Source organism: Grampus griseus, assembly GCF_964374135.1.
Source record: "Grampus griseus genome assembly, chromosome: 6".
In the NCBI taxonomy this organism is placed as follows: Eukaryota; Metazoa; Chordata; class Mammalia; order Artiodactyla; family Delphinidae; genus Grampus; species Grampus griseus.
Window position 1 is genome coordinate 34,992,979 of NC_139000.1, and position 121,896 is coordinate 35,114,874.

General features: G+C 42.9%; 2 protein-coding genes across 2 annotated transcripts; both read left to right on the plus strand.

Annotated features, from left to right (window-relative positions):
- The first annotated feature begins 33,042 nt into the window (after nucleotides 1-33,042).
- TOMM5 (translocase of outer mitochondrial membrane 5) lies at nucleotides 33,043-36,805 on the plus strand. Its single transcript, XM_082657584.1, has 2 exons — nucleotides 33,043-33,254; nucleotides 36,478-36,805. Exons 1-2 carry the CDS (start codon nucleotides 33,134-33,136, stop codon nucleotides 36,510-36,512), a joined length of 156 nt encoding a protein of 51 aa, XP_082513710.1. The 5' UTR covers nucleotides 33,043-33,133; the 3' UTR covers nucleotides 36,513-36,805.
- A 14,636-nt stretch (nucleotides 36,806-51,441) lies between these two features.
- Nucleotides 51,442-120,258, plus strand: FBXO10 (F-box protein 10). Its single transcript, XM_082657264.1, has 12 exons — nucleotides 51,442-51,540; nucleotides 54,607-54,699; nucleotides 92,952-93,542; nucleotides 96,610-97,431; nucleotides 101,905-102,054; nucleotides 104,555-104,691; nucleotides 109,347-109,417; nucleotides 111,079-111,231; nucleotides 112,424-112,693; nucleotides 114,428-114,738; nucleotides 115,856-116,037; nucleotides 118,226-120,258. The coding sequence occupies exons 3-12, from the start codon at nucleotides 92,958-92,960 to the stop codon at nucleotides 118,398-118,400; spliced, it is 2,856 nt and encodes a 951-aa protein (XP_082513390.1). The 5' UTR covers nucleotides 51,442-51,540; nucleotides 54,607-54,699; nucleotides 92,952-92,957; the 3' UTR covers nucleotides 118,401-120,258.
- The last annotated feature ends 1,638 nt before the right edge of the window (nucleotides 120,259-121,896 follow it).

The window sequence follows — 121,896 nt, forward strand, 5'->3', positions numbered from 1 at the left end:
AAATAGCTTTTTAAAATAATCATGATGATCAATAGCTAACATTTACATCGAGCTTTCTCTATTGCGGGTGCTGGACTAAGGTATTTATGGTATGTGTTATTTAATTCTCCTAACAGTCCCAAAAGAAGATAGTATTTATTCCTATTTTATAGATGAGGAAAATAAATAAGCTTCAGTGATTAAGGCACTTTTTTTTGTAATAACAGTGAACATTCTTTCCTTTTTTCTTTTTTAAATTTATTTTTGTTTTATTTTTTTTTTGGCCGCGTGGCATGTGGGATCTTAGTTCCCCGACTTGAACCCACGCCCCCTGCATTGAAGTGCGGAGTCTTAACCAATGGACTGCCAGGGAAGTCCAAAGCACTTGTCTTAAGCTGTGTGCCTTGTAAGTGGTGAAACTGCTAGTCATGCCCGGCTCCCAGCAATGCCAGAGCCACTGCTCCTTCCACTATGCTGTGGCCCTCTGACTGGAGGCAGATAAAAGTGAATATTCCACTCCTAATTTTGCCTATTTGTGTAAAAGCGAAGGGAAAGGAATTTCAGCATCAACTGGAAGCGGTTGATTTTTTTTTTTTAAGAGCTACCTTAACTTTAATGGCCATTTGACTGGTCTTTGTGTTAGTGAAAGCTCCAGCAATCACAACGACCCTCTGTTACAGAGCAGGCATGGACTGCAGCTGCCAACAGCCTCCTAATTATCTTCTATTGAGGAAAGTACCACAGTGCCAATGCCAGGATGTGGGGAGAAGAGTGGGACAAAAGGATCTTGGAATACAGGTTGGTTTTTTTTTTTCTTATTTACTCAGTGCCAATTAGCACCTACAAAAAGCAGTATGTGAGAAGTGAGCACCTTCATTATAGTATCAATCTAATCCACCAAGACAATTTGGCAGGGTCCCCACAAATGACTGTATCCCTTTGGATTCAATTTCTTTGTAGCCTTCATCTTCCCCCATCTCTACATGAAGAAACCCTCCCTTCCCTCTCTCCCACCCTCTTTTTCCTCCCCCTACAAATATTTATTGAGCACCTACTATGTGCCAAGCTCTGGGCTTGGTACAAAAATATAACAGGGATTAAGCCTTGGTCCCTGCCCTCAAGGATCTTCTAGTCTAGGAAATATATCAGACATATAAGCAAACAATTACAATACTGGGTTGTGAATACCACCATGGGGGCTGGGGGGTGGGAGGTGCAGGAAGGACACAAGTCACAGAGGAGGAGAGATCAGGGAAGGTTTACATGAAAAAATGAAAACTTTCCCAGTCTTTCCTGCTTGGAATATATTCATCCCCACTCCAACGCGAATTTTATTCCACTTTGGAGCTCTGTCATAGAACCTTGTGGCATTTTGGCTTACGTTAGTCACTTTGGGCTGGGTTTATCTCCCCCATTCCATTCAGTATAATTCACTCTGCATGAGGATCATGCTAGCTATGCTGTGGGAGAGGAAAATGACAAAGTCAATCCCAGGACCAGTTCCTCGGGAGACTGGCTGGAGGAAAACTCAGACGTGAGAGAAGGATAAACCAAGTGCAATGCAGGATAACATGGGATTGATGACATTGCAATAGAGGAAGCCAACATCATGGGATGCTTTAGGGAAGAAGTGGCACTGGAGACGAGTTTTGAAAGGTGGGCAAGATCTCTCTAGTCAGAGATGGGAAGGGAAGCCATGCTGTGCCTTGTAACAGATTCGGGGAAACAGGAAGATGAGGAGAAAACAAAGACAGTGTGTTTCAGGAAACTGTAGTAGACCAATAAGGCTGGCATGGAGGAGAGCAGTAAGTTAGAGGAAAACCTGGAAGGGTTAATCTGGGCCAGTCTGTAGGGTCTTTAATATCGGTAAGATATTTGTACTTAATGTGTAGGCAGTGGAAAGCCATTTTGAGTGAAGTGTTATACGACCAAAGTTTGTTTGTATGGATTGTGGCTGAGGAAACACAGGAGATGGGGAGACCAGTTAAGAGATGATTACAATAGTGCATGTGAGAGGAATTGTAGGTACCGATAAGAAGTGGGAGTAGAGATGGAGAACTGACACCCTGAGTGTCACGCATTTGTGTCCCCATAATGTCCAGCACTGTTTCCTGCCCTAATTGTTTCACAAATATTTCTGAAATCAAACTGTATTAAAGATTCCATTTGAAAGTATGAAGTTATATCTTGCAGGTGGTTGTCCTTTTTGTTTTAATCCTGTCACCTAAGTTATCCAGTTTCAAGTCATAGAAGGTTCCGGCCCAAGGCTGTCATTATCCGGCATGTACTGGCACCTCAGGGAAGTGGCACCTCGTTCACAGTCCTTAATTAGCTTATGCACCATTTTAATTGGTCTGTAGCTGTCTGTGTGGACAGACCTAGTTTCCTTTCTGGACTCAACTGGGGCTGCCCCACCCTCTCCTGCCAGCTCAGGCATCTGGAATGTCACTGGCTGAGAAGACTCGGGAGTCTGCTGAGCTACAAAGCATGCAAGGAATGGGCTCTCTGGGGAGCACTAATGACCTGTGGGCTGCTGGCACCACGTCAGGGCAGATCTCCAGTAAACTCACCAGTCCCTTTAGACAGGCGTTTCTAGGAAAGGAGGGAGGAGGGTACAGCAGAGGCAAACTGTAGGGACTATCCATGGTATGACCCTAGAATTCTAGATGAAGTCTGATATTTACGTCAGTAGGGATCTGTTAAAATGGTTAAGATGATCCCTTAAAATAGTTCAGATGACCCATCTAGAAAGTAACCCACCCCAACAGATGGCTGAGAATTATGGAATTAATGAGGCTGCAGTGTCTTCCACATCCAAAGAAGGGGTCAGACTGGATTGAGGTCAAGATCTCAACTTAATCAAAAGATATTAATGGCTAATTTTATTGAGCATTTACTATGTGCCAGATACTTTTCTAAGCACTATAGTTATATTAACATATTTGATTCTCACAACAATCCTATAAAGTGAGTACTATCATTTTTTTTTAGGTAAGTACTATTATTTTCCTCATTTTACAAGTGAGGAAAAGAGGCACAGAGAGGGTATGACTTGTCCCAGGTGACACAGCTGGCAGGTGGTAGAACCTGAATTTGAGCGCAGACAGTCTGGCTCTAGCATGTAATGAATGCAACACTTTTCCTGCCTTTCTTTTGTCTCTTGTTCTCACACTCTGACCAGCAGGATTGGAGGACAAAAAAGGCCTGAATTATAACAGCTCATCTGAGACATGAATGTATTGAGGGTCAGCATGGCACAATGGGAAAAGCTTGAGTTTTACATCAAACCAAACTGCCTTAGAATCCATTTCCAACATACATTAGTGAGTGACCTTGGTCAAGTTACTTAACCTCTAAGGGTTATAGTTTCTTGGGTGGAGGTTGGAGGCAATACAATCTTCAAGCTTGTTAGGAGCAAAATAATATTCCTAGCCCCGACCTGGCACAAGGTGGTACTCATTAATGGTCATTATCACAAAGGGAGATGTTCTCTGTAAAGTCTGGGGTAAGGAAGCAAAGAGTGAGAATGTATCCTCCTATATCCAGCAGTGCTTAGAGGAAAGAGTGTTTTGATTCCAGAAAGACTAAGAGAGGCCATTCATCCCATCTTCCCTGTGGCTTGGTGGCAACATCCTCAGGGATACCAGCCCCCTCTTTTCCAACTCTGGGCTCACCCATGGGTCTTCCAGTCTGTGATCTGGTCTTTGTTCCTATTCTCCTGCCAGCTCTGCCCACAGGGGTCTGTCTAATCCCAGTGTTCTGCCTCCTTGAGGTAGGGACAGGATTGGGCATTTCTACTGCTAATCAAGCCCTGGTTCTGACACTAGAATTCTCCATCATGGTTTTCATGCTAATCCTCAACACTTGACTTCTCTGCGCGACCTTCAAGTGGATAAATTAAACATTAGTGTAATATGATTTTTCTTTTCAATATATGTGGAATTTAAAAGAAAACTCTTCTATTACATGGTGAAGGAGTGGAATACACTAGAAAGTGGCCTGGGATCTGAGATCTGTTTCTGCCTCTTGTTAACCTCTTGTTTACCTCTTGAGGTAAAGAATTTCATCTTAGAATGATAACAGACATGAATGTGTGTTTTGATTGCAAAAAAGCACATGAATGGAATGGAAAGGTTATTATCACTGAGGCTTTATCTAGTTTGTGACAATCTGACAGTGTTAAATATAAGATTGTTCTAAGCCATTGGAGGCTTGGTGTGCCCTAGAATCTCGAGACTGGAAAGTGTTGTCAGTACTAGGGGCAACAGTGAATGATCCTGAAAGAATCAGAAATGAGATTGTCCTCTTAAGAGTTAAACTGGGACATCAACACATTGATTACAGCAGAGATTTGCTAAGTCATCCTAAAGAAACAGAATGGTTCTCAGACCAGGAGAACTTGATGAAATCCGACTGGAAGTGTTAATATAGTTAAAGAAGGCAAGTATCAGTCAGAAGGGAGGTTGACCAGCCATGAAAATGCAAGGAAAGGAGGTCAGACAAGCAAACCTTATCACTGTCCATCTAATACCATCCAGGGAAGAGGGGTTCTGGTTTAAAAGGTGACCTAGGTAATTATGGTGACAAGTACCTGCCTATTATAGAGGACTAGGTTACATGTCTCTAAACATTCTTTTAATGAGTTCCCCTTGTCCTAAACTCCAAGTTTATCAAGGAACTGATTATAGTGTGGCTTCTCGTGTAGATCCACCTATAGGAAATGACTACCTAGCCATTGGACTTGGGCATCCTTGGGCAATATATTTCTTGTGAATTAACAAACGGACACCTAATTATAATATGACTTCTTATGTGGTCTGCTTACAGGGCTCTAGTCATAGGACTTGAGCATTTGATACCTTTAGCAATGCTAGTTTTCCTTGTGAATTACTAAATAAGCATCCTGGTTATATACAGTAGCCTTGTGAGATTAGGTTAACCTTTGAGTGTGGATAAACAGATTTTCAAGCCTGACAGACAAAGGGCCAGAACCTGGACCCTATGAGATCCCTGGTAATTACACCCCACTGTGAGGACCTTTAGGAAGACAGCCAGCTGGCCTTCTCCTGGAGTCATCCAGTCCTTGTCACTGTCCACGCTCTATCTTTTGGAACACTGTGAAAGGAACTGACCCCCATGCAATGCAGGGATCCCCTCTATGGCAAAGCTTACCAACAGATGAAGAAGTCCAAACACTTTATCCTGCCTGTCTCAGTGGGATCCCAGCCTGCTTTCCCCATGTTATGTCCCATCACTCCTCTACATTCACTCTGAATTCCAAACTTGGTATCTTTGTTCATGCTGTTCATCTCTGGCTAGAATAAACTTTTCACCCTCCACCCCTTAGTTCCACATGCCAAATCCCATCTTTGATTTGGTACTCAGGTCAGGTGCCCTCTCTTACATAACCACTTCCACGATTGCTATTCCATCTCTGAAGTCCCACAGCTCATTTCCTGTTCACTTGCATTTCTACCTTACGTTAGAATCCTGCTGTAAGTGAGATCTCCAAGAATTCCAGAAATAAAAGTCATCTCTCTGCTCAGGGAATTTTTCCCTTATAGGGAAAAATCTTCCTGGGAAATCAGATTCATTCTGTCTTTCATTTATTTATCCAGTCGTTTAACAAATATTTACTGAGTACCTCTATGTGCCAGGCAATGGGTTACAGGGATGAATAAGACTGACACGTCTTCTATCCTTATTCAGCTTCTGGTCTAGTGAGGAAGAGAGATGCTAAGAAACAATAAATTACAGCTGTGATAAGTGCCGTGTAGGAGAAGTACATAGTACTGTGAGAGTACAGGTGAGGCTTTTCCAGGAAAGTTACATTTAAGTTAAAACCTGAAGATAAGTAGGAGTCAGGCAGGAGAAGAGGAAGAGGTTCTTGAAAAGAGTATGAGTTAAATGATCTCAATAGCCAGTGTCACTGAGCTTTGAAAGCCTGATGTCCTCAGTCCCTGGTCCATTACCTTGTATTCAGATCATGCTAGGAACGAATTCACAAATATTCTTCCTTTGACTCCCTGTCTTCTAGCTCCATGCAGACCACCCGCTTTACACTAACAGTCATCACAGTTGCCAAAGCATGTTATGATTTGTTATACTTAAGCTTTCCTACTTATACTTATATCCCCATTAGCCAATTGATCTTGTTTCATGTTAACTTTTCCTAATTTCAGTCTCAAAGGCTAACATTAACTTCATGCTTTAGGAGTTCTTATTGGCAATCTCATATACCACCTGTAAGACACATAAGTCTTTGCTTTGTTCAGTACTGTAGAGCACTCAGTGCTATGATACCTCAATATACAGTCAGCCCTCTGTATCTAAGGGTTCTGCAGCCACAGATATGGAAGGCAGACTATACTATTTTATACAGACTGTACTGTCCTATCTTATCCAGGAACTCGAGCATTCTCAGATTAGGTATCTGTTGGGGTGGGGTGTGGGGCAGAGGTCCTGGAACTAATCTCCCATGAATACTGAGGGATGACTATATATTCATTGGATGGATGGATGGATGAATGGATTTTATCTTCCCTCTTACATCTGTGCTAAAAGCACAGTACTTGTCTAGTTCACATTTGGGTTCCTCCAGCACTTAGCATAATGCCCCACATAGGGTAGGTAATCAATCAATAAATTATTTGAAAATAAAAAGTCATCTGGCCTTTCCTTGAACTTTTCCATGGCCAGGAAGAACTCCCTGCTTTTTCAGGCATTGGTTCCATAGTTGAACTGCTCCAGCCGTTGAAGTTCTTCCCACTCTTGGGCTAACGTCTGCCTCCCCATTTGTCCTAGTTATGCCCTCTGGGCCCATGAAGAACAAATCAGCAACTTCTGCCCCACGGCAGCCCTTCTAGTGCTGGAGACAGAGACCAGGTTCCCTGCAATCACAAACAGGACACCTTTCCAGTGTGAAATCGAGTGCTTTACGATTCTTTGGAGTACTCCTAACATACATCAAAGGAGGACACAACCCTCACAGGTTTGTGGGGTGCTCTGAACCCACACAGAGGCCACTGTGCGAGCAGGTTCTCTCTCCAGGTCAGGAACCCAGACCAGAACTGACCGTGAAAACAATAACTAATGTTTACTTCACAATTAATTATAGTTTACTGGTTAATTCACACAACACCCCTGGGATATAGGTCAGGTTTCTAGTCTATAAATGGTCAAGGGAATGATGCAGAAGACAATTGAGTGCTGGGGTTTCAGGGACCCAAGAGCCCATATCCAGGCTGACTCACCTGCAATCACTGCTGATCTCTCTCCTTGGCAAGAGAATCACTTTGGGTCCAATCTCATTTCACAGCTTGCTGATCTGTGAAATGCTACAAATTCTAGGATGAGGGGTAAGGTGAGAAGAGCATACAGAGACAGACATCATTACTCTATGTACTGAAACATGTAAAAAATGTTTCCAAATATAATACCTTACACATAACAGGCCCCAAACTGTGCATATAGGTTTGCTATTATTTAAAATAAGAGAACTGTTAGCTAGAGGCTCAAACATCTATTTGTTACACATAGATTTTATTGTAGCCTGACTTACTCTGAATCCTCTTAGAACTGATACACTTGGGTCACAAAGAGTCTGCTAAAATAATTAAATATATTTAATTTCATTGTATTGTGAATGCACAAGACATTTTCAATGATTCCTTTTGTTAAATAAAGAATCCTTTCCGGGACTTCCCTGGTGGCACAGAGGTTAAGACTCCACTCTCCCAATGCAGGGGGCCCGGGTTCAATCCCTGGTCAAGGAACTAGATCCCACATGCATGCCGCAACTAAGAGTTCACATGCCACAACTAAGGAGCCTGAAAGCTGCAACTAAGGAGCCCCTGAGCCCCAACTAAGGAGCACACGTGCCAAAACTAAGAAGCCCATGAGCCACAACTAAGGAGCCTGCCTGCCGCAACTAAGACCCAGCATAACCTAATTAATTAATTAATTAATTTTTAAAAATAAAATAAAGGGTACAACTCAATGGTTTTTTTTTTAAAAAAATAAAGAATCCTTTCCAAATCATTTTATAATTTGAATAAATGCCTTCTTTAAATTGGATTTTCAGGTATGACGTTTCCTCCAAGCAGTGATTCTTAAGCTTTTGGAAGATTTTGATTCCTTTGAGAATCTGATGACCACTACATAGACTCTCCCAGAAGAACACACAGATTCACATATGCACAAAACACTGCATAAAATTCAGGGTGTGCAAACTCAAAGTAAAGATCAGAAAAGAAGCTGGCCCCTCGTGAGGCTTTGTAGCCATTGTAAGGGCTTTGATTTCCACTCTGAGTCAGATGAGAAGCTGCTGGAGGGTTCTGAACTTTCATTTTAACAGGGGCAGTCTGGCTACCTGGAAGAGAATAGACTTGAAGGGGGCGAGGGCAGACGGAGGTCACAGCAGCCATCCAGCTGAGAGAGGACGGTAGTTTGAACCAGGTAGTAGCAGTGGAGGAGTGAGAAGTGGTCAGATTCTGATACAGTTTGAAGGTGCAGCATCAGAATTTGCTAACCAGATGGGATGTGGTGTGTGAGCGAAAAGAGAGGAGTCAAAGACAACTCCCAGGCTTTCGGCCTGAGCATCGTGAAGGCTGGAGTTGCCATCACCTTTGATGAGGAAGACTGAAGGGGTGGAAGTTTGTTGGAAGAAGGGGAAGGAGAAGACGAATGTTAGCAGCCAAGTTTTGGACACTTTAAACTTGAGATGCCTATTAACTATCCAAACAGAGAGGTTGAGTAGACAGTCGATGTCTGGTCAGAAATTCTAGAGAGAAGTTGGGCTGTAATAATATTCATCTGTAAAATTAGAATAATAATATAATAATGCCTACGTAAGAATACTTATTATTGGGAGTATTAAACAAGACAATGCATGTAAAACTCAGGGCAGGACGTGGCACACAATATGCCTTTGATACCTTTTAACTATTGTTTTTATTCAAACTTAAATACTCTCAGTATTTCTATCATTACTATAAAGTTATGAGTGTTGTTGCTTCTCAGATTGACAAGTTGTTTCTGATGACATTTCCCGGGCATGATTTGCAAACGAAAACAAGGTTTTGCGCAATGGCAGTGCCTTGGGATTTGTTTCTACCCCCAGAGTTTAAAATTTGGAAGGCTTCTGCACACATTCAATAATCTTCACAGGTAGGTTATGTCACGTTTCTTAAATGATCAGTGTGTTATTTCATCAACCCAGAATTTACTTCGTTTTGAAGAGGATTTGATGAGAAGAATGAGGCAATTATCAGAGGAAATTGAGTATCAGCAAGGACCCTGCAGGGAAACATTCCCAGCCCATTCGTGTGGCCCCTGTGACATGAATGTGACATGAAGGAAGCATGAGAATTGACTGACTACCCTGTCTTGACTTCAGTACCTACAGATATTATCACTGGTCATAAGCTCATCTGGCTCCTTTAAAGCTGATTCACAAAACCCACAACCCATGTCTTCCTGAAATGGCGAGCTTCTTAGGGGAATTTTCCTTGAGGAAGCACACCCTTGCTATCTCTTATTAATTTATTCAGTGATCTTTAGCTGTTTTATGTTGGGAAGGTGGAAACAAGAGCTGGCATGGTTTTCTAGAAAAATGGTACAGATGAACCGGTTTGCAGGGCAGAAATAGAGACACATATGTAGAGAACAAACGTATGGACACCAAGGGGGGAAAGTGGGGGTGGGGTGGTGGTGGTGGGATGAATTGGGAGATTGGGATTGACATATATACATTAATATGTATAAAATGGATAACTACTAAGAACCTGTTGTATAAAAAATAAATAAAATTAAAAAATTAAAAAAGAAAAGAAACAAGAAATAAACACGTTAAAAAATTTTTTTAAAAAGAGCTGGCATGGTTTTATCACACACTCCCAGATCTTTGAAACAATGAGCTTCTAACATCAAAACCTAAACAATGTCTCATCCTTTTCACGTCTCTTTGAATTTTGACTATAATTTCTTGACCCTGTAATTCCCTTCAATATCTATGACAGGCCTAATGCTCAATAATTGTCTATTTACATTCCTCCTAATCTGCATGTGTATCCAAAGGAACGAGGTGATGAAGCCATTCAAACAGTCCAAAAATGCTTCTGTAACAGATGACTAAGGTTGAGTACAGTCACAGGTCTCGTTTGATGGCTTTAGCAATAGCAGCACAACAACACAGACACAGGTAGATGGACCAGTGAGGGAAGAGAGAGCAAAGGACACACAAGAAAGGCTCCTTCCCCAAATCCTTGTTTTCCTCCATCTGTAAATGTGGTCAGATAAACTAAAGAGCAGGGCAATGCTCAATTAAATTTCATGAAACACCAATTTCATTCCTTCTCCTTGATTCTTTCGCAAGTTTCTACTAATCACTACAGTCACAGTGACTATGTTTCAAGCAGATCTCCAGGGATGAGAAAACGACTCTCCTCCCTCCCTTCCCTCGGGAGTCAGAAGATGATACCTCAAGGACTAGGGTCCTATAGAACAGCAGGACACGTGAGAGGCTGACAGGCTCCCCCCTACATCTGTGGTTCCCTACCAGCACCCCACTCCAGCCTCTGTCTGGCTGTGTGCCCCAGAACTCTAGGTGGAGGAAAGCTAAAAAATTCAAGAACTGATATCTCTAAATGGAGCCAGTCAAGTAGATCTATGGCAAAAACTTAATGAATTTGTACCCTGTGTCTGTTTTTCTATTTTAAAGGAGATTGGTGGTGGTGATGGGGGGTGTTCTATTAATTTTTAGAGTAAATTTTAGTTTTATATTTTCCAGCCAAGCTAAGGGGGAAAGGATTGACTTTTGTCCATATTCAGGCATGGTGGTAACAGAGGAAAAGGCTATCTAGCAAGAGATGTTTATACTCCAACATCTCTTTCGCTTTAAAACTCAGAACTCAAGCCCACCAGAAAAATGCAGGTGTTTTTTTGTCCTTGGGCAGCATGACTATAAAATTTATCATCCAAACCAGGATACTTTTTAGAGTGAAACAAGGCAATTTAAATAATGCCACCAGTATAACAAGCATAAACTGGGACTATCCAGGCAAACCAGGCATCACCTTCATTGCTCATCACCAAATGAATCCTAGCCTACCAAAATTGCTTCATCACTCAAGAAACTTGACCCCAAAGCCGGTTCCATGGCTAACACAGAGAATAAATGTTCTCTCCTCCCTACTGGAATAAATAGGTCCTAGTGTTATATGAACATAAGAACAGATGTCTTTCTTTTTCTCCTTTCTCTTATCCAGCAATCTCTCTAGCCATTTCAATTGCAGAGTCCTTTCCCAAGTTCTGTCTGCCCAGCCTTGCCACCACTTTAGCCCTACATTCTTTTTTTTTTTAACATCTTTATTGGAGTATAATTGTTTTACAATGTCGTGTCAGTTTCTGCTGTATAACAAAGTGAATCAGCTATACATATACATATATCTCCATATCTCCTCCCTCTTGCGTCTCCCTCCCACCCTCCCTATACCACCCCTCTAGGTGGTCACAAAGCACCGAACTGATATCCCCGTGCTATGCGGCTGCTTCCCACTAGCTATCGATTTTACATCTGGTAGTGTATATATGTCCATGCCACTCTCTCACTTCGTCCCAGCTTACCCTTCCCCCTCCCTGTGTCCTCAAGTCCATTCTCTACGTCTGTGTCTTTATTCCTGTCCTGCCACTAGGTTCTTCAGAACCATTTTTTCTTTTTTTAGATTCCATGTATATGTGTTAGCATACGGTATTTTTCTCTTTCTGACTTACTTCACTCTGAATGACAGTCTCTAGGTCCATCCACCTCACTACAAATAACTCAATTTCGTTGCTTTTTATGGCTGAGTAACATTCCATTGTATATACGTGCCACATCTTCTTTATGTATTCATCTGTCAATGGGCACTTAGGTTGCTTCCATGTCCTGGCTATTGTAAATAGAGCTGCAATAAACATTTTGGTACATGACTCTTTTTGAATTATGGTTTCCTCAGGATATATGCCCAGTAGTGGGATTGCTGGGTCATATGGTAGTTCTATTTTTAGTTTTTTAAGGAACCTCCATACTGTTCTCCATAGTGGCTGTATCAATTTACACTCCCACCAGTGGTGCAAGAGGGTTCCCTTTTCTCCACACCCTCTCCAGCATTTATTGTTTGTACTTTTTTTTTTTTTTTTTTTGCGGTACGCGGGCCTCTCACTGCTGTGGCCTCTCCCGTTGCGGAGCACAGGCTCCGGACGCGCAGGCCCAGCAGCCATGCCTTACGGGCCCAGCCGCTCCGTGGCATGCGGGATCCTCCCAGACCGGGGCACAAACCCATGTCCCCCGCATCGGCAGGCGGACTCTCAACCACTGTGCCACCAGGGAAGCCCTGTTTGTACATTTTTTGATGATGGCCGTTCTGACTGGTGTGAGATGATACCTCACTGTAGTTTTGATTTTCTTTTCTCTAATGATTAGTGATGTTGAGCATCCTTTCATGTGTTTGTTGGCAATCTGTATATCTTCTTTGTAGAAATGTCTATTTAGGTTTTCTGCCCATTTTTGGATTGGGTTGTTTGTTTTTTTGATATTGAGCTCCATAAGCTGCTGGTATATTTTGGAGATTAATCCTTTGTCAGTTGCTTTGTTTGCAAATATTTTCTCCCATTCTGAGGGTTGTCTTTTCATCTTGTTTATGGTTTCCTTTGCCGTGCAAAAGCTTTTAAGATTCATTAGGTCCCATTTGTTTATTTTTGTTTTTATTTCCATTTCTCTAGGAAGTGGGTCAAAAAGGATCTTGCTGTGATTTATGTCATGGAGTGTTCTGCCTATGTTTTCCTCTAAGAGTTTGATAGTGTCTGGCCTTACATTTAGGTCTTTAATCCATTTTGAGTTTATTTTTTGTATGGTGTTAGGAAGTGTTCTAATTTCATTCTTTTACATGTAGCTGTCCAGTTTTCCCAGCACCGCTTATTGAAGAGGCTGTCTTTTCTCCATTGTATATTCTTGCCTCCTTTATCAAAGATAAGGTGACCATATGTGTGTGGGTTTATCTCTGGGCTTTCTATCCTGTTCCATTGATCTATATTTCTGTTTTTGTGCCAGTACCATACTGTCTTGATTACTGTAGCTTTGTAGTATAGTCTGAAGTCAGGTAGCCTGATTCCTCCTGCTCAGTTTTTCTGTCTCAAGATTGCTTTGGCTATTCATAGCCCTACATTCTTAATCCAGAAAGTTCGAGAGATCTGAAAGTTATATAACCCATCTTCTGAATCCAGTTAATGGCAGTGAGCTGAATTTTAAAACTCCACAAGAGAGACAATAGAATTGAGAATTAATCTCGTCTGGCCCTACAAAGTAGGACAGGGGTCCTAAGGCAATTTTCTGGCTCCTATCAGATAGGTAGCCTTTCCCAGTACTAACATGGAGCTCCTCCAGGGCATGGAATGTGGACAATCCAACTCTGTATCCACAGTGGCCAGTGCCCAGTACAGGGGCTGGTGGCAGTGAGTTCCCGTAAATGCTATGGAACCAGCAGGCTGCTTCTTCACACCCCCAGCTCTGGGCTCCTGTGTACCCATGGTTTTCCTTCCTGTTTCTGTTCAGTGAGAGGGAATCCTGCCCACGATCCCACATCAGCTGGCTGGACTGGGCTTCTGCTGCCAGCCCCCAGGGACTGGCTAGCATTCTGCTCCTCTCAAGTACTGTGCTGAGTCAAACAGAGCCTCCCACAGGCTCCAGGTGGGCACAGGCTGAGTCTGCTTGGTTCCATTCAGTTCAGGAACACTCAACAAAGCCCATTACCTTCCCAGCCCCAGACCGGATGCTGGAGATACAGAATGAGAGTTGTATATGACCTTGAAAGGTTAGAGATGCACCAGGGCACAGGTAGTTAACAGCAACGACTCTGCAGCCCAACTACCTGAGTTTGTATCCTGGCTCTACAGTTACCACCTAATTTTCCTTGGGTGAATATTTAACCTCTGTACCTGAGTTTTCCATTTAGAAAATGGAAATAAGAGAGCCTGCCTCAGAGGGCTGGTGTGAGAACTATTAATAGTATAATTCTGATTATGATCATTATGATTTGGAATCCTGCTTGACACAGAGTAATACTCAGCAAATTTAATTATTACTATTTTTGTGTTTTGGCTCCTCTTCCTGGAGGCCCATTTCTGCATCTGGCTGGTCCCCTCATTTCTCAGGAGGTGCTTTTCTTTGCTCCTGGCCCACCTCCATTCTGAGAGCTAAAAATGGCACTTCTCCACACCAACATTTGGCTTGTGCTTTGTCCACTAGGATTCAAATCCAAACAGCTTCAAGAAGTTAAGCGATTATGCATCTATCTTTTCAGAACCAAAGTGAATCATTACACAAGCATTTTTCTAAGAAGCTGAGGAAACTCTTGGTCAACACAAAGGAAGGACCAGATTTGAAAGGAGTCACCTTGAGCCAGAAGCTCGAGTTCCTGAGCACACCTTGTACTCATGTATTTCCAGTTCTTTCAGGGACAAAGATGGGAGTTTCCATACACCTCTCAGAAATTCTGACACCAGTGAATCATGACCAAAAAGAATATTCCCAGGATTTTTAAAAATCATAATGTTATTTTTTTCTTTATCACCCTAAGTTCTCTGCCAAGTACTAGAGCTAATCAACTAGAAACAGTTGGTTATGAGTATTTATTCAATTAAACACATATATATATATATATATATATACTTTTCTTTATGCTTCCCAAGGAGTCTTTAATACAATTATCAAAGCCACTACCACCCATTTAAGAATTCAGAATAAACTGGATTGTTTTACTTGGCTAAGGCAAATCTGAATTTCTATGACTTGATGGTTCATAGCCTCAAAAAACCTCAATTCACCCACTTAACAGTTCCGTTCAAAAACACTGCACTGCTGTCATGCCTGCCTCAGCTAAGTTCCAGGTGGTACTCTTTGAATCATTTCCAACACTTAAACTTTGGATAATTTCAATGCGAAGAAAATGATCAAAATTATTGGTCAATAAACATAAAAACTTTCCCCAAATGTGGTAATTTTACTGTTAAGTGAAAATTAACACTTCTCTGCCACCCACCTACCCCCACTCCAATCCTTGGAAATGCTTCCTTCTGACAGACCTGACTTAGAGCCTTAAGACACAATGGTGAGCTACTGCGCCCCAGAGGTCTCTACTTCCAGGGTGACTTAAAGCAAATCTCTGTCCTAGCTTGGCTCCCTTTTGCTGAAGACTGCTGAAGGCCTGGAACCAATGGGTCAGTTGCCACATGCTCCTAATACACACTTACCTGCTTCCTTCCACTGAGATCTGCAGTCTTCACACTGATCACAAAATCCCAGAGCATCAATCCTGGAAGGGATTTTGGAGCCCAGCCAATCCAAGCCCTCATTGACAAGTATGGACACTGGAGCCAAAAAGAGGAAGACACTTGTTCAAGGTCACACAGCTCATTAATGAAAGAGCTGGGACTAGAATTGCTGAATGGGAGATTCATCTCCCTGTGGTGTCATTCTTCTTCCAACCGGTTCCCATGCTCTCTGCCCTAGTTGGCTTTCGTGCACTTGACACACAGTCCACACTCTCCTGAGGTGTGCCAGCAGCCTGTAAGGCTCACCCAGAGTGAACTAACCTAGCTCAGCTGGCCCAGGGCTCTTTACCTGCAGAGGAATGAGTGTCATGTGACGCTCTTGGAAACACACACTGTGTTGGGACGCATGCGATGTTCATGTGTATCCATCATTGCATGTCTGCCAAGTCCATCAGGTTGAGAAGCAAGCAGAGCCTACGAGTCATTTATAATGTCTGAGACTTTTAAGTTCCTTTTCCAAGCCTATAATTTCAGGTTACCCTACAACAAAAGCTTTGGTACTGTTTCCCAAAATCAACTTATTTAACAATAAACATAACTTAGGAGATACTTACTGAACAGTTCCCATTTGCTAGGCAGTATGCTAGCATCAGAGATTTAAAAATGAGCAAGACATGACTGCTATCCTTTTTAAGTGGCAGGGAAGTACACAATGGCAAGATATTGCGCTAAGTGCTTTGACACCTTGATGGGAGTAGGAACAGGTCATGTAGACACATAGAAGCAGCAGCTAAGCCAGCACAGGAGAGTTAGTGGAGGCTTTTTAAAATTTTATTTATTTTTAATTTATTTCTTCCAATTTTACTAAGATATAATTGACATATAGCACTGTATACATTTAAGGTGAACAGCATAATGATTCGACTTACATACATCATAAAATGATGACCACAATAAGTTTAGTGAACATCCATCATCTCATGTAGACACAAAATTAAAGAAATAGAAAAAATATTTTTTCATTGTGATGAGAACTCAGTATTTATTCTCTTCACAACTTTCCTATATAACGTACAGCAGTGTTAATTATATTTATCATGTTGTACATTACATCCCTAGTACTTATTTATCTTATAACTGGAAGTTTGTACCTTTTGACTGCCTTCATCCAATTATCCCGCCTCCACACTCCACCTCTGGTAACCACAAATCTGATCTTCTTTTCTATGAGTTTTTTTGTTTGTTTTTGAAGTATAATTGACCTATAAGACTACATTAGTTCCTGTTACACAACATAGTGATTCAATATTTCAAAATGATCACCACAATAAGTGATCTGTTCACATACAAAGACATTACATAATTATTGACTATATCCCCCACTTTGTACATTTATACCTGTGACACATTTATTTTACAAAGGAATTTTGTACCTCTTAATATCCCTCACCTATTTCTCTCCTCTCCCAAACCCCCTCCTCTCTGGAAGCCACAATTTGTTCTCAGTGTCTGTTTTGTTTGTTTTGTTTTTTGGATTCCACATATAAATGAAATCACATGGTATTTGTCTTTTTCTTTCTGACTTATTTCACTTTGCTTAATACCCTCTAGGCCCATTCACATTGTCAGAAATGGCAAGATTTCATTCTTTTTATGGCTGAGTAATATTTCATTGTGTATATATACCACTTCTTTATCCATTCATCTATCAATGGGCACTTAGGTTGCTTCCATATCTTGGATATCGTAAATAATGCTGCAATGAACATAGGAGTGGATATATCTTTTCTAGTGTCTTCATTTTCTTCAGATAAATACCCAGAAGTGGAATTGCTGGGCTGTATGGTAGTTCCATGTTTAATTTTCTGAGGAATCTCCATACTATTTTCCATAGTGGCTGCACCAATTTATATCCCCATCAACAGTGCACAAGGGTTTCCTTTTCTCCATATCCTCACCAACACTTGTTATTTGTTGTCTTTTTGATAATAGCCATTCTTTCAGGTGTGAGGTGATAGCTCACTGTAGTCTTGATTTGCATTTCCCTGATGATTAGTGATGTTGAGCATCTTTTCATATGCCTGTTGGTCATCTGTATGTCTTCTTTGGAAAAATGTCTATCCAGATCTGCCCATTTTTTAATTGGGTTGGTTTTGCGGGGGTGGGGGGGATGTTGAATTGTATGAGTTCTTTGTATATTTTGTATATTAACACCTTATCAGCTATATCATTTGCAAATATCTTCTCCCATTCAGTAGATGGCCTTTTCATTTTGTTGATAATTTCCTTCACTGTGCAAAAGATTTTAGTTTGATGTAGTTCCCATTTTTTTTTTTTTTTGCTTTTGTTTCCCTTGGCTGAGAAGACATATCCAAAAAAATATTACCAAGACCAATGTCAAAGAGTATACCACCTGTGTTTTCTTCTAGAAGTTTTATGGTTTCAGGTCTTATATTTAAGACTTTAATCCATTTTGAATTTATTTTTGTGCATTGTATGAGAAAGTAATCCAGTTTTATTCTTTTGTATGTAGCTGTCCAGTTTTCCCAACACCATTTATTGAAGATATAGTTGATTTCTAGTCTCATACTGTTGTGGTCGGAAAAGATACTTGATATGATTTCAATCTTCTTAAGATTTATTGAGACTTGTTTTGTGGCCTAGCATGTGATCTATCCTGCAGAATGTTCCACGTGCACCTAAAAAGAATGTGTATTCTTCTGCTTTTGTATGGAATGTTCTATATATATCTATTGTCTATTTGGTCTAATGTGTTGTTTAAGGCCAGTGTTTCCTTACCGATTTTCTGTCTGGATGATCTGTCCGTTGATATAAGTGGGGTGTTAAAGTCCCCTACTATTGTTGTGTCACTATTAACTTCTGCCTTTAAGTCTGTTAATATTTGATTTATGTATTTAGGTGGTCCTATGTTGGGTACATATATATTTACAATTGTATATCTTCTTCTTGGATTGATCCCTTAATCATAATGTAATGTCCTTCTTTGTCTCTTATAACAGTCTTTGTTTTAAATTGTATTTTGTCTGATATAAATATTGCTATCCTGGCTTTCTTTTCACTTCCACTCGCACTGAATAGCATTTTCCATCCTCTCACTTTTAGTCGTGTGTGTCTTTAGATCTAAAATGAGCCTCTTGCAGGCAGCAGTAGCATACTCCCCAGAACTCTATGCTCCAGGGGTGCTCCCTCTGTGGGCTGCACGGGCCCTTCTGTCATGACAGGCTGACTGCTGTTGTGGGGGGTGTCTGTTAGGCATGGCTGGCCCCCAGTCCAGTTTGTTGCCAGGCCCTGCCTGTGCCATCTGCCAGCTACTGGTGGGTGGGGCCCAGTCATGAGGTGGCTGACTATAGAGCCCCCGGGGGTCCCAGGGCTAGTGCTGGCCCAATGGTGGGTGGGTCCCATGGGTGGGTGGTTGTAAGGTTGGGGGGTTCCAGATCTAGTGTTAGCCAGCTGGTGGGCAGGGCCGGTTGCTGACATGGCTGGTTGTGAGGTCTGGGGTGTCCCAAAGCTGGTGTTGGCTCACTGGTAAGTGGAGCTGATTCCCAGGGTGGCTGGCTGAGGAGCCCAAGGTGTCTTAGAGCTGGTGTAGGCCTGCTGGTGGGTAGAACCAGGTCCTGGGGTCTCTGGTTGCATGGCCCTGGGGGTCCCAGAGTTGGGGTCAGCCTGCTGGTGGGCGGGGCCAGAGCCCTGGGGGTCCCGGGGCTGGTGCTGGCCTGCTGGTGGGTAGGCTGGGTCCTGACATGGCAGGCTATCACGCTGCAGGGCTGCAGTGTTCCTGGGGCTGGTGTCCACCCACTGTGGGGTACAGCCAGGTCCTAGGGTCTTTGGCTGAAGGGACCTGGGGGTCCTGGAGTTGATGTTGGCCAGCTGATGGGCAGGGCTGGGTCCCAATGGCTGAGTGTGTGGCCCTGGAAGTCCTGGGGCTAGTGCTGGTGTACTGGTGAGTGAGGCCAGGTCCTGGGCATTGTGGTGTACAGATCTGGGTCCTGAGGTAACTCAGGGCTCAGGGAGTCCTAAGGCAGTGGACCCGCTGATGGGTAGGGCTTTAACCCCTCCCTGCTAGCTGCTTGGCCCGCGGTGTCCCAGTACTTGTTCCTATAGGCTGAAGGGCAGGTCTGGGTCCCGTGCTAATAAGCTAGAGAGAGGATTCCAAAATGGCACTTGCCAGCACCAGTGTCCTTGTGATAGAAAGAGGCAGGGAAAAGAATTTTAATCAGAAAGAAAAGCATGTGCAAAAGACCCAGAACTAAGAGTTTGGTGAGTTCAGGTAACAGCCAGTAGCAGTATGTGCGGATGGAGGTGGGAGATTTGGAGCGAAAAGAGAAGGGTAGGGAAAGAGTAAAGAGACACCAGGTGGGGGAAGAAGAAGGGAAAGAGATGAGGTTAGTGAGGAAAATGGGACAAGATCAAGAAAAGGCCTTCTAAACAGGGCCCAAAGCATTTGTACGTTTTCCGAGGGCAACAAAAAATAAAGAATTTTATACAGGAGACTGACATCATAAACATTATATTTGGAAAGATCACACAGACTGTAGGGTGGCAAATGTGCTATCAGGGATAAGACAGAAGAAAGAAGACCAGCTGCTGGATGGCCTGAGAAAAAGCGGTGGTGGAAGGTATAGAAAGAATATAATGAATTTCAGAGATATTAAGGAGATAGAATTGATAGAACTTGGTCGTTAAGTAGATATAGAGCCTAAGGAAAAGGGAAGAATCAAGGTTGACTCCCAGATTTTTGGCTTTGGCAACTGGAGGGAGTGTATGGTGGTGTCAATCATTAAGCAACAGAGCATATGAGTTAAGCTCGATTAGAGGGGAAGATAATTGGTTCCACTTTCAACAGTAGAGTGTGAAGTACCCATGGGACAACCAAGGAGACAGTGAAGTCAAGAGGTTGGTTGGATATACAGGTCTTTGTTTCTAGAGAGAAGTATTCACCACACATATGTGGTGAATTATTAGCTTAAGGATGGCAATTGAAGCCAGATTAAATTGCCCATGAGCCTAGAAGAGAAGAGGGTCCAGGAAAAAGCTTTAGATTATGCTACCGTTGAGAAGATGACCCTAGCAAGGTGTGGAAGGAGGATATGGAGCATCCAGAGAGGAAAACCAGAAGAATGTGAAATCTCTTAGGAGGGGAGAGCTTTCCTGAAAGGGTTGTGTGACCAATAGTGTCAAGTGCTTCAGAGTGATGGAGGCCTATTTGGGTCCCTTGGATGTGGCAATAGGGACTTCCCTTAAAGGATGCAGTTTCAGATAATAGGTGAGGCCAGAAGGCTGATCTGTTCTCGGGCTGCAGATTGAATAGGAGGTGACAGAGTACTGTGGGTATAGGCCATTCGATAAAAACAGTTACCATGAATCACAGGCCAGAGATAATTCAAATGGGACAGACGACTGATAATAGATACTGTTGTAGTAAAAAACTACTTGTTCCACTTAGAGTATGACTAAGCCACAATTTTCCTAGTGAAAAATTATTTCTTATGATTAGTAGCAGCTATCATTTATAAAATGCCCACCGTAAGCCAGACACTTGAAGTACATTATTTTATTTAGCCCTTAACATGACACTCTGCAGTAGATATTAGATGCCTCTGTTACAGACGAAGAAAAAAAAGCCCAGAAAAGTTAAATATCTGGCACAAGGTCTCAAAACAACTTCATAGAGGAGCTGGAACTTAAACGTAACCTTCACTCCAAAGCCTATGCTTTTTCTACTGCAGCCACGCTGCCTCTCCTAAATACTTCCTAGAGCTGCCCTTCACTTCATAGAGCAAAAGCCAGGATATAACATGGATGGTCAGGGAATTCCATCCACCACTGTGAGAGACCTGAGGGAACAGACAGATAACCCAGGCACACACTTCTTGTTCATTGACAATCTCTGAGTAAGGAGTAGAGAGTCTCTGGCTTTGAATCCTATAGGTCCTTGCCAGGGACCCAATATGTTCCCTTTGGTTGTGGGGAGGGGGAAGCGGGGGGGGGAGGGGGGGATGTAGGGTCAGAGAGCTCAGAGTAAATCAGTCCATCATTGCTAACTAGAAAAGTGAAGGCTGTGGGTAAGGGAAAACTGCAAAGTTTTAAGAGAATTTTTCAAAAATTATTTTTATCCTGGAGAAAACAAGTATCAAAGAAGACCCAAGCTGCCTTTACATATTCATGAGGAAGAATGATCAGATTTGCTTTTGACACTCTGGAGGACATTACTGGGACCAGTGAGAATATGGTATGGAGAGGCAGATTTTGGCTCTAACAAGAGCTGCCTGTCCAAAGATGAATGGAACTGCCCATTAAAGTAGTGAGCTCTTCATCACTAGAGATGCTCAAGCAGAAGCAGGATGTTAGAGGTGGGGGCCCAGCATCAGAGAAGGCATGGATGGCCTTTCAGGCCATTCCAGACCTGAGATTTTGAGACTCTCTGGAGAAAATGGTTAGGATAAGTTTTCACAGATTAAGGCCTGGCCTTTATTCTCCCCAAATGAATTCTAAGTATTACACATGGGTAGATTGGCATGTTCCTTCACTCACAATTTGTACAAACAACATATAGCAATTCAACTTTGATATGCAAGAACAAAATGTATTCCTACCTTCAGGAAGCTCTGTGTTTTCTAAGATGAGAAAATATGCTTGTAGGTATCTACTTGTTGGCTTTGATCAGTCAGGTGTGTCATCTTGAAAATACCGGGGACAGGGTGTGGAGAATGGATATTGGTAGCCTCATCTTTCTTTCCTGCAGGGGTTAAAAATAAGGAGCTCATTTCCAGCTTTTGCAAAGGTCTTCTGATATGGGAAGGGGGCAAATCCAACAAAGGTTGATCTGTGATCACTGAATCAATAAAAGATTCTTTCTTCCCTTCTACCTCTTTCTTTCACATGATAAATATTAATTGAGCACCTATTATACAACAGGCACTGCATATTTATTGATAGGCAAGAAACTACATCCAGCTGTGTATAAGCACATTTCTACGACATACTATGTGTGTTTTTGTGTAATGGGGATGAGGTGGGAGTGGTGGCAAAATCAACCCTCAAACCTCTGCAAGGAGATGGCTGGTAATTATTATGCACTCTAAATACTGTCAATGCAAACTAAACCCTAGAATACATTTTACTTTTCCTGTTGCAAAATAATAAGAACTTATAGCACAAGGAAGAAAACCTCTTCTGAAGACAAACAAAATTTCCCATCCCATGTGTGTAGTTCCCAGAGGTCTAGAGATCTCACACATACACTCTTGGCTAGAGAGTGCTTTTTTCCTTAGAAAAAAAAAAAAGGGTCACTGGGAAAAATTAAGAACTCTGAATTTAAGGTAATAATTATAATGATCAAAAAAATTTTTAAGGGTGCACAAAGATTGTGTTACAAGGATGTTCCTCAGAGTATTATTTATAGGGAAAATATGGACACAATCTAAACACTCAAAGGTAGAGGTTAATTAAATAAATTATGGTACTTCCATATAAAGAATACCATAGAGCCATCATTAATGATATTTAGAAGAATATATAAAGATATAGAAAGATAGTCAATACAGCTTAAATAGAAAATGTAAGTTAAAATAGTATGTATCCTCCTCCTTCATCTTTGGGATGTGCATTTTGCCCAGTTTCCACAGTGGGAGCTACTTCAAGGAGGCAGCCCTGAGAGAGCACTGTGGTGTTGAGACCATCTGGACACAGTACACGTGCCTCAAGGCAGCCGTGTGGCTGACAGGGTCTTGGTGATCCGGCCTGGTGTCAGGCCTGAGCCTCTGAGGTGGGAGAGCCAAGTTCAGGACATTGGACAACCAGAAACCTCCCGGTCCCATGTAATATCAATCGGTGAGAGCTCTCCCAGAGATCTACATCTCAACTCTAAGACCCAGCTCTACCCAATGGCCAGCAAGTTCCAGTGCTGGATGCTCCATGGTAAACAACTAGCAAGACAGGAACACAACCCCACCCATTAGCAGAGAGGCTGCCTAAAATCAGAATAAGGTCACAGACACCCCCAAAACACACCACTGGACGCAGTTCTGCCCAGCAGAAAGACAAGATCCAGCCTCATCCACCAGAACACAGGCACCAGTCCCCTCCACCAGGAAGCCTACACAAGCCACTGAACCAACATTACCCACTGGGGGCAGACACCAAAAACAACAGAAACTACGAACCTGAAGCCTTTGAAAAGGAGACCCCAAATGCAGTAAGTTATGCAAAATGGGAAGACAGAGAAATATGCAGCAGATGAAGAAGCAAGGTAAAAACTGACCAGACCAAACAAAAGAAGAGGAAACAGGCAGTCTACCTGAAAAAGAATTCAGAGTAATGATAGTAAAGATGATCCAAAATCTTGGAAATAGAATGGAGAAAATACAAGAAACATTTAACAAGGACCTAGAAGAACTAAAGAGCAAACAAACTATGATGAACAACACAATAAATGAAATTAAAAATTCTCTAGAAGGAATCAATAGCAGAATAACAGATGCAGACGAACGGATAAGTGACCTGGAAGATAAAATAGTGGAAATAACTACCACAGAGCAGAATAAAGAAAAAAGAATGAAAAGAATTGAGGACAGTCTCAGAGACCTCTGGGACAATATTAAATGCACCAACATTCAAATTATAGGGGCCCCAGAAGAAGAAGAGAAAAAGAAGGGGTCTGAGAAAGTATTTGAAGAGATTATAGCTGAAAACTTACGTAACATGGGAAAGGAAATAGTCAATCAAGTCCAGGAAGCGCAGAGAGTCCCATACAGGAAAAATCCAAGGAGAAACACACCAAGACACATATTAATCAAACTATCAAAAATCAAAGACAAAGAAAAAATATTAAACGCAGTGAGGGAAAAGCAACAAATAACATACAAGGGAAACCCCATAAGGTTAACAGCTGATCTTTCAGCAGAAACTCTGCACGCCAGAAGGGAGTGGCAGGACATATTTAAAGTGATGAAAGGGAAAAACCTACAACCACGATTACTCTACCCAGCAAGGATCTCATTCAGATTCAATGGAAAAACTAAAACCTTTACAGACAAGCAAAAGCTAAGAGAATTCAGCACCACCAAACCACCTTTACAACAAATGTTAAAGGAACTTCTCTAGGCAGGAAACACAAGAGAAGGAAAAGACCTACAAAAACAAACCCAAAACAATTGAGAAGATGATCATAGGAACATACATATCGATAATTACCTTAAATGTACATGGATTAAATGCTCCAACCAAAAGATATAGACTGGCTGAATGGATACAGAAACAAGATATATATATATATGCTGTCTACAAGAGACCCACTTCAGACCTAGAGACACATACAGACTGAAAGTGAGGGGATGGAAAAAGATATTCCATGCAAATGGAAATCAAAAGAAAGCTGGAATAGCAATTCTCATATCAGACAAAATAGACTTTAAAATAAAGACTATTAGAAGAGACAAAGAAGGACACTACATAATGATCAAGGGATTGATCCAAGAAGAAGATATAACAATTGTAAATATTTATGCACTCAACATAGGGGAAATTGACAGTAACACAATAATAGTAGGGGAGTTTAACACCCCACTTTCACCAATGGACAGATCATCCAAAATGAAAATAAATAAGGAAACACAAGCTTTAAATGACACATTAAGCCAGATGGACTTAATTGATATTTATAGGACATTCCATCTAAAACAACATAATACACTTTCCTCTCAAGTGCTAAAGGAACATTTTCCAGGATAGATCATATCTTGGGTCACAAATCAAGCCTTGGTAAATTTAAGAAAATTGAAATCATATCGAGTATCTTTTTCAACCACAGCGCTATGAGACTAGATATCAATTACAGGAAAAAAAAACTGTAAAAAATACAAACACATGGAGGCTAAACAACACACTACTTAATAACCAAGAGATCACTGAAGAAATCAAAGAAGAAATCAAAAAATACCTAGAAACAAATGACAATGAAAACACGAACACCCAAAACCTAAGGGATGCAGCAAAAGCAGTTCTAAGAGGGAAGTTTATAGCAATACAATCCTACCTCAAGAAACAAGAAAAATCTCAAATAAACAACCTAAGCTTAAACCTAAAGCAGTTAGAGAAAGAACAAAAAATAACCAAAGTTAGCAGAAGGAAAGAAATCATAAAGATCAGATCAAAAATAAATGAAAAAGAAATGAAGGAAACAATAGCAAAGATCAATAAAACTAAAATCTGGTTCTTTGAGAAGATAAACAAAATTGATAAACCCTAGCCAGACTCAGCAAGAAAAAAAGGGAAAAGACTCAAATCAACAGAATTAGAAAAGAAAAAGGAGAAATAACAACTGACACTGCAGAAATACAAAGAATCATGAGGGATTACTACAAGCAACTATATGCCAATAAAGTGGACAACCTGGAAGAAATGGACAAATTCTTTGAAAAGCACAACCTCCCAAGACTGTACCAGGAAGAAATAGAAAATATAAACAGACCAATCAGAAGCACTGAAATGGAAACTGTGATTAAAAGTCTTGCAACAAACAAAAGCCCAGGACCAGATGGCTTCACAGGCAAATTCTATCAAACATTTAGAGAAGAGCTAACACCTATCCTTCATAAACTCTTCCAAAATATAGCAGAGGGAGGAACACTCCCAAACTCATTCTACAAGGCCACTATCACCCTGATACCAAAACCAGACAAAGATGTCACAAAAAAAGAAAACTACAGACCAATATCACTGATGAACATAGATGCAAAAATCCTCAACAAAATACTAGCAAACAGAATCCAAGAGCACATTAGAAGGATCATACACCACAATCAAGTGGGGTTTATCCCAGGAATGCAAGGATTCTTCAATATATGCAAATCAATCAATGTGATACACTGTATTAACAAACTGAAGGATAAAAACCATATGATAATCTCAATCAATGCAGAAAAAGCTTTCAACAAAATTCAACACCCATTTATGATAAAAACTCTCCAGAAAGTAGGCATAGAGGGAATTTAGCTCAACATAATAAAGGCCATATATGACAAACCCACAGCCAGCATCATTCTCAATGGTGAAAAACTGAAACCATTTCCTCTAAAATCAGGAACAAGACAAGGTTGCCCACTCTCACCACTATTATTCAACATAGTTTTGGAAGTTTTAGCCACAGCAATCAGAGAAAAAAAAGGAATCCAAATCAGAAAAGAAGTAAAGCTGTCACTGTTTGCAGATGACATGATACTATACATAGAGAATCCTAAAGATGTTACCAGAAAACTACTAGAGCTAATCAATGAATTTGGTAAAGTTGCAGGATACAAAATTAATGCACAGAAATCTCTTGCATTCCTATACACTAATGATGAAAAATCTGAAAGTGAAATCAAGAAAACACTCCCATTTACCACTGCAACGAAAAGAATGAAATAGCTAGGAATAAACCTACCTAAGGAGACAAAAGATGTGTATGCAGAAAATTATAAGACACTGATGAAAGAAATTAAAGACGATACAAATAGATGGAGAGATATACCATGTTCTTGGATTGGAAGAATCAACATTGTGAAAATGACTATACTACCCAAAGCAATCTATAGATTCAGTGTAATCCCTGTCAAACTACCAATGGCATTTTTCACAGAACTAGAACAAAAAATTGCACAATTTGTATGGAAATACAAAAGGCTCCAAATAGCTAAAGCAATCCTGAGAAAGAAAAACAGAGCTGGAGGAATCAGGCTACCTGACTTCAGACTATACTACAAAGCTACAGTAATCAAGACAGTATGGTACTGGCACAAAAACAGAAATATAGATCAATGGAACAGGATAGAAAGCCCAGAGATAAACCCACACACATATGGTCACCTTATCTTTGATAAAGGAGGCAAGAATATACAATGGAGAAAAGACAGCCTCTTCAATAAGCGGTGCTGGGAAAACTGGACAGCTACATGTAAAAGAATGAAATTAGAACACTTCCTAACACCATACAAAAAATAAACTCAAAATGGATTAAAGACCTAAATGTAAGGCCAGACACTATCAAACTCTTAGAGGAAAACATAGGCAGAACACTCCATGACATAAATCACAGCAAGATCCTTTTTGACCCACTTCCTAGAGAAATGGAAATAAAAACAAAGATAAAGAAATGGGACCTAATGAATCTTAAAAGCTTTTGCACAACAAAGGAAACCATAAACAAGATGAAAAGACAACCCTCAGAATGGGAGAAAGTATTTGCAAATGAAGCAACTGACAAAGGATTAATCTCCAAAATATACCAGCAGCTTATGCAGCTCAATATCAAAAAATCAAACAACCCAGACCAAAAATGGGCAGAAAACCTAAATAGACATTTCTCCAAAGAAGATATACAGATTGCCAACAAACATATAAAAGGATGCTCAACATCACTAATCATTAGAGAAATGAAAATCAAAACTACAGTGAGGTATCACCTCACACCAGTCAGAATGGCCATCATCAAAAACTCTACGAACAATAAATGCTGGAGAGGGTGTGGAGAAAAGGGAACCCTCTTGCACCACTGGTGGGAGTGTAAATTGATACAGCCACTATGGAGGTTCCTTAAAAAACTAAAAATAGAACTACCATATGACCCAGCAATCCCACTACTGGGCATATACCCCGATAAAACCATAATTCAAAAAGAGTCATGTACCAAAATGTTTATTGCAGCTCTATTTACAATAGCCAGGACATGGAAGCAACCTAAGTGTCCATCGACAGATGAATACATAAAGAAGATGTGGCACGTATATACAATGGAATATTACTCAGCCATAAAAAGCAACGAAATTGAGTTACTTGTAGTGAGGTGGATGGACCTAGAGACTGTCATTCAGAGTGAAGTAAGTCAGAAAGAGAAAAACAAATACCGTATGCTAACACATATACATGGAATCTAAAAAAAGAAAAAATGGTTCTGAAGAACCTAGTGGCAGGACAGGAATAAAGACACAGACGTAGAGAATGGACTTGAGGACACAGGGAGGGGGAAGGGTAAGCTGGGACGAAGTGAGAGAGTGGTATTGACATATATACACTACTAAATGTAAAATAGATGGCTAGTGGGAAGCAGCTGCATTGCATGGGGAGATCAGCTCGATGCTTTTTGACCACCTAGAGGGGTGGGATAGGGAGGGTGGGAGGGAGATGCAAGAGGGAGGGGATATGGGGATATATGTATACATATAGCCGATTAACTTTGTTATACAGCAGAAACTAACACAACATTGTAAAGCAATTATACTGCAATAAAGATGTTAAAAAAATAATATAATAAAATAGTATGTACCATATGATCCATTTTGGTAAAAAATAGGTATGTAAATAAGTATATATACACACACATACACACATATGTATAAAGAGAGACAGAGAGATAGCTATATATGTATATGATAGAAGAAGAAAGCTTGAAAGGATTATTACCAATGTCAAAGGTGGTTGTGGGATCATGGGGGATTATTACTTTCTTTTTTTCTCTAATTCTGTATTTTCTAAATTTTAGGATAATAAACACGTACTTTTGTGTGAAAAGTTATGTTATAAACATATAACATGGGTTTAATATAATTCTATTGCTAAAAATAAATTAAAGCAAGTAAATCTTAAAGTTCATTCTTCAAATTTCCCTATGATATGTTAAAATTATTTAAATGATTTTTATGTAGCCAAACAAAAGCAAGTTGTACTGACATAATGAGAAATAAGTAACTATATAAAAATATGTAGAATTTTGGGTAAATTTCTTTTACAGACAGTTTCCTTTCAATCTAATATACAAAGCTACCAATTTTTTAATTCTAAAGGTTAGCATATATGAAATTTACTCATTCTTTCATTCACTCAGGGGGTACTTGCTGAGTTTTCACCATGTATAAATACCTGTCCTGAATTGTTTGGAGGCTTAAAGTGCATGTTGCTTGTTCTTGAGGTGCTTACATTCTACTGGGAAAGAGATCAACAAAGTCCAGACAACAAAATAATAACAGACAGAAAACAGGGTATGATAGGAAGCAAATACCAGTGAGGTGAAGGTTATCAAAATTCTACTCATCTTTGAGGCTCAAAAGGCCTCTCTTCCTGAAGATACCTCTTGCTGCGCAGTAATTCCTAGAAGTGTTATCTCATCTGATGGGTGAGGACTCTGGTTAGCATCTGTCACACAGCAGAGGGCCCAAGTGTCCTTTCCTTGTCCTGACCTTTGTTTCATTTATTGTGGGTCCTGAGTGGACTTCAAAGTCAAGTTTATTTTGGGAACACCAGACCACGTTCATCTCCTGAAGGAATGAGGAAGGTGAAGTGTGGAGCTAGATAATAACACAGCCCAGATTAATTACTGGTGATGGGTGTGGAAACATGGAAAGAAGGGCTCCCTTCAGCCTGCTGATGAATAACAGCCACCCCTTATCCTGTCCCTTCCAAATTGGTGTTCAACAACATCCCATTCTTCCAATCCTTACTCCTGAGGGGAGGATTATCAGTGAGAATATCCTCAAAGTATCGAAAGCTGCAAGGCATGATAGGGAAAAGTGCTGAACTGGGAGCCCAGACTCCTACCGTAGCTCCAGCTGGCTCTGCTTCTAACCAGCTTCTCTCTGGACCTCAGTTTTCTCATCTGAAGGGGTTGAACTGTTCAATATGTGAAACCTACACATTCCCTATAAATTAGAAACCACAGGTTCCTGGGACTATATGTTGGAATTATTCCCCAACCATGAGTCATCTGTCAATCTCTGACCTTGCAAATATAAATTCGTCTCCAGTGATAGAAATTAAAACACTTAATTCTCTTATAGGCAGGTTGTACACACTGAACGCTTGTGTGTAGTACTGTCTGGGAAGTTGAGGCAAAGGAAATGGCTCCTAAACTCCTCCTGGGATTGAAATGGAAAATAAGACAGGCTATGACATCAGCTACCATCTCCTCTGTGATCAGACTAAATAATACAAATATCAATATTAAATTATGCATGCATACTTTTTATTTTTGCCTTTCATGGCAAATCACAAGGAATCTTTTGCTTTTAGTCTTTAGTGCAAGGTTATGAAGGAAGAACAGGAAAGAATCTCAGCATTTTAGAGCTGCAAGTGATTTTGAAGATTAGACCCAAGGGCTTCCCTGGTGGCACAGTGGTTGAGAGTCTGCCTGCCGATGCAGGGGACGCGGGTTCGTGTCCCAGTCTGGGAAGATCCCACATGCCACAGAGAGGCCACAGCAGTGAGTAGGCCCGCGTATCGCAAAAAAAAAAAAAAAAAAGATTGGACCCAAGTTCTTCATCATTCCAACGAGGAACAAAATGAGGGGTCCAAGATGTGAAACAACTCACTCCAGTGTTAACTTCCTGAAGTATGTTCTCTCAGTTTGCTTCAGCTAAGCCAACCATAACTGGACAATACCACTACCTACATGCTAAACAAACAAACAAACAAAAACCACTAAAAGAAAAGACAAAGAAAGTAGTCAAACCTCTTATAAAGTTTCCTCCATTACAGCTAGAGGAACCATGCAAGGGGAAGAGAGCTCATCAGGATGAACATTTCTGAGACAGGAACAGTTCACCTCCTAGACTGCATCCAGAATCAATTCCTCACCCCAAGACACAGCTGTGCCATATTTCCACCCACTACTTCCCTGTCTCTCTATAGGGAGGCAAGCACCAGACCTTTTGAAGAGAACTGTTACAAGAATCATGTTGCCTTTAACATATCAGACATTTACAACCATATCATCAAGTAAACATTGGATGAATGAAATTCAAATGCTAAAAATCTGTTCTATTTCACCAAGAAACATGATTTTCTATTAATTTCTCCCCTCTTAGGTTCCCTGTGAATCCAGGGAAGTTACTTAAGAGCATCTTAGTAGGGAAAAAAAAATTGGTAGTTCCATATGAGAACTGTTTACCTAAACTCGGTCAGCATTGGGGATCTAGGTTACTGGGATCACATTAGAAGTCATTCCTTCCCAGTCCGTTTTGCCTCACTATTCAGATGGATGCAATACGTTACATCCTTCTTACCATGGAAAACACACACACTGGCCTTTTGATGTTTTACCACATTTGATAATATTTTGACATCCATACACTCCAGACCAGAATGTCCTAGATGACACAATTAGAATTCAAATGCATAGACTGTTAGAACTGAAAGGGACTGCAAGAGAACTGAATCATATCTCCTCCCTTTACAACTAAAGAAACATAGCTGCAGCTAAACAGAGACTTGAGCCTCATCACATGGCTAGATAATGGCAGGGCCAGATCTGAAGGCTACATCTCCAGTCTTCTTGTTCAAGTTCTTTCCACAGCCTCCACTGCTTTCCAGCATCAGTGCAGGCTTTCTAAACACTCTTGAAGGGTTAAATGGAGCTATTCCTTGGGAGTCAGCCCCTCCCATTCCAGAGCTGCCTCTGCTATTCCACTACATGAATTATAGATGCAAGAGGTTACTAAAGCCTGAATAGGCAGATGAGCTACCTTTCTTGACCTAATGTGTTACATTCTGTCAATCAGGAAGGTGGGCAGCAATACTTAGTTATCAGTTGCTCCCATAGTAAATTACTGTTCGAATCTACCTAAAATCCATTGTTGCTATGCAATGCAGGAGCATTCTGATTTTGAATTATGTGAGCAATTCAGTCATCTGGTTCATGTCTAAGAATTATACATGGCTAGTTGGCATGCATAATTTGGGGCAGCAGCCTTCTAAAAACTGTTTTGATGACTCTGTGACAGGAAATCTGGTTGCATTAAATTCCTACCTCCTGGCTCCAGGGATGCCCATCCAAGCAGGCACTAATGTCTAATAAAGACTAACAGGTGAACAACAGGGTTCAGGGGAAAGAGAATTCAACTTGACATTATAATTATTTGCATTAGAACCCTACCTCTGCCCATCACTAGCAGAAGGACTTTAAGCATTACACTTGGTTTCTAAGCCTCTCTGTCCTTATCTGTAAACTTTGAACAGAGCTAAATTTCATTTACATATACTGTATTACTGGGCCAATACTACAATTTGTGACGACCAGTTAACCCCAGAAATGAGAAGACGACAATAATACGGAAAATGTTAAAAATTCTGTGTCTGGGATGCTACCGGTCTAACTAGGTATAAAACCCTGCTCAGCCACTTACTAGTTGTGTAATCTTGAGCAAATTTCATCATCTTCGTCCTTTTCTTTTCGTTTATCATTCATTAAAAAGTTCAAAAATCCTGAAAATAGAAGACTAGAATTAACTAAAATGATACACTAATCACCAGCTTATGCAATTTTCAATATTTTGCTAATATCGTTTCATCTCTCTTTCCCAACACTTTTTTTTCCTCGAGGTATTTTAAAGCACATTTGGGCAAGTTGTTGTTTTAAAGATGTCTGTGCTTCAATTTTCTCATCTAGGAAATGAAGATTATAATATCGAATTCATGGGGTAGAACTGTACTTCGTATTCAATAAATGTTAACTATTATTATTTATGGTGATACCTATGTGCACCGCCCGCTCTGAGGCGTAAAAGCACTTTGCAGCTCCGAGCGCGCCTCTCAGGACAGAGGTTGTTAAATAAACAACCTGGAAGAACAGCCTGGATGAGCCCGAGTCCTGCGTGGCTAATATTACGTGCACCCCCTTCAGGCCGCCTTCGTTCAGAACAGCTCAGTTTAAGGATGAAGTTTGTCCTTCGCAGGCTCCCGTCGCCACACGTGAAAATGAGGGGCGGGAACAGGAAATGGGGTTAGGCCGAGTGCCGGCGCTGGGAGGCAGCTGAGAAGAGCAGAGGGCGGCCGCTGGAAGACGTGAGGAAGAGCTACGATGTTCCGGATCGAGGGCCTTGCGCCGAAGCTGGACCCGGAGGAGATGAAACGGAAGATGCGCGAGGATGTGATCTCCTCCATACGGAACTTCCTCATCTATGTGGCCCTGCTGCGAGTCAGTGAGTGTCCTTCCAGGCTGTGGCCGTGAGACTAGCAGGGAGCTCGCCGACACTGCCCGCCCAACTCTGGTCTCACCGGCCTTTTGGGGTCCCTGGGGCGGAGCTAAGCGGTCGCGGGGTGCAAGGGACGTGCACGTCGAGGGCAGCGGGCGCATGCGCGCGTTGCTTAGGCTCTGCGGGTCTGGGTGGGGGTACCGGAGTGCAAGCGGCGGCTGGGACCGCGAGGTTAATCACCCAGTCCCGCCCTGTCTTAAGAGCGTTTGAATTGAAAGATTTTGTAAGGTCATCCCCCAGAGCAAGTCCCTCGTTTTGCAGACAGAAAAACTGGCATCTAGAGTGGAGAAATGGCTGGCTCAAGGTCACTCATCGATTCGGTGAATGATCTTGGCCTAGAATCCAGAGTTCTTAACTGACTGCCAAGTTTCCTTACATCAGGGCTTACCTCTGAAATCCAAAAGCTTTTGTTCCTTTTATTTGTAGAGGGTGAAGTAAATAATTACCTTTTTTCTTTCTTCTTTTTTTTTTTAAGAAGAATAAAGGATATGAGTCTATAGGATTAATGATAATACCTGAGGATTTAGTTGACTTTTACGTTTTGTAGAAACTTTGCATTGCCTGAGTTTGACAATAGCCCTTTGAGAGAGGCAGGGCCTAAGTCTCTGTATATCCCCTTTGCAAATGTGAACTCGACTTTCAGAGGGGACTTATGCAAAGTATTAGAATTGCAGGCACACAATATTAGAGCTGGATGCAGTTTTATAGATTAGTTCTCTATTTTTACGGATAGGAATCTCAGAAGTGAATTGCCCCTTCATTTGCCGCTTCATTTTCATTTCAGCATTCTTTCCATTGTTCCTTGCTGTACATTGTTGACAGGTCTGGATGGAGAGGCAGAGATGATTCAGATAGATGAAGACCGTACCAAGTCTTCATGAGACTCGTGGAAGGCTCATGTTGGGTCTAAGGCCAGAGCTCTTGAGGTCTAGTCTCCCTTATTCTGCCCCTTTCACTGCCTGTGGTGTTAACTATGGTTTCCCGGAGGAGGGAGCCCTGGTGAACAGAAACTCCCAAATCATCTTGCTCCTTCAACAGCTTTTTACAACTCCCAACTTTACTTATTTCCTCCTCTTACCTTTTTTTGGTTGACTTAGCTACCAGTAAAATATTTGCTTCTTAGACCTACTAGAGAACGGACTTGAGGTTATGGGGAGAGGGAAGGGTGAGCGGGGACAGGGCGAGAGAGAGTCGTGGACATATACACACTAACAAACGTAGTAAGGTAGATAGCTTGTGGGAAGCAGCTGCATGGCACAGGGATATTGGCTCGGTGCTTTGTGACAGCCTGGAGGGGCGGGATAGGGATGGTGGGAGGGAGGGAGACGCAAGAGGGAAGACATATGGGAACATATGTTTATGTATGACTGATTCACTTTGTTATAAAGCAGAAACTAACACACCATTGTAAAGCAATTATACCCCAATAAAGATGTTAAAAAAAAACTTGCTTCTTCTCAGTGACCTTTGTATTTAAGATGAATCAAAAAAAATTTTTTAAACAGAATACTGTTCCTTATCCCTTTTTAAATTGAGATATAATTTGCATGTTATTCAATTCACCCATTTAAAGTGTACAATTCATTGATTCTTAGTATAGTCAGAGTTGTGCAGCCATCACCGCAATCTGTTTTAGAATATTTTCTTCCCCTCTGAAAGAAACACCATGCCCATTAGCTGTCATTCCCCCATTTTACACCATCCCCAGCCCCTGGCAACCACTAATTGACTTTTTGTTTTTATAGATTTCCCTATTCTGGACACTTTATATAAATGGCATTATACAATATGTGACCGTTTGTGTTTAGGATAATTTTTCAAGGTTTGTTCACACTGTAGCATGTATCAGTATTTCCTTCCTTTTTATTGCTGAATAATATTCCATTGTATGGATATCCTACACTTTGTTTATCCATTGTTTTGATGACTGTTACTTTTTTTTCTGATAAGAATTAGTTTTAAAAAAAAAAGCCTGGGCATACTGCTGACTTGGTCAGCTTCTGACATATTTCAATATCTTCAGTTTAATATTAACAAAATGTTCTATTAATTTAGTATGGGTATTGAGAAATAATCTGGCAGCTTTTTTGGTCACAACCTTTTTTTTCCCAATATTTTTAAGTTTGATAAAATACATATAAAATTTACCATCTTAACTATTTTTAAGTGTTTGGGTTAGTAGTATTAAATTCATAATATTGTATAATCATCACCACCATCTCCAGAACTCTTTTCAGCTTGTAAAACTGAAACTCTGTAGCTATTAAACAGTAATTCCCCATTCCCCACTCCTCCCAGCTGCTGGCAGCCACCATTTTTTTTTTTTTTTTTTTTTGAGGAACCACTATACTGTGCTCCATAGCAGCTACACCGTTTTACATTTCCAGCAACAGTGCACAAGCATTCCAGTTTCTCCACATCCTTGCCAAACAGTTCTTTTGTTAGTAGCCATCCTAGTGGGTGTGAAGTGGTATCTTGCTGTAGTTTTATTTTGCATTTCCCTAACGATTAATGATGCTGAGCATCTTTTCATGTGCTTATTTTGGCCATGGCACTGTTACACAAGGCAGTAATATCACTTCTTTTGATCCCTGTGACAACACTTCTTTGTTTTCTAGACATTTATATCTTCACCACCCTACTCATAATAAATGACGTAGGACTGTATCAGATGTGAACAGGAGCATGTAAATGTCATATAACTAATCAGTGGGGGAACCAAAATATGTGTCCAGCTCTTCTGGATCCCTACTTCAATGTTTTCCCACACTCTCTGTCTTTCAAATGTGTTTTTAAAAGTGAAAAATGCCATTTTGTTTCTTCTAGAGTTCTGTTCCTTTGACGGTTAAATCACAAAGTAAAGGCTTGTCATTTGAAGGAGGATTGGATTTCCTCTTTATCGTCCTAAGAGCGAAAACTACCTGGAGAAAAGATTTTATATAGTGAAAAATGAACTTTGTAATAATTCTAGCTGCATGATGGTGGGATGGGCTACCTTGAAAGACAGTGATTCCCTTTGGCTGGGTGTGCAGGCAGAGGCTTGGCCACATTTGGAGTTGTTTTGAAAAATATGTTGAACTATAAGGTTTATCTCCCAATCTTGTAATTCCATATGTAACTTGTGATTATCTGGATCTAAAAACAAATTCTGGATTTATTTTTCTTTCAGCTCCTTTTATCTTAAAGAAATTGGACAGCATATGAAGAGTGGGCTTCACGTGTGAATGCATGATATGAAGAACCTGGTTACAGTTTCTACTGCTATCTGCAGATGAATAGACCCAGAAAAATGTAAGAGACTCTTTGATTAAATGGACATAAACATTCTACTTGTTAAGAACAAGTTTGGCTCTGGTAACTGACCTTTATAGCTAAAAGATAAAACTATTTGGGAAGTATGAAGAGACGTACCTGTGATATTCAGCCTCGGTGAACGTTGGTGTTATTGTACATGATGTCAAACTCCGTTTTCTAGCAAGTATTAATTATAAGGGAATTATGTCTGCAATGGCACTGTCGTGTGAGTCATTTCTGTGTACTTTTTTTACTTCTGTCTGGAGTATATTTGTTGAAGAGTTCCTTTCCATTAGTTATGTTTTATTGAAGCCAGCACACACCATGTCATTTAAGCACAGGACCATTAGTCTCTCTCTCTCTCTCTCTCTCTATATATATATATATATATTTATTTTTATTTTATTTATTTATTTATTGATTTTTGCAGTTCGTGGGCCTCTCACTGTTGTGGCCTCTCCCGTTGCGGAGCACAGGCTCCGGACGTGCAGGCTCAGTGGCCATGGCTCACGGGCCCAGCCGCTCTGTGGCATGTGGGATCTTCCCAGACCTGGGCATGAACCCGTGTCCCATGCGTTGGCAGGCGGACTTTCAACCACTGCGCCACCAGGGAAGCCGTATATTTTTAATAAATGTACCAACTAAGAAAAATAGGGCTTTTATTTTTCTTAACCCACTTCTTGCTGCAAACCAGCAGTCACTGGTGAGACTACTATAATGTTGTGACTATTACAAACTGCATTAAATTGAGTTCCTCTTGTTTTGGACTGGAGAATATGCTAATCCTGATAAAACAACATGGTTTTATTCTTAAGCAGTCTTTACGAAAGGCAACATTACTGCTTGATGCTGAGAATATGTAATACCACCAAAGGGGGAAAACGCTGTATTTTTAAGTCAGGTAGTTCTCCAAGTTTGTTGGGAGAAGGGGAAAGTCCTTAACCTTCTTCCCAGGTACAACTACATTCACTTCTTTTTAGCTAATTATATTGAGTTTACCTTCTTGTCCTAAGTAACACGATTATGTTGTTACTTTATGATTTTTCTGTTTTAGACATTGCCTACTGACTTCTCCATGCATGTAAGGATTTGTGTCTCTTCCCTCTCCTTTCCTCCATCTCTCATGCATGTCATTTCTACTTCCTTCCAGTGTACTTATTAGTGTTGATTTTGATTAGATTGATTTCATTAGGACTCCAAATGCTGTTTGTTGTTTTCTTTTCCTGCACATCTTTTTGATTTTCCTAGGCTTAGTTTTCTGTGAACTTATCACACTAAATCAGCTAAACTTTTTGCCATTTATCTAAATCGCTGATAATCTTCTATGCCTGACGCGTGGCTGTATTCTCAGGTCTTCCTTCAGCATCATCCTGGGAATTCGTTTTCTCTCTTCTCCCATATTGGGTCTCTTGTTTTCCATATCTCGTGTCCCGTATGTGTCTGTTTACTGAGTCTCTATATTGAGTACAGTACCCGTACCCATAACTGCCTGGTATCTCAGAATCCAGAGAACTCTCTATTTTACCCTTTTCAGAAAATAAAATTCTAATCTGGGGAGGGAGTTGGGGAAGAGAGGCTACTTAACTGTAGAGTTGCAGAGAGCATCCAACTACCTTCAACCAATTCTTTTCTTCTTAGTGTGTATGCCTTCGTGCCCTACTTCCAAAAGTACATGAAACCACCAGTTCCTGAACCTTTTAGGAATTCTGTGGTGTAAATTGGGTGTTGTTTGTTTTGCTTTTCCTATTGCTGACTCAGAATTCGGTTTTCTACCAGGTTATTTACTACTTGTCCACCTGCTTTCCAGCTTCTTACTTTGTTGCTATTGTCTCCTCTCCTCCTTTTCCATCCTTTCAGGTTTATACCTAGACAGTCTTTAAACAAACATCTTAAAAATCTTTGATGTTGTTTAATGGAACTTCCGGAGGGAGTGGAAGTAGTAGCGGGTGCTCAATCCACCATCTTTGCCCAGACAGCATGTATTTTAACCCTGTGATGCTGTGTTTCGTGTTGGTAATTTATATCCATCCTTGACTTAAAGGGGTGCAGTATATAGTACTGTGATCATAAACACCTTATTTTGAGTCCTGGCTGCGACGCTTATGAGATGGATGACTTGTAGCAACTGAATGTCTGTATCTCATTTTCTTCATCTGTAAAATTAGCATAATAGAAACATTTATCTACTTCAGTGTGTTGTAAGGATGAAATGAGAGAATGCAAGTAGAGCACAGTGCTGACGTTTGGTAAACACTAGTTGTTATCAATGGTTCGTCTTTGGTATAAGGTGTTTATAAGTGATTTGCGCTGGCATTCACTCCACTAATAGATTTCATTCATATTTCCACATGCTATGAGATAGCATGCTTATCCTCTAATTATATACAAACTTCAAAATTACTGAACACTAAAAAAAAAAAAAAATTACTGAACACTTAAAATTCATTACCTAAAAACAGCCTTAATCCATCAGTGTTAATGCCATTTTACAGATGGGGAGTTTGAGACTGGAAGTTTCAGTGGCTAATACATAGCAGCTGGCCAAAGTTTAGGGCCTTTTAATGTTTATTTATTTATTTTGTACCCTGTCCTTTAGTGTTTTTCTTTGTGGGGGGTGGTGATTGTTACCCTGGTTCCAGCACATGTTCAAGTTACAATAAGAGAAAATGTGATGGTGCAGTTTTTTACAGCTGACTTTTAAAAATTCAGGCCATAAACTCCACCAGGGGTGTCTAATGCTTGTAATTAACAGTTCTGAAATAGTAATTAGAAAACAGAAGTAGGAATTTTGCTCCTGAATTAGGCTAGTGTTCTTCTGCTACCAGTGAATTTCATTTTCAGACTGCTTTATCATTGCTCTTTGTAGTTCTTCTGTGAAGTGAGTTAGCATTTCAATTACAGTGTGTTCCATAGTTTGTAGGTGGGTAAACTTGGGCCTAGATTTGGAGTGAAGAACAAGTGAGGAATCAACTTCTCTTTCTCTTCCCCCTACTTTGCTTGGGCTGAGTGTCTCTCTTTACCTATAAGATCCAAGCACCAGAGAGTGCTGTAGATAGTATCAAAAGGAAATTGGCCAGACATTTTACTCTGTTTTGCTATGACTTGATCACTGGATAAATTCTGCTTGTAGCTTAGGTCATCAGAGAAGCCACTAAAGCAGGAATTGGCGAGCTTTCTGTTCACAGTCAGATTGTAAATACTTTAGGCTTTGTGGGCTCTGTGGTCCCTGTCAACTCTTCAGTTGCAGTGTGAAAACAGCCTTAGACAATATGTAAGCCAATGAGCATGGCTATGTTCAAATAAAACTATGCAGAATTGTGGCAGGCTGGATTTGGCTTTTAGGACACCTGCTCTGAAGTGAAGGGCAGAATTTGGCAAAGTGTGAAATGGCCTCCAACATTACAGAACTGTTTTATTATTTTAAAGGTGAGACGTTTGTTCTGTTGCAAATTATATAGGGAAAATGATTTCACATAGGGTCTGGCTTTTTAAAGTCCCAGAGATTAATAATTCATTGATCGGTTACTGAGTTTCTGTTATATGCCATGCTCTTGTGCCAGAAGCTGGGAATGGACAGTCATGGGACAGCCGTTTTGGTCTATAATTCATTGTAAGATTCCATACAAGTGGACGTCTGGAGGACCTCACCTTGCTGGAGGTTTAGACTTGAAGGATTAACTGTGGTTGTCTATGGGAAAAGGTTAGAGAAGGGAGCGCCAGGCAGGAATCATATTGATTAAGGTGTTCAAATCGTATTGATCAAGGGGAGTTCAAAATTGCTTACTTAAACCTAGATACAATGTAGGGACTAGGTTTGAAGGGGAGATCAAGGAGGATGAATGAGCAGACCAGTATTGATTCAGATAAATGTAGTGTAGGGGAAAGAAGGAATTCAGGGAAGGGAAGGCTCTGGAGGTGTAGAGATTATTTCTGGATGGACCCAGTGTAATCACAAGGGTCTTACGAGAGGGAGAAAGAAGGTGCAGAGTCAGAGAAGATATTACAACAGAAGCAGAGGTGGGAATGATGTGGCCACAAGCCAAGGAATGTGGGCAGCCTCTGTGTTCCAGAAGCTGGGAAGGGTGAGGCACAGATTCTCCCCTAGAGCCTCTGGAAGGACCACAGGTCTGCTGACACTTTAACTTTAACCCCTTAAGACCTGTTTCAAACTTCTGACCACCACAACTGTAAGATAATTTGTGTTGTTTTAAGCCACTAAGTTTGAACAGTTTATTAGAGCAGCAGTAGCAAACTAGTACATTTATAGCACTTCTTCCTCCATCTCCTGTTATCATGGCCTCATCCTCTTCATATCTAGGGTAAATCCCTTACCTGTTCTACCATCTTTTGCAAACTTTATTATTCACTGACTATGTGATCATTCTTGAAATACTTTCTGGTCCTGGATTATCTTCTCTTTATAAACTTCCAGCCCATTAAAGACCATGGCTTTAATTACCACCTATTTAGAAGAAACTCCCAATGTTTATTTCCAGTTGAAATGTTGGCCATGTTTGGATATCCATATCTCACTCAGCATCTCCATCTCACCAATATTTTCAGCTTAGCAGATCCAAAACTGAACCCATTATTTTTCACTTGAAACTTGTTGCCTAATTCAGTAAATGGTACCATCAACACAGCTGCTTAAACCAGAAATCAGGGAGTCTTCCTTGAATCCTTAATTACATCTCCAAAGTCCCTCTTGCCATCTAAGCTACGTATTAAGAGGTTTGGAGATTAGGACACAGACATTTTGGGTGGGGGCATTGTGCCTACCACGTGTAATAAAGTGTTAGATGTGGTGGGGAAAAGTTGAAAGAGTTTCCTTCTGCCCAGATCTGCTTTCTCTGGAAAGACATTTGCTGACCTCAGTCCTCCTTAGTCTTAGTCACTCAATCCCACAGCCATAGCCTAGATTTAATTTCCTTCCTCCAATACAAATAACTTAGCCCCACCAGACTCTATCATGGATCTATTCACCCTACCACCTAGTTTCTGTGCTTCATTGCCCTCATGCCTCAACTTATACTCCATTAGCCATCATTGTAATCATTCTTGCATACACCGTCAACTCTCTTCCCTCCCTCTAGCTTCATTGTACTTTTCTGGCAAAACCCCACCTTGGTTAAATCCAGCTCTTTGCCTACTCTGTGCAGTGGAAAGTGTTTGGAAAGAAACATCCTGACAGGTTCTACCTGGAAAATAATGACTGCTGAACCTCAGTTGGGTCCTGCAGGACCACTATGTTTCCTTAGTTCATTCTTCTCCAGTAGATAAACATTTAATACCTTCTCAAACCTCCAGGATCTCCCCTCATCTTAAAGCTCAGCTGATGATGTTGCTTCTTCTTTCCCTGAGAAAATAGAGGCATCCAGAGGAAAGCTTCCATAAACTTACCCCTTGATAACCCACCCACCAGCATTTGTTCCCTCCCTCCTGTTAGGAAAGTCTGCTCCTGTTTAAGGCCAGACCCATCCCACATGCACACAATCAGTCCCACCCGCATCAACTACCCAAGGATCATGATCCAGCAGTTCTCCCTTACTTTTCTTTCTTTATTGGATCATTCCCAATAGTATTCAAAAGGGCTGTGATTTCTTCTATTTTAAAAAGAATTTTTTTTTAAAAGCCCTGTTGCCAGTCTGTTCCCTGGAGCAGATGCTGAGATTTTGTGCAGGAGGTTTTGGGGGGAATATTTTTGGGAAAAACACTTTAGAGTGCACGTGAAACAAGTTTGGGCAGGAGAAGTTGAACTGTGGTGCAGCTGCAAATACGGACACCTAGGACTGTCCCAGTTTTAGCACTGAAACCTCTCAGTCCTGGGCAAGCCAGAATGTTTGGTCGCCCTAGTTGCAAAAGCACCTTTAGTCAGTCCCACAGGTAACTGATGCTGGGATGGCCCTTCAGAGAAGTCCTGAACAAGGCAGGAGGGCAGGGCCTTTGGACCCTTGCATCAACTAGCCGTTGCGTAGGGGCTGGTGGGCAGGTGTATTTCAGGGGAGGCAGCTTCCTTCAGCTGACCTGAGGGGGATGCAGCTGTGAGGTGTCAGCAGCTAACACTCCTAGCTGCTGGGGGAATGAGTTTCTTCGTCCCAAAGTTGAGATCTGGGTGGTTCAGCACAGCATCTACCATAGTCCTCTTGAATCCTCAGCCCTCTCCATCTGCCATCCCATTTCTGTGCTCTCAGTTAAATGCCTCAATAAGGTGGCTTTTATTTTCATTCCTTCCTCTCATGGTCTCCTGAACCCACTCCAGTTAGGTTTGCATCCCCACGAATCTTCTGAAACTGCTCTTGTCAAGGTTAACACTGACTTGTCTTACCCTGTCAGCAGCATTTAACACACTACCTCTTACTATTTTAACCACCTTGTGGGCCTTCTTAATTTTCCTCTTATCCACCCTTTCTATTCCACTTATCCACCCTTCCTCAGATTCTTCTGCTGGTTCTTCATCTCTAACCTCTGAAACTTGCAGTGCCCCAGGCTTTACTCCTCAGACCTCTTTATTTACAGTATAGATTCTGCACTGACTCTTGGTGATCTCACCTGATCTCTTGGCTTTAAATGCCATTTATGGGCTGAGAACTCTCAAATTTATATCTCCAGCCTACACGTCTCCCCTTAATTCCAAACTTGTCCAATAACAAACTCCCAGTCGTCCCCTTTCATGAAACCCACTCCTCTCAGTAACAGGAGATGATAATTCTGTCTTTCCAGTTGCTTAAACTAAAACCCCAAGTGTCAGCCTTGACTCCTCTCTTTCACGTCCCACACCAATCCTTCAGAAAACCCTACTGGCCCCTGAGTCAGAATCAGAATCTGACCTCTTCTCACTAACTTCATTGCCACCACCCTGGTCCAATCCACCATCATCACTTTTCTGAATTATTGCAACAGCCTCCTAACTAGACTCCCTGCTTCCACCCTTGCCCCTCTGCAGTCTGTCCTCAACACAGCAATCAATGGTTCTCTGAAAATTTAAGCCAGAAAATGTCACTACAGCTGAAAAACCTTCAGTGGCTTCCTGTCTTATTCAGAATAAAAGCCAAAGTGCTTCTGGTTGCCCATAAGTTCTGTACAGTCTGGTCCTCATTACTTCTCTGATCTTATCTTTTATGATTCTCCTCTCCCTCACTGCACTCTGGCCATACTGGCCTTCTTGCTTCCTCAAACAAACAGACATGCTACTGCCTCAGGGTCTTTGCACTGGCTGTTTCCTTTGCCTAGGATGCTCTGTTCCTTTAGATTTCCAAGTGCCTCAGTCCCTCTCCTTGGGTCTCCGCTTAAATGGCATTTTTCCATTGAGGCCTTTACCAACTCCTTTAAAGGTTATAAGATGTTTCAATTTGTGAAAACCCAGCAAGTTGTAGACTTAGGATATTTGCATTTTTCTGTAGTTACATTATATTTCAACATATTTTTTTTTTATTACAAGCTCTTCGGCACTCTATACCCCCCTTCTTTATTTTTCTTCCTGGCACTTACTTTTTTCCTAATTTATTTTGTTAATTGTCTCCTTTCGCTAAATATATGCTTGATGAGGACAGGGGTTTTGTCTTACTATGTTTCACTGTAGTATCCCAGTACCTAGAAGAGTGCCTGGCACCTAGTAGGCACTCAGTATTCATTGAATAATAGAATGGAAGTAGAGTGGAGTTGTTTTTTTTAACTAGTTGTGGGAAGTGTGAGAGTGAGCTAACTAGAAAAATGTCAGATGGTATTAGAACCCCAGTTAAGATAGGTGATCATGAATTTGCAGTGCTTGGATGTGGGCGTTTTCTCTAGCACTGCTCTGCTGCCTAAGCTCAGAGAAGGTGGAGGGTTGGATTCTTCCGGGGGTGGGGCTTGCCACGTGGATAAGGTGATCTGACAGGGTCAGGGAGTGACTGAAATAATGCACAAGGCATCTAAGCTTGGATAAGGAGGAAAAAGCAGGAGGGAGCTGATGGCCAGGAAGAAAACAGAAGGGTCAGTTCCTGCTGAGGGCAGCTGTAGGAATGGGAAGTAGCCCTGAAGACCTGTTATGCCCAAAATACCTTTCCTTCACTTTCATTGGAGAGAAAAGTTCCTATCCTGAAAAACAGAATCCATTCATTTTGTTTTCCGAAGCGAGACGTAATCTCCAACTTGTGGCCTTTCAGGCTGTTAGTACAAGATCAGAGTTTGTCTGTTTCACAGCTAAGCATATATGGAGTAATCTGACAAGGACCACATCTAACCTACTACCACAATTTACCCTCCCCCAAGTTATATGTTTATTTAGGAGGAAAGAAAGTAGCTAAGTGCAGATATGTTCATGATACCAAGAGACTGAAGACTAATTTTTATGGGACAATGCAAAACATAATGAAGACTACTGCTGGGTGTGATACGTACGGCAATGGGAGGTTATATGATGCTTTTCTTCCCCAAATTCAAATTGCATTGTCTCTGATTATTTGAGCTGATAGAAGGGAAGCAATATAGAGATTACTTAAAATAATAAAGATATTGCAAAAAAAGGTTTTAGAAATGTGGTAGATAAGAATTAAAGCCAGGAGATGATCAAATAAATTGCTCATCTTAACATCATTAGTAAAATTCAGCATTTATATGTTTTCAGTGTACTTTTGAGTAAAATTTAATAAGCTTACTATTGAATCTTTACATCAATTGTAGAATTTCATACTCAATTTTTGTAATATCCATTGTTTTCATTGGTCACAAGCATATGAAACAAATGACAAGGATTCTTTACTGAACATAAAAGTGTAAGTAAAATCTCAAACCTATTAAATCAAAAAAAAATCATTCTTAGTAAAATACTGTTGTTAGCTTAGTGAAACAATGATGCTGTTAAAGAAGTTGAAGAGAAAGGCACTTAGTTTAACACCTACTTTTCCCTCTTTAACCTAACCCTGTTAGCAAGCTTTCTACTACTGTTTAGAAATTCATCACCATAGGGCTTCCCTGGTGGCACAGTGGTTAAGAATCTGCCTGCCAGCGCAGGGATCACAGGTTTGAGCCCTGGTCCGGGAAGATCCCACATGCTGTGGAGCAACTAAGCCGGTGCACCACAACTACTGAGCCTGCGCTCTAGAGCCCGCGAGCCACAACTACTGAGCCCGTGTGCCACAATTACTGAAGCCCGCGTGCCTAGAGCCCATGCTCCCAACAAGAGAAGCCGCTGCAATGAGAAGCCTGCGCACAGTAATGAAGAGTAGCCCCCACTCACCGCAACTAGAGAAAAGCCTGCCTGCAGCAACAAGACCCAATGCAGCCAAAAATAAATAAAATAAAATAAAATAAATTAATTTTTTAAAAAGTTCATCACCATAAAAAGAATTTGTATTTTTTACATTGTTGTTCCCTAAGTTGCAAGGTGCTTATTCCTGATCTGACAGAAAGTACTTAATTTTTTTCAGCCTGTTAAGTGTATTGAACTTAGATCACTCTTAATTATCTCACCTTCCTTGAGTTTACACAGAATAGCAGAGGAAGAACTGGGGGGAGCCTAGAAACTGCTAGATACTATAGACTCAGACTATCACTTATTTCCTTCTTCCCAATTCCATGCGTAAATAAGATGGTAAAATAGCATATTTTTAATACTTGTTTCTTGGTAGGAAAGGGGCTTAAGATAAATATGTCTCCATGTTTATGGGTAACTGATGTTCTTTTCACACAAAATTTTAAGAGTAAATGGGTGCTAGGTGTCATGTACTTGGGAATTAAAGAATGCATACTAGGGGCATTTGGGAGCATTTTCATGCACAGATACCTGCCAAAGGAGAAGTTCAAGTATAATAGGGAAAAGAACACTGGCAGTGTCAGGCATCATGTGCAGAGGGCTTTTCGAAAACAAGCTGCAAACCACACAAGAAACTTTTAAACAAAGACCTACTGAATCAGAATTGCTATGGGTGGAGCACAGGACTCTATTTTGTAAAGCATCCAGGTGACTTAATTGGCCCAGGCTCTGCTTTGGGTAACCAGACCTTAAATTAAGGTCTTTTCAAATCTGAAATTCTGGACTGGTTTAGGAATAAGATCAAGCAAAATTAAAGATGAAAGGAATTTTTTAGCTTGCATCAGTAAAATTACAACACTAAGGTCTCCAGGTCTAACAGACTCCTCAGGAGTAGCCCCCCTTGGCAGAGTAGAGTTTGGCAGAGTACTGAAGGTGTCTGGAAACCATGCTGCTAGAGAGATGATTGAAAGAATTAGAGGTGGTTAGCCTTGAAAAGACCTATAGTAGGAGTTTGAGAGCTGTTTTTTAAAAACTAAAAGGGTTGTTATGTCAAAGAAAGTAATGGTCCCAGAAGGCACAATAGGGTAAAGGTTTGGAAGCCAAGAGGGAAGATTCCTTCTTGAACTCACTAACAACTACTGTGACCAAGATGAGCTGGGTCACAGAAGGGGCACTTCTTCACTGGAAATGTGTAAGAAGCTGAACATGGATACCGTACAGCAGGGAAGGGATTGCCACTGTGAGGGAAAAGTTTTTGTCATTGTCTTTTCCTCTTGAATACAAGTATTATCCCACATTCTTCTGCCCCACATAATATCTTTACAAAGAAGGGGCTGAATTGAAGGCGGAAAGATTGGCTTTCGGATACTACCTGTTGTCCAGGCCTCCGAAAAAATATTCCCAGTCTACCTGGTGGAGGTGTTCACAATCACAGATATTTATTTATTTAGTGACTACAGAGGACCAGGCACTGTGGTACGTGAGGGATACAGAAGAGAAGAATGCGGTCATTGTACCAATCCTTAAGAGGCTTACAAAATAGCAGGGGAGTTGCACATTACCTAAGTTCATCAATAATTATGTCATTATATAAACTGCTAGGAGAGTGAAGTAAAGGTAGCTGTGAGAACATGGAATAAAGGAGCCTGGCCTGTTGGGTTGGGGAAGAAGCAGGGAGGGCTCCCTGAGGAAGTGACGAAGTAAGATTTGGATGAATAGGAACTGTCCACATGAAAGGGGGGGGAGTGGGCTTTGAAAAAGTGTTAAAGCATATATGTTTAAGGAAGAAGAAGGCAAGTGTGACTTAAGTGTGTTGTACACAGAAGAACAAGAAGAACTTCTGTTCTTTCAGGAACTCCTGTTATTTATTGTGTTTTCATACTTCAGTCTTAAGAAAGAGATCCTATGCTGACATCTGCTGGCTAGTATATATACTAAAACTCCAAAATATACTACACAACAAAGGCTTAGTAACCTTATTTTTTAAAGGCTACAATAATAAATTAGAAATAAAGTACCAGGTCTTTTCCCTACTCTATTATAGATGTCACCCAGGAGACCATGAACAGTTGCTACTTCTGTGCGCTCAGTTTTACAGCTATGCTTATGTGGTGTCATTTGCCTGCTTTTGTGCAAGTTCATGAAAACACAGAAATCACATGTATAAAAGTTGAACAGACTTGTTACTGAGAGGTAAAAACATTACACAACCACTTACACACTTTGTCTTTTAAACACGGTATCTTATAAAATATTTTCAGAGTTATAAAAGGTTCTTAAATTGTTTTCTTCAGAAACACACAGCTGGCTTTAGTCCAATAAGCATTCTGCTAAGGCTAAAGATCTGCTTTAAGCATGTCTGATTATTTTCAGCTTTTTCTCAGTCACATTAGTAGTAGTATTTTCATTTTCCATTTTATGCCTATAACGGACAAAAATACAAAAAAAATTTCAATATTACATAAACTGTACAGTGATACTGCTACATCTGAAACTGAATGTTCCACTGGCAGCTGCCTCACCATACAATTGCTTAAAATATTCATTAATCAGCTGACATTAAAAGATAAATTTGGTGAACAAAGGGTGATTTAGAGACATCGATATGTAATGTAGAAAGTGTGGGTTGTTGGAGAATACAGATTTATGTTAGGAAGGAACACTAGAATTAGTTCAAAGTCCTCAGCTCTGCTGTTATGTGACTATATGAGTCAGATTTTTAACTTGTAAACACCAAAATCCAGTTTTAGTAGATTTAAGGAGAAAAGTAATTCATTAAAAGGATTATAGGTAGTTTAGCATCACCAGGAGGCCTGGAGACTAGGCAACTGGAATATCACCCTTTGTCACCTGGTCACTCCATACAACTGGTGCAGTGAGGACACCATCTCTGCAGAAGATTAGATGCCACTGCTTATTACCAAGGCCGCAGCTCCCTGGACTATGATAGCAGCCAGTATTGCTCAAAGAACTTCATCTTGCTGCATTTGCCATGGTCACCAAAGAGAATTACTCCAAGATACAACTTTGCTGTGCCTCTGGCTCCCAATTCAAAGTCCGAGGAATATTTAATTTGTAGCGTCAGGGTCACGTGGAGAAGTAGAGAAAAAAAAAAAATCAATTTCAGCTTCTGTAGTGAAAGGCATGCTCTGATTCCCAACAAGCGCTCATAAGATGGGGAATTCCCAAATGTAGGAAGGGAGTTCAGGTACTGGACAGCCAAAAAGGAATGACAGATGTCTACTATGTTGACCCTGGGCAAATCACTCTGAGCCTCCCTTTTCCATAAAACAAGGTAAGTAAAGTTCACATGACTGAGGAGATGCTGTATATGTACTTACTCTTTTTATAAGAAATACCAACTATGTATCAGAATGCAAAAGATGAGCAGGTCCTCTCCAGTCTAATGGAGGAGAGAAATCAGTAGACCTCAAGTGGTAGGATAGAGGCAAGCACAGGTGAGATGAGGGCAGAAAGAAGAGGGGACTCAACTGTGCTTTACAAATGACGTTCTTATAGTTAAGTACTTATATTTAAAAACAAATTTTCTATGTGACAAGTGATGTTTGCACCACTAATGAGAAAGACAGACAGCATGCTCTTATAGAAAGCGGCTGTTGTACTCCCTTGAAAGGCTTAGCTGTTTTATACAAATGCCAAAACAATAATGTTGGCTGACACAAATCCGGAAAGTCGGGCTTTTGATTGCTTTTTGACAGACATCTAGACTACCAGTTTCATACAATGGGACACTCTTCAGAGGATTAAACATGTTATAGCTTTGCCAGTCATACATAATGAGATAAATCATCATGCTCATTGTAGCGTGAACCTCCCCTGTTCTCATCTGATCTGACCTAAGTCAGAGTGGTCTACTATTTGTATCTAGCTACTGTGTGTACAGCTTTGTCTTTGCTTAAAATAAATTGTTGGCCTTAGGGTGTGTGTGTGTGTTTTTTTCCATTTATAAAAGAGAAGCTGCATAGTAACTTGGGCCTCACCTGAGTTTAGTAATAATACTATATTCATCATATGGTAATAATAGATGTAATATATTTTTATAGAATACGTTTTGTAGAACTAAGGACTGAGATAGGTCAATGGGATCATATAGATCAGCTATTACAAACCTCAATCTGGTGCAATGATTTCTTTTTCACAGCAGTCTTAAGTTAAATTTCTGAGGCTTACATTCTCTTCTAAAATCCAGAGGTCTGTATCCAAATGCGTTTTGATCTCATTTGGATGGCACACAGGCATTTAAAATTTAACAAGTCAAACACTGAGTTCTTCATCTTCCACCCTCCTCCCCAATATATTCCCCTTACAATAGTTCACTAAATAGCCCTTTCATGGGCCCAGTCAGGAGGTTAAGCTAGAACACTGGGGAATCCCCCTAATTTCCCACATCAAGCCAGGTTGACTACCTCAAAAAAGTATCTCAAATCTATTTCTCCATCTTCACTACCATCACTACCATTACTCCAGTCCAAGTCTTAACCAATCTACTTGCTTCCACTCTTTCTTCTGTCTATTCTCCACATAGTAGCTGGCATACTTTTTTTTTCCAATTTTTATTTTCAAAATATCATACTTTATAAAGAAAAAAAAGGTGTCAAATCACTTACACCCTCCATCCTTTCAATGCCTTCCTTTTATATAAAATTTTAAAATCCTTATTGTGACCTAAATGTTGCATGATCTGGTCCCTACCTGCCTTTAATTTCACTTACACTGTTCTCTGGCAACACAATAAGCTTCAGACAAACTGGACATCTTCCATTTACCCAAAGAGCAATCTTCTCTCCTCTGCCCCACCCCACCCAAGAGCTTTCACACAGGTTTTCCCTGCCTCTCTTCCAGCTGGCTAACTCCTTACCTTTCTCTGAAAAGTCTTCCCTGACCACCCTCCCTTGCCCCCTAGTTTTAAATCTGGGTTCCTTCAATGCACTTACCACAAATTAAATATATATTTATTTAAGTGCTATCTGATTAATGTCTACCTTCTCCAATCAAAAATTGAGGACAGAAACCATATTTTTGTTCACCTCTGTGCCCATAACAGCAGCAACAACACTTAGATAACATTTACTATGTGGCAGGTATTGTGCTATACATAAAATTATTTAATATATACTCCCAGAATATTGTTTGGACCATAGCCAGCGGTCAGTTTGTTGAATGTGTAAACCCAGCCCCTATGTGCACACCTACAAAGCTGCTCACTACCTCCTGGAACATCCCATTACACTGATAGATAACTGGTGATTGGAAGAATCTTCTTTATATCGACCCCAGCTGCCTCCCTGCAATTTCCACCCAGTGATTCTATTTCTGCCCCTGTGGGGCCACGCAGTACAAGCCTTAATTGCCCCTTCGCAAACTCGACTTCGCAGCATCTGAAGACTCATCCAACGCCGCTGCGCAGACTCCGCAGAGTTCGTTTCCGCGGCGGTGGTCCGGAAGCCCAGCCCTGCCGCGCGACCGCCGCTCCCGTCATCCCCCGCCCTGCGCGTCACGTGACAGCCCGCCTCTCAACGGCCCAGCAAATACCTGCCCAGCAAATACCGCCCCCGGGCGGGGCTCAAGGCGTGACCGGCAGCCCGTGACCGGCGGTCCGTGGCCGCGCGCCGCCGTGTTCGCTGCGGCCCCGACGCCCGCGGCTGGCGCTTCTGTGGGCGAGTGTCCCGGAGAGCTCCCGGCAAGGTAAGGGGGGACAGCGCGCGGAGGCTGCGGGCAAAGTGGTTCTGCCCGCGTCCCCGGGATGCCCCGGCCCCGGAGCGGGGAGCGGCCCGGGGGAGGGGGCGCGGGCGGCCGGGGGCTGCCTCCCGGGGACCTAGGGCGCTTTGCGAGGCGCCCAGCCGAGGAGGTCCGGTTCGGTCCTGCCGGAGGCTGAGCACCTGGCCCCAGCGGGACCAGGAATGGTGCTCTCAGGCCGCCCTGGGCCCCGCGCTCCCGCTCTCTGCTGGCACCTGGAGGCTCAGCTGCGCCGGAGAACAGCTGTGCCTTGGTTTCTCCTGTGAAACGACCGGGCCGGGAAGGTGGGTCTCTGCGGTTGCCTTCAGCCTTGAGGTTTTGCGAGTGTGTTAGTGAAAGTGGAAGAGGAAGAAGCAGACTAGAGATGGGAAGAACCCTCACCTAGGAACGCAGGAGCGAGTGTCTGAGGCCGGGCACCTTTTAAGTGTCTTCTGTATTTTGTGCAAGTCGCAGACCTCTTCTGAGACTCGGTTTCTCTATTTTTAAAGTAAAGGTGATAACCCCTGACCTCCCTTGCTCACAGGACTACAGTGAAGAACAGATGGAAAAGCCATTTGAAGAGCCAGAACTCAGGAGTCAGTTACACCTGGGTTCAGATCCTAGTTTTGCCACTTACTGTGCGTTCTCGAGCCAGATAGAACCCTCATCTGTTAAAAGAAGATAATAACCTTAACAGCTCATGAGATTGTTGTGAGGATTGAGTGTAATAGGACTTAGCACAGTGTCCGGCAGAGAAATGCTCAGTAATTAGTGCTGTTAGTACAAGTATTAATAAGCTAGAGGGACATTCACGTGAGGGATGTTTAGAATAATCACACATCCGTTTCTGTGTATTTAGTCCTAAAAAGAGTGCTGTTTTGATTTCCTAAGAAAGGGACCAAGTGGAACCCTTTCCTCTTTTTTCTGTCTGGGTCCCCTTTGCCTTCTCATTTACAATTGGCATGTGAACCCGTTGTTTCTACCAAATGAGTCAGGCAGGATGGGAACATTACTGGAGCAGACGGGTATCAGTTTCCCTCTGAGGGGAAAGAAAAGTGCCAGGCATGTGCTGCCACCAAAAAAAGCACAATACAGTGATTGACTGTCAGAGCTGGAAGATGCCTGAGAAACCATCTAATCCAGCTGTCTCCTTAGGCAAATGGAGAAACTGGACCCAGAATTGAGGACAGGACTTTGATTTTCTCAGGACCCAACAGAATGTTGGCACTGGGTGGTGGAAAGAACACACACTGTTTACCAGACGCTTTGCTTTCCGTGAGTTCTAGCCTGTTTCTTCATTTATTCAACAGGTATTTATGGAGCACTTCGTGCTTGTATACCTGCTAGGAGCTGGAGAGGAAATACGCACACACGTTCCTCTGCTGGTTTTTGGTACAATTTAAAATAATAAGTTCCAGCTCCCAGTGAGCCTTCTTCATAGCAGCTGGCCCCAAGGGACAGAGAAGCACACAGAGAGGCCTGAATTGTTTCATGATCAGTCACAGCAGTCCCAGAGCCCTTGTTGAAGCCTGGTGAGATTTTAGAGACTGGAGAAAATGCTGCTTTGTCAGGGCTTTTAGTAAAGGATTTCCTCTGGCCTGCAGCGCTTGGATTTCTTTTTCTGATTTCAGGCCTCTTACTGTTTTTAGATTCCTGAAAAGAGCCACCCTCACCACAGTGCCTTCATTTTGGTTTCCATGGTTATCAGATGAATTGTATTTTTATGATAGCACAAGTAGCTGTTAAGTAATACATGGTCAAGAAGTCCCCGTTCCCTATGGGTTTGTTTTCTGGTGGTGGTTCTCTTTTTTTTTTTCAGTTACAGTGCAGTCATACTATTCTTTCCTCCCTCCCCACCTGTTTCCTTTAACAATAGTGCATCAGTGGCAGGGCCAAGAGGAGTGGGAATAAGTAGAAACAGAGATAAAAACACATATAGACCCTGGTTTAGGTATCTCAGAACCTTTGGAGGGATAATCCAAAGGCATTACCACATGCAAGGGGCAAATCAGTGGGGCTCTGATAAAGATGTAGATTGCAAGCCAGCAAGAGCTTTCAGAGGTGGGAAGGATCCTGTCTTGGGCAACCAAGAAGACATCACATATTGAGAAGCTTTTCAGGGAAGATTTAAAAGAAACAAGTTCCTTTTACGTATGTCAGTCACATAGTAATAAATAGACAGTACAAGAAGCATTTTGTTCTTTCAGTTTGCCTTAATGAATGAACCTTCTCTTAAGTCACCTATCATGGGCTTTGTCTGAGATGTTTCCTTATTTCTCTCTTTACTCTTTCTGTTAGCTTAGTGATGTATTAGTTTCCTACTTATACACATGATATTGTGTACATGAAGGTAGATAAGCAGAGACATTTGGTTAAGATTTTGTCTGTTTCATTTTGGATGTTTAACCTGTGTGTTTCATTTCACCAGTTGGGTTCTAAGCAGTCACATGTTTCTTTATTTTTCCAAATAACCTCCCAAGTCCCCTTAATACCCTTTTTAGTGAGAATTCTGATGTCTTCCACTTCCAAGCCCCACGGGGGCTCAAACACTCCAAAGAAGTCAGTCTTTCACTCTCCAGAGGGGAGAGAACTGCAGAGTCTGAGCCGTCCACCCACATTGTTATTTCTGACACAGCTGTATCATACCACAGTTGAAGAGCTGCCCTGCACGGTCTAAGGATGTGTGGTCACTGCTGCTCAGTGCCTTTATTGGACCACGTTCCTGCCAGCTTGATACCATGCTTGGCTTCCAAGTTTAGAGCTTTTTCAGTTTGTGCTGACGTGATTAGCCATTCTCCCAAAGCACCGCACTCTGGGCCATGTGTGGAGCTTGTCACCAGGCTGGGTTCCTCCAGTCTCCCCTGTTTGGGCGGCCCATAGGGCCCTTTCTTACTAGCAGCCTTGGTCAGGGTCACTCCAGATCACCCAATAGATTTCCCAATTTTCAAACCTTTTATCAGGGTTTGGAGGCTGAATCCCTTCTCTGCCTAACCCTAACCCAAAGCTTTTTGGCACATTGCTTCTACTCCTCTCCAGGATTCTGCCTACTGAGGATACTCAGGAATGCTAACCTTTAACCAAGATATCTACTCCAGGACTTTGGACGCCTACTCATCTCACTTTTCGTAGGTAAGAGGAATCCTCTGGTGACTCTTGGGAAAGCGTATATCTGTTCCTGAGAGACTCTGTCCACCTATAGTTCTAAGAGAAGTAGGCATTATTGAAAATTTACTTGACATGTATCCTGTTAGGGATTTGGGGGTGCCAGGTTTTAATTTAAAAATGAAGGATTTTCAGTTCCCTCAACTTGCCTAAGAACTAGAAAATAATCAGTATGTCTATTTCATTGTCTTTGTTTTAAACTTTTAAAAATATGAGATACAACAAGAATGCAAGTGAGTAAAGCCCATAAATGTATAGTTTAACAATTCTAAGGAAAATACACATGTAACTACCACCTACGTCAAGAAATAGAACATTGCCAGTACTCAGTACCCTTTCTAAATCATAAGCGCCTCCCCAGAAGAAACCACTATTTTGACTTTTATGATAATCATTTCTTTGCTTTTCTTTGTAGTTTTGTCACCTATGTTTGCCTTCCCAAACAATACAGTTCATTTTTACTAGTTTTTTAACTTCATACATATAGAATCATACTGTGTGCGTTTTGTGTTTGCTTCTTTTGCTCAACTTATTTGTGAGCTGAATCCATGTGTTGACCACACTTACTTTTATCGCTAAGTGTTTTATGTTGTGAATGTCACAATGTAGTTATTCATCCTATAGGTGACAGATACTTGGTATTCAGAAACTATAAGCAACACAAGAACAGTGCAGCCAAGAACAACATCCTTAGACATTTTCTATTGTGTATGTGAATGAGTTTATATATGTTGAAGTGGAATTGCTTTGCTAGATAATGCCAAATAGTTTTCTAAGTGATTGTACCAATTTACTTTCCTACCAGCAATATATGAGAGTTCTAGTTGTTTCTTATCCTTGCAAATGACTCGGTATTGTTGGTTTAAATTTTTTAAACTATTCTCATGGGTGTATAATGATATCTCTGTGGTTTTAATTTTCTTTCCTTGGTTACTACTGATGAGCACTTTTTTGTTGGTTAATCAGATGGCCTGTTTTGTAAACTGCGTATTAAGTCTTTTCCCTGTTTTTCAGTTTTCTTATTGATTTATCGGAGTTCTTTATAAATTTTGGTTAGTGGTTCCTTGTCAGTTATATGTTTTAAAAGTATCTGTTACTCTGTGACTTTTTTTTTTTTTTCCGGTATGCGGGCCTCTCACTGTTGCGGCCTCTCCCGTTGTGGAGCACAGGCTCCGGACGCGCAGGCTCCGCGGCCATGGCTCATGGGCCCAGCCGCTTTGCGGCATGTGAGATCTCCCCAGACTGGGGCACGAACTCATGTCCCCTGCATTGTCAGGCGGACTCTGAACCACTGCGCCACCAGGGAAGCCCGCCGTGCGTCTCTTTTCATCCTCTTAAATGTTGATATCTTAGACCCTATTCTGTAGAAGCAGGACCTGAAGTGGGGATTCATGCTCAAATGGTATACTGAGAGAAGTGCTCAGGAAGAGAATAAGGGAAGCAGGATGGGAAGAGGAGAGGAAGAGAACTAGTTGAGGTGGCAGTTTTCTGGAGAAGGGACCTCTGTGTGTTGTTATCAGCTGACACTTCTATCTGGGGAATGGATGTGCTAGCCAGTAAAGAGGATCTGGGTGGGACACCAATGGTTTTCTCTATAGTCCATCTGATACATTCCCTTCTATGTTAAATTCACTCCATCCAGATACAACTTCTCCAGGATTCTGGTTGGTCACAATTTCTGGGGAAACTTACAAGAGGAAGGTTAGTGGGACAAACTACAATCCCTGCTGCTGCGGTTAGTCCAGAGGTCAAACTAATGCCCATCTTCTTCCACCTCCACCATCCATATTAGTTTCCCCTCCTTTGTCCCTTGAATATTGGAGAGAACTCAGTGATGAAGCCACCTCGGTCTGGAAGTTTATTTTCTTATGTTATTTTTAACCGTAGATTCAACCTTTTTAATGGTGCTAGGGCAATTTTTTCAATTTCTTCTTAAGTTAGTTTAGTAAGTAATATTTTTCTAGGAATTTGTCTCTTTTAAGGTTTAAAATTTATATAAAGTTTATAATATTTCCTTATTATTCTTTTAATGTCTGCAACATCTGTAGCAATATCCCCTTTTCATTCTGATTTCATTTTTATGCTTTCTCTCTTTTTTTCTTCTTGAGCTTCAGTAGAGGTTCCTTTCAAAGAACCAACTTCTGTCTTCATAGGTTTTTTTCTGTAGTAAGTTTGTTTTCTGTCTTCATAGGTTTTTTTCTGTAGTAAGTTTGTTTTCTATTTCTTTAAGTTCTGCTCTTTTAAAAAAAAATTCACTCTCCTTGTATACATTTTGGTTTTTCTTCTAACTTTTTGAAATGGATGCTTAGTTCCATTAATTTTTATACTTTTTATTTTTATTCTTTCCATTTAAGGTTAAACATTTTTCTCCAAATACCGTTTAGCAAGAGCTCACACGTTTTGATATGTAGTATTTTAATCATTTATTTCTAAATATTTTCTAGTTCCCATTGTGATTTCCCCTTTGACTCATAGGTATCTTAGAAATGTGTTTCTTAATTTCCAAACATGAGTATTTTCTAGTTATCTTTTATTAATTGATTGTAGTCAGTGAGCTTGTTCTGTATAATCTTAATCTTTTAAATTTGTTGATATTTCTGTTAGGGTTCTGTTTATGGTGAGTTTTTATAAGTGTTACATGTGTGCTTGAAAATAATATGAATTCTAAAGTTATTGGATTTTATGTAATGGTTCTATGTAATGCCACTAGATCAGGTTTATTAATTATATTCAAGTCTTCATCCTTACTGATTTTTTGCCTGTTCTAGCTATTATAGAGAGAAATGTGTTAAAGTACACAACTGTGATTATGAATTTGTCTATTTCCCCTTTTTAATTTTTTGCTTTATATCTTTGAGCCCAATTATCAAGTGCATACAAGTACAAAGTTGTTGTACTTCCTAGTGTGCTAACCTTTTATCATTATGAAGTTGCCCTTTTTATTTCTAGTAAAAGAATTTTTTTAGCCTTAAACTCTATTTTATCTGATATCAGTATAGCTACGCCATCTTTTTTGGTTAATCTATGCAGGGTATATCTTTTTCCATCCTTTTAGTTTCATCCTTTCTGTATATATGTGTTTTGGATATGTCTCTTATAAATAGCATATAATTGGGTTTTGGTTTTTTATAGCCTTTGTCTCTTAACTGGAACATTTAGTCCATATTCATTTAATATAACCACAGATGTATTTAGGTTTAAGTTTGTCTTCATATTTTATGCTTTCAGTGTGTTTGTCCTGCGAGAACTCCATTTCATTTTAGCTCTTTTTTCCCTTTTTTTTGAGGTGGGTGGGGCACTATTTTTAATCATTTGCTTTTTTCCTTCTAGTTTGGACATTATGCACTAGCTCTTCTTTAATGGTTACCCTTGAAATTTTAACTTAACCAAAGCTGATAAATTATGGAAGTGATAAATAGCACTACTCTTCTTTTGGACAGTACCAGGACATTAGACCATCTGAACTGTCTTTTCCCCTTGACGCTTAGTGGTAGACTTGTTGTAATACAATGTGTCAACTTTGATTAGAGTCATTTAAGCACCCACAAATGGAACAAATGAGATGAGGGAGGAAAAAAGTGAGAGAGCAGAGAATTTCCTTGAGAAAACTATGTGTATATTTGTCAGGACTCTTGGTTGCAAGTGACCAGCTTAGGCACTCTTAACTTTAAAAAGAAAATCTATTGGCTTATAAAACTGCATAGCTGGAAATAGGGGCTCAAAAAATATTTTTAGGGTTCTCTCTCTGTCTCTCTCAGTCACTCAACCTTGCTTGTCTTAATTTGGCTTCGTTCCTCAGATGGACTCTTCTGAGTTGTCCCTATCTCTGGCAAGGGGGAGGGGATATTCTGATCACCTACTTTGGGTCAAGTATCCATCCTTGGTGGATGGAGGACTGAGGCACTCTGAATGACAGCCCCACCAGGACTAAATGAAGTGGGAGTGGGGTTCTTCTAAGAAACCAAAAGAGGGAAGGTGTGCCAGGCAGACAAAAGTTACAGCTACCAACCATCCCTACACTGAGTAATGGCTGAAGGAGAGATACAAAGAAAGAAGAGGTTTAGAGAGGTTGCAGTTGGAATTAACTCAGTTAATCTGTACAAGAAGAAAAAGGGGAGGACATTACCTGTTCATGAGCCCACTGACAGGGAAGGAGGAGGCCGGTCAAACAACCACCTCCTTCACCCACCAGCCGCTGGGCACTTCACCATTGTTGGCTGAGGACATCTTGGTGGTCCACAGCAGCAGAGGTGTGGGGCTCTCTAGTATGTGGAGATGTTTTCAACATGTCAGCCGTGGTGCTTGCTATTCCCCCAGCCTTTTCTAAGAGAAATTTCTACATCCACAACTCCTGTTCATGGAGGGGCAGCCCGAGACATCCATGTTTCTACCATAAAATCTTACTCTATCCCTGCCCCCTGGTCAGAACTTACGGAACCAGGGATGGACGTCAGACCCAAGAACAGCCAATTCATAGTCTCACCGGGGACCTCTGATGTGACCTAGTGGAAAGAAAGATGCATGTTCTCTTAGAAATTTGAACTGGGGACTACAGTTGGACATAGCTGTAGAAATCGAAGCTGAAATGGTATATAGAAAGAAGCCATGAGGTAGAGTCAAGTCTTTGAGGAGTCTTGGCTAGTGATCTTAGGAGGAAGCAGAAGCAATGAGGTAGAGAAAATTTTGTGTAGCCTCCAGGCAAAAAGAGAATGGAGCAGACCCTTGGAGAGTGACTGAATCATGCGATGAGTGAAGACCCAGACTCCAGCTGCTGAGGGCCTTGGGGCTGCCATTGATCCAGACCTTTCTAGACTCTGGGAAGCCCAGACCTACTATGGTTCTATTCTTTTTTTTTTTTAATTTATTTTATTTATTTATTTATTTTTGGCTTCGTTGGGTCTTCGATGCTGCGCTCGGGCTCTCTCCAGTTGCGTCGAGTGGGGGCTACCCTTCATGGCGGTGCGCAGGCTTCTCACTGCGGTGGCCTCCCCCGTTGCGGAGCACGGGCTCCAGGCACGCGGGCCCCAGCAGTTGTGGCATGCGGGCTCCAGAGTGCAGGCCTAGCAGCCGTGGTGCACGGGCCCAGCTGCTCCGTGGCATGTGGGATCCTCCCGGACCAGGGCCCGAACCCCTGTCCCCTGCATCGGCAGGCGGACTCCCAACCACTGCGCCACCAGGGAAGCCCTATTCTTGTATTTCCATAAAATCCTGTACCCTTAATACCACATATACTCTTATGATAAGCTCTCCCTTATTTGTACTTGTAGTCAGAAGACTCAGTAGAACAGACATTCAGAACTTAGGGGCAGTGCCTACATGGGTGGATTGCTATTGCTGCCAGTGCTCTTCCAGTACTACAGTTCTGAAAAGAAAACTCACACTCTTTGCCATCAGATGGTCGGCAGCTACAAACGTTGTTAGCTCAGTTACAATAAAGAATCCTGTACACCCAGCGCTTGGCCTGGTGGGACTATCTGGGGTAGTTGGTTCGGGTTGGTTGGGGCCGGCTTAAGGTCTGTATTCGTTCCTCATTGCTGCTGCACAGCTCCCTGCTGGGCGCAGGTCTGCTGCTGGGCACAGGTGCCTTGATTTTCCCAGAATCTGGCTTGAGATCCTAAATCTTTGGGCCAGGCTTCCTAACAGAGTACTGCTGTGTCACATCCAACTCAGACACTGTGTGATACTCTACTGCGTAACAGTTGCAGGAGTAAACTCATCCTTATTTCATGATCTGTGAGTTTATGTGTAATGGTGAGGATAGAAGGTCCTTGACTATCATGTCACAAGTTAGGAACCCCAGAACCTCAGAAAGGAAACTAGGAAGCAGGAAACTAGGAGGCAGGCTGTTGTAGTGGAAAGAGCAGGGGCTTTGGACTCAGTCCAGGCTGGGAACAGAAGCTGTGCTGCTTACTAACTAAATAAAAAACGGTTTATCCATTTATTCCTGGAATTGGGCATAAGAAGACTACCACCTCTCTGGTTGTTAGAAGTGCTTATTGAGATGACATACAAAAAACACCTGATATTTAATAAGCTCTCAACACATCTTTCCCTGCCCCCTCAAGGTCACCCAGTGAATCAGAATCAGGACTAAAACCCAGGTTTTGGGTTTCCTGACCCAGGGCACTCTCCTAGGTGAGAATGAATGGGCAGTGCATTGAAGGAGGGAGAAAGGGTCCTTACAGCTCCCAGCCACAATCAGAAAGCACTATACGTGCATCAGAACACAGCATTCTGGTCTGTGTTATCAGATTTCAGAGCGGAAAATAAGAAAGTGTTTATCTCTCAGGCTGAAGAGAACTGAGATTTGAAGAAATGATAGAAAGCCTGGATGAGATTTTTGTCATCTTCAAAATTATAAGTTTTGTTTCATTTTCCAATAGTGTGTGTAGGTGTAGGTATATGTATGGGGCTCTTTCATGGTTCACCGTATTTTAATCTCTGTACTTTCAAACTAAAATCCACAAAACTTTAGGAAATGTACTTTGATTTGAAGAAAAATCTAAAATCCTTAACCCATTACAGTTCCTCAATGAATGCAGTTTGTATAATAGTTATTTGCACTGGTGTTTAGTATGTCTCATAATGTGGGAGGAAAATATATTTTTTTCCCTTGAAAATATTAAATAAAGTTCTGAACTGTCCTGGTTTTCCCCCCGCCCCTTTTTTATTAAAAGCAAAATTCCCACCACTTTGATACTGATGTGGCCTCCCCTAGGTAGGAAATAAGTGCATTCTTTTTTATTATACAAAGGTGGGACATGAATGCAGAGTTAAGTCCCTGCCTTCAAGATTACACAGTGAGAGAGAGGCAGAGCCCCAACTAGAAGCCGTTTGTGTCCCTTTTGTCTGACTCATCTCAGTATGGGGTAGGGCCATCTGCGCTGGGTCTCGAGGCAGCTCGTCACTGCCCCCCAGGTTAACAACTGTGTGAACTGATCCAGCTGATCTCTCTCCCTGACCCCTTCAGGCTCTCAGAGCTTCGGCCAGACGGAGCTTCTCCTTACTGTGTCCTCAGCCCAGCTGGAAGTTTCCTGCTTGGAGGCTTGGCTGACACTGTTTCCTCTGCCCACAGTCCCCCTTCCTGCATTCTCTGGATGCACCAATTTTACCCATATCTCAGAGTCCAGCTCAGATGCCAGCTCTCCCATGAAGCTTGGCTTAATGGTTAAAAACCCAGACTTTGGGGTCAGGTCTGGCTTCAAAAGGGGGCTCTGCTACAGTCTAACAGAGTGATTTGGGGTAAGCCGTTTGTCACCTAAGTTCTCTCACTTAGTTTTTTTATCTGTAAAATGAAGACACATACTTTAAATCAGTGCTTCTTAAACATATGGTACATATGGATTCTCTGGTGAAATTGTTAGTGTCAATTCTGATCCAGTAGGTATGGAATGATGCCCAGGAGTTGGCGTTTCTAACCAGTTCTTAGGTCCTGGAAACAACATTCTGAGTTGTAAGGCTTTGAAGAGATGTTGAGAGAATAAAAGCATGAAAAGTGCTTAATGCTGTTCCCTTCAGACAGTCGTGCTAAGTAAACAGTAGCTCCTGATGTTTTTGTTGCCTTCTATTATAACTGGCTGATTCCACTAGCTAAGGGTCACATTTTTATTCATACATATTTTTATTTACAAACGGGCTTTCCCTCTTTTATGGCACTGAGCACTTTTCCCCTGTATTGTGGGGTTTTCTGCGGGGGTGGGGGTGGTGCGTTGGGAGTGATATCTTTGTCTCCTACCAGACTTGACGGTGGGGTCTTTATCTGATTCCTGACTCCTCGCAGTGCCTACCACGCAGTCCTATACATAGCAAGTGTTGACTACATACTTGGGTTTTATTTACTTTTTTTTTTATTCCACAAGGATCTATCTCGCAGTATGGATTCTATAGCTGAGGCTATTCAGTAGTCTCAGCTGTTCTAATATACCAGATAATGATGATGGTGATCATTCATTCATTGTTTATCGAGCACCTACTGTGGGTCAGGCATAGTTCTAGGCATAATACAAAGCAGTGATACAGAGTTTCTGCCCTCAAGGAGCTTATATTTTACTCAGGGGAGACAGACAATAAATAAAAGTATTATATAAAATGTAAGCTCCTTGAGGGCAGAGAATGTCTAGTTTGTCACGGTGAATTTCTTCACAGCAGGTGTTCACCTGGCCACCCTACGTCTGCATGTGCTGTCTCACTTCTCACAGGGGTGGTCCCTGTGCTGTAAACTCGGTCCTTCCTCACGTCCCCTTCACCCACGCCACACATCCACTCACACAAAAGCGTTAGTGAGCTGCAGAGATGTCACTAGAGGTTTTATTCCTGACCCTAACTTGCCGACCCATCATAATGCTCAGTGACCTAAATGGGCACAGCAGCCACCCTCTCAGAAGCAGTGGCAGCCTAGACAGCAGGACAAAGCACAGCAATGCTTTGGTTCCGGTGCCTCACGTTGACCAGAGTTCTGTACAGTTTTCTCAGGGTTCAATCCCAATCTCTCCTTTATCAAGTCCTTTTCTATTTCATGCCCTTTAGATGTTAGGGCGGCAAGGCCTTGGTCATCTTCACTCTCTCTAGTGATCTTACGCCATGGCTTTAAATGTCATTCAGGTCTCTGTTCAAATGTCACTTCCTCAAAGACCTTCCTTGACAACCCTATCTAAAATAGCACATGTGGGGGGCTTCCCTGGTGGTCCAGTGGCTAAGACTCTGTGCTCCCAACGCAGGGGGCCTGGGTTCCATCCCTGGTCGGGTTGCTAGATCCCATATGCATGCCATAACTAAGAAGTCTGCATGCTGCAACTAAGAGTCCAGATGCCACAAAGAAGATCCTATGTGCTGCAACTAAGACTCGGTGCAGCCAAAATAAATAAATAAAATAAATATTAAAAAAATAAAATAGCATATGTGTGCATGCCCACATACACGCCTTAGCCTGCTTTATTTCTCCTCTTAGCACTTATGTTATTATTTTTTAAATGTATTGCCTGTCCCTGAGGGTCTTGTCTTATTTACTGCTTGTCAGAACTTGGAACAGTGCCTAGCACAGTAGTAGACAAATCGACGAATATTTGTTGAATAAATGATTTTTTTCCTTTGGAAATTCTCAAAATTCTCATGAGGGGTAGCAAGATAGCCATCATTAGCCTCTTTACAGATGAGGAAATAGGCTAACTTTAACCTCACTTGAGGTTAAAGGATTTGCCTCAAGTCACGGGGCTGGGAAACAGTAGAGCCTGCTTGTCGAGAGCCAAGTTTCATGGGACTCACCTCCCAAGAGAGTGGCCTCTGCCTTCCCCACTGAGGCTGGGGACACCAAGTGGCCCAGAGGCATGCGGATCCCTCCACTGTGCGGTTAGGTAGAGGCCACACAGAAGCCCTGAGTTCTCACACTCTTGGGAACACATTAAAAAAGGAACAGCTTGAGGTCTACCTCAGGACCTGCTCCCTCCCATCCAAACAAGTTCCCACTGTTGTTTCTTTACAGGCACAGGCCATAGGGGATATTTGTTACTTTTAATTCCATAGCTCAGAGGCCCCAGTGGCAAAAAGAAGGGCAAAACTTGAATACATTTTTTAAAATTGAAGTATAGTTGATTTACAATATTGTGTTAGTTTCAGGTATACAGAGTGATTTAGTTATATATATTTATTTTTTAGATTTTCCATTATGTTATTGCAAGATACTGAATATAGTTCTCTGTGTTATACAGTAAATTCCTGTTGCTTATCTACTTTATATATAGTGTAATAGTTTGTGCCTGTTAACCCCATATGCCTAATTTACTCCCCCCTGCCCTTTGGTGACCATGAATTTGTTTTCTGTGTGAGCCTATTTCTATTTTGTGTGTAGATTCATTTGTACTATTTTTTTTAGATTCCACATATAAATGGTATCATATATTTGTCTTTGTCTGACTTACTTCACTAAGTATTGTAGAATATTCTCTAGGTCCATCCGTGTTGCTGCAATTGGCTGAGTAATATTCCATTGTGTATATATACCGCATCTTCTTAAACCATTCGTCTGTTGATGGGCACTTGGGTAGCTTCCTTATCTTGGCAATTGTAAATAGTGCTGCTTTGAACATTGGGGTGCATGTATCTTTTCGAATTAGAGTTTTCTCTGGATATATACCAAGGAGTGGGATTGCTGGATCATATGGTAGCTCTATTTTTAGTTTTTTAAGGAACCTCCATACTGTTCTCCATAGTGATTGTACCAATTTATATTCCCACCGACAGTGTAGGAGGGTTCTCTTTTCTCCACACCCTCTCCAGCACTTTTTATTTGTAGACTTTTTGATGATAGCCATTCTGACTGTGTGAGGTGATACATCATTGTGGTGGTTTTGATTGCATTTCTCTGATAATTAGTGATGTGTGGCATCTTTTCATGTGCCTGTTGGCACATGTCTTCTTTGGAGAAATGTCTATTTAGGTCTTTTGCCTTTTTTTTTTTTTTTTTGTGGTACGTGGGCCTCTCACTGTTATGGCCTCTCCCGTTGCGGAGCACAGGCTCCAGACACGCAGGCTCAGCAGCCATGGCTCACGGGCCTAGCCGCTCCACAGCATGTGGGATCTTCCCGGACCGGGGCATGAACCCATGTCCCCTGCATCGGCAGGTGGACTCCCAACCACTGCGCCACAAGGGAAGCCCTTGCCCATTTTTTGATTGGGTTATTTTTTTGATATTTAGTTGTACGAGCTGTTTATGTATTTTGGATATTAACCCCTTGTTGGTCGCATTGTTTGCAGGTATTTTCTCTGATTCTGTAGATTGTCATTTCATTTTGTTGATGGTTTTTTTTCGCTGTGCAAAAGCTAAATTTTGCTTTTGTTTCTTTTCCCTTGCGAGACCTAAGAAAACATTGCTGTGATTTATGTCAGACAATGTTTTGCCTATGTTCTCTTCTGGGAGTTTTGTGGTGTCATGTCTTACCTATAGACCTTTAAACCATTTTGAGTTTATTTTTGTATATGGTGTGAGAGAGTGTTCTAATTTCTTTGAGTTTACATATAGCTATCCAGCTTTCCCAACACCACTTGTTGAAGAGACTGTCTTTTCTCCATTGTATATTCTTGCCTTCTTTGTTGTAAATTAATTGACTATAGGTGTGTGGGTTTATTTCTGGGTGGCGTAATTTCTGGGCTCTCTAGTCTGTTCCATTGGTCTATATGTCTGTTTTTGTGCCAGTACCACACTGTTTTGACGACTGTAGCTTTGTAGTATAGTCTGAAGTCTGGACGGGTTATACTTTCAGCTTTGTTCTTTTTTCTCAGGATTGCTTTGACAATTCTGGGTCTTTTGTGGTTCCATATAAATTTTAGGATTATTTGTTCTAGTTCTGTGAAAAATGTCATGGGTATTTTGATAGGGATTGCATTAAATCTGTAGATTGCTTTGGGTAGTATGGCCATTTTAACAATATTCATTCTTTCACTCCAAGAGCATTGGATATCTTTCCATTTCTTTGAATCATCTTCAGTTTCCTTTATCAGTGTTTTATAGGTTTCAGCATATAGGTCTTTCACCTCCTTGGTTAAATTTATTCCTAAGTTCTGTTTTTGGTTTTTTGGTTTTGTTTGTTTTTTTGACATGATTTTAGATGGGGTCACTTTTTAACTTTCTCTTTCTGATATTTCATTGTTAGTGTAAAGAAATACAATAGATTTCTGTATATTAATCTTATATCCTGCTATCTTGCTGAATTCATTTATTCTAATAGTTTTTGTGTGGAGACTTTGTGTAGAGAGAGTATCATGTCATCTGCAAATAGTGACAGTTTCACCTCTTCTTTTCTAATTTGGATACCTTTTATTTCTTTTTCTTGTCTGATTTCTGTGGCTAGGATTTCCAGTACTATGTTGAATAGAAGTGGTGAGAGTGGGTATTCTTGTCTTGTTCCTGAATTTAGCAGGAAGACTTTCAGCTTTTCACTGTTGAGTATTACGTTGGCTGTGGGTTTATCATAAATAGCTTTTATTATGTTGAGATATATTCCCTCTATACTCACTTTGGTGAGAGTTTTTATCATGAATGGATGTTGCATTTTGTCAGATGCTTTTTCTGTGTCTGTTGAGATGATCATGTGGGAATACATTTTTTTTTTTTTTTTTTTTTTTTTGCGGTACGTGGGTCTCTCACTGCTGTGGCCGCTCCCGTCGCAGAGGACAGGCTCCGGACGCGCAGGCTCAGCGGCCATGGCTCACGGGCCCAGCCGCTCCGCGGCATGTGGGATCCTCCCGGACCGGGGCACGACTCCATGTCCCCCGCATCGGCAGGCGGACTCTCAACCACTGCGCCACCAGGGAAGCCCGGGAATACAGTTTTTTAAAATGTTAGCTGGTTATAGAAATCTCTGTTGCTCTGTGGATCCCCATGGATTAGTGTTGTAAAGATATAGTAAATAATGCCAAATGGAACAACAGAGAATAGGACGTTTTCATGAAAGGAAATCCTCTCTAAGTTCAGAGGGCTCTTGAGGGGAGAACTGTCAGCCCCAGTCTCGATCTAGCCTTGGGGTGTTGCCTAGAGTTGGGGACATGGGAAATTTTGGAGGAAGACAACTGCTGAAGGATGGAAAAATCTCCTGCTGGGAAATCCTCCTTCCTGCAAGAGGCCAGATCCAGTATCCTTTGCTTCCCACTGTGGGGTGAGCTTCTCGGAATCCCAAGAAAACTGAAGCCCTAGTAGTTTCTGTGTCAGGGACATTTGCCCCAAATCCTCCAGAGACCCTCACATCATCCTGAGGGAAAGAAGCTGTCATTTAATATTTGCAAAGTTGTGAGTTTCTTCCCTCAGTGTTCCACCCAACGTTACTCTCCTGGATGATCTCCTTAAAATGCAGCTCTAATCAGGCCACTCCCTCCTGAGGAACCTACAGTAGAGTACAAGCTTCTGAGTTTGTCATCTAATGCTTATATCAAATATGCAGCATATATAAGAGAGCAGAACTCCAGTGACCCCAGGAGGATAGAACAGGGACCAACTGAGGAAGTAACTAGGATCTAGATTTCAGCTCAGTATTGGGAAATATGATATTGAATCACTGCAGACAAGCCATGGAATGGGTGGTCTCCAGGAGCTCCATAATAGCACTCTTTAGAGTTTCACGTGCTCTTATCAGTCAGGAAGGGCTAGGTTATGCTGTAGTAATAAACAGTCCCCAAATTCTATTAACCCAACACACAGGATTATGTTTCATGCATGGTATCCATTTTGGGTTGGCAAGGGGACTCTGCTTTTCCTAATCACTCAAGGACCCAGGCTACCAGAGTAGCCATCATCTCAAATGTTGCCAGTTGCTGTGCTGGAAAGAAGAGAGCTCTGGATGATCTTGCACAGGCAGTGAAGTGCTCCAGTTAAGAAGTGGCACACATCCCTTCTCAAAACTCATTAATTAGTACTGGTCACGTGACCCTACCCAACCAACCACAGGAGGGACCGAGAGTGCAATCCTGTCATGTGCCAAAAGGAGGGGAAACTGGAAATAGTTGGTAAAGAGAACTAATTATCAACACAGTATGCATTAGATCTTTTAATCCACACAGCAATCCTTTGGGGTGGTATCAAGCTCCCCTATTTACATATGAGGAAACCAGGCCCAGGGAGGTTAAGTGACTTGCTCAGGCTTTCATACCACTTAATCCTAGGTCTTCTGACTTTGCAGGATACTGGGAGAGCCACTCACGGAAACGGTTGAAGCTCCCAATAAAGGGTTGAGAGCCCTTTATTGGGAGTGCTGCATCAAAGTGGGGAAAGGGGGTGCTTTTCATTACAGTCACCAGGGATCTTGGTAAAGTTGCAGGTAATTGGTTCCATTCCAAAGATTCTTTTTTTTCTTATATTTAATTTAATTTTTTTTTATTGCAGTGTAGTTAAGTTACAATGTTGTATTATTATTACTTTGGGGTGTACAGCAAAGTGATTCAGGTATATATATATACACACTTTTTCAGATACATGTACTTCTTCACATTCTTTTCCATTATAGGTTATTACAAGATATTGAGGATAGTTCCCAGTGCTATACAGTAGGTCCTTGTTATTTACCTATTTTATATATAGTAATGCGTATATGTTAATCCCAAACTCCTAATTTATCTCCACATCCCCCCACTGTCCCCTTTGGTAACCAAAGGTTTGTTTTCTTTGAGTCTATTTCTGTTTTGTAACTTAAGTTCATTTGTATCATTTTTTTAGATTCCACATATAAGTGATATCATATGATATTTATCTTTCTCTGACTTCACTTAATATGATAATCTCTAGGTCCATCCATGATGCTGCAAATGGCATTATTTCATTCTGTTTTATGGCTGAGTAATATTCCATTGTATATATATATACCATATCTTTTTTTTTTTCTTTTTTTTTTTGCGGTACATGGGCCTCTCACTGTTGTGGCCTCTCCCGTTGCGGAGCACAGGCTCCAGACGTGCAGGCTCAGCGGCCATGGCTCACGGGTCTAGCCGCTATGCGGCATGTGGGATCTTCCCGGACCGGGGCACGAACCCGTGTCCCCTGCATTGGCAGGCGGACTCTCAACCACTGCGCCACCAGGGAAGCCCTACCACATCTTCTTTATCCATTCATCTGTCAGTGGACATTTAGGTTACTTCCATGTCTTGGCTGTTGTAAATAGTGCTGCTGTCAACATAGGGGTGCATGTATCTTTTCACATTAGGGTTTTGTCCAGATATATGCCCAGGAATGGGATTGCAGGATCATATGGTGGTACTGTTTTTAGTTTTTGAAGGAACCCCCATGCTCTTCTCCATAGTGGCTGCACCAATTTACATTCCCACCCCAGAGATTCTGATTCTGGAGATCTGAAGTGGGGCTAGGAACAGGCCCTGGGTGATTCTGAGGAGGAATGGTCAAGAGCCATGTTTTAAGAACCTCTGGGAAGTCCCACCAAGTCTGGTTTAAAGATTTTCTTTCCTCTTGAGCTCTGTAAGCTGCAATTATGCTTAATACTTTCTCTCTCAGGTTGTTATTAGCTGTGTCCATTTCCTGTCAACTTCTTTCTCATCCTAGAATCCCTCACACTCCGTAAGGGCTATGTTTGCAAAACAAAGGAACGAGAAATAAAAGGGATTTTTAATTCTCTAATTTTTTAAATTCACAGTGAAACTTTAAGAATTTCTATGTAAGAATTTCTGTGTAGATGCAGGAATTTTGTGGGGGGAGGGAGGGCCCTTGAAGCTGTGTTTATATAGTAAATTTATATAAGTTTGCAAGAACTAATTATTCACCAAAAAATTGGGGTAGAGGTATGATGGCAATTCACTTCTGTTTATTCATTTACTTAAAGTCATGCTTTGTGCTAGGTATTAGATGGTGTGTTTGGTTCTTGCTGTATTCTCTGTAGCTCAATTTTGGTGGCCCAGTGTATTCCTTATTGATGGGCCGCTGTGGCGACTCATCTGGGACAGGAGTTGGCAGTGCTGGGTACTGTGGGATGTCGCATGGAGCATTCAGCGGGTTGACTGGGTTGAACGCTAATAGATAGTGAAATAGGTTCAAGTCAGCAGTGAGGTTGGATGCAGTAATCAGGCTTGGTGGTCGTAGTTTGAGTAACTGTGATTTGGGTCTCTACATCCTCCTGAGGATTGGAGTAGTGACCATTAGCATTGGGTCCCAGAGAGGGCCCTCCTGGGCAGACTTGCATGACGCCATAGGGAAGCCTGTCACCTGGAAGGCTGTCGAGATTGGGTTTCGAGATTGCGTTTCTTTAGGATTCTCTGATTCACTCTTGAACACCTGTCAGAGTTGTCCCTTATAGAAGGAAAGAACATTGTGGATAAGGCACGTTGGAAAGTACACAGTAGATGGTGCCCCTGGAAGAACAGCATACAGTTATAATCAAAGATGCTAATAAATTGGAAAGTGAGAGGTAGGGATGAGGAGAGCAAGGAGTCTGAGAAGTAGGTCAGAGTTCTTAATAATGACTGAAAGATACTCCTTCCACATGCAGCAAGTGGTCCTTCCTGGTATGGGATCACCGTCTGGGTAGAAATGTTTGGGTGGTTGACAGTTTGTATTCTTTTCTATAGGAACTTGTTAAAATGGTGATAACAGTGTTCTTCTGGTGGTTTTAAATTGAAGTAGCAATATAATAAGGAAAAAAGAAGTGAAGCAAGGACAGAGAAGAATATTGTAAATGAGCTCCTCTTAATAGGGATATAAAAAATTTACAAAGATAAATGTGAACTGTGTGGGACACAGGGTAGTCAGAGGAGGCATCTGTTACGTGGAAGAAGGAGGCTAAATCTGAGGTTTCAGGAAGGGACTGTGTGAAGGGTCAGGGTTAGAAGAAATGTGACATATGAAGTCACTGAACTCAGAGAATCATGTACAGGTCACCAAGACCTGATGGACAGGCAAAATAACATTTTAAATTAAATTACCTCATAAGTGAGCCAAGAACCTAGTTGGAGGAGAGGCCCACCTGAAACTGAACTGCATTCAACCCACTCAGAGTCCTGGCATCAGAGCTCCTCCCTCCTGCAAATGACACTGTAATGAGAAGAGCAGCAGTCAAATTAGGAAAGGGGCAATTAGAGGCAGAGCTGCGGAAGGTCTGGGAGATGTTTGGGAGGAATGTGGAGTGCAAAGATAAGTTGTGAGGGAAAGAATGAGTTATGTGAGAGTTGAATATGAAAGGGTTAACTTAATCTTACCAGAGGTACTGCTGACCTGTTTTTTTCCCAGTGACTCTGGTCAAGTCACCTGTAGGTAATAATAAATCATGTACTTGTCTCCCTTGGTTTACTTATTGGTAGCATTTCCTGAAAGAACTTAGAGCCTCAGAAAAGGCAGAATCCCACTCTCATAGTACCTGAGACATGTGGACCCGGTGTTGGAATAATCTGGGCACTCTGTTGCTTAGAGTGATTTTCTTTTCTGTTGCTCTGAATAATTGGAGTAGAGAAGGGGGTCAACACCAGGTATTGGGTCTTCAGAGAGCAAGGTATCCAGTCCTTGCCAAAGAAACCCACATTCTGGTGGAGGAGACAGAAGTCTGCTGAAAAGGCTTAGAAACCATGACCAAACCTAGTAGAAATAAGCATCTCTAATACCCAGATTGTGGTCTTGAAATATTGCTTCCACTAAAAGAAACCAGAAGAATAAGCTCAACTGATTTTTGACAAAAGTAGAAAAGCAATGCAGTGGAGAAAGGATAGCGCTTTCAACAAATGGTGCTGGAACAGTAGGACGACCATAGGTCCAAAAAAAATGAACTTCAAACTAAATCTTATACCTAAATCAAAAATTAACTCAAAATGGATCATAGACTTAAACGTGAAGGGTAAAACTATAAAACTTTTAGGAAAAAAAAAACAGGAGAAAATATTTAGGATCTAGAGCTAGAGCTAGGTAAAGGGTTCTTGGACTTGACACTAAAAGCCCAATTTATCAAAGGAAAAGTGTAAAATTGTACTGTGCTGCTGGCATAAGGATTGACAAATAGTTCAATGAAACAGAATAAATCACCCAGAAATAGATCCACGCTACTGTCATTTGATTTTTGACAAAGGCACCAAAGCAAGCCAATAGGGAAAGGAGATTCTTTTTAACAAATGGTGCTGGAATAACTGGATATTCACATAAAAAAATTAACTTCAACCTCCACGTCATACCATAACAAAAATTAATTCATGATTGTATCATAGGTCAAAATACAAAAGTTAAAACCACAAAGCTTTTAGAAGAAAATACAGGAGAATATCTTCATTGTGTGGGGATTAACAAAGGTTTCTCAGATAAAAGAAACCAATAATCATTAAAAAAAAAAAAGTATGTTCAGCTTCATCAAAATTAAAAACTTCTCATCAAAAGATACTATTAAGAAAGTGAAAAGACAAGCTACAGAGTAGAAGAAAATATTCATAGAACATTTATCTGGCAAAGGATGTATAAAGAAGTCCTATAATTCAATAATAAAAAAGACAACCCCATTTTTTAAAAAATAGACAAAAGATTTGAACACTTCAAAAGAGATATATGAAAGGCCAATAAGCACATGAAAGTGTTCAACATCATTAGTTATGAGGGAAATGCAAATTAAAACCAAAATGAGATACCGATTTCGAAAAAGATCCACACACCCCTGTGTTCATAGCAGTATTATTCACAATAGCCAAGACATGGAAGCAACCTAAGTGTCCATCAGCAGATGAATGGATAAAGAAGATGTGGTATATATATATATATATACAATGGAATATTTCTCAGCCAGAAAAGAGAATGAAATATTGTCATTTGCAGCAACATGGATGGACCTAGAGATTATCATATTGAGTGAAATAAGTCAGAGAAAGACAAATATTACATGATATCATTTACATGTGAAATCTAAAAATAATACAAATCAACTTATTGATAAAACAGAATCAGACTCACAGACATAGAAAACAAACTTACAGTTACCAAAGGGGAAAGGGGAAGGGGAGGGATAAATTTAGGAGCATGGGATTAACAGATGCATGCCATTATATATAATATAGATAAACAACAAGGACCTACTGTATAGCACAGGGAACTATATTCAGTACTGTATCTTGTAATAACCTGTAATGGAAAAGAATCTGAATTTGTAACACTATATTGTAAATCAACTATAGTTCAATAAAAAAATTTTTTTAATGAGGTACCTTACATGTCCACCAGAATGATACAAGACCGACAACAATAAATGTTAGTGAAGTTGTGGAGCAGTGGTGTTTCTTATACATTCATGGTGAGAGTGTAAAATGTTCTTTGGAAAAAGAACCCAGCAATTTCCCTTCTAAGCATTTTTTAAAATACTTTTTTTACATCTTTATTGAAGTATAATTGCTTTACAATGGTGTGTTAGTTTCTGCTTTATAACAAAGTGAATCAATTATACATATACATATGTTCCCATATCTCTTCCCTCTTGCGTCTCCCTCCCTCCCACCCTCCCTATCCCGCCTCTCCAGGCGGTCACAAAGCACCGAGCTGATATCCCTGTGCTATGCGGCTGCTTCCCACTAGCTATCTACCTTATGTTTGGTAGTGTATATATGTCCATGCCTCTCTCTCACTTTGTCACAGCTTACCCTTCCCCCTCCCCATATCCTCAAGTCCATTCTCTAGTAGGTCTGTGTCTTTATTCCTGTCTTACCCCTAGGTTCTTCATGACATTTTTTTTCTTAAATTCCATATATATATGTGTTAGCATACGGTATTTGTCTTTCTCTTTCTGACTTACTTCACTCTGTATGACAGACTCTAGGTCTATCCACCTCATTACAAATAGCTCAATTTCGTTTCTTTTTATGGCTGAGTAATATTCCATTGTATATATGTGCCACATCTTTATCCATTCATCCGATGATGGACACTTAGGTTGTTTCCATCTCTGGGCTATTGTAAATAGAGCTGCAATGAACATTTTAGTACATGGCTCTTTTTGAATTATGGTTTTCTCAGGGTATATGCCCAGTAGTGGGATTGCTGGGTCATATGGTAGTTTTATTTGTAGTTCTTTAAGGAACCTCCATTACTGTTCTCCATAGTGGTTGTATCAATTTACATTCCCACCAGCAGTGCAAGAGTGTTCCCTTTTCTCCACACCTTCTCCAGCATTTATTGTTTGTAGATTTTTTTGATGACTGCTGTGAGATGATATCTCATTGTAGTTTTGATTTGCATTTCTCTAATGTAATGATGTTGAGCATTCTTTCATGTGTTTGTTGGCAGTCTGTATATCTTCTTTGGAGAAATGTCTATTTAGGTCTTCTGCCCGTTTTTGGATTGGGTTGTTTGGTTTTTTGTTATTGAGCTGCATGAGCTGCTTATAAATTTTGGAGATTAAACCTTTGTCAGTTGCTTCACTTGCAAATATTTTCTCCCATTCTGAGGGTTGTCTTTTGGTCTTGTTTATGGTTTCCTTTGCTGTGCAAAAGCTTTGAAGTTTCATTACGTCCCATTTGTTTATTTTTATTTCCATTTCTGTAGGAGGTGGGTCAAAAAGGATCTTGCTGTGATTTATGTCATGGAGTGTTCTGCCTATGTTTTCTTCTAAGAGTTTTATAGTGTCTGGCCTTACATTTAGGTCTTTAATGCATTTTGAGCTTATTTTTGTGTATGGTGTTAGGGAGTGATCTAATCTCATACTTTTACATGTAGCTGTCCAGTTTTCCCAGCACCACTTATTGAAGAGGCTGTCCTTTCTCCACTGTACATTCCTGCCTCCTTTACCAAAGATAAGGTGACCATATGTGCGTGGGTTTACCTCTGGGCTTTCTATCCTGTTCCATTGATCTGTCTTTGTTTTTATGCCAGTAACATACTGTCTTGATTACTGTAGCTTTGTAGTGTAGTCTGAATTCAGGGAGCCTGATTCCTCCAGCTCCGTTTTTCGTTCTCAAGATTGCTTTGGCTATTGGGGTCTTTTGTGTTCCCATACAAATTGTGAAACTTTTTGTTCTAGTTCTGTGAAAAATGCCAGTGGTAGCTTGATAGGGATTGCATTGAATCTGTAGATTGCTTTGGGTAGTAGAGTCATTTTCACAGTGTTGATTCTTCCAATCCAAGAACATGGTGTATCTCTCCATCTATTTGTATCGTCTTTAATTTCTTTCATCAGTGTCTTATAATTTTCTGCATACATGTCTTTTGTCTCCTTAGGTAGGTTTATTCCTAGCTATTTTATTCTTTTTGTTGCAATGGTAAATGGGAGTGTTTTCTTGATTTCACTTTCAGATTTTTCACCATTAGTGTAGAGGAATGCCAGAGATTTCTGTGCATTAATTTTGTATCCTGCAACTTTACCAAATTCATTGATTAGCTCTAGTAGTTTTCTGGTAGCATCTTTAGGATTCTCTATGTATAGTATCATGTCATCTGCAAACAGTGACAGCTTTACTTCTTCTTTTCTGATTTGGATTCCTTTTATTTCCTTTTCTTCTCTGATTGCTGTGGCTAAAACTTCCAAAACTATGTTGAATAAAAGTGGTGAGAGTGGGCAACCTTGTCTTGTTCCTGATCTTAGTGGAAATGCTTTCAGTTTTTCACCATTGAGGATGATGTTGGCTGTGGGTTTGTCATATATGGCCTTTATTACATTGAGGAAAGTTCCCTCTAGGCCTACTTTCTGCAGGGTTTTTATCATAAATAGGTGTTGAATTTTGTTGAAAGCTTTCTCTGCATCTATTGAGGTGATCATATGGTTTTTCTCCTTCAATTTGTTAATATGGTGTAACACGTTGAATGATTTGCGTATATTGAAGAATCCTTGCATTCCTGGAATAAACCCCACTTGATCCTGGTGTATGATCCTTTTAATGTGCTGTTGGATTCTGTTTGCTAGTATTTTGTTGAGGATTTTTGCATCTATGTTCATCAGTGATATTGGCCTGTAGTTTTCTTTCTTTGTGACATCCTTGTCTGGTTTTGGTATCAGGGTGATGGTGGCCTCGTAGAATGAGTTCGGGAGTGTTCCTCCCTCTGCTATATTTTGGAAGAGTTTGAGAAGGATAGGTGTTAGCTCTTCTCTAAATGTTTGATAGAATTCGCCTGTGAAGCCTTCTGGTCCTGGGCTTTTGTTTGTTGGAAGATTTTTAATCACAGTTTGAATTTCAGTGCTTGTGATTGGTCTGTTCATATTTTCTATTTCTTCCTGATTCAGTCTTGGCAGGTTGTGCATTTCTAAGAATCTGTCCATTTCTTCCACGTTGTCCATTTTATTGGCATAGAGTTGCTTGTAGTAATCTCTCATGATCTTTTGTATTTCTGCAGTGTCAGTTGTTACTTCTCCTTTTTCATTTCTAATTCTATTGATTTGAGACTTCTCCCTTTTTTTCTTGATGAGTCTGGCTAATGGTTTATCAATTTTGTTTAGCTTCTCAAAGAACCAGCTTTTAGTTTTATTGATCTTTGCTATCATTTCCTTCATTTCTTTTTCATTTATTTCTGATCTGATTTTTATGATTTCTTTCCTTCTGCTAACTTCGGGTTTTTTTTGTTCTTCTTTCTCTAATTGTTTTAGGTGCAGGGTTATGTTGTTTATTCGAGATGTTTCCCGTTTCTTAAGGTAGGATTGTATTACTATAAACTTCCCTCTTAGAACTGCTTTTGCTGCATCCCATAGGTTTTGGGTCGTCGTGTCTCCATTGTCATTTGTTTCTAGGTATTTTTTGATTTCCTCTTTGATTTCTTCAGTGATCACTTCGTTATTAAGTAGTGTATTGTTTAGCCTCCATGTGTTTGTATTCTTTACAGATCTTTTCCTGTAATTGATATCTAGTCTCATAGCATTGTGGTCAGAAAAGATACTTGATACAATTTCAATTTTCTTAAATTTCCCAAGGCTTGATTTGTGACCCAAGATATGGTCTATCCTGGAGAATGTTCCATGAGCACTAGAGAAAAATGTGTATTCTGTTGTTTTTGGATGGAATGTCCTATAAATATCAATTAAGTCCATCTTGTTTAATGTATCATTTAAAGCTTGTGTTTCCTTATTTATTTTCATTTTGGATGATCTGTCCATTGGTGAAAGTGGGGTGTTAAAGTCCCCTACTACGAATGTGTTACTGTCGATTTCCCCTTTTATGGCTGTTAGTATTTGCCTTATGTATTGAGGTGCTCCTGTGTTGGGTGCATAAATATTTACAATTGTTATATCTTCTTCTTGGATCGATCCCTTGATCATTATGTAGTGTCCTTCTTTGTCTCTTCTAATAGTCTTTATTTTAAAGTCTATTTTGTCTGATATGAGAATTGCTACTCCAGCTTTCTTTTGGTTTCCATTTGCATGGAATATCTTTTTCCATCCCCTTACTTTCAGTCTGTATGTGTCTCTAGGTCTGAAGTGGGTCTCTTGCCGACAGCAAATATATGGGTCTTGTTTTTGTATCCATTCAGCCAATCTGTGTCTTTTGGTGGGAGCATTTAGTCCATTTATATTTAAGGTAATTATCCATATGTATGTTCCTATTCCCATTTTCTTAATTGTTTTGGGTTCGTTATTGTAGGTCTTTTCCTTCTCTTGTGTTTCTTGCCTAGAGAAGTTCCTTTAGCAGTTGTTGTAAAGCTGGTTTGGTGGTGCTGAACTCTCTCAGCTTTTGCTTGTCTGTAAAGGTTTTAATTTCTCCATCAAATCTGAATGAGATCCTTGCTGGGTAGAGTAATCTTGGTTGCAGGTTTTTCTCCTTCATCACTTTAAATATGTCCTGCCAGTCCCTTCTGGCTTGCAGAGTTTCTGCTGAAAGATCAGCTGTTAACCTTATGGGGATTCCCTTGTGTATTATTTGTTGTTTTTCCCTTGCTGCTTTTAATATGTTTTCTTTGTATTTAATTTTTGACAGTTTGATTAATATGTGTCTTGGCGTATTTCTCCTTGGATTTATCCTGTATGGGACTCCCTGTGCTTCCTGGACTCGATTAACTATTTCCTTTCCCGTATTAGGGAAGTTTTCAACTCTAATCTCTTCAAATATTTTCTCAGTCCCTTTCTTTTTCTCTTCTTCTTCTGAAACCCCTATAATTTGAATGTTGCGTTTGATGTTGTCCCAGAGGTCTCTGAGACTGTCCTCAGCTCTTTTCATTCTTCTTTCTTTATTCTGCTCTGCAGTAGTCATTTCCACTATTTTATCTTCCAGGTTACATATCCGTTCTTCTGCCTCAGTTAGTCTGCTATTGATCCCATCTAGAGTATTTTTAATTTTATTTATTGTGTTGTTCATTGTTGTTTGTTTCATCTTTAGTTCTTCTAGGTCCTTGTTAAATGTTTCTTGCATTTTGTCTATTCTATTTCCAAGATTTTGGATCATTTTTACTATCATTATTCTGAATTCTTTTTCAGGTAGACTGCCTATTTCCTCTTTATTTGTTAGTTCTGGTGGGCTTTTATCTTGCTCTTTCATCTGCGGTGTGTTTTTGTGTCTTCCCGTTTTGCTTATCTTACTGTGTTTGGGGTCTCCTTTTTGCAGACTGCAGGTTCGTAGTTCCCGTTGTTTTTGGTGTCTGTCCCCAGTGGCTAAACTTGGTTCAGTGGGTTGTGTAGGCTTCCTGGTGGAGGGGACTAGTGCCTGTGTTCTGGTGGTTGAGGCTGGATCTTGTCTTTCTGGTGGGCAGGTCCACGTCTGGTGGTGTGTTTTGCGGTGTCTGTGGACTTATTATGATTTTAGGCAGCCTCTCTGCTAGTGGGTGGGGTTGTGTTCCTGTCTTGCTAGTTGTTTGGCATAGGATGTCCAGCACTGTAGCTTGCTGGTTGTTGAGTGAAGCTGGGTGCTGGTGTTGAGATGGAGATCTCTGGGAGATTTTCACCATTTGATATTATGTGGAGCTGGGAGGTCTCTTGTGGACCAGTATCCTGAAGTTGGCTCTCCCACCTCAGAGGCACAGCACTGACTCCTGGCTGCAGCATCAAGAGCCTTTCATCCACACGGCTCAGAATAAAAGGGAGAGAAAGAAGAAAGGAAGGAAGGGAGGGAGGGAGGGAAGGAAGGAAGGAAGGGGACAATAGAAAATAAAATAAAGTAAGGTAAAATAAAATTATTAAAATAAAAAATAATTATTAAGAAAAAATGTTTTAAACAGTAGAAAATACAAACAAACAAAAAAGGATGGATAGGACCATAGGACAAATGGTGGAAGCAAAGCTATACAGACAAAATCTCACACAGAAGCATACACATACACACTCACAAAAGTAAAAGGGGAAAAAATCATAAATCTTGCTCTCAAAGTCCACCTCCTTAATTTGGGATGATTGGTTGTCTATTCATGTATTCCACAGATGAAGGGTACATCAAGTTGATTGTGGAGCTTTAATCCGCTGCTTCTGAGGCTGCTGGGAAAGATTTCCCTTTCTCTTCCTTGTTCGTACAGCTCCCAGGGGCTCAGCTTTGGATTTGGCCCCGCCTCTGAGTGTAGGTTACCAGAGGGCGTCTGTTCTTCGCTCAGACGAGCGGGGTTAAAGGAGCCGCTGATTCGGGGGCTCTGGCTCACTCAGGCCGAGGGGAGGGAGGGGCACGGAGTGCGCGGCGAGCCTGCGGCGGCAGAGGCCAGCATGACGTTGCACCTGCCTGAGGCGCGCTGTGCATTCTCCCGGAGGAGTTGACCCTGGATCTCGGGACCCTGGCAGTGGCGGGCTGCACAGGCTCCCCGGAAGGGGGGTGTGGAGAGTGACCTGTGCTCGCACACAGGGTTCTTGGTGGCGGCAGCAGCAGCAGCCTTAGCGTCTCATGCCCGTCTCTGGGGTCCGCGCTTTTAGCCGCAGCTCGCGCCTGTCTCTGGAGTTCCTTTAAGCAGCGCTCTTAATCCCCTCTCCTCGCGCACCAGGAAACAAAGAGGTAAGAAAAAGTCTCTTGCCTCTTCGGCAGGTCCAGACTTTTCCCCGGACTCCCTCCCGGCTAGCCGTGGTGCACTAACCCCCTGCAGGCTGTGTTCACGCCACCAACCCCAGTCCTCTCCCAGTGCTCCGACCGAAGCCCGAGCCTCAGCTCCCAGCCCCGCCCGCCCTGGTGGGTGAGCAGACAAGCCTCTCGGGCTGGTGAGTGCGGGTCGGCCCTGATCCTCTGTGCGGGAATCTCCCCACTTTGCTCTCCGCACGCCTGTGGCTATGCTCTCCTCCGCGGCTCCGAAGCTTTCCCCCTCCGCCACCCGCAGTCTCTGCCCACGAAGGGGCTTCCTAGTGTGTGGAAACCTTTCCCCCTTCACAGCTCCCTCCCACTGGTGCAGGTCCCGTCCCTATTCTTTTGTCTCTGTTTATTATTTTTTCTTTTGCCCTACCCAGGTACGTGGGGGGTTTCTTGCCTTTTGGGAGGTCTGAGGTCTTCTGCCAGTGTTCAGTAGGTGTTCTGTAGGAGTTGTTCCACGTGTAGATGTATTTCTGGTGTATCTGAGGGGAGGAAGGTGATCTCCACGTCTTACTCTTCCGCCATCTTCCCGGAAGTCCCCTTCTAAGCATTTACTCAAAAAAAAATTAAAACATATGTCCACAAAGCACTTGTATAAGAATATTCACAGCAGCATATTCATAATAGCACCAAACTGGAAACAGTTTTGCTTTCTACCAATAGGAGGATTGATTTTTTTAAAAACTGTGATATTTTAATATATAATGAACTACTACTCAACAATAAAAAGGGATGAGCTACTGATGCATGCAGCAAAATGGATGAGTCTCCAAAATGTTCTTCTGAGTGAAAGAAGCCTTACCCAAAAGAATACTGCATGATTCCATTTATATGAAATTCTAGAACAGACAAAACTAATCTATGGTAGAAAAATCACAACAGTGGTTGCCTCTTGGGATTGGGGTTAGGGATTGACTAAGAAAAGTCATGAGTGAACTTTCTGGGGTGACGGTAATATTCTGTATTGGTGGGGTTTGGATTAGATGTGTGAATGCATTTGTCAAAATTCTGCAAATGTACACTGGTGCATCAACACTGTGGAATGCTACTCAGCATTCTAAAGGAACAAACTAGTGATACAGAGACTTGACTGCATCTCCAACGAATAATGCTGAGAGAAAAAAGCCAGTCCCATCCTTACACACTGTAAAATTCCATTTACATGACATTTTTAAGTGACACAATTTTAGAATGAAGGACAGATTAATGGTTGTCAGGGATTAGGGATGGGAAGAGGAGTCAGGAGGGTGGTAGGTGTGATTATAAAAGGGTAGTATGAGGGGTCCTTGTGGTGTTGGAACTGTTAGTGTCTTGACTATGGATAGTGGATACAGGAACCTACACAGGTGATAAAAATTGTACAGAATGTAATATAGACACACAAAAACGAGTATAAGTAAAACAGGAAATCTGAATAAGGTGGTGGGTTGTTTCAATGTCACTATGCTGGTTGTGTTATTATGCTGTAGTTGTGCAAAATGTTACCACTGCGGGTAACTGGGCAAAGAATACAAGAGATCTCTATTATTTCTTACAATTTCATACAGACCTACAATTATCTCAGTAAAAATTTCAATTTAAAATAAACACAAATTCTTTCTTAGAGAATTGTCTGATACTATGTCTGGGCAAGAAATGTAAAAAGTGAGCTAGGAACATCTTGAAGTACCACATAGCAAGGAAACGATCAAAGATTACTGTGGTTGTGCCAGAAGCACTGAGGAACTAAATCGAGGCCAACGCTGGCTCAATTTGAGCTTCAGGAAGAATAGCAAATTCAAAGACTTGAAAGCCATACAATATGTTTAAATCCATGTGTTTATAATAATAGTTTAAACACATGCACACACAAACCCAAATTGGTTACCTTCAAAGTATAACGGGACAAATTCATCATCTTGAAACCTGGGAAATGAAAGAGTCAAGTTGGCCTTTCCTAAGTGGACTGTACCTCTGAGTAACCAAATGATGGATGGAGAGAAGACTCTCCTATTTGCTGAAAGTTATTTCAGCAAATAAATCAAAACCAGATGATCCAGTTGGAGTTTCACCGTTTTTTTACCTTCAGGGAAATGAATGGGTCTAGGCATTGGGCGTCAGTGGGCACTGACATCAAAAAGCGACAGCCAGACTTGTGGACATCTCCTGATAAAAAGATACGCCACCACTTGTAGACTTGCTAAAGGGATGGAACCTGAGTCTAGTCTAGCCCCTGATCCAGCTGCCAATATGCAGGAAATCAGCTGACAGGGTGAAAAAGTGAACTCTCCCACGAGAACATACACGGTCGGCAAAGTCCAGACTGAGAAACTTCGGTCAAATGGTTCAAGTTCTTCAACAGATATGTAGTAAAGAAAAGAAAAGGATGGAAGGGGAACCTTTAGGTGGAATGAGACTCAAACACTTATCAAGCTAAAAACCTAAGGACAAAACTAAAACTATACTATCTAAGGATGCATGCTTAGGTGATAAAACCACAAAGAAACCTAAGGAAGGGATTACTACAGAGTCAGGAGGAAAATGTTTACTCTGGGGGGCAGGATTGGGATGGGCACATGGAGAGGCTTCTGGCTGGCAAAATTGTTTTTTGACCTAGGAGGTGATTAACAGGATGTTTGCCTTATAAATCAATTCGCTAACCTACACATTTGCTTTGTGTCCTCTGTCTTGTTTTACATTTTAAACAGGCTGTGTGATAGAGCTGTTCTCAGGTTGCCATTGGAAGCCAGAGAGGCACTTCATATCTAAGGAGAGAGGATGAGGAAAGGCCGTCTGTAGAGATATTACTGGGATTGTGAGGGTAGAGTGGGAAGAATGTCAGGGATGAGGCCAGAGAAATAAGCAAGCTCATGACCTGTCTTCTGTACTAGACTTTATCCTAGAAGCCGTGGGGGGCCACTGAGGAATTTCACACTAAGCGACCAGACCAGATTCATATTTTAGAAAGATTCCTCTGGCAGCTGAATGTCAGATGGATTGGATGGAGGCAGGAGTGGTTCCAGGGAGACCGGTTAAGACTCTACTGTAGTAATCCAGACTAAAGATGGTGAAGCCAGAAATAACACAGTGACAGAGAGGGTAGAGAGCAAAGACTAATTTGAGAGTACTTAAGGAGGCAGAAACATAAGGCTTGAGAGGCTATCCGGGAGAGAGAGGGAGGGAAGGAGACAGAAGAGAAATTAAGGAGGTTTCCCTAAATTCGAGACAAAGTTTACACACAATAAAATGCACAGAATGGAAGCATACAGTCCAGTGAGGTTTTTTTACATGTATGTACCTATATAACTTACATACCAGTGAAGCTGTAAAGCTTTTCCTTTACTCCCAAAGTTTCCTCTTGACCCCCGCAAGTCAATCCCTACCCCATTGGCAGGCACTGTTCTGATTTTTGTCACCATAGATGATTTTATCTGTTTTTGAACTTCACCTAAATGGAATCATACAATATGTAGTCTTTTGTGACTGATTTCTTTTGCCTAGCACATTCTTTTTGCAATTCATCCATGTTGTGTGTTATCAGCAGTTCATCCCTTTTTATTGCTGAATAGTATTCCATTGTACGAATACACCGTTATTTGTTTATCCACTCTTCTGTTGATGGACATTTGGGTTATTTCTAGTTTTCTGTCTGTTTGTTTTACTATTAGGAATAAAGCGGCTGTAAACATTCTAAAATCAGTCCTTTTGTAGATGTACATTTTCACTTGGGTAAATATCTAGGAGTGGAATTTCTAGGTCACAGGATAGGTATGTGGTTTTTTTGATTTGTTTGTTTTTTTAATATTTATTTATTTATTTATTGGTTGTGTTGGGTCTTAGTTGCGGCACACAGGATCTTCCATTGTGGTGCATGGGCTTCTCTCTAGTTGTGGCTTGCAGGCTCCAGAGCGCATGGGCCCTGTAGTTGTGGTGTGCGGGCTTAGTTGCCCCACGTCACAGCCTGTGGGATCTTAGTTCCCCGACCAGGGATCGAACCTGTGTCCCCTGCATTGCAAGAAGCATTCTTAACCACTGGACCACCAGGGAAGTCCCGGGATAGGTATATGTTTTAACTGCAGAAGAAATTGCCAGTTTCCTGAAGTGCTTCTAGTATTTAATACTCCTACCAGCAATGTATGAGAATTCTGGTTACTTCACATCTTTGATGCTTTCAGTGTTCTTAATTTTAGCCATTTTAGTGTGTGTGAAACACACATTTATCTCATCATGGTTTTAATACAAATTGAGTAATAATGAATACTAATGACGTTGAGTATCTCTTCATGAGTTTATCGGCTGTTCATTTTTCTTTTTGAAGTTTCTGTTCAAATCTTTGCCTATTTTTTATTGGGTTTTGTTATTACTGAGTTGTAGGATTTCTTAATATATCCTGGATTCAAGCCCTTTGTCCTGTGTATGTTGTATTGCAAATATTTTTCCCCGTTCTATCATTCTCTTTTCCTAATGATGTCTTTTGATAAACAGAAAATTTTAATGTTGATAGACCAATTTACTAGGTTTTTTTTAACGATTAATGCCTTTTGTGTTCTCAGAAATCTTTGCCTACCCCAAGGTTGCAAATGTATTTTCCTATATTTTCTTCTAGGAGCATTATAGATTTAGTTTTTATGTGTATGTCTATAATCAATCTTGAGTTACTTTTTTTCATGTATGGTGTAAGGTATGAGGCAAAAGTTCTTTTTTTTTCCATACGGATATCATTTTTCCAGCACCATTTGATGAAAAGACTTTTCTCCATCCACTGAATTGCATTGATGTTTTGTCAGAAATCAGTTGACCAATATACGTACAAATCTATTTCTGGACTCTCTAGTTTTCTTTTTTTTTTTTTTAGTTTCATTTTTATTTTGTATTGGAGTATAGTTGATTTACAATGTTGTATTAGTTTCAGGTGTACAGCAAAGTGATTCAGTTATACATATGCATATGTCCATTCTTTGGCAGATTCTTTTCCCATATAGGTTATTACAGGATATTGAGTCGAGTTCCCAGTGCTATTCAGCAGGTCCTTGCTGATTATCTATTTTGTATATAGTAATGTGTACATACAGACTGTATATATGCATTTATCCCTCCCTACCGCCACCTTTCCCCTTTGGTAACCATAAGTTTGTTTCTGAAGTCTGTGAGTCTTTCTGTTTTGTAAATAAGTTCATTTGTATCATTTTTTTAGATTCCACATATAAGTGATATATGATATTTGTCTTTCTCTGTCTGACTTACTTCATTTAGTATGATAATCTCAGGTCCATCCATGTTGCTGCAAATGGCATTATTTCATTCTTTTTTATGGCCAAGTAATATTCCATTGTATATATGTACCACATCTTCTTTATCTGTTCCTCTGTCGATGGACATTTAGGTTGCTTCCATGTCTTGGCTATTGTAAATAGTGCTGCAGTGAACATTGGGGTGCATGTATCTTTTTGAATTATGGTTTTCTCTAGATATATGCCCAGGAGTGGGCTTGCTGGATTATATGGTAGTTCTGTTTTTAGTTTTTTAAGGAACCCCCATACTCTTCTTCATAGCGGTTGTACCAATTTACATTCCCACCAACAGTGTAAGAGGGTTTGCTTTTCTCCACACTCTTTCCAACATTTATTGTTTGTAGACTTTTCAGTGATGGTCAGTGATGGCCATTCTGACCAGTGTGAGGTGCTACCTCATTGTAGTTTTGATTTGTATTTCTCTAATAATTAGCAATGTTGAACATATTTTCATGTGCTTTTTGGCCATCTGTATGTCCTCTTTGGAGAAATGTCCATTAAGATCTGCCCATTTTTTGATTTGTTTGTTTGTTTTTGATATTGAGCTGCCTGAGCTGTTTGTGTATTTTGGAGATTAATCCCTTGTTGGTTGCATCATTTGCAAATATTTTCTCCCATTCTGTGGATTGTCTTTTCATTTTGTTTATGGTTTCCTTTGCTGTGCAAAGCTTTAAAGTTTAATTAGGTCCCATTTGTTTATTTTTGTTTTTATATTCATTACTCTAGAAGGTGGGTCCAAAAAGATATTGCTGCAATTTACATCAAAGAGTGTTCTGCCTATGTTTTCCTGTAAGAGTTTCATAGTATCTAGTCTTACATTTAGGTCTTTAATCCATTTTGAGTTTGTTTTTCTGTATGGTGTTAGAGAATGTTCTAATTTTATTCTTTTACATGTAGCTGTCCAGTTTTCCCAGCACCATTTATTGAAGAGACTGTCTTTTCTCCATTGTTGTAGATTAATTGACCATAGGTGCATGAGTTTATTTCTGGGCTTTTTATACTGTTCCATTGATCTATATTTCTGTTTTTGTGCCAGTACTATATTGTCTTGATTACTGTAGCTTTGTAGTATAGTCTGAAGTCAGGGAACCTGATTCCTCCAGCTCCATTTTTCTTTCTTAGGATTGCTTTGGCTATTCGGGGTCTTTTGTGTTTCCATACAAATTAAAAAATTTTTTGTTCTAGTTCTGTGAAAAATGCCATTGGTAATTTGATAGAGATTGCATTGAATCTGTAGATTGCCTTGGGTAGTAGAGTTGTTTTGTCAATATTGATTCTTCCAATCCAAGAACATGGTATATCTTTCCAACTGTTTGTGTCATCTTTGAATTCTTTCATCAGCATCTTACAGTATTCAGAGTACAGGTCTTTTGCCTCCTTAGATAGGTTTATTGCTAGGTATTTTATTCTTTTTGATGCAATGGTAAATAGGATTGTTTCCTTAATTTCTCTTTCTGATCTTTTGTTGTCAGTGTATAGAAATGCAAGAGATTTCTGTGCATTAGTTTTGTATCCTGCAACTTTACTGAATTTATTGATGAGCTCTAGTAGTTTTCTGGTAACATATTTAGGACTTTCTATGCATAGTATCATGTCATCTGCAAACAGTGACCATTTTACTTCTTCTTTTCCAATTTGGATTCCTTTTATTTCTTTTTCTTCTCTGATTGCCATGGCTAGGATTTCCAGAACTATCTTGAATGAAATTGGCAAGAGTGTACATCCTTACCTTGTTCCTGATCTTAGAGGAAATGCTTTCAGCTTTTCACTGTTGAGTACCATGTTAGCTGTGGGTTTGTCGTAGATGGCCTTTGTCATGTTGAGGTAGGTTCCCTCTATACCCACTTTCTGGAGAGATTTTATCATAAATCAGTGTTGAATTTTATCGAAAGCTTTTTCTGCATCTATTGAGATGATCATATGGTTTTTATTCTTCAATTTGTTAATGTGGTGTATCACACTGATTGATTTGCAGATATTGAAAAAATCCTTGCACCCCTGGGATAAATCCCACTTGATCATGGTGTATGATCCTTTTAATGTATTGTTGAATTTGGTTTGCTTGTATTTTGTTAAAGATTTTTGCATCTATGTTCATCAGTGATATTGGCCTGTAATTTTCTTTTTTTGTGCTATCTTTGTCTGGTTTTGGTACCTGAGTGATGGTGGCCTCATAGAATGAGTTTGGGAGTGTTCCTTCCTCTGCAGTTTTTTGGAATAGTTCCAGAAGGATAGCTGTTAACTCTTCTCTAAATGTTTAATAGACTTCACCTGTGAAGCCATCTGGTCCTGGACTTTTGTTTGTTGGAAGTTTTTAAATCACAGTTTCAATATCAGTACTTGTGATTGGTCTGTTCATATTTTCTATTTCTTCCTGGTTCATTCTTGGAAGATTGTACCTTTCTAAGAATTTGTCCATTTCTTCCAGGTTGTCCATTTTATTGGCATATAGTTGCTTGTAGTAGTCTCTTATGATCCTTTGTATTTCTGTGGTGTCGGTTGTAACTTCTCCTTTTTCATTCTAATGTTATTGATTTGAGCTCTCTACCTTTTTTTCTTGATGGGTCTAGCTAAAGGTTTATTAATTTTTCTTATCTTCTCAAAGAATCAGCTTGATCTTTTCTATTGTTTTCTTCACCTCTATTTCATTTATTTCTGTTCTGATCTTTATGGTTTCTTTCCTTCTACTAACTTTGGGTTTTGTTTGTTATTCTTTCTCTAGTTACTTTAGGTGTAAGGTTAGGTTGTTTGAGATTTTTCTTGTTTCCTGAGGAAGATTGTATTGCTTTCACCTTCCCTAATTGAACAGCTTTTGCTGCGTCCCATAGGTTTTGGATTGTTGTGTTTTCGTTTTCATATGTCTCTAGGTATTTTTTTATTTCCTCTTTGGTTTCATCAGTGATCCATTGGTTGTTTAGTAACATATTGTTTAGCCTCCACGTGTTTGCTTTTTTTTACTGTTTTTTTCTTGTAGTTGATTTCTAATCTCATAGCATTGTGATCAGAAAAGATGTTTGATATGATTTCAATTTTCTTAAATTTACTAAGGCTTGCTTTATGGCCCAGCATGTGATCTATCCTGGAGAATGTTCTGTGTGCACTTAAGTAGAATGTGTATCCTGCTGCTTTCGGATGGAATGTTCTGTAAATATCAATTAAGTCCATGTGATCTAATGTGTCATTTAAGGCCTGTCTTTCCTTATTGATTTTCTTTCTGGATGATCTGTCCATTGATGTAAGTGGGGTGTTAAAGTCCCCTACTATTATTGTGTTACTGTCAGTTTCTCCTTTTATGGCTGTTAGCATTTGCCTTATATGTTGAGGCCCCCCTATGTTGGGTGAATATATATTTACAGTTATATCTTCTTGGATTGATCCCTTGATCATTATGTAACCTCCTTCTTTGTCTGTTGTAACAGCCTTTATTTTAAAGGCTATTTTGTCTGACATGAGTATTGCTACTCCAGCTTTCTTTTGATTTCCATTTGCATGGAATACCATTTTCCATCCCCTCACTTTGTCTGTTTGTGTCCCTATATCTGAAGTGAGTCTCTTGTAGACAGCGTATATACGGGTCTTGTTTTTGTATCCATTCAGCCAGTCTGTGTCTTTCGGTTAGAGCATTTAATCCATTTACATTTAAGGTAATCATCAATATGGATGTTCTTATTGCCATTTTGATAATTGTTTGGGATTTGTTTTTGTGGGTCTTTTTTCTTCCCTTCCTCTTTTGTTCTCTTCTCTTGTGATTTGATGACTGTCTTTAGTGTTGTGTTTGGATTGCTTTCTTTTGTGTGTGTATCTATTGTAGATTTTTGGTTTGTGGTTACCATGGTTTTGGTATAGCAGTCTATATATATGCATGATTGTTTTAGGTTGCTGATCTCTTAATTTCAAATGTGTTTCAAATATCCTGCATTTGTATTCTCCTCCTCTCACAATTACTGGTTTAAGTATCATATTTGTGTGTGAATGATTTCCTACCTTAACTGTATGTTTCCCTTTACTGGTGAGCTTTTCCATTCGTAATTTTCTTGTTTCTAGTTGGGGCCTTTTCTTTTCCATCTAGAGAAGTTCCTTTAGCATTTGTTGTAAAGCTGGTCTGGTGGTGCTGAATTCCCTTAGCTTTTGCTTGTCTGTAAAGCTTTTGATTTCTCCCTAGAATCTGAATGGGAGCCTTGCTGGGTAGAGTATTCTTGGTTGTAGGTTTTCCCCTTTCATCACTTTCAATATATCATGCCACTCCCTTCTGGCCTGCAGAGTTTTTGCTGAAAAATCAGCTGATAACCTTATGGGGATTCCCTTGTATGTTATTTGTTGCTTTTTCTATTGTTGCTTTTAATATTTTCTCTTTGTCTTTAATTTTTGTCAATTGGAATAGTATGTATCTTGGTGTGTTCCTCCTGGGGTTTATCCCCTGTGGGATTCTCTGCGCATCCTGGACTTGAGTGTTTCCTTTCCCATGTTAAGGAAGTTTTCAACTATTATGTTTTCAAATATTTTCTCAGGCCCTTTCTCTCTCTCTCCTCCTTCAGGGATCCCTATAATATGAATGTTGGTGCATTTAATGTTGTCCCAGAGGTCTCTCAGACTGTCCTCATTTCTTTTCATTCTTTTTTCTTTATTCTGTTCTGCAGCAGTGATTTCCACCATCTATCTTCCAGCTCACTTATTTGTTCTTCTGCCTCATTTATTCTGCTATTGATTCCCTCTACTGTATTTTTCATTTCAGTTCTTATATTGTTCATCTCTGTTCTTTAAATCTTCTAACTCTTTGTTAAACATTTCATGTATCTTCCCAATCTGTGCCTCCATTCTTTTTCCGAGATCTTGGATCACCTCTACTATCATTACTCTGAATTCTTTTTCAGGCAGATTGCCTATCTCCACTTCACTTAGTTGTCCTTCTGGAGTTTTATCTTGTTCCTTCGTCTGGGTTATATTCCTCTGCCATCTTGTTTTGTCTAACTTTCTGTGTTTGTGGCCTCCATTCCTCAGGCTGCAGAATTGTAGCTCCTCTTGTTTCTGGTGTCTGCCCCCTGGTGGATGAGGGTCCAAGGGCTTGTGCTGGCTTCCTGGTGGGAGGGACTGGTGCCTGCCCGCAGGTGGGTGGAACTGGGTCTTAGGACTCTCTAGTTTTCTTATGCCAACATCACAATATCTTGTAGCTGACATGTTGAGGGAGTCGAGATTATGTTGTCCTTTTTTTTTTTTTTTTTAGGACTGTTAAATTTCATTCTAGCAGGCATAAGTTACTGGAAGAACCCTTTGATCCTATGAAGCTTGACTTTATTCTTCCGATTTGAATTTATTCCCATGGCACATCCTTTCTGAGTCTCAGTATGAATGCTCCATATTCTGGGTGGAATTCCATGATCTCCCAGCTCTGCCTGATCTCTAGTATCACCACTTACCCCAGAGAAGGCAATTTCTACTAGGTCTGTGGAAGTCCCACCCTGTACGCGTGTGGTCCAGCTTTCAGCCAAGAAACTGCCCGCCAAACCCACCCCCACGCTGTGTCGCTCACGCCCTCTGGATACCCTGCCTGGCAGATTTCAGCCACTTCAGCCCAGAACTCAAATCTGCCTGCTCAGTAGACTATCACTCTGCCTGGGCTCCATCTCCCTACCCCACAATGAGAAGGTGCCCCAAGATGACAGCTGGAGCAGTCATGCACTTTCCTCCTGTTTCCTTGCTCTCTAAGATCACAGTCCTTTGTGGCTTGCTATTCAGTGCCTGAGAGCATGGATTTTGTTCCCTCGTTTGTGGCAGGCAGGAGAATCCAGTTCTAGGAATTCTGTCATGGCCTAAATTGGAAGGTGAGGTTCCATTTTGGATGTGATGCTGAGTTTTTAGTGTCTGTGGAACATTCAGGTAGAAACGTCTGGCCAGCAATTGGGTGTTCATGTATGGAGCTTGAAAGAGACAGCAGGGGCTGGAAATTCAGATTTTGAGGTCCTGAATTTACATTGGTAGTTGAAATCAAGGGAATGAATGTGATCGCTTAGCTAGAGAATGGTTAGAGAAGGGATAGAAAAACATTCTTCTCCTTAAAAGGCTGGGAAGGTGTGGCTAAAGAAGGGATGAGGAACAGGAGACACGGGTGTCACAGAAACCACCATGAGTAAAATTGCATTTGCCTGGGGCAGTTGCAGTATCAGGAGCCCAGCCTTTCTTTCCTCTCTACATCATGCTTACCAGTCCAGAGCCAGTTCTTCTCCAGTGCTACTGAGAACTTCATAAAGTCTCACTGGGTGATCATGATGGAAGAACCTGCATATCTGGGCTCTGATACTAATCTGTAGAGTTAAAGCCATACCTGTCTGGAGGAGGCTTAGAATTTCTATCAGATGTAATCACACATCTGTGTTTTTAGCCTTCTTGGGGCTAATGGCTGACCAGTTTGATCATCATTTTTATAAAATTGAGGGGAAAACTAAGGCCCTGGAGAGGTGGACAACTTGATTATTAAAGTCAGTGTTGGAGTCGGCCCTGTTTCCAGTTTTAGTTTCTAGTTGTCTAGAGACCTTACAGGGTTCAGACTTGGAAGTTGCTCTAGGTCATCTAATTCAGCCGCCTTGTTTTTTAGGTGGGGAAACTGACGCTGATAGAGCTTAAACTAGGTGTGAACAACAGAAATGCAGTGAAGCCAGCTTAGGCAAAAAGGAGAATTTGCTAGAAGAGTACAGAGGTAGCTGAAGGGATTCAAAAGGCAAGGATGGAGCTGAGCTTTGAGAGTAGACTGGAGCTGTGACCTGCAGTGCTGGAGAAACACTGGGATGCCCCTTGTTTCTGCCCTTTTCTCTGCTTTTTTCTGTGTCTCTCATTCATCCTCCTCTCAATGCAGACCAGCTTCTGCTTCCACCCTCCCCTGCCCCCAGAGAAAATGGTCACCAACAACTGTTCCTGAGTTTATAGCTTAGGAAACAAGCCACTCATTCCCCTCCATTCCCCTAAAGATCTCAGTGGCCCAGTGGAGCCATCCAGAGTCCAGTCATTTGCAGCCAAGGGTCTGGATAGTGTTATTCCACACACAGGGCTGCGGAAAGCCCTACCTCTATAAGCAAGTGGTGTAAACTGTTGGTGGGGGGAGGGATATTTTCCCCCAAAAAATCATGGGAGCAGATGATTGGGCAGCTAGCCCAGTAGATGCTTGGGACACTAGGGTTACATGAGTAACCAGTGGCAGAGCCAGGACCAGAAACCTCAGCAGCAGTTTTCCTGAGGTTGCCTCCCATGAGGATTTGATCCGTGATGAGTAGAGACAGCTCTAGGACAGTAACAGCCAAAGGTGGGTTCCCTCTGTATTAGTCCAAACTAAACCTAGTCTAAACTAGGTCATATCTTTATAGTGTCTTTAAGAGAAAAGAAAGTTTTCCCTGCTGATTGCAGGTAGAAAAATCCCAGGGAAGGATTCTGACTCAGTGGGTGGAGTCCTGTGATTGGCTGGGCCTAGGTGCCTGTTCACCCCTGGGGTCAGAAGGCAGGGGATATTTTAAGAAGGGGGACTGTAAGCAGCGTAGACAAAAACTCTTTTGTTCTGTGTCTGTCTCCCAGGTGACGATGGAGGCTGGCAGCCTCCCCCTGGAGCTGTGGCGCATGATCTTAGCCTACTTGCCCCTTCCCGACTTGGGCCGTTGCAGCCTAGTGTGCAGGGCCTGGTATGAACTGATCCTCAGTCTTGATAGGACTCGCTGGCGGCAGCTGTATCTGGGCTACACTGAGTGCCGCCACCCCAACTGGCCCAACCAGCCTGATGTGGAACCTGAGTCTTGGAGGGAGGCCTTCAAGCAGCATTACCTTGCCTCCAAGATGTGGACCAAGAATGCTGCGATCTTGGAGACCTCTGTCTGCTTTTCTCTATTTCGCCGGAGGAGGACACGTCGTACCCTGAGTGTCGGGCCAGGCCATGAGTTTCACAGCCTAGGCAGTGCCCTGGCCATGTCCAGCCTATTTGACCGAATCCTGCTGTTCCCAGGTCTGCACGAAGAGCAAGGTGAAATTATCCTGAAGGTGCCCGTGGAGATCGTAGGCCACGGGAAGTTGGGCGAAGTGGCCCTGCTAGCCAGCATTGACCAGCAGTGCTCAACCACACGCCTGTGCAACCTCGTCTTCATGCCAGCCTGGTTCTCACCCTTCATGTTTAAGGTGGGTGTCTACCTCAGATGGATAGCCTCTCCCGGCCTGACCCTGGGCCTTGCCCTCTTCTCAGTGGGTTTGTAACCCTTTTTTTGTTGGAATTAGAAAAAGAGAGAGAGTTCAGTCATTAGTCCTATAACACACTCCTGTGAGTTCTGCACCAGTTGAGAAAGAGGCACAGGGATCAGTAGAGATCAATATTCTGCTTTATTCCTGAAAAAGCTGTACTTAAAAAAATGAGCCTTGCACTGGAGGCCAAAATTGCTTTGTACTTCTTACTTTCCAACCTGGACCAACTGGGACCACAGGTAGAGCAGCCAGGTTCCGGGAGCATGCCACATGCCACATGGTGACAGGAAGCAGAGAACAGACAGCGTTCCCAGAGAGATGGCCAAAGAGGGGGGCTCTGCAGGCCAGTGACCTTCAGCACATTAGCCCCACTCTGCAGAGGGTCAAGGAAGGTCAGGCTTTTGCCAAGGCTGACTGGAGAGAGGGTCAGGAAATATCAGGAGAACACATTCCTTCTAGGAACAGAGCAGTTGTTTCCAAAGAAAAGCATGTGTTGGGATGTTGGTAGCTTCTGGCAGAACAGTCTAGAGCTAATAGCTATAGACTGCCAGGAGCTGCATTGCCTAGAAACTGATTGTGATACGTGGATTTTGTACCTAGTCAACAAAAATTATATTGCCACTGTTCTACCAATAACAACCAAATTGTCTCTCACGTTCGTAATGATCATTATGCCACCAGTCACTTATGATGCACTTACTCTTTGCCAGCCACGTGCTTTACAGCCGTGATTAAGATGGGCAGTGTCAGCTGGCTTTATTGATGAGCAGATGGAGCCTCAGCAAGGGTCTCAGACTTTGTAAGGGACAGAGGTAGGGTCCAAAGCCTGTAATCATAAGATAGGTGACTTTCCATCTGTGGCCTCATTTGATCCCCACAACAAACAGTTGTGGTAGACAGAGTAGGTGTGTCCCCATTTTGCAGATGAGGGACACTGAGGCTCAGAGATGCTGAGTAACTTTCTCAAGTGGATAATTAGTGAGGTTAGAACTCAAATCCAGGCCTTTGAGTCTAACCCCTTTTGAAATTACATTGTTCTGCATTCCCTGGAAGCTTAAAAGGCTGTTCGCTACTTAGAACATTTCAGAAGAACCGATGGAGTCCTTCTGTGCTCATCTGCAGATCTGGAAGAACGGTTCGTTTCCATACCTTCCACATTTCATAGTCATTTATTCTTCAGCCTCCACTTCCCCCTCACAAGTGCAGCTGCAGATCCTCAAGGGGTGGGTCCTGGCCGTAGACCTTGTAGCCCAGCCCACCATCTGGCTTTGTGCTTGGCATATATTAGTGCTCAGTCCATGCTTGTCTTTTAACTAAAAGCAGGACAGGGGGCTAGGATGACCTTGCCTGAAAAATGCAAAGGCCAGGGTGACTTCACAGCCGTTTTTTATGACTTCTGAGGAGAACTCTAGCAATGACTCTGCGTCTCTAGAGAGCCAGGGTTTTTCTACAGAGAGGACCAAGTAAGAGAAAATAGACTTAAACTGCAGCAAGAAAAAGTTAGGTTAGCCATAGGGAAGAACTAGAGAGGTTAAGGGGAGTTAAGTTCTGGGACAAGCTCTCAAGGGAGGTCACTGCTAGAGAATGTAAAATTGTCCAGGGATTACTAAGTGGGATCATGAGACACTACTACCTCATTTTATGGTTCAAGTACATCTCATGGAGCTTGGTGTGGAATCCAGAAGCAGCTCTTTTTCAGGAATGCAGAGTGGCTGGTCTTCTCCGTCAGGCCTGGAAGGCTGAGGGTCTCAGGTGGGCTGTTCCGTAGGGCTGAGTAGTACCCCCACCCCAGAGAACTCTCTGCTCTCTACGTCCCTTGACCCCAGATGATAACAGCTGGCTTTTCTCACGTGCCAGCTTTGTGCATGGCTCCGTGCCTGGTGCTTTGTTAGTTCGTGAGCCCCGTGTTGCAGACAGAGAAACTGAGGCTTAGAGAAGTGATGTGTTTATCCAAGATAACACACCTGGAAGAGGCAGAGCTGGGAGCTGGGCCCTGCAGCTGGACCCCCAGAGCCCGCACTCTTAGCCACTGCTCAGGGCACTCACCCGGTCACGGCAGTACACCTTGTCCCCCTCTTTAGGGACGTGGCCTGCTGTCTCCTGCCGTAGTTCTGCACCAGCACCAGTTCCCACGCAGACTTTCCCAGCACCTGTGTCTGGGCCTCCCACTGCTGGCCCAGCCCCAGCAGAGCTCAGCCCCTCCTGGCCCACCCTGGCCTCTGTCAGCCCTCTGGCTTTGCCCAGCTCTGTCCTGACTCTGCACTCCAGACTGGCCTATGTGGTGAACCTCAGGGCTGCAGGCTCAGGTGGAGGCAGGCTCGCAGGGCCAAGGGAGGATTCGAATGAAGGGATAGTGCTTTGGAAGGAGAGACCCGGAGGAACACCACCTGGTGGGACACAGTCTCCGTGTAACCGAGACACCACGTGGGACCCTCACCCATCAGAGGGCTTGGTAAAGTTGGGCTCACATCCCAGCCAGTTCCTGTGTTTGTGAGAATCCAAAGCTCTCCCTCATCATTTCTCCCTTGAGCGACCGTCTCCTGGTTCATCTCCAGTATTGAGTCGATTCCATTTCACGTAGCATCCCTCTGAGCATTCAGCATCTTCCGCCTTCTCCATGTTACCTCCCAGCCCCCACACCAGACTCTTTATTCTCATTAAGCGCTTCATGAGCACTGGTGGAATTTACTTGAGATTTGAGGGTTTGGGGAAGGGCCCTGCTCCAGAAAGTGAACTTTTCTGCCATTATCCGTTTCCACTCTTGTCTCCTGCCCTTTGGGATTGGAAGGAGGGGAGGGAAGGCAGCTCCGAATGATCCTCCTTCTGATGCACAGCAGCTCCTGGTTCCTCCTGGGGCTGGCAGGACCCTTGCCCTGTGGGGAAGGGAACATGACCAGCAGGACAGATGGCCTTTCCAGGTGCCATCCCCTTACGGAACAGTTAGAGCTCTGACTAGCAAAACAGATCTTACCCCTGTTACACCCACTTTCTCTCTTTCGTTCCCCAGACAACTTCAGGTCACGTCCAGTTTGACAACTGCAACTTTGAGAATGGACACATCCAGGTCCATGGCCCGGGCACCTGCCAAGTGAAGTTTTGCACCTTCAAAAACACCCATGTCTTTCTGCACAATGTGCCCCTGTGTGTCCTGGAAAACTGTGAATTTGTAGGCAGTGAAAACAACTCTGTGACTGTTGAGGGCCACCCATCCTCAGAGAACAACTGGGCCTACACGCATCTCTTAGGGCTTATCAGGTCCTCTCCCAGCGTGCTCCCAACAGAGGACTCTGACTCTTTAATGTCCTTGGACCTGGAAAGCAGGGACCAGGCCTGGAGCCCAAGAACCTGTGGCATTGTCATTGAGGGTAGCCAGAGCCCTACCAGCCCAGCAACTGGCTCCCCCAAGACTGGCTCACAGGAGGCAGAGGTGGGCAGCGATGGGGAAAGGGTGGCCCGGACCCCAGACAGCAGCGATGGAGGCCTGAGTCCCAGCGGTGAGGATGAGGATGAGGACCAGCTCACGTACAGACTGTCCTACCAAGTGCAGGGACCGCGGCCGGTTCTAGGGGGCTCCTTTTTGGGCCCACCACTGCCGGGAGCATCCATCCAGCTGCCCAGCTGCCTGGTGCTGAACTCACTACACCAGGAGCTGCAGAAGGACAGGGAGGCCATGGCGCTGGCCAGCTCTGTGCAGGGCTGCCTCATCCGCAAGTGCCTGTTCCGGGACGGGAAGGGAGGCGTCTTCGTTTGCTCTTATGGCCGAGCCAAGATGGAAGGAAACATCTTCCGGAACCTGACTTATGCGGTGCGATGTATACATAATAGCAAGGTGCGATGTATACATAATAACAAGGTACTGTCATAAGGCTTACTGTACAGACCCATGAGGCCTCGCTGGGTCACAAGGAACATGATTTTGGAGTGGTGAGAGGGCTTCAGGGGCTGTACGCAGGAGGGCTTGGATGGTGCTAGTATGCATTTTTTTTAAAAATCATCTTTTAATCTTACAACACACACTTGCCTCATGTCCGTCATCTGATCTGGATGAGGCAGAAACTATTCTTCCCATTTTACAGAAGAGGAAATAGGCCTAGGGAGGAAGGTGACTCACTCAGGATCACACAGCAGGTTAGAGGCCAAACAGAATGGGGACTAGAACCCAGGTCTTCCACCTCCTTTCTCTATGTTATGCTGCTTCTCAAATATGTCACCCAACTCCTGGTAGAAGGAACAAGGGCTCTTTAGCCTGGATGCAGGATAATTTTGGGAGACGTGATCGCTGCCTGTGATCCAAACTGTGTGGGTAGTTGAGAAGGCTTCCCAGACGAGGAGATGTCTAAGTTGAGTAGGATGAGGCGAGGAGAACCAAGGAAAATGGGCTGCGTGTGGTGAAAAGGAGGTGCACAGTGAGGGTTCAGGCAGCACACATCCTGTGCTGGGGCCTGGATGTGAGGCCAAGTTCAGCAGTGTGGTGGGGACCGCTGGAAAATGAGCAGGGGAGGTAAGCAGAATCCACGTTGCCCAGGGCCTAGAAAGCCCCGTTGAGATGTATGGACTTCATACTAAGAATGGATCATCCTGCTCTGCATGCCGTCAGCGCCTTGTACCTGCAACCCCCTCAGGCACCACAGGACAGTAACAGCTCAGGATGGGAGAGGCTTCTAAAAGGAAAGACATGGCCTTTTAGAAGGAAGCATGACATAGCTCCTAGGTTTGAGTCTCACTTCTCCTCTAATTCACTGTGAACGTTACCTTCCTCTCATGTGAAATGAAACTACTGCCCCACTTCTTCGACTGGGGGTTTGTGAGGATCCAGTGCCATAATATTGGCAAAGCACTTAGAAAACTGAAGGGCACTGTACAGATGTCACATGTGAGTCTTGCAGGTCTCTGAAGGCTTCTAGAATGATTAATAGCAATTGCATCTTAATTGTATTTTACCCATTTCCAAAGAGGATTTCAGGTGGTGTTACCCTGGAAACACAATATAAAACTGTGCTATGAACAGAGAATAAAAGATAAAGGTCAAATAAAAGGGGTGGGTGACAGCTTTGCTCTCAGGGGGACCACAATGAAAGGATCTGGAGTGAGCCCTCAAGGAGGGCTTTCCTCCTTGCATGGTTAGTAAGAGTGTGGCTTCTGAGTCAAATTCAGGCTCTGCCCCTTATTAGCTATATGCCCTTTGGACTAATGATACTACCTACTCCAAGGTGTGGTGAGGATTGACTGAGGTCATATATATGCATATATATATATATATAAGTGCTTAGCAGTGTGTCTGGTGCATAGCAAGTACTCCATAAATGTGTTTGGTGTTTTTTAAGACTTAAAAAAAAATCTTTCCCGGAGGACTGGTGCCTGGCCAAGCTGTCTAGGAAGACTAGGAGTTGGCAGGGTGAAGCTGTGAGGCAAAGGAGGCATGCGGGAAGGCCCAGACATAGGACGCAGGACACTCAGGGAGTCGCAAGTAACCTCAACAGCCAGAGCGTGAGGTGAGGGCTAGTCAGCAAGTCAGTCAGCTCAGGGGCAGGTGTCTCGTCAGAGAGATGGGAATTGTCTTGAGGGCAGTGGGAACACACTGAAAGATTTTAAGCAGAGAATTGTGGTCAGATCTGCATTTGGAAAGCTCCTTCTGTCAGCTTTGTGTGGAATGGAGTGGAGGGGAACAAGACTGGAGACACAATCAGTGCGGGGCAGTGGATAATTAGGGTCCGTACATGGAGAGGAGGAACAGGGCAGTCTGGAGAGGTGGCGAGGAGAACCTCGGGAGGGGAGCGGTCGAGGTTATGTGGCCTAGATTTCTGGTGTGAGTGGCTGAGGCAAAGGCAGGAACTGAGAAGCCGAGAAGGTTAGGATGTGGAAAGATGCTGAGTGCAGTTCTGGGCACGTTGAGTTTGGAGCATCAGTGACATCAGGCAGAGGTGCCATCTGGTTACGGGGGGCTGGAGCTTTGAAGAGAGATGTGCCCTGACATGCAGACTTGGGAGCAGGTGGTAATTGGAGTCATGGACAAGGAGAGACAAAAAGTCAAACAGCTTTCGTTGTAGCCTTCTGGAACTGTTGTCCCCAGGGAACTTGTGGCAGGAATTGTGCAGCCAGCTGTTCCTAGTGAGTCTCCAAAAAGGAACCTGAAAAGCTGATTTTGGCTGGCTTTTGACTAAAACAACCCATGGTGTCTCATGAGTACGCAGCTTCCGGGAACACATATATCAAATGGCATTAATACAAGTGGGGAGCTGTGGGCGGGAGTGCCGGCTTACTGAGCTGGCCCCTGTGGCCAGGAGCAAGCCCTTGATCCAGTGGCCAGAGGGCAACCGCCCTACCTCTGCCCTCCAGAACATTCCCGAGAGGGTAGAGGCTGGCAGAGGGAATGAAGAAAAGTATCACTGACCATGATTTTTTTTTCTTGCTTCTTTGGGTATCTGGTAATTTTTAGTTGGAAGTGAGGTATCTTGTATAGACGGTGGAGACAGAGGTAAATGGTGTTTATGTGTGGGAATGGGCATGCCTCTTCTGTGATGCTTGGATTTTGTTGTTACAGTTACCTTCAGTGAACCACAGGCTCCTGATTCCTCCTGCATTACTTTGGCTGGTTTGCCAGTGGACTTTTCTGTTTTAGTTCTTCCCTTTGCATCTGCTCCTCCGTGCTCTTGCCCCTCCCAGCAGCAGGGCACTGCCATGGCTCTGGCTGGCCAGCCTCGTGGCACAGTGGGTGATAGGGAGCCTCTCGTGTCTGCATTTATCCTTAGTCTTAGGAAGGTGCTGTGTCGGTGGATTTAGGACCTTGGCACTAGGCCCTTTTCAGTGGTCCTGCCTCAGCCCTCAGCACTAGGGGGGCTCTAATGATCGAGGCCCAAGATATTTTCCTCCCACCTCCCTGAGGGGTAAAGGGTTTATTGTTTTTCTGTTCCCTCCCTTGAGAGCCACAGGGTTTGCTGCCCTTCCCCCAGCTGCTTAAGGCTTGTTCTTTGGGACAGGAGGGGCTTAGTGCTTTTCCCACAGTGGCTGTACTTTCCCCCAAGCGCCCACCAGGAGGGAGGCTGTCTCCCGTCTCTCGTCCTGCCCTCGGTCTTTCTCCATGAGCACCTGGCGAGGTCCATGGAGAAGTGAATAGATGCAGCTGCTCCCGGGGCTTCTGTGCTCTCACTAGTTAACAGCTGGCCTTTAACAGTTCATGGAAACGGTTAGCTGAACTCTTCTTACTGGCCAGTATGGCATCTGTGTCTTTTCAGACAAACAAGTACTCACATCTCGTGTCCTTGAAGGTGCCTGTTTCCCTTAGATTCCAGGCTAGTTGGTTGTCCTGCAACCTCAGCTCGCTGATGGATTCAAGAAAGGTTACGTTTTTGTATCTTCTTGTTGTAAGTGTGGGAGCAATGCTCTTTCCAACTTGCCCCATTCTAAGCAGAAAGCTTCTCCTTGAAATTGTACTTCTATTATACTTTACCCCTCCCAGAGTTTTATCCTAATGTAGTACAGTGTTTATTGTTAGTACACAATTTACCTTAACGTAGGACATTTCATTGTTAATACATAGTTGTTTAAAACAATATGTATTCTAGATTTTTAGTATTGCTAAAAAGAGAATGTAAGTGGCAGTGCATCCCCTTAATAAGCTGTTTACTGAGTTATGGTACCTTGTTTTAAAGAGGCTTCTTTATCTTATACCAACACTTGCAATTGTCTCTTAGCTTGGAGTTCCATTGGTTTTTCCACCCCAGGATAATAATACAGCAAAAGAGATGCAAAGCGGGCAACAATGGGTATTTGTCTTAAAAGTGGAAAGCAAAAGGGAAGGTGGGAGAGGACAGCCTACGAGGTACTTTACCCTCAGGTGCTTCCTCAGGCAGGTGAAGTTCAGCAAAGGTGTGTGTGGAAGTGGTGGATCTGGCACTCGATTCCATTCAAAGTAGCTGTGCCCTTGGACCACTGGAAATCTTCATGTAACTGCACTGCATGTAGAGTTTGCAGACCACTAAATCCCACCTTCTCCAAGCGTCCTTTCCATGCCGTCATCCAGTTATTTATCCTGCTCAGAGGCTGTGAATGTGGAGCTCAGAGCCAGGCTTCCATCCAGGTTTTAGTAAAGAACTGGCGTGAGGTTGGTGCAGTGCCTGTAGGGCAGAGCCAGGAAGGACACGGAAATGGCTCAGTCCTCGTGAGCACACGGCGGAGAGTGGCTGGTCTGGCATCAGGTAGAACTGCACGGACCAGACGGGAAGGAAGACTCAGGTATTCCCCAAGCAGTTTTCTAAAATACCTTTGTGACAGGAAAATGAATGGCTCTCTCTCCTCTGCCTAGATCATCATGCTCAGGAACCACATTCACCACTGCAGAGCGTCAGGCATCTTTCTTCGCTTGGAGGGCGGAGGCCTGATCGCCGGCAACAACATTTATGACAACGCGGAGGCCGGCGTAGACATCCGGAAAAAGTCCAACCCTCTCATTCTGGTACTTCCTCCATCTTCTTGCCCTTTCAGTGTGGCTCTTGGTACTCAGAAACCTTTTCTGAGGATGTTTAAGCAAATGTTGCCATCTTGAATTTCTGTTGCTTCCTGTTTGCAGGTAGTTCCTGCCCTTTTCTCTGTGTGTCCTTGTGACTCTGGGTCTCTTTCTCCATGTATTGAGAGTGACTTTGCATAAGTCACGTACGTCCCTGCAGTCTCCCCTAGCAAGGAGGAGGACTGGATAGACAGGGAAATTCACAGGGCCTTCCCTCCCTCAGCCCTGATATGCTCTTGTGGGCTTTGAGTTCGGTAAGAATAAAGATATGTCTGCCATGAAAGACACTTGGATCAAAAATAATACACCAAATTAGTTCATTCTTTACTATTAAAAGGACACGTAGGATATTTATTCTGAAGATAACTTGTTTCGTGGATATCGTGAGGCCATAGTGAGTTTGATCTTAGCCAGTGTGAAAACCACTTAAAATCCTAGAATGTGAGACCAGTGACATGAAAGACCTGCCCCATAGTTTTGCTCCAGCCTTCTCTGAGAGACAGGTTTCCCAGAAATTGAGAAACATAGTGGACTTTTTATGGGCTTGGAAAAATAATATCCATCCTATACATAGTGCTTATTATATGCCAGATACTGTTCTAAGCACTTGGTATATATTTATTTAACCATGGTTTAACTCTTACACAACCCTGTGAGATAGAATTATTATTATTCCCATTTCATAGGTGAAGACACGGAGGCACAAAGACGCTAGGGACCTTGCCCTAAATCACACATCTAGTGCTAGCGCTGGCCTTTGAATCCAGGCAGTCTGACTCAGGGTGGATGTTCTTAACCCAGTATATCTAGACTGCCCTTGCAAATGCAGAGAAAGGCAAGTTCTTAACTATATTTCAAGAGACGTGCCTGGCCAGTGTCCTCTGCCAGCCCCTTCCTCTCACTCTTTCTGCCATGCAACTGATATTTGATGCATGGCCTTGGCTTAGGAAATTATTGCCACTGTTGCCAGAGAGATGAGAGGAGTTTGCCTTCCCAGGGATGGGGGGACAGGACAGTGTAGCAGGTGGAGGGGGAAGGGAGTATTACCTGCCTTTGTGAAACAGTGCAGGATAGAAATACCATTGCTTACACCTCTCTCCCTGTGCTTTTCAACCCTGTGAGGGACTTCTGTAGGCAGCGGTTACTCTGGTAAGTCTGCCAAATCCTTCAGGGGAAAATCTGAAAAGTGAGTAAGAATAGGAGAGCTTGCAGCATGAAACACTTTAAAGCAAACTAGAACTGTGTTTCCATTAAATAATTTTGGAAGAGAAACAGCTAGCTTTTTGGTTTACATATAGGATTGTATTTAGGCTATAAATTAGCAATCAGAGTGAAACAATTTTATTATAATTTATTATAACCTAAAATTTTCATCACTGTTCAAAAGCAACTAACTGACTGGGAAACAGAAAAACTAGGTTTCAGATCCGGCCCTGCCACAAACATACTATATGGCCCTGGGCCTGTTTCCCATTTGCACGGTATGAAAATCTCCAAGGGTCATTATAGCTCGTACACCTGGTGACCTCATGCCTCATGGGACACCTAAGCTCCCTGGGGCTGTACCTTCCACAGGTTGCCCCCCAAATGAGAAGGGGAGACTAGAAGCCAGTGACCCACTCCTTCCCTGGGTGGCCCCTTGGGACTGCGCTTAGCCAAAGTTCCCATGTACTGGGGCACTGCCCCCTTCTGAGAGGTGGGCGCCCTGGGATGACATGGCCTAGCCAATGATCGTGTGTTTTGGGGACTCTTTGGAGGCTCAGAAATTTTCAGTAGTGTGCATTGCAGATGAAGGGCAGGAGCCCTCAGCAGTAAGTGCCAGCGTAACTACATCCCAAGAGTCTGGGTGGGGAAGACTCCTCTCTTGGGAGTCTCCCTCATAGGTGTCAACGTGTGCACCTGTGCAGAGAGGGCAGGGCCGCGTCCATTCACTTTGTGTTTTGTTGTTTCTTTTTTTAAAATTTTATTTATTTTTTTACTTTATGGCTACGTTGGGTCTTTGTTGCTGCGCACGGGCTTTCTCTAGTTGCGGCAAGCGGGGGCTACTCTTCATTGCAGTGTGCAGGCTTCTCACTGTGGTGGCCTCTCTTGTGGAGCACAGGCTCTAGGTGCAGAGGCTTCAGTAGTTGTGGCACGCAGGCTCAGTAGTTGTGGCTCACGGGCTCTAGAGCACAGGCCCAGTAGTTGTGGTGCATGGGCTTAGTTACTCCGCGGCATGTGGGATCTTCCCTGACCAGGGCTCGAACTCATGTCCCCTGCATTGGCAGGTAGATTCTTAACGACCATGCCACCAGGGAAACCCATTCACTTTGTTTTGTGCTAGGGATCTTCCAGCAACGTAGTTTTCTCTGCTGGTTCATCCTGGCCCTGCGGTGGGGCAGCAATGAGCACTCTGCTTCTCAGTGGCGTGTCTGAGCTGCCTTCTGTGGTGTCTCGTGTTCACTTGCAGTGTAACCAGATCCACCACGGCCTTCGCTCTGGCATTGTTGTCCTTGGCAATGGGAAAGGCATCATCCGGAATAATCAAATCTTTTCAAACAAGGAGGCTGGCATTTACATCCTGTACCACGGAAATCCAGTCGTGAGGTATGTGCCACTGTACCCAGACCATCCTGTTCACCCATGGTCCCTCTTTCCTCTCTGATCTCTGTGTTTCCCTACTCTCTGTCTTTGCTTCATTTGAAACCATTTTTGTTTATGAAAACAACTGTACAGATGCAAGCAGGGAAGAGACAGACTTCACCCATAATCCCACCTCAGTCACACAACCTTTTGTGGTATTGCATCTGTGTTCTGTGCTTTTGTGTCTGTGTTTCCTTCCAGTTAACTAGGTGGACTTCTAACTTCTAATAATGATAACAAAGGTAAACAAGGGCAGACTCCGCTCCCTAGGAGCTTACTTTAGTCTGGAGGACATGTGTGCTCAGAAATAATGCTAAGATGGGAATGACATAGAGATTTCAACTCACCTGACAACTCTGGTCAGTTGATTTTGGCTACCTGGGATGCTATATTAAGATCTGGAGGCTACATCTGACCTCAGCATGAAAGCATGCTGTGATCAATCAGTGGTGTAAGCTGTAGGTGGGAGGGGCCGTGGATTTGCCTTCCCATCTGTCATATGGCGCAGACTGTGATAAATACTATCAAAGTGGTACCAAGAGAGGGGGAATCATTCTGACTAGGGGGCTGTGGGAGGCCTCATTTGGGAGGTGGCATTGGAGTTAGACTTTGAAATACAGGTAGAGCTTTTGGACTCTCATGGAGATGGGGAGTGGACATTCCTAGTAAAGGAAGCAGCTTGAGTAAAGCAGCAGAGCGCAGCAGATTCAGGGGTAGCACACGGCCCACTGGCGCTTGAGAAAAGGTCTGACACAAGTTGTGACGTTAGTATAAAACATCTTAAATTGGGACTGTCCCTGATAATCTTGGATCCTTTGGTCACTGCAGCTTGAACGTTAAGATTTGGATTAGAAGACCCACACAGTTACGTCTGCAGTTTACAAAAATCACTGGCATTAATGTTCAGCAAATGTATTCTGAGAGTTTTTCCCTGCATTATTCCATGTGTACTTTTCCATGCTTTTGCAGAACCTTTGTATTTATCACTTTGGACAGTTTCAGAACTGTTCCATTGTTTTGATATTCCCTCATTTTTGAACCAGTCCTATTACTGTTCCTCTGGATTTTTTTTTTTTTTTTTTTTTGGCCACGCCGCATGGCTTGCGGGACCTATTACTGCTAGGCCTCTATTTTTTCGCTATTATAGACAGCTTACTAAAAACAATTAGTGATCACAGAGCTCTTTTTCCATCTTTTGCATTATTGCCTTAAGATAAGAGTATGGGTTTGCATGTCATTCATTTAACACACATTTGAGGGTTTATTCCATGTAAAGGGACGGCAGTATAAAAAGTGTGTACAAATAGTCTCTCCTCCGTGGAGCATGCAGTCTCATTCTGGGGACGGGAGCCGTGAGGGAAGACTCACCAAAGCATATGCTTTATAGGTCTTCATGCAGGTGCAGAAGGAGCCCAGCCACAATTTCAGCTGAGCAAGTCAGGGCAGGGCACGTGGGGCACTGACATTTGAGTTGTGCTTGAAGGATGAGGTGGATTTTATGGCCATAGAAAAGGCATTCTGGGCCTGGGGCAGTGAAATTTGGGGTATGTCCAGGGAAAATGGTGTAAAAAATGTGGTGGTATGTCTGGGCATGTGATGCCCGGGGGGCTGAGTAGATGATCAGCCTACAAAGTGGGGTTGATGCTGGAGCACGGAGGACCTCGAATACCAAGTGTGGTGGGTAGAATAATGGCGCTCCAGATGTATCCATTTCCTAATGCTTGGAACCTGTGCATATGCTGTCTTACAAGGCAGAAGAGACTTTGCAGATGTGACTAAGTACGTTAAGATGGGGAGAGTATCCTGGGTTATGCAGGTGGGCCCAGTGTCATCACAAGGGTCCTTAGAAGAGGGAAGCAGGAGAGTCAGAGTCAGAGAGAAGGAAATGCATCAACAGAAGCAGAGGTCAGAGTGATGAGGCCACAGGCCAGGAAATATGGGCAGCCTCTAGAAGCTGGTAAAGACAATAAATGGATTCTTCCCTAGAGCCTCCAGAAGGAATACAGGTCTGCTGGCACCTTGATTTAGCCCCATCAGATCCAGTTTGGACTTCTGGCCTCCTAAACAACACAAACTGAATTTGTGTTGTTCTAAGCCACTCAGTTTGTGGTAATTTGTTATATCAGCCATACACCCAGAACTTGCGGGTGCTGGTGAACTGTTGAAGGGTTTTGAGCAAGGAATATTACAACGAGATCAGTGTCTTGGGTTTTTAAAACAGTCGCTTTGAGAGAATAGGTTGTGCTTTTTTCCTTTATGTTTCTCTGTGATGGCGGATAGGGATCTGTGGGAGGATACAGAATGAATTTCGAGATCCCTGAAGTGGCCTAGATAAGGCAAACCACAGCGTATTTTTTTGCCGGTGAGTTATATAACCTATGGTGTTTCTCTTTTTTTGCCTTGGCTGCAAGGAAGCACAGGACTCAGACTGGCTCATCTGTCGTTAATATCCCATCCTTGGTTCTTGGAACAGTGATCTGTCCCCTTTTCCTACTGTTTTCTGATACCTCTTTTATCTTTGTTCTGCCCACCCTGTGTACACACACATACATGTTTCTCCAAGTGGCCATGGATCCTTTCTGAAGGTGAGTGAGATTTGTATTAAAAGTATACCACTCATGCATTTGCTGCTATGGCACAGCTCTCAGAAATATGGATGAGGCGTGCCTTGCCCAGGGACTACATCTGACCCTGAATTCTAGAAGCCCACAGTAACCATCAGCTGATTAAATTGTAATCACATCAAAACAGATACTTCAGATCTGTCTGAATAAAAACATAAGGATGTTTTTAACCTTGTTCTACTCCAAACACATAATGTAGATGCAGTTGGCATTTGACTTCCCCCGAAGGAAGTAAACCATTTGGACCCTGCCCTAGGAGATGGGAAGATTTATCAGCCAACTGCTAATCACTGGGGTTCTGTGAGGAGCCAGGCCCTATGTTAGGCTCTGAAGAGCCAGGTGAATATTTGGATCTAAATCCTTCCGCTGCATGCATGGTAGGAAGTAGGAGGGCACCTCCTAAGAGAGGGGGCCGGTGCCCCTCCAGTAGGGAAGGAGAACACAGCATTCCTGGTAGTAAAAGTAACAAACAGCAAATGTGTATGCTCCAGGAATAACCCAGTTCTGCTAGGGTCTGGGTGTGACTGGCTCTGTATTTACAGGCAAGAAACCAAGGTAGAGAGACTGGAGAGAAATGCATGTCCTTTAACGTGCTCGGGTGTCTGGTTCTAAGGAACATATTCACGAGGCCTTGCCATGGTAGTAGGGCTGTGTGTAGCCCAGCCCATGGGGTTTCACATATGTGTTGTCTGATGTTCTTAAAACCCTCTTTTTAAAATCTGGTTTTCTTCTTATAAGGCATGTCATTATTTTATGTTTTCATTCAGTGGATAGGCGACTGAGTTAACAGAAAATAAGCTGAAGAGTAGCTGCTGGATACAAACAGAAGACACTAGGCTTGTTACAGTCAGAAGCTGATTCAGGGACATAAATCACTTCCAGACAAGCTTAACACAGCCTCCTAGGAATTCTTGACACTACCAAGACTTTACCTGTGATCATGCACCATGATGACATTTGTTTAAAATGGTGTTTATACGAATAACAAGTATTGGCAAGAATGTGGAAAAAAGGGAACCCTTGTACACTGTTGGTGGAATGTAAATTGGGGCAGCCACTGTGGAAAACAGTATGGAGGTTTCTCCAAAAACTAAAGATAGAACTACCATATGACCCAGCAATTCCATTCCTAGGTATATATCCGAAAACAAAAACACTAATTCAAAAAGATACATGCACTCCAGTGTTCATAGTAGCATCATTCACAATAGCCAAGATATGGAAGCAGCCTAAGTGTCCATCAACAGAGGAGTGGATAAAGAAGATGTGGCACATAAACACAGTGGAATACTACTCAGCCATAAAAAAGAATGAAATTTTGCATTTGCAGCAACATGGATGGACTTGGAGGGCATTATGCTAAGTGAAATAGAGAAAGACAAATACTGTATGGTATCACTTATATGTGGAATCTAAAAAAATGCAACAAACTAGTGAATATAACAAAAAAGAGGCAGACTCACAGACGCAGAGAACAAGCTACTGGTTACCAGTGGGGAGCGGGGAGGGGCAATATAGAGGTGGGGGAGTAAGAGGTACAAACTATTAGGTATAAAATAAGCTACAAGGGTATATTGTGTAACACAGGGAATATAGCCAATACTTTATAATATCTATAAATGGAGTGTAACCTTTAAAAATCATGAATCACTATATTGTACACCTGCAACTTAGATAATATGGTACAGCAACTGTACGTCAATAAAAAATAAAATAAAATAATGGTGTTTATATGTGGATAACAGTCCAGAGAGGCTTCAGAGACATGGATATAATGATATGTGCTTCTGTGGCATAGTTGTAGGTTATTTGGGGTCAGTGGTAACTGAAGGTTGCTAACTGCCTGGCTTCTGGGGCTTGAGGAGGTGCTTCATGCCCCTGTGGACCTGAGCCATCTGGGAAGCCCACAAAAGAAGGCAGGCACCTTGGATGGGCTTTGTCTTTGATACATGACATTGGTCTGGTCTCACCTTTTGTCTTCTCCTTCCATTCTAGCCGGAACCACATTTTCAAGGGCAGTGCAGCCGGCATAGCTGTGAATGAGAATGGCAGAGGCCTCATCACAGGTAGGGGTGGGACTGCCTGGAGCTGAAGCCCCCAGTGACTACAGCCAAGCCAAGGTCCCAGGCTTCCCACCCACCCAGTCCTTCACCTTGACACACTGGCCTCCTTGATAGTGGGTAGCACTTGGGGATGCCGGCTCCATGCACTGGCCATGCTTATCAGGCAGGGAGAGAGCGTCTGCTCTTTGCCAGGCCTGGTGCTTACACGATCTGAATGGATGGCCGTTTCTGACATAACACTGTCAGAAACATTCATGCCACACAAACTGTCTGAATCCCTCCTCTTGGCTTTTACGGGCTTGTGCCTGCTCTGGCAGTCCATCCCCATTTCCCCTCTGCCTGGCCAATTCCTGCTCATTCTTTGAGTCTCAGCCTAAGTGTCACTTCCTGGGGGAAGTCTGCCCTGACCTCCCATTATACATCTACACTCACTCTACCCAGTAGGCCTGCTCTGCAGGACATTTTACTTAATTTCTTGTGATCTGTTTAATGTCAGTCTCTTTTGTTGTATCCTATAAGGCAAGGATCAAGTCTGTCTGGTACGTCAGTGTAGCCTCAGCACAGAGCGTAGCCATACCTAGGACATTAAGGAGATTCAGTAAATATTGGGCCAGTGAATCCCCCTGACTGGATCCAGCCTTCCTTCATTTATCGGACGTTTTTTGAGTACACGCTGTATGCGGGAGCTGGGGATACAGCAGTGAACAAAACATGATTTCTGCTGTCAAGAACTGACACTTTAGGAGGGGAAAAAAACAAAAGCATTTTTTTCCCCAGGGAAAGTCATATCTGAGGGTGATAAGTGCTTTACAGATAATTAAAATAAGGTGATAGAGGAACTGTGTGGGTATTTAGTATTGTATGGTCAGGGCAGGCCTCTCTGAGAAGGTGACATGTAAGCCAGAAGCTGGATGATGGGAAGGAGCCCAGGAAAAGAACGAGGATTCCACACGGGGCTACCTGTGGGGATAGACTTTGCATGCCTGAGGAGCACAGAGGTTGCTCATTTGACTGCAGTGTGGTGAGCAAGGGGCAAGGAGTATGAGATGGGGTCCCAGAGGCAGGCAGGGAGGGGCCAGCCACACAAGGTCTCATGAGCCATTGCAGTCCTGTTGCAGGAGGCTGAGAGTCTGCCCTGCCACCATGCTGGGGCAGCAGTGTCCCAGGACACCCCTTCTAACTTGTGGCTCTTCAGCCTGCTCACTCCCAGAGACATGGTGGAGGGGAGAGGAGAGGAAGGCTGTGGTCAGTCCAGAGCTGAGGCTGAGAAGGACAGGCTAGCGCCTTCCCAGGCATGTGGGGGAATGGCTGGATTCTGCTTCAGCCCTCCCAAGGACAGCCCCCCAGGACAGAACAGTCCTGCCTGGCCTTGGTCCAGGGACTCTAAAGCCAGTCTGTTCTTAGTCATCAGTCGTCCAGGCCGCTGGGTACAGTGGATGCTGGGGAGGTAGGAGACCACAAGACAGACATGAACGTTGCCCTTGAGGAAAGCAGACAGTAGACAAGTCCCTAGAAAGTCAAACACCAGACAAGATTCAGGGTGCTGACTGCTGACGGGAAGGCCTAGGCATCTTTGTCCAGACTTGCCTTTCTATCAGCTGTCCAAGTCCTCGTTGCCAGCACTGTAGGTGACTCTTGACCCTCTTTTCTGCCTCTTCCCATAGAAAATGTCATCCGAGAGAATCAGTGGGGAGGTGTGGACATCCGCCGAGGAGGGGTCCCCATCCTCAGGAGCAACCTCATCTGCTTTGGCTATTCCGATGGTGTTGTTGTCGGGGATGAAGGCAAAGGCCTGCTAGAAGGAAACACCATCTACGGTGAGGGCACATTCCTGGGTGAGGGGTTTGGGACCCAGCCCAGCCTGGAGACAGGCAGCCCAGGTTCCATCTCCAGCCTGTGGGTCCTGAGAAAGTTGCTGCCTTTCCCTGGGCCTCAGAGATCTCATCTTAAAGAATAGCATCCATCTCAGGTCACAGCCACATAGACCCTACACTTACCCACATAGAAGGCACGAGGCTCTCATAAATCACCTTCTAATCCAGATTGACCCCATGGTCACTTGACCCCAAAGCAGAGAGCGTTATCCCCCACTTAAAACAGCAGAAGGCAGGAGTGGATCTTGCATAAGGCCAGGGCCATTTAATTTCTCACACATGGACGTCTAACTTCTCTTATCCTTTCTTTTGATCCAGAGAACTAAAAATATAATGGGAGAAATAGGGTAATCGTAGAAGGAAAAGTGTTCTCACTCATTCTGTGATTTTGGGCAAAGCTTCCATCTTTCTGGACTGCATCTCTAATAATAATAATAATTATACTAACCTACATTCAGGCTCTGGACTCTTGCTAAGCCCTTTATATGCATTAGCACATTTAATCCTCATGACTACCTTCTGAGGTAGGTACAGTTATTAAACCCATTTTATTTTATTTTATAATTAATTTTTTGGCCACACTGTGTGGCTTACGTGATCTTAGTTCCCCAACCAGGGATTGAACCCATGCCCCCTGCAGTGGAAGTGTTGGAGTCCTAACCACTGGACCTCCAGGGAATTCCTGTAACCCCATTTTAAAGGTGAGGAAGCTGAGGCACAGAGAGGTTCAATAACCTGCTCAGTGTCACACAGCTAGGAAGTGGTAGGGCTGGAACTCAAACTGAGGCCACCTCCATCTCTGTGCAGGGAGGAGTTGGGCTGGATGAGCTCTGAGGGCCCCTTTGGCACTGTCACCATGGGCTTGTGTGCTTCTCATCTGGAAGTGGGGCCTTGACAGTTCCCAGAGCACTATTATACCCCATGGAATGATTGCCGTTGTGAGATTGACCTGTTACTACCCCTCTTGTATGAAGAAGCCTGCAGCCAGGCCGTAAAGTGACTTGTCCGAGGCCATTTGCAAATCAGGGACTCTGTCTCCAGGCCAGCACCTTTCCTGCTTCCCCTCTCGGGGAGGCACTGGGTGCTGCCTCGCCTGTCACTCGGCCTCAGTGACCAGCTCCTTTCACTGTCCCAGCTAATAAGGGCTGTGGTGTGTGGATGATGTCGTCTAGCCTACCCCACATCACCAGCAACCACGTCAGCTACAATGGCGTGTATGGAGTGGCAGTGTTCAGCCAGAAGGATGGCTCCGGGGAGTCCCCTGGAGGCCATGTGGCCCAGGAGAACTTCGGAGAGGACGGGGACGCCACCCTCTGGGAGACGGAGCTGGAGAAGGATGACGACCTGCTGCGCCGGCCCATCGCCACAGCTCTGGTCGAGTCTAACACTGTTAATCACAACGGAGGTGAGTGCCCCTCCCTACAGCCCCTGCTCCAGAGCCTCCCGTGCTCTGCCTGCCCTAAGGCCCTTCTAGCCTCATCAGCCACTTCCTTCAGCCACTTACCCAGTACCCCAGCCCCCTGGACTTCACTGCCCTTGACTTGAATCCATTCTTTTCTGTTCCCACCCACCCCACCCTGCCTTTCTCTTGCTGTTTCTCTTGCCTGAAATTCCCTTTCTTCCATCCACACGTCCCAAATAACTCGAACCTCAGAGCCCACTGCAAATTCGCCCTCACCCTCTGTTCTCTCCTCTGACCTGTGCTCTCCCCCAGCCCCAGTGGCACTTGTTAGGGGGCCTGGGATTGTATTTGTTTCTGTGGCTGTTTCATCCACTCTGACAGGCTGTGAACTTGAGGCAAGGAACTGAATCCCACTCCTGTTGGTGCCCCCTCCCCTCAGTACCAGTCCCACACCTGGCAGACACGTTTCCAATCAGTTCTGAGACACAGTTTTCACATTTTAACATCTGATGAGATGCACCTTACAGTTGATGGCATATCATGGTTTAATTGGCAGTGGTTTTTCTTTCTTAGAGAACACAGAAAATAAGAGTATTTAAAATCCATGTTATCTTAAACTTGATTTAAAAAATGACAGTAGGTGTTTGATGTTTATTGAATTGGAAAAAAAATTATTGTGAATTTCATCCAACTCCACAGCTCCCAAACCTGGCTGATTATCAGAATTACTCTGGGGGGCTGATGGAGGAAAGCTTGTTATAAAGAGGTCCCTGGACCCTAGTAAGCTCATCCCCCTGGGAGTGGCAGAGGCAGGGAGATGGGTAGCCAATGGCCCCAGCCCACTTATCCGGAAAATGAGTTCTGTCCCCTCCCAGTTCAGGGTTTCCTCTACATGGCCATGCTGTCCAGTAGGACAAGCAAAGCCACATAAATCCACAAATACTTGATTTAATTTTGCTGTTCTCAACCAAGCCAGGAGAAGCAACAGGCAGTTGGCACCAAAAGGTTCGGGGTTGCAAGCTCACAGCTCAGAATGCTCCCATGTGACCCCGCAGTCGGCATCCTCCCACAGCCTCCTCCTGGTGCTGCCGGTGCCTCTTACCACTGGGGAGAACTCCTGCTCACCCCGGGTCCACATGCCATGCTGCCTCTCCCCACATGGCTCTAAGCCTGCTGATTTTGTGCTTTTTTTCTACAAACACATAGTGTCACTAAGAAATTTCTTACTTCTTAAGAAATAAGAAAATTTCCCAGAATAGTAGGGAGGCAGATTCTAGCTCAGAATGGAAAGCAAAACAAACAACAACTTTCTAGCAGGTGGATCTGTCTAGAGGTGGAGTGGGCAGCCTTGAGCAGGTAGTGAGCCTCCTGTCACAGGTGGTGCAGATGGAGGTAGGATGAGGCTGCTGGAGGAGGCATGCCAGCACAGGACGAGAGCCTGGGCCAGATGACCAGCTGAGCCTAAGGAATCTCGTCACATCATGTTTCCCTGGCCACTTCAATGAGGACTTGGTGCAGAAGGAACAGAGTTTCCTTGCTGGTCCTGGGTTTCCTCCTGCTCTGTCATCCAGCTTGGAAGATGCAACCGCCAAAGGCTGGTTCTACATGTTGCTACCTCTCCTCCCCCTCCCCCTCTCCTGGGTGCACAGTTCTGGGAAGGCTTTTCCTAGTGGTATTGTCAGCAGTGACTCTGGGACCACCCTGTGTTTTCTCTGCTCCCAACCCCTCTACCCACAGCTTCAGGACTCTATGTCCAGAGTAGTGAGTTGCTGCATGTCATCACCAACGTGATCCATGCTAATGGGGACAGAGGCATCACTGTGGCCCAGAGCAGCCAGCTCACCCGTGTGGCCAACAACAGCATCTCCTGCAATCACCAGAGTGGGGTCAAGGTGGAGGCCCAGTGCAAAGTGGAGTTTCGAGGCAATGGTATCTATGACAACAGAGGCCATGGCATCATCACCAAGGGTGACAGCACTGTCATTGAAAACGACATCATTGGCAACCGGGGTAGCGGGCTGCAGCTGCTGCCCACGTCCGACACGAAGGTATGTATGTGTGTGATGTGTGTGCCCATGCAGGGCATGGCCCTAGGAGAGCCCTCGTGCCCTCTCTGCTGAGAAGCAGAACCTTAAACCCTCAGCACTCTGCAAGGGTGCTGCCAAAACCCAGCCTGGGAGATGCAGGGGGACTTCACGCAAGAGGGGACGCAGGAACTGGGCCCTGAAGGATGAACAGGGGGTACTGGCAGGAAGCTGGGGCCGGGGTGCCACCCGAGGTATCTTCGTGGTCTTCAGTTCAAGATCAGGGCTATTTTAGCTCTCTTCTCCTAACAGAATAATCTCGCACAGGACCCGGTATGCAGTATATGCTTAATGGAGAGAAGTCTTGCCTCGGGGCCTTGGCACCCACTGTTCCCTGTATACCCGGAGTAGCCTTCTCTCCCCTTTTCCTACCTACCAAGTCCTACAGCTTGGCTCTCCCTTTCTTCTGGAAGCCCTTTCTGACCCCCCAGGCTGTTTGAGGTGCCCTTTTTTTGTACTTCTAAGGTGCTTATGCCCACCCTTCACAGGGCACTTCCCACAGTGCTCTGTGTCTGTTCCTTCGCCTGTGTTTCTTCCCCACAGGACCTTGAGCCCCGAGCTCCGTTTTTACGCAAAGCACTGAGCTGGGTGCTAGGATTTCAGTGTTGAGCCAGACAAACCCAATCCCTGCCCTTGTGAAGTTACAGTCGCAAAGCCTCTTTTCGGCTTTGTGACTTCATGAGTCAGTGACTTCAGCAAGGAGTAAGGAATCCCTTGGCTTTGCATCCGGGCACTGTGGGAGCAGAGGAGGGGAGGAGGGCTCGCTGTTACCTCAGTTGGGTCGCCAGTGGCTCACACCCCATCTGCTGGGTCTTTGCACATTGTTCCTTCTTCCTGGAACAACTGTCTTCTGCTCTGTACCTGATAAACTCCTACCGCTTACCCATCACCTCCTCCAGAAAGCCTTTCCTGGTTCTCTCTGGGCTGGTCTCGATAGCCTTTCCCTGAGCTCGCATGGCTCAATGCTGACCTACCTAGCATGCTCTTACCCCTCAGTTTTATAACTGGTGATTCACTTACCTGGCTCCCCTACCAGTCTAGGAGTCCCTGAGGTGTGACAAGCTCTGGCTGCCTCTCCCAGGTAATAAAGAACCGGATCCATTCATTCCGGGCCTACGGCATTGCCGTGCAGGGCCGTGCCAAGGCTCTGCTGCAGGAGAACACCGTCTTCCAGGGCAAGACCAACAAGACCATCTTTCAGCAGATCTCAAACAACCAAGAATGCATCATGCAGAACAACAAGTTCTTGGTCTTCAAGAAAAAGTAAGTGCATGGGGTTGCCTAAACCAATCTTCTAGAACCACAGTGAGGTCACTGGGGAAGCCAGGCTCAGAGACTGCAGCTGCCCTTGCTCCCTAGTCCTGCTAGCTTTCGGCTCTGGTCAGGTAAAGGCCTGTGCTTGGGTTTTGTGTCAGGCCTGGGCTGAGGACCTGAGCGTGACTCCCTAGGAGGGAATAAGCTTTAAAACAGTCAGGGGTATGTGGTTTCAAATCTCACCTCTGCCAGTTACTGGCTGTGTGACCTTGGGCAAGTTACTCAACATCTCTGAGCCTTAGTAAAATCTAGTTAATAATGTCTGCTTTGTAGCACCAGTTTAAATAGGATCATGTGACCTAGCAGCATATCTGAGGTATCACACAAGTGTTCATTGCTGTGGCTGCTGTTGCCCCTTGTTTCTGGTATTTCTGCTTCAGTGTACAGTTGCTTCACACTCACCTTCCCCAAACCCTTGTCCTTCCCTGTTCCTCATTTTGATGACATCACCATCCATTCTGTTCCAGCAGCAAAACCTCTGCCTCTCCTTCTCCCTGACACTGAAGTTCAGTCAGCTACCAGGTTCTCTTGATTCTGTTTCTAAAATGTTCTTGTACCTGGCACCTCCTCTTCCCAACTGCTGCCACCCTTGTTCGGGTCAGCACCCCTCATCCTGACCCATGGCCCCTGTTCCCATTACCGCTGTTTCAGTTGTTTATGGATGGACTCTGTTCTGGTTGGTTGATACTTTGCCATACTGGTTGCAAAAATAATAATTAGTAATTATTATTGATACCATTGTTGTTGGTATCAGTCCTGCACTGTTAATCCTTCTGTCTTGTTGCAGCAGCTTCCTGCCTGGTCCCCCTGCGCTTGGGCTACCCCCGACCTGCAGGCTGTCCTCTGCATCCTGCCAGAGTAATCTTTCTAAATCAGCTCTGGCCACGTCACATGCATGGTCAGAAACCCTGGATGGAGCCTCTTTTTCTATAGTAATGATCTCTACTCTGTTTTTTTATTATACACTTTCTCAGTAACAAATATTTTTTGAGGAAACCCCCTCAGTATGTATATTTATATAGTCATAACTTATAAAGTATGATATAGTAGAAATTCTAATATTGTCTTCCCAAATCCCAGCAGATCACATTGTAGACTCCCTGGGGTCCACTTCCTTCTCCAGCTTTGGAGACCCCAGGGTACAGGGTACAGCCCAGGCCTGTAGGCCTGGCATTGTCTCCTGTGCACTGTCCGCTCCTAATTTCCTCTCTTTTCATCACTTCTTCTCAGGAGCTCACTCTGCTGCCAAATGCAAATGCTTGCAGATCTTTGAACATAGCCCCAGGCTTTTACTCACCCCACAGTAGCCAGCCTCTGACTCTACCCATACCTTTAATTACAGTCCCACTCGTAACATTATTATCATAAAAATACGTAAAAGCCAATGTTGCTGGCTTAAGCAATTTAGGATTTAATGTGTGTAAGAGGCGATCCCTTGTAACTCAGGACAGGTTCCTTGTAACTTAGGACAGAAAGCCCTAATCAAAACATCACTACAATTTGATTTTCCCCAACCCTTCGTAATCTCCACAAGAGCTCGAGGGACTGGAAATCCACCAACTTCTGTCCCCTATAGATCTGCACTTTCCAGAATGTCATGTAAAAGAAACAACACAGTGTGCAGTCTTTTGAGTCTGGCTTCTTGACACTTAGCCCAGTGTATCCCAGATTCACCTGTGGCATCTGTCATTCATTCTTTTTGTCGCTGAGTGGTGTTCTATTGTATGGACGTACCACACGGTTTATCTGTTTATCAGCTGAAGCATATTTAGGTGGTTTCTAATTTTTTGGTGACTGTGAATAAAGCTTGCGTGACATTTACAGTCATACAGGTGGGGAAAAAAATGGGGCTGGGGGAATGAAAGAAAAACAAGCAAGCCACTGGTCTTATCTAGATCCTTGTTTAAAGATGGGGAAATAGAGGACAAGAGGGAACCTATCCAAGGTTACATGTAAATCTGAAGGTAGAGCTAGAACTAGAATTAGTTGTGCCCATGTTCCACCTCCTTTTGCTATCACGTAACTAGGGAGATGCAACCTATACCCAGATTTAAACAAAGCCAAAGGTAAGTTTGTGCAGGGCATTCAGCAGATGCTGTAGACTCCCAAAGGGTTCACTCTCATTTTGCACCTCCAGGTCTGACACGTGGTGCCTGGCGAACCCACCAGCACGGCCTCACCTTGAAAACTCTCTCCGAGGCCCCTCTGCTGCCCACAGTGGGCAGAAGGTGACAGCCATGGCAACCAGGATCACAGCCCACGTGGAAGGTGGTTACCACAGCAAACGCAGCATCTTCTGCACCATCCTGTAAGAATGGAGAGCCACGGAGTGGGGCAGCTGGGGGCTGTCCTCAGACTCCGAGAAGGAAGCACATACCCTGCTCTCAGGCTCAGGCCCTGCCCAGCCAAGCTGAGAGGTTGTGGCCTTTGGGATGGAAGAATTAGTGCTTGTGAAGGCTCCTGGTCTCCTTATCACCGCCCTGAAAAACAAGCTCCCAAGTCTTCTGGGGACTAAGAACAAGGTACCTTCAAAACCCTTTGGCTCCACAACCCTCAGCAGGAAAGAACTTGGATTTTTTGTTTGTTGATTGGTTGGTTTTTTTGGCCGCGCCATGTGGCTTATGGGATCTTAGTTCCCCGACCAGGGATTGAACCCAGGCCCTCAGCAGTGAAGGTGCAGTGTCCTAACCGCTGGACCGCCAGGGAATTCCCTGGAATTATTTTTCAAGGAGAAAAGGGGAACCGAAGTTGGTGGGTTTCTAGTCCCTTGAGGTCTTATAGAGATTATGAAAAGTTGGGGAAATCGATAACGAAAACGTTGGTCAGGGTTTTCTGTTTGAGTTACAGGGAACTGTGTTTTATATACGCCAAACCCAGAATCTTCTCAGGGAAGAACGGATTTACTTCTAAGGGAGAGAAGTGATTCTAGTGAGATGGAAAGAGCCCCAGATTTTCCCCTTTCCTAGACCTCACTTTTGACCCTCCGGGGACACTGCCACACCCACCCTGCTGCCTGGGGAGGCTGGCGGAGTTGGGTTTGGTTTCCTTAAGGACACAGTTCTCTTGGACATGGACCTGTGAGGGAGGAAGGGGCTTGGGATAAGGAGCCCCTCTTGAAAGGCTGCCCCAGGAATGACAGGGACATGCTGAAAACAGGAAGGGGCATGTGGAGAAGGCTTCCTTCAAGTGGCTTAGGTGTGCAGGCGCGTGCTGGGCTGGGTGGTGCAGAGATGCACCTGACTGCTCTACCTTCAGGTTGCTCCCAGATTCAGGAGGACATTGGTTCAGCGCTTGCTGCACAGAGAGGATTCGAATCCCACAAGCACACCCAAACCAGCTGCCCCTCCTGGGCGCAAGACTGGCGGAGACCGAGGTGCCTAGGGCCCTCGTCTGTGTCCACATTCTCATGGATGACCACCTGCCTTTACTGACCCTACCAAGGTTTCCCACTCTGTGCCTTGGCTCACGCTTTCCCCTCTTCTGGGTGCACCCTCCTCGCCAGCTACACATGCCTAGGTCCCACCCATTCTTCCAGGCTTGACACCGCCACCTGGATGGCAGTGCTCTGCCCTCTCTGAGCCTCCTCTGCCCTTTCTCTGCCCCCACAGGGTATATTCTGCCTTGCTTAGGAGTTACCCGGGCCCATCCCTGTCCCACTGACCTGCCTGTAAGCTAGCTCCATTAGGGTCACCACCTGTGTCCCCAGTCCCCAGCCCGGGGGTAGGGTTAGCAGCCTGAGTGAGGAGAGGAAGGCTGGCTCCCAAAGGGCTGTGCTGAACCCAACTGTGAATGTGTTAAGGTTCCAGAGCCAGGCAGGCTCAGACCCACTGCTCTAGGAAAGGGGCCCGACGCAGGCCTGGTTCAGCCTGCCACCCACCCGGCCCTTCATGTGGGGCCTCACCAGCCTGGTAGGGTCACTGTCGTGCACCTCGCAGATGGCTTCCCAGGCTGGTTCTGCCAGGCCCCCGGTGCTGCTCTCCCGGGTGGAGTAGGTTGGGCTAGAGGGAGCCAGGAGCACTGGCTACCCCCTGAGGACTTCGGGCACAAGAGCGTGGGCCCCTCCCATCCCCAGCGCTGTCCTTTGCACTTACCTATGGCCCCAATGTGAGTCGCTGTACAAAATGCTGCCTTTTATTATTTTGTAACGAATGACTTTTCTGTGAACCAAGTGCTTATGAAAATCTCAGCAACCAAAATAAAGTTCTCTATTTTAAAGAAGGCACTTTTCGGGGTACTTTCCTTGGTCTGGGTATGTGCTAGGGTTCCTGAGTGCTGGATGTAGGCCTCTCACCACTCTGCCCCTGCGAGGCACCACTGCTTCCACTGAACGAGACATGAGACCAGGGCCATCTTGTCCATCCAGCTTGTTCCCACCTGATTCCAAGTTCCAAGGTCTGTGTCCTCATGTGTCAGTCAGGGACTGTAGTTGCAGTCCTGCCTGCCCCTTGGGTTTTGTGAAGAGTAACAGTGAGGTGCCTGGTGTGGATGACATGAGATCCATGACCACATTTTTCCCAGCTTCAGTCACTTAGCATCTTACAGTGTTTGCCATATCCACATGTCAGCTGAGGAGAAAGCTAGTACTTAATATTTTTCTTTAAATCCTCTTTTAATTAAAAAGACTTTATTTTTTAGAATTTTTTCTCTTAAGTCTTTTTATTAACATGTATAGTTGATGTATAATGTATGTTTTAGGTGTACAACACAGTGATACACAATTTTTAAAGGTTATACTCCATTTATAAAATATTGGCTATATTCCCTGTGCTGTACAATATATCCTTGTAGCTTATTTATTTTATACATAGTAGTTTATACCTCTTAATCCCCTACCCTAGCCTTGCCCCTACCCCCCTTCCCCTCCCACTGGTAACCACTAATTTGTTCTCTATATATGAGAGCATGTTGTTCTTTGTTATATTCACTAGTTTATTTTTTAGATTCCACATGTGATATACAGCATTTGCCTTTCTCTGACTTATTTCACTAAGCACGATACCCTCCAAGTGCGTCTTTTTTTTTTAAACATCTTTATTGGAGTATAATTGCTTTACAATGGTGTGTTAGTTTCTGCTTTATAACAAAGTGAATCAGAATCCAAGTGCATCCTTGTTGCAAATGGCAAAATTTCATTATCTTTTACGGCTGAGTAGTATTCCATTGTGTATATATGTACCACATCTTCTTTATCCATTCATCTGTTGATGGATACTTAGGTTGTTTCCACATCTTGGCTATTATGAATAATGCTGCTGCGAACATTGGGGTGCATGTATCTTTCAAATTAGTGTTTTCCTTTTCTTCAGATATATACCCAGGAGTAGAATTGCTGGATCATATGGTAGTTCTATTTTTAGTCTTTTGAGTAAACACCATACTGTCTTCCATAGTGGCTTCCCCAGTATACATTCCCACCAACAGTGCACAAGGGTTCCCTTTTCTCCATGTCCTCACCAACATTTGTTATTTGTGGTGATGATAGCCATTCTGACAGGTGTGAGGTGATATTTCATTGTGGTTTTGATTTGCATTCTCTGATGACTAGCGATGTTGAGCATCTCTTCATGTGCCTGTTAACTATCTGTATCTTCTGTATCAGACATTTCCAAATAGACATTGGAAAAATGTCTATTTAGGTTTTCTGACCATTTTTTAATCAGATTTTTTTTTGATGTTGAGTTGTATGAGCTTTTTATACATTTTGGATATTAACCCCTTATTGGTCATATCACTTGCAAGTACTTTCTCCCATTCAGTAGGTTGTCTTTTTGTTGTTTTGTCTATGGTTTCCTTTGCTGTGCAAAAGCT

Coding starts and splice junctions, on each gene's coding strand:
- TOMM5 (XM_082657584.1), top strand. CDS start 33,134: ATGTTCCGGATCGAGGGCCTTGCGCCGAAGCTGGACCCGGAGGAGATG. Junction 33,255..36,477: donor TGTGGCCCTGCTGCGAGTCA/GTGAGTGTCCTT, acceptor TTTTTCTTTCAG/CTCCTTTTATCTTAAAGAAA.
- FBXO10 (XM_082657264.1), top strand. CDS start 92,958: ATGGAGGCTGGCAGCCTCCCCCTGGAGCTGTGGCGCATGATCTTAGCC. Junction 93,543..96,609: donor TCTCACCCTTCATGTTTAAG/GTGGGTGTCTAC, acceptor TTCGTTCCCCAG/ACAACTTCAGGTCACGTCCA. Junction 111,232..112,423: donor AGAAGGAAACACCATCTACG/GTGAGGGCACAT, acceptor TCACTGTCCCAG/CTAATAAGGGCTGTGGTGTG.